Source organism: Dermochelys coriacea, chromosome 16 (genome assembly GCF_009764565.3).
Source record: "Dermochelys coriacea isolate rDerCor1 chromosome 16, rDerCor1.pri.v4, whole genome shotgun sequence".
In the NCBI taxonomy this organism is placed as follows: Eukaryota; Metazoa; Chordata; order Testudines; family Dermochelyidae; genus Dermochelys; species Dermochelys coriacea.
This window is the reverse complement of record NC_050083.1, coordinates 20,228,148-20,372,326: the sequence shown is the minus strand read 5'-3', so window position 1 is coordinate 20,372,326 and position 144,179 is coordinate 20,228,148. Positions and strand designations below refer to the sequence as shown.

At 42.3% G+C, this 144,179-nt stretch overlaps 1 protein-coding gene across 6 annotated transcripts; it reads right to left on the bottom strand.

Annotated features, from left to right (window-relative positions):
- Window positions 1–57,241: 57,241 nt before the first annotated feature.
- NACC2 (NACC family member 2) lies at window positions 57,242–139,899 on the bottom strand. Of its 6 annotated transcripts, none has more exons than XM_038374892.2 (6): window positions 139,711–139,899; window positions 84,381–85,307; window positions 72,818–72,985; window positions 68,308–68,413; window positions 67,208–67,305; window positions 57,242–64,139 (listed from the first exon to the last, which is right to left on the bottom strand). In XM_038374892.2, exons 2-6 carry the CDS (start codon window positions 85,243–85,245, stop codon window positions 63,640–63,642), a joined length of 1,737 nt encoding a protein of 578 aa, XP_038230820.1. In that variant the 5' UTR covers window positions 85,246–85,307; window positions 139,711–139,899; the 3' UTR covers window positions 57,242–63,639. The 6 variants fall into 6 exon arrangements, with proteins under 6 accessions (XP_038230820.1, XP_043354485.1, XP_038230821.1 ...); XM_043498550.1 differs by lacking the exon at window positions 139,711–139,899 and adding an exon at window positions 106,183–106,385; XM_038374893.2 differs by lacking the exon at window positions 139,711–139,899 and adding an exon at window positions 93,616–93,772.
- Between the last annotated feature and the right edge of the window lie 4,280 nt (window positions 139,900–144,179).

Here is a 144,179-nt window from a genome sequence, read left to right as displayed (position 1 = left end):
GCAGAAACCTTCACAAGTCAGCGAGGAGCATTGCACCCATTATGAAGCAAAACCAATAAGTTCTGTGCCTTTCTGACATGGATGTCAATATGGCAGCTGCTCAGGGGAAAAACAGCAAGTGAAAAGAAACCAAACAGATTAGTGGTTTGTGTAAACATTAACAGAGCCAGACTCCAAAATGCCAGGTCTCCCAAGGAGCCTAAATAACACCGCTTCTACTGTAACCTTCATTTAGTCCATTTGATTTGGGTAGTAACTGTTAAAATAGAATAAACTTGTTTACACACCTGGCTGTATTTTAAATGGATTTAATTACTTTGTGACTCTCTGCAGCTTTCTTTGATGACTAATGACTCATCAGCTGTTAAAGGCTAAGTGCTGCTCGGTTAAACTTTCATTGAAAGAACTCCCGAATAGACTTGCATAAATTTTCACTGATTTTTCAATTCTGTGGCCAAGCCAAAAAAAAAATTCATTTTGGGTCAAAGAAAATGTTTCATTTGACCCAAAACTATTTTTAAATTTGTTTCAGATGTTTATTTACCCTTTATTTTGTTTTTTTTCTTAAAAAGAAAATCTAGCTAAATTTTGAAATGAAATGTCATTTCAAAATGAAAAGTCAAGATGTTTTTTAAACGTTTTAAATACTTTCTCCCAATTTTTTCAGTGGAAACTCTTCAGTGAAATTCAACCCAGATTCACGAATAGTTTTCATTGACCTGCAACAGCATTTTTCAGTGAATAAAATATTCATCCAAAATATTTTGCCCAGCTCTCCTCCCTTGGTAGCCTTGTAATTTAGGAGACAAGTCATGGAAATACGGTGAACCTATGACATGGGTGTGGCTGGTGAGAACAAGCAAAGGCAGAGGGCAATAACAAAGGGAAATGAGATCAGGACAATGGAGCCAAAAACTTCCAAAATACAGGTTTCAGAGTAGCAGCCGTGTTAGTCTGTATTCGCAAAAAAAAAAAGGAGTACTTGTGGCACCTTAGAGACTAACAAATTTATTTGAGCATAAGCTTTCGTGAACTACCGATGTTGCATTCGATGAAGTGAGCTGTAGCTCACGAAAGCTTATGCTCAAATAAATTTGTTAGTCTCTAAGGTGCCACCAAAATACAGTCTCTTTTATGCTAAGTAATGTTTGTAAGATTAACTGCCTTCTGCATGGTACTTAAAGGGACGTGGGTAGCCAAAACTACGTCCAATGCCCTTAGCAGGAAATTAGTAGTGACACATGCAGAATTTAGGGTGCGCATCAGAGGAAGTGTCCTAATGCTGAGTGGTATTAGGCTGAATCGTTGTACACTAATGAAAGTGGTGAAAGATCCATTGCTTGGGTCATTTAAAGTTATGCTCCAAGGCAGATTCCTTTCTGAGAGTCACTGTTACCCTTACAGGTTTCAGAGTAGCAGCCGTGTTAGTCTGTATTCGCAAAAAGAAAAGGAGTACTTGTGGCACCTTAAAGACTAACAAATTTATTAGAGCATAAGCTATCCGATGAAGTGAGCTGTAGCTCACGAAAGCTTATGCTCTAATAAATTTGTTAGTCTTTAAGGTGCCACAAGTACTCCTTTTCTTGTTACCCTTACAGTGTTTTAGTTTGAAGTTTTTTTAGCCCTTAGTGTTCAAACTGAGGAGAGTGCTGGCAGGGGGTATGAATTTCCTACTTCAGATGGAATTCATACCTCTCCCTGGATACTGCTAAGCCATGCCTCCCAGGGAGACAGATCTTTTACCCCCTTTACCTCTTTTGAGGCTGTTTCTGAGCACTGTGCCTTTGGAATATACCAAATGGCACTACAAGGTAGATATTTTCAAAAAATATTCCTTGGGAAGGTTACCCCTACAGCAGGATACAAGTGATTTCTCTGCAAATAAATCCATCTGCAAATTACTGCAGTCACCGTCCAACCTGCACACAGCAGGAAAGAAGACAACAGTGGGAACAATCCTGCACTGCCTAGGTGGATGGATTAGCTGAGCCCATGAATGTTTCCCATCTCCGCTGCACATGATTCTGTGAAAACACACTGCACCTACTCACCCACTCTGTGTCAACGTCTTGGAATCCTGCACAAACGCTTCGGATCATCTCTAATAAAATACCTGTGTACTACCCACCATGGGGCTGGGCTACAGAGATGGGACCGGCGGCGTGAAGAAAACATCCTTCCAGATGATGAGGGACCCTTTATTGGCTGTCTTTCTGCTTATGAAATATACAGTTGAGTACAACACAGACCATGGTGGAACTGAATGGGGCTGTAGTCCCTACTGGAATGACTCCAGCATTAACACGTCCCTGAAGGGCCATTTCAGTGCTGACTTACTTACCACTTTGCCCCACTGAAGTAGTGAGGGGGTGAAAATCAGTGCAGGATATGGCCCCGCATTACTAAGGTTCCTTTGTAGCGCAAGGCTATGTAGATTAGACTGTCTTTGATGCTCAGTCAGAAGACAAAGGTTTTTCAATCCCATCAGTACTTGGGATTGCTGCACTGAAAGACAGAGCAATATTTCCAGCCATGGAAGCCCATAAAAAGCAACTGCATTCTTAAAGTAAGGGCTGTTTCAATGATATCTATACTGCAATTCCTAATTAAACTGGACACAAAAGCAGGAAGAGATTATGGAACAGATGACCAAGACCTGTATTATTTTGGGGAACAACTATCTCGTTAGTACAGTGCACGGGGTATAAAAAAAAGAACACAGGGGAGCATAGTCATGAATATGGAAGCCTTCTTTCCTGGTATTGCGCACTCATAAATGAATCCACTTTATAGAGCCATAGCAGAGGGAAAATGACTATTCAGAGCCTGATTTATCTGTTTTAAAGCTTTGTGGTACTTCAGATTAATAAAAATATTTAATAAAGAATCAAGATGGTTTGTCTGTAATGCAAAGAGAATCACATCCCCTGTATTTTTATTACTGAAAAATTGGAAGCAGGAAGAAATAATGATATAAGCTACTGTATAAATGACAAAAATACCCATTTTAGTTATATGCATTGCTGTACAATCTTTTTCTACCCTATAAACATAATATATTCTTATGCCTATTTCAACTGATTCAGTAGTCATATACTGCATTGTGCAGTTTAATACCATCGCATCCTCAAAGCTCAGGAAAGTGATTAAATAAGAAATAAATTTTGCTGTCATTGCATTTAAAATCAAATCAAGGATCATTTATTACCCCAAACGAACCAGTTATCCTTCTCTGCTTATAAGTAGGCTGCTGTTTGCTGAAGCATTTAGAAATGTACATATAGTAAACTATTTGCATAATGGCTTTACTATAATATGATCTTTATGAGCCTGCCACTCCAGAGACACTTGGAAGAACCAATGAACAGTACATTGCTTTTTTAATTTAAAGTTATAGGTAGGAGACACTTCATACTCTGCCTATATTCATCTGACTCTCATTTACTGCGGTGCAGATTTGGGGCTGAGAAGTTAGGTTCTTGTCATTGTTCCCCTTAACACAATGTCATCTGTTAGCTTTCTAGAGTGGGGGCAGATAACTGCTGAGTCTCAAGGCCAGCTTCCATTGTCATTACCACTCCTTTGCGAATATGGAGTACCACAGTTGATACCCGCGGAGTTACTCAGGTTTTGCATGAGTGTGAGCAAGCGCAGAATTTGGCTGGCCATCCCTGAGTTCAACACTTTCATCTACCTGTGTGAGAATTACAAAGTGGCCTGAGGTAAAGAGAGATTTTTCATCTCCTTGAAAAAAGCACCCGTGAGAAACTTCAGGGCATTGGCTCTCACACCGCTCCAGTTGTGTGTGATTACACTTGTCTCTATGATACTCTAGGCACTGGAGTCACCACTTCCCTTTGGTTGACCGAGTTCACCTCGTCTTGCAGGTTTGCAAGCACTAGTGCAACAAATGTTTGTAGAGCAGTTGGCCAACATGTTCCCTCTGCAATGTCTGATCGCAAAATGATTGGCAAGTCCGGGGCTACATTCTGGAGTCCCCATTGTTCTCCGCAGTTCTGTGCAAAAAGTCTGCAGAGGAAGATTATTATGGCCACATATGCATCAGTTCCAGGGAAAAGAACCCACATCTGGAATGGAGAACAGCAGCTAACTGATGCCTTGCTTCCTGCATAACCCTGAGCGAAAGGGGACGCAGCAGGGCAAGGTACAACTCTTAGAAAAAGTGCCATGGGATCTGGAAAGTCCACACAGAGGAGAGAGGGATGCTGGTTTTGAGGTCCCTCCTGCAATAGCCACACAAAGGACCAGATTCTAACACTCTTACTCCACCAATATCCCCATTAACTTCCACCTGTCTAAGGAGTTCAGGATCTAGCCCCTAGTACATTGCATGGAACTCAGTGAAACAACTTGAGGAAGGAAGAAGGGCTGAGCTGGTCCTGGAGGGATTTAAATCCCTGGGTGCAGAGAGTTTGCATTGTCCAAACCTTGTCCATAGACAGATGAGCCCCCTCCTCCAGCACTCGCCATGTCCATCCCCTCTACATGTGAGCTATGCCACCCACCTGATCCAGGGGCCTTCCATGACACCTTTACAGCCTTTTCCTTTCTGCTTGCGTAGCCGACACCTTCCATCTCTGTCCCCGCACCTGACCTGAGAGTGAGATCCCTGCTACTGACAGTCAGTGAACCCTGCTACCCCCCTCCAGATGCGGATCAACATTCAGCAGGTTGTGTTCTGTCACTTTCCCAGAGGGCAACCCACACTATCTCATTACCAGCCAGTTTCTCTTTGTGTAACTATATATTCCCTCAGGAGGGTCTGAATTATATTGATGCTCTACTTTCAGACATCCTCCTTTATCTTTTCCGTGCATAGCTGTGTGTTTAGCAATCTCTCCCCCACATCTCTCACTATTACACTGTCATATCATCTCATTAAATATTGTCTTTTCCATAATCCTGCTACACTTCCTCCGATACTCTGCTCACAGCCATTGGTCTACACGAGCCCACTCTTCTGGTCTGTATTCCAAAGGACTTTCCAAGTTGCCTTTCATCTCATGGATGGGTGGTTTCACGTCTCAATTGTTCGATTTGACTGGATCCTGCATCCCACCTCCCCTTGATCCCATGCAGGGCTGAACTAACCGATCAATTAACCTATTTGTTCAATGCAGCAAAAGTTGTCTGCCACCATCACTCAAACAAGGGACCAAGGAAGAAAAATATGTTGACTGGTTGAGTTGGGGTTTAATGATCAAATGTTGGGGAGCACAGAGAACATTTTAGGGTGCTGTATTTAAAGCAGGGGGTTTGCTTAAGGGAGGCGGTTTCTAGCACAGACGCCAGAATAAGTAGCGTGAATTGTTCTGCATCTCCATGTTCTGCTTTTTGTCTTCTTACAGGAGATTACCTCAGTCCTTCTGCTTCCTGTTGATCCTCCCCCTAGTCTAACAAGCCCACTCACAACCACATATCTTTTGTTCTTGAATGCTTCAGACCTGAAGTCTCATTACGTGATTAGGGCCTTGTCTTCACCATGAAAAAAAGCTGTGTTTTTACCTCATATTCGTTAACATACGGTAACTAACATAATGTAAAATCCAAGTGAAGACAAGGCAGTTGTAGTTTAACGTGAGTTGGCAGACTGAAGTAAACCTAGGGTCCCCCATAGTCTTTACCTCCACTGGCTAACCCATGTGAAAGCTACAAACTGCCTTGTCATTATTAGGGTTTTGCCTCATGTTAGTTAACAGGAGGTGAGAACTCATCTTTTTTCTCATTAGTGAAGGCACACCCGAGGAGAGTGCAATATTTCAGTGAGATGTCTTTGTATCTCTTACTTTGTCTCCTTGCATGGTTCTCCAATGATGCAATCAGCCCACTGCTCCACCTTCTATTTTTTATGGTGCCTGGGAATTTTAACAATTTCCCATATGTCCACCCAGTTCGTAATATCTTCCCTACAAAGTTATGTTTGCCTGTCCCACAAACATAGAATAATGACCATTACTCCTCTTTGACATGATGAGATATACCTCTATCATTATTTCCCCTATCTGCCATCTAGGAATATACTCAGTAGGGAGAGACACACTGTCCAATTTTCCAAGTACATTAAATTTAATATCACTGCCTTGTTAATGGCCTCTTGTGTTCTAATGTGTAATATAAACTTAAAAATTAATTGCATCACCTTCTGAAGCTTCTTTAACTGCTTATGGAATGAAACAGTGCTAATAACCCTAATTTTAAAGTCCATTCCTGTTAAAAGATTGTGCCGGACCAAATTTCTTTTGTTGGCTCATTATTTTAATGTCCTCCTCCCTAGGTATTTGCCAAGTTTAGAGTATTTACATATTGTCTTTTGGAATTTATTTAAGAGGAATTGTCACTTCTTGTGAGCCTTCCTAATCTACTGATAACCCTACAACGTGTCAGCTGATGAGCAACTGAGCTCATGCTCCTCATGAGTGAAATGTCCTTTTAGGAAATCTCTTTTCTTAGAAATTATATATAAAATAATTAAATAAATAAATTTAAAAAATTTATAATTATAAGTATCTCAAGAAAAGTGAGGAAGTGACTTGCTAGCTTTGGTTACTCATCTGTTAACACTTCATCAAAGATACCATAGGGTAACTCTTGAAAGATAGAAAACTAAATCTACAGCCCTTGCTTCATATTCATAGTGATTTATTGATGGATTCATTTACATGGCGTAAATCCAGAATAACTCCGATGAAGTCAAGTACAGATTACACACTGGTACTGCAGAAAAAGTCAGACCCAGTAGGTGAAATTTCGTAAAACTTTGAAACATACAAGATAGTTTTCTTAAACCAATTGTGTTTTACCTGTGGCCTTTTTAAAAAGTTATCTTGCTATGTTTTTCTTTACTTACCCAGGAGTTTGCTACTGGAAAACATTATCTGGCTGTGCTGTAGGCATTTCAGTCCTGTTCAGTGACTGTGCCTAGGACATGTTGCTCCTCTGGTTAATTTCTGCCATTTTATCAGTGTGTGCTAGGTTTGCCTTCCTTACATCAGTCTTCCTGGCTGAAATGTCAGACTCAATGCAAAATTCATGATGCAATTCAAATGGAAAACGGAGGTTGGCTGGTTGCAGGATTGCTTGCAAAAATCGTCAGGAAAGAGAAGTGAGCAGCAGCACTGATTGCTCTGAGAATCATCAACTAACTGTTAAGCAGAAGAACATCATCTGTCACTGAGACACACCAAAGTTTAACAATATATTGCTTATTCATCTCTGTGGAGGATGTGATGCTAGGAGGATATAGGTTCAATCTGGGGGTGAATGGCAGTGACCCTGTAAAGTATAAAGAAGCCATACACTTTACAATATAATAATCCTTCAGACAATTTTTTGAAGAGCACTTGCACCTTCATTACTTGCACATGCCATTGGGAGTTGGCAGACAGACAGTCCATGGATTAAGGGGGTGCCTTTTGCTGGCCCTATGAAAGCCCATGCTGAGTGACACCAGGACATATGTGGGACAAATTCATCCTCAGGGTAACACCACTGAAATCAGTGAGTTACGCCACGGAAAAAAAAAGATTTTTGGTGGCTAAGTACAAAATTTGTCTCCTGTTTTTAGCATGCTGTACATGAACAAAGAATAATTACAGAACCCTAATGTGGGTAGCATTATTTCACTAATCTTATTTAGTTCAATCATATCCAGTGAGAGTGATTCAGGAGTGCTAATTTAATCTCTCCTTCCTTCTAATTGCTGCACGCTATGAAAAGCTAGGAACTCTTAAATCCAGCAAAATGCTTCTCTCTCCTGCTGTACAGGAGATCTGCTGTGCAGTTCTCAGTTTGAGGATGTTAATTTGATAAACAGAATGCTGACGGGTGACTCTCCCCTTTGGACAATTTACTCCATGATGTTATACTTTCAAATCTTCATTACAGACACATTTCTCCTCTCCAGTTCACAGGGCTGATTCCTAATGCATATTCCATGCTCACTCTATTCAAGGAGACCCTCTTGACCTCAATGAAAATACCACACAGAGACCATTCGACAGGGCTCTGCAGTGTGCAGTGGAGGTGTTTACCCTCTAGGGGGTAGTTAAGCAAGTTTAAACACTTTCTAGATCAAAGGCACCAGATTCATCTCTACTGTAACTCTGTTGAATCTGATGGAGTTACAGCAAGAATAAATTCATCCATGAAACCTGTCTATCTTAGGTATTTATCTGGTCCCCAACACTGGAGTATCTGAGCACTGCTCAGTCTTTAATGTATTTATCCTCACAACACCACTGTGAGGTGGGCAGTGCTATTATCTGCAATTTACAGATGGGAAACTGAGGCACAGAGAGTCTAAGTGGCTTGTTCATGGTCACACAGAGAATCTGTGGCAGAGCAGGGAATTAAACCAGGGTATCCTAAGTCCCTGACTAGCACCTTAACCACTGGACTGTCCTTCCTCTCTCAAGCCTGAGTTTGACTATCTGGATATTAATGGTTAAAATAAAATAATAATAATAATTAGCACTTATACAGGGGTCAATTGTGATACTGTACCATTGCTCCTGGTGATTAGCACCTTAGTTCACCAGCTGTCACACTGAAGTGAACAGATCTACTTGGGGATTAAAGGGCTTCTCCATGTAAGGTGATCAGGATCTGACGGAGAGCACTTTTCATCAGCAAAGCACTTTTTGAACATTAACTGAAAACAATACAACCCCCAGTGAGCAGAAAGTGCTGAGTTTTGCATCGCTGTAATTGCTGTGCAGTCCCAGCTAGTGCAGCATATTCTATTACACATGTCCTATTGGAATGTACCATGCTAATTATAGCTGTAATGGCTGGAGAGTTCATTCATGTTGATAACAGCAGCAAATAATATGCAAGGATGAGTGGGCATGGAGATGTGAAACACACTATCATGAGGAACAATAATAGACATCCAGGATATCCACCCTTAACACAGCAGTAATGTCTGTAGATAGAGACTTAGATATATGGGATCTGATGCTATAGCTGATACATGCATGCAGACCTTTACCTGACATGGAGTCCCACTGACCCATACAGACTGATCCAAAGATCACTGAAGTCCATAGGAATCTTTCAATTGTTTCAATGAGTTTTGGATTAGGGCTAGTGTTTCTCAACCTGGGGGTTGTGGGTCGTGGGACAGGTTTTGGGAGGGGGGGATCGGAAATGAAGGCACATTTGTGTGCCAGATCAAAGTTTATTTTTACACAGAAACAAACTATAGGTTCACTTTTTACAAATGACGAGTCTTACAGAGTCCTTCAATGAGACACTTGTGCTTGTTTTGTACAGGCACATTTTTTGTATTTTGGATTGAATTGAAGAAACACTCAGCAGCAGGTTACTCTCTACACGTAATGTATTTCATTGCTTTGTTTTTATCGCAACCGTCGACAAGAATCCCATAAGTTGTGAACGGGATCGAAACTTTCAAAGCTTCAGGAGACTCATGCTTCTGTGCCATCCAAAACATGCACCCACTTCTGAATAAAATGAACACGGAAGCGTTTTATCAGATGAAAGCTCAATCAGTTTATCTTGCAGGCTTCCTGTAAGTTCGGCAAACTCAACTACTCTTTTGTTGAACAGATTAATTATCTACCTTTTGCCAAATTCTTCATTGTCCGGCGGGAAGTAATCCTGGAGCTGCTTTTTAAGTTCAAATATATGTTCAGTCATAATGTTTTTTAATTGTTTCACACTCTTGTCATCGGCAATCAATTTCATGAACTTGCAACTCAGAGGAAATGACTCAAAGTTTCCAGTCTGAAGCCAAGTGAACCAGGCTCCAAGTTTCTTTCCAAAGGCTCTCACTTTGTCTCCCAACACTGTTATGTTTTTGTGTCATCCATGAAAACTCATACTCAACTAATCCATATGACTGAAGACATCTGCTAAGTAAGCCAGCTGAAGAAGCCATGATGGGCTGCTGAACAATTTAGCAAAAGGAGACCCTTAATGCTGTAGAAACATAAGTACTTCAGCTCACAATTGAAAAAGTCTGCTTAACACTTTTCCCCAGGAGAGCCACCTCACTTCAGTGTGCAAGAGAAGACTTTTATGAAGTGCACCATTTCATCACATACGGCTGCGTTTTATGAAATTCACAACTTCTACATAGTCAGCAAGCACCTGACTCAACCCAGAAGGCATTCCTTTTGCACCTAATCCTTGCGACTGTAAGAAGCAATAGGTCCACATTGCATGTGGCATAATTGTTTTTAATCTTGCAACAAGCCCTCGGTTCTTGCCAGTCCTTGGTTTGGCATCGTCACTGCGGATAGCAATACATTTTCCCCAACCAATTTCAAAATATTCGGCAGCTTCAACAAACATGGTAAAGAGACATTCACCAGTCATGTGGCTAGGCTGTGCTTTACGAGAAGAGCATATTTTCCTCAGCGGGAGCATCTGAATTATATCGAACGAAAGCTAAGGACTGCTGAGCCTGTTGAAACTGAACAGCTAGGAATTCACACTGTTTTAACTTTGCTTTCAACTGCTCATGAATGTCATCAGCTATTCTATTCATACGTCTCAAACCCCTATAGTTTGATAAAGGAATAGCTTGAAGCTTATTTGCCTCTTCCTGGCCAAGTATGCTTGCAACCATGTCTTGTGCCGCAGGAAGTCTGAGATTCTCAGCTATCGTATGTGCCTTACATGTTTGGGCAACATGAGAGCTGAAGCTTCAAGAGCATTCTTACTGACATTACTTGTATTCGACGGCTGTTCAAGCTGTTCAAACGTCTCTTCAAAAACTCAAGAGGTTTGCTTTTTAACTGCGGATGTTTCCTTTCCAAATGCCAAATTAATTTGGAAGGTTTCATGCTTTCGGCACTTAGCACTTCATGGCACACAACACAACGAGGTTTATTTTCTGTTGTTTTAAGGCAGTCTATTAAATAGCTGCAGTTGAACTTGCAGCATTTTGCCTTCCTCGCTCCTTCATTCTGCGAAGTACTTGCTTGAGCTCTCTCTAAAAATGTATCCATTGCGCAAGAAAAAAATGCATACACTATTTGCTAGCCATGAAAAACAACAACATTGTCTGGACAGGAAGCAGCAGTGAGCTCACATGGTTGCGGGAAGTCACATGGTTGTGGAAAGACCGATACTATTAATGACACAATATTCTGGAGGGGAAGAAATCTCTGCTAACATAAAACTGTATAGGAACTGAAATTACTCACTATATTTGCGTAGGTTTGAAATATTAGTTTATTAACACCGATGGGCCAGCATTATTTCTAATTTACTTACTTATATTTAAGGTCGGGGGTCAACATTTTTTCAAGTCTTAATATAAGGAGGTCCCTTTTTATTTTTTTAAAGTCCAAAGGGGGTCACCAGCACAAAAAGGCTGAGAAACAGGCCCCTACTCAGCAATGCATTTAAGTAGCATGTGCTTACACCTCATGGACTTTAAGCTTAAAGCTAAGCATGGGCTTAAGTGCTTTGCTGAATCAGGGGCCCTCATCTGTAAAGGACTTTGGATGAAAAACTATTTGGACGAAAGGTGCGATATCAATCCAAGGTCACTGTCAGATTTTGAATGGTTTTTCTCCAAGCATAAATGCAAGCACAGTTGTTAAGAAATATGACTTTGTTCCTAAATATTGGCATTGATGTGGAAGTATTATTAGTTGTTTTATCTCTTGCCTCCATTAGATTAGAGCCAGTGTGTGCAGTTTACCTCCATCAGTTTACTCCACCACAGTAAAACCAGCAGGCTGCAGTTTTGTTTAACAAACTTCCTCCTTGTAAGGAGGGGAAAACACACTTTATAATAATTCCACAGGTTAATTATGAGTTGTGTAAAAAAAAAGCTAGATGGACAGAGGTATATCGAATGGACGTGAGCAATGGACGTCAATCTAGGGGCCAGGTCCAACACCTATTAAAGTCAATGGGAATCTTTCTATTGGCTTCAGTGGGAATTGGGTCAGGCACGAAAAGGGACATGCCATATAGTGATGTGATATGTGTTGCACTGTGGAGTCTTTGCAACCAGCATCCACACTCCTGTCATTGAGTTCTTGGAGTCACAATCTGGTTCCTGGTCTGGTCCTGGAGCAGAACAACAATGCACTGCCCTTTATATGGGGCTTATGGGTAAGCCTCAATTTAGCCCTAAGCAAGTAAAAAGAAAAACAAAAAAACCAAAGCCAATGGGTAAATTAGTTGTTGCAAATTCTTTGCTCAGCTCTAATTATCAAGTTTTGGCATCCATTAGTTAAACTGGTTAATTTTATTACAGAGAAAACAACAAATCACAAGGCTGACGATAATGAGGATGAGCAGGCATTTAATTATCCTTGTTCTAGACAGAACAATTATTAATTTTAAATGGCAAAAAACTCATTTGAAAAGTTTGGAGTCTGGAGAATTATCACGGCAAGTTTAATATCACTGCTGGAGATCTATGGTCAGACGCTTCATTAATACCACTAAATCAAGCAAATCAATTCCTACCCCTCTCTCCACCCGCCCCCTGTAAAAAAAGAATTAAAACTAATAGACCTAAAGCCAGAAACTTTGGTTTGGATCTTCTTTGTCAGCTATAAACAAAGCACTCTAACACCTGAACAACCAAATTATTGAGTGACTTGGAAGCTCATTAATCAATGCATAACAGGTAAATACAATACGGACCTTTCAAGAAGTATAGTATCTTAGTTTAGTTTTAATGTGATAAGTGGATAAAGGAACTTGGCGGGGGGTTAATTTTTTTTAAAACTCTGTAGACGCTTTTATAATAAGCACAAATTTAAGTACCAGCATCATGTTAATCATGTGTGCATCATCCTTGTGCCATGCAGCAGGAAAAGCAACATGGTATTTTCAAATTCAGCAAGGCCAGTGTAATATGTGGAAGACTGACACTTACCTGCAGTCTCTTGTCCATGTGGCTTTTCTGGGTTTTCCAGCTGAGCCCATGATTCTGATTTTTGATTGTAGTATTAAATAACTGCCCACCTAGGATAAAAAAAAATAGTTAAGAGCTTGCAGATACGAACCTGCTGAGGAAAGGCTAAAAATATATTGCCTAGCTAAGTGACAGCTAAGAGTGGATATGGTAGCAGTCTGCAACTCAAGAGTAAGACCAAGTTGTAGAATGTGGGCTCAGAAGGAAAAGCTAGAGGGTATTGTGATGGACTTGAGTAAGATGACTTGACACTGAACATGTGATCCAGTAGTTGGGGCACTAGAATGAGAGTCAGGAGAGCTGGGATCTAGTCCCAGCCCTGCCACTAACCTGCTGTGTGTCCTTGGGCAAGTCATGCCACTCTGTGCCTCAGTTTCCACACCTGTGAAAAGGAGATAATAATCCTGACTGACTTCTGTTTGCTTTGTGTTCTTTGGATGAAAAATGCCATGGAATAACCAAGTTTTATCATACAAGTGTTCTGTGAGGATAGTCTCACAACACAGATGCAGAGTCTCTCTTGCGGAATTATTCAAAGCTAGGCCCTGGAAATGTTCTGAAGGGACCAGTCCCACCCTTTCCTGTGGAGATGTACTGGGTGAAATCCTGGCCCTCCTGAAGTCAATGAGAGTTGTGCTATTGAGTTCAACAGGGGCAGGATTTCACCCGTTGACTCTAGGATCTTTAAGGATAGCAGCAAGATGTCCACAGGTTTTTAATTGTTTTACCAAACAAATGCATGGTGCAACACGGATCTAATAAAATCCCAGCATGGTTGGCTCTAGCCTGGAGGAGCCACTCTGCTCACACAAATGAAAGAACAACCCCACAGATAAATAGATTGACCTCCAGTCCTAGTATGGACACCCGTCTCAGCCGGTTAGGACCTGGAAGTGAATCTGATAGATTGATACACGTCAGGGTGGCTGCTCTGGGGCCCCAGGCCGTATGGGAACATTCCAGCAGGGGGTGCTATAACCTCAGCTGGATTCAAGTGAGCATTCGCCACATATAGGGGAGATTTCGAAAGTGCTCTTAAGTAAAGTGCACAACCGCTATTAAAGCAAGTCACAGGGGCCCACCTAACGTGCTGACTTAACCTCCACTGTGCTATGAAGCTGTTTTACCTTAACATGGCTTCCTGGGTTATGTTTTAAATGTCATGTTAGGTTCCCATGACCGTGTGATACATTCTGAGCCTCTCCTTGTGAAGAACTATTATCGCATTAAAGTCAGACGCACCCTCAGTCCCTTGAAAAATTGCCCCAGGTGGTTATAACTAGAAATTAAAATGCAATATTTCATTCCACTGGGATAGCCAAGGAGGCGCTGGATGCTGAGTGTCACTTTGACTCTGACCAGTAATGTCTTTAGTGATGCAGCTGGAGAGGTTTTCTTTGCTCTTGGCAAGTGGCATGTCCCATAACCTGCCAGCGGGATACTGGACACAGCAGAAAATGCGGTGAGCAATTTGCAGACATGGATGCTCTGCCTGGTTCATGATGGTAAATTCACTTACATTGTGTGTTGTGTAAGCTACTCTGCAGCTGGCAGCATGAGCCATCCTGGCCTGGGAGGGATGGGGCCAGACTGGCCTTTGAGAAGGTGGGTCCGAGCTGGAGATGAGCTGTTTTAGAGGGCAGCCTCCACCAGGAAGACGCTAATGGAGCTTGAAGCAAATTTTAAACTGGGTGGAACCTCAAGGTGATGCTCTCGCTGATGCAGCTTTGCCTGTGAATAGCAAGAGGTATAAATCCCCCCCATCCCACCTCCATATTAGCAGGATGGATCTGGCCCACTGCGTGCAATAGAATTGTGGTGCCAATAAATGGTATCAGGACTGAGTACTCAAGAGTAAGACAGAGCTGACACTGGCATGCCGGCAGCTTCTGACACTCTGTCTCCAGTCACAAGCACCACATACAAACTCCTTTAAAGATACCCAGCAGCGATCTTAGGCACAGCTACCCACCACCTAGGGAGGCGCACTGAAAAGGCTGCTACCAAAGACTCAAAAAGTGATAGCCAATTTTTTTTAAAGTACATCAGAAGCAGGAAGCTGGCTAAACAACCAGTGGGGACACTGGATGATCTAGATGCTAAAGGAGCACTCAAGGACGATAAGGCCATTGCGGAGAAACTAAATTAATTCTTTGCATCAGTCTTCACAGCTGAGGATGTGAGGGAAGATTCCCAAACCTGAGCCAGTCTTTTGAGGTGACAAGACTGAGGAACTGTCCCAGACTGAGGTGTCATTAGAGGAGGTTTTGGAACAAATTAATAAATTAAAAAGTAATAAGTCACCAGGACCAGATGGTATTCACCCAAGAGTTCTGAAGGAACTCAGATGTGAAATTGCAGAACTACTAACTGTAGTTTGTAACCTATCATTTAAATCAGCTTCTGTACCAGATGACTGGAGGAAGTTAATGTGACACCAATTTTTAAAAAGGGTTCCAGAGGTGATCCTGGCAATTACATGCCGGTAAGCCTGACTTCAGTACTGGGCAAACTTGCTGAAACTATAGTAAAGCACAAAATTGTCAGACACATAGATTAACATAATTTGTTGGGGAAGAGTCAACATGTTTTAAAGGGAAATCATGCCTCACCACTCTACTAGAATTCTTTGTGGGGGGTCAACAAGCATGTGGACAAGGGGGATCCAGTGAATATAGGGTGCTTAGATTTTCAGAAAGCCTTTGACAAGGTCCCTCACCAAAGACTCTTAAGCAAAATAAGCTGTCATGGAAAAAGAGGGAAGGTTCTCTCATGGATTGGTGACTGGTTAAAAGATAAGAAACAAAAGGTAGGAATAAATTATCAGTTTTCAGAATGGAGAGAAGTAAATAGTGGTGTCCACCAGGGGTCTGTACTGGGACCAGTCCTGTTCAACATATTCATAAATGATCTAGAAAAAGGGGTAAACAGTGAGGTGGCAAAATTTCCATATAATACAAAACTACTTAAGATAGTTAAGTCCCAAGCAGACTGCAAAGAGCTACAAAAGGATCTCTCAAAACTAGATGACTGGGCAACAAAATGGCAGATGAAATTCAATGTTGATAAATGCAAAGTAATGCACATTGGAAAACATAATCCCAACTATACATATAAAATGATGGGATCTAAATTAGCTGTTCCCACTCAAGAAAGAGATTCTGGAGTCATTATGGATAGTTCTCTGAAAACATCCACTCAGTGTGCAACGGCAGTCAAAAAAGTGAAGAGAATGTTGGGAATCATTAAGAAAGGGATAGATAATAAGACAGAAAATATCATATTGCCTCTATATAAATCCATGGTATGCAGATGTGGTTGCCCCATCTCAAAAAAGATGTATTGTAATTGGAAAGGGTTCAGAAAAGGCAAACAAAAAATTATTAGGGGTATGGAATGGCTGCCATATGAGGAGAGATTAATAAAACTGGGACTTTTCAGCTTGGAAAAGAAATAACTAATGGGGGATATGATTGAGGTCTATACAATCATGACTGATGTGGAGAAAATAAAATAAGGAAGTGTTATTTACTTCTCATAACTCAAGAACTAGGGGTCATCAAATGAAATTTCATGTTTAAAACAAACAAAAGGAAGTATTTTTTTCACACAACACACAGTCAACCTGTGGAAGTCTTTGCCAGAGGATGTTGTGAAGGCCAAGACTATAACAGGGTTCAAAAAAGAACTAGATAAGTTCATGGAGGATGGGTCCATCAATGGCTATTAGGCAGGATGGACAGGGATGGTGTCCCTAGCCCTAGCCCCTAGACTGCTGAATTGGAATTAATTTGCAAACTCGATCAATTAACTTAGGCTTGAATAGAGACTGGGAATGGATGAGTCATTACACAAAATAAAACTATTTCCCCATGTTATTTCTCCCCCCAACCCCACCCCCCACTGTTCCTCAGACATTCTTGTTAACTGCTGGAAATGGCCCACCTTGATTATCACCACAAAAGGTTTTCCTCCTCCCTCCCCCCGCCTTGCTGGTAATAGCTCATCTTAAGTGATCACTCTCCTTACAGTGTATATGATAAAACCCATTGTTTCATGTTCTCTGTGTGTGTATATAAATCTCCCCACTGTATTTTCCACTGAATGCATCCGATGAAGTGAGCTGTAGCTCACAAAAGCTTATGCTCAGATAAATTTGTTAGTCTCTAAGGTGCCACAAGTCCTCCTTTTCCCTAGCCTCTGTTTGCCAGAAGTTGGGAAAGAGCGAGAAGGGATGGATCACTTGATGATTCCCTGTTCTGTTCATTCCCTCTGGGGCACCTGGCACTGGCCACTGTCAGAAGACTGGACACTGGGCCAGATGGGCCTTTGGTCTGACCCAGTGTGGCCGTTCTTATCTTCTTACACCTTAGCACAAGGATTTCATGGGCACTCACTGACAGTCCAGTTCCAAAGCTCGCTCCCAACACAGGCTGTCTGCGTCTCCTTGTCACACATGCCAGGGCAGAAATGAGGAGAAGACAGAGCATAGAGGGGTGGGTTGCTAAGCGGGAATGTCGGATGGAAGTAGGGAGAGGTGGAAGGGAAGCACTTAGCCCTAGCCCTGCTGGTTCGATGCTGGCCATGGGAGCAAGGAGCACAGGCAGCAAAGGCCTGATAGGACGGGGCCTCGCACAGCCTAGAATTACAGACCCTCAGAGAACTAACTCCACTGGGCCACAATGCACTGGGACTTGTGTGTGTTTCTTCCTCCTTAAGCCAAGACAACTCTCCAGCGGGCAGCGTGGCATTTGCCCGGAGTCTGGCGCCTTGCTCATTGCTGGGACATGCAGCTTCTTTCCGGTTGGCCCAGCTTAGCAAGTGACCCAGTACCAGGACTTCAAACCCATCTGCATGTGTGACCTTCCACAGGATTCCTGAAGGGCGTCAGTGGGTGGGAGGGATTCTCCACAGGAAACGTCCCCCCACCATTCTTCCAGCCAGCCTGATCTCTGCACTGTTCATCGCTGCCAGAAGAATCAGGAGCCCGTGTTGGTGCTAGTCCAGCCCCAACAGCTCACGCCTGCCAAGCTGCAAAGAAAGCTGTTGAAGGATTAGAGGATCTTGGCAGAAAGTGCTGACGCTGCACGGATCTGTGGGTGTTTACAGAGTGCTGCAGACAGCTTTCGGCTGAGAGCTCCATGGCTGGAAACATAAGTGAGCAGTGCCCAGGTTTGCTTGCATGAAGCGGTGAAGGGGAGAGAATTCTGCCTCATTTTGGAGGGTGCTCATGGGACACACAAGTCAAGTGCCCCATATCTATGCCCTGCAAGAAGGTACTATTGCTTAGGCAGGACACCTGTGTTGATCAGGGTCTCTGTGTACCTATTTCCTACGGTTATCTCATTAACCTTACACTGTGCAGCAGAGATGCCTGCAGAATTAATTCAACACTTTCATGCACATTAATATCTGCATGCAGCCAGGAGCCAGAGCCTTTAGTGAAACCCAACATGGTGATTTCTGAAGCCAACAGCTGTAAAGGATGCAGGCTAGTGACCAGAGATCATATACCAGGGCACCAGGAACTCCTGAGTTCCAATCCTGGCTCTGACACTGACTCTCTCTGTTGCATTTGAGCATGTCACTTCCCTTTTCTTTGCCTCAGTTTCTCCATCTGTTCAATAGTGCTGATAATACTCACCTTACAGAAGAGTTGTACATGAGACCATTTAACACTATCATATATCTGTGGGTGTCTTTCCTTCTTGCTGTTGGAGACCATATGGCCATTAAAGCGTGCACTGGTTTGAATAGAGTTGCTTTTCACCACTAGAAACCAGTGCTCAAATCCAGTCTATGCTCACACGGGAAAAAGAGTGCAGTGGTCATATTTCAATCCATGATAGAGTTCTGGCCACATCACAAAATCTGCACTGGCAAAGGGATGCCTGCTGCAAGTCAGGAATGAAGTGCATTAGAAAACCTGTGTACGGGGCCCAGCACTCAGATCAGATGTCAGGGGCTGCTGGAGATCAGGACAGAGCTACACAGGCAGAGTGAAACCCAAGTGCATTGGAAGAGCTGCCATGTCGGGGGTTAAAAGCCAGCAAAGGATGGACGGTTGCAGGTCAGGATGCTGGTAAATTGCCAGTGTGTGCGGGGGGGGGGGGGGGACTGAAGAGGAAACACCCTAGAGTGCTGTGGGTCAGGCCAGAGGTGTTTTGGCAGAGCTGCCTGGTTTCCCAAATAGGAATCGGAGGATGTGCTGCAGGCTGGGCCTGGAGCAATGCATTGGCAGAGCTGCCTGGGGGCCCAGGACTGGAATAGCAGGAGGAGGTGTGGACCAGGAGTGAAACTCTTTGGTAGAGCTGCATGGGGAAGGTTTCAGAGCATCTGGCTGTGAAACATCTGGCTCTAGCTTTGTTCCCCACATCCACAAGTATCAAACTCAAGTGGGAACAGAAAAGGAAAATCCCTAACGCAGCCCATCTGGGTAGACTCCTGCTGCACTATGCCAAGTGGTTAAAAAAAACCTGCTGCAGGCACATAGCTTACCAGCCAAGTTAACACAATCAATAAACTCAGTGCTCAGAATCCCCTGAGCTGGACAGGTTGCTTGGAGAGCTTTTATCTGATGTTGTGAATAGAATCTAAAGTATGGAAAATGCTGGCTTTTGAGCATGCTTTCTGTGGATACCCTTTCAGGAGAAGGGACTCATTGTAACCTCCAGCTGAGACAGCTTCCAAGAGCTACAACTCTCTCCTTAAAAAAAACAACAACCCTAACTTCTGTTTACTGAAGATAAAACTCAGGGCTATTCAGCAGCGAAGCTCAAATGGGCATCCATCTTTTTCCTGGGGACAGACCCATTGTTGGGTAGCGCCTTTATGGCAAATGTTTGTATTGATTAGCTTGGCATCTAAACAATCTATAGGAAAAGAAAAAAATCCAAACCTCCCCCTTGAAAAAACAAACTCACTCTCATCATTTATTCCAGGTGGTCAGTAGCACAGATCACATTTTTCAAAGCGTAATTGCAGACAATTGTGCTTTCCCCCCAGTGCCCGTCAGCTCATCTTAGCTGGCATGATAAATGTTAGCTTTTAAGCAAGAATGGATTGATTATTAATAGCTTAGATACCAGTTACGGGAACTGCAATAAAACTAAATTTTAATTTCCCTCGCTATTAAGGAATCTCATGTTTCATTCAATGTAGAGAGAAAATACTGGTCTTTGTAAAGATATTAGATTTATTGCAGCTATAAAAGACCATTCATGCACTTACATATGTTTTATATTTGACTGGGTTTTAAAGAAAAGATGGTATGGTGCATACCATTGTCACACCTATTCCTCTAATTCCAGAGCTTTGAGCTAGCCAGAATGGGATGGTAGCTTGTCCATAGGCTCCCTGAGTAAGTGACTGTGGAACTGACATTCTGGCTACTTTTGAAGATTTTCCGTAGCAAAGGATCACTTATACTCCAGATGGTGAATGAGGTGGCAAGAACAAGCTTCAAACGTAACCAGGGCCTGTCTTGTGACAGATTCAACAGTCTGGCCCCCTGGTTTTGACCTTCCACGCCATCTGTGGGGAAAGGTCAATCGCTTCAGCTGTGGAGTGATCAGATGTGTCGCTAATGACTGTAAATGGGGCTTTCCTGACTCCCCTTTGCTGCTGTGGCCAGTAGGAAGATGTAGCCGGCATATTTGCTGGCTGCACCTATCTGCGATGCTGCCTGGCTCCCTCACGAACTTGCACAATGCCCTTCCCTCGGCTATCGAATGAGTAAGACTGACATGCCTAACTTGTTCGTCTATGCGGATGCAATCGCAATATATACATTTACCCTGGTAGTTTCAAAATTCTTTGGGAGGGAAGATGATATAACTTGTCATATTATTGGGCGCTCTTCACCCATCACTGAAATGCAGCCAACTCCCACAATTGTCCAGAAATATTGTGCATCCCGCAGCGAGGAAAGGAGGGGACCTAAATGCAGGACTGTTTTTCTTCAGGCAAATGTAGAAAAGAGGATTCCAGTGTGAATACAAAGTCAAACTGACATGAGGTTGGAACAGCATTATAACAATTCCATTGTTACCTCAGGTTTCAGAGTAGCAACCGTGTTAGTCTGTATTCGCAAAAAGAAAAGGAGTACTTGTGGCACCTTAGAGACTAACAAATTTATTAGAGCATAAGCTTTCGTGAGCTACAGCTCACTTCATCGGATGCATCCGATGAAGTGAGCTGTAGCTCACGAAAGCTTATGCTCTAATAAATTTGTTAGTCTCTAAGGTGCCACAAGTACTCCTTTTCTTATTGTTACCTCAGAGCTTCTCATTTGTGACTTATATTATGGTATAGGTTTAGAACTCAGCTCCTCCTACTCCAAAAGCCAAGGCCCACTCCCACCTGAGGTCAGAAGAATCTTCACCGACTGTTAGCAGTATAGTGCCTATGGCACATGGTGGAGGAGTGATGAGCACATATATACACTAACCAGTTCATTAAAGTATTTACAGTACCACTATGCAATCAAAGTTCAATGAGTGCAAAAATAATTCCAGGGATGTTTTAAGGTTTTAACTTGTCCCTCACAGTGGAGCAAAGAAGGAACACCTGCCTGTTTTTGATCTGCTATAACTTCCCTGTAGTGAATGCCTGTTTGCCGTTAAAAAAAATCCCCCCAGTGTATCACTTAATCAAGGACGAGATGCTTCTGCTCTGATTTGTGTCTGAATAAGGAAAAAAAACATAAAAGCTGCCTTGACTGAAGAACATAGTTGTACATTTTAATCTCTTATAACTTAATTTTATGATGTAATTCTGAATTATGTTATTGCATTTGTATTTAGAAAGCACACCAGCTGGTGCCTGCAGAAACACTTTAAATTAGGGTTTCCCAAATACACATTAAATTTAGATGTAATAAGACAGTTATCACATGGGATTTAAACACCAATTGATCATTTATAAAATATATTGCAGCTCAGCAAATGGTGCAACTCGACCATCTTATTACATGATAACTGACATGAAATAAACACACTTTTAATAATCAGCTGCTATTGATGTAACACACAGCCTTTATTCAAGCCCAAGGTTCATTTTCATAGGATAGCGGCATAAGCCCCAGGCCTCTTAACTCACCCTCTTCCACATGATATCTTAGCCCTGTTCTCTTTCTGCTCAGGACCATAAACCATACAGCCAGATTACTTGGTTTCTCAAGCCTTTGCAAGCTCCTTTCTCACTGGGGCATCTTCTGCATCCTTGTCAAAGCCTGGTTTATCCCTCTTTGCCTACTCCACCTACAACTGGGGTTAACCATGTGGTGACTGAAAAGTGGAAATTACCCAGTTTTCAGGGCCCATCCCAACATCCCAGGCTGGTGCTTAGCAGACCTGAAGGAGTCACTGGCCAGATGAGCCAGTGAAAGTGACAGCAGGCCCAGCTGAGTGCATCAATGCCCCATGGACTAACCACCGCTCCCAACTGGGCCATCTTGCCACACACCACTGCCATCTTCCTAGCTGAGGATGCTGCCCAGAGGGGCCGCTACTGAGCAGGGCATGACACTGCCTCCCTCTCCTCACAAGCTGCCTTCCTCAGCACGCTCAGCTCAGGCAATGAGAGAAATTTGGAACCAGGATTCGAACCCCGATTTCCAGCGTGGAAAGGCAGGTCAATGACACTCGGGGCTGTGGGAAACTGGTAGCATGATTCACATAGAGACACCAGTAATCCTGTGATTAGCCTTAAGTGTGAAGAGCCTTACCAGCCAAAAAGCTGGCAGAAGCTGGGAGGGGATTCATCAATTCTCAGGCACTGCTTAAGATAGTCCTCGAAGTTCAGAAGAAAGAGGCCACTTCAAACCCAGACAGGCAAGGAAAGGTAGTTCGCAGGTCCCACAGCTAATCAGTACAGCACAGAACTGCATGTGACCTGACCTGGTCTCCAATGAGGCCTGTCAAGCCTGATCCTGCTGCCCAACCAGATAAAGCAGCAGTTCTGCACCAATGTATTTATTTCCTCTGCCCCAGAGATGCCTGTGAAATGGCAGTGTCACTGGCATAGGGCAGTAGTTGAAAATGCTTCCCTCTAAGAGAGTCATCCATTTCCCTGCATGGCATATACAATGCGCTTTGCTGCACAGGAAAAACTCCACTCCAGGCTTATTTCTTTAGTGTGTCAGATTATTTTGCGTTTTACAGTTTGCTTCCCAGCGATTTCATCCTGACACGGAGTTACTGCTTCTTTCCGCCTCTCGCCCTGAGCAATATCAGGGACACACACACCAGAACCTCAGCTGATGTAGCTAGACAAGCTCCATTGACTTCAAGGGAGCTAGGTTGATTCGCACCAGTGGATGATCTGTCCCTAGGACAGCAGGCATCTAACCTAGCACAAAGGGGTTTGAAGAATGCTAAAGTTTGAGAGGCCAGCAGGTTTTCATCTGCTGAAGAGAACCTTGATTCTCATCCCAGGGTGTCTTTCCAGCAGGGATTCCTTAGACAGACTGCACCACATTGAAAGGAAGATTCCTTGTTCCTTTATTTATTTGTCTAGAAGTATATACTATTGCCTGTAGACCAAGCCCCTTACATGATACAATCATTGATTAATCTGATATTCAGCCATTTGGCTGCATGGGTGAAGCAGAGGGAAGAATCATAGAATCATAGAATATCAGGGTTGGAAGGGACCCCAGAAGGTCATCTAGTCCAACCCCCTGCTCAAAGCAGGACCAAGTCCCAGTTAAATCATCCTAGCCAGGGCTTTGTCAAGCCTGACCTTAAAAACCTCTAAGGAAGGAGATTCTACCACCTCCCTAGGTAACGCATTCCAGTGTTTCACCACCCTCTTAGTGAAAAAGTTTTTCCTAATATCCAATCTAAACCTCCCCCATTGCAACTTGAGACCATTACTCCTCGTTCTGTCATCTGCTACCATTGAGAACAGTCTAGAGCCATCCTCTTTGAAACCCCCTTTCAGGTAGTTGAAAGCAGCTATCAAATCCCCCCTCATTCTTCTCTTCTGCAGACTAAACAATCCCAGCTCCCTCAGCCTCTCCTCATAAGTCATGTGCTCTAGACCCCTAATCATTTTTGTTGCCCTTCGCTGTACTCTTTCCAATTTATCCACATCCTTCTTGTAGTGTGGGGCCCAAAACTGGACACAGTACTCCAGATGAGGCCTCACCAGTGTCGAATAGAGGGGAACGATCACGTCCCTCGATCTGCTCGCTATGCCCCTACTTATACATCCCAAAATGCCATTGGCCTTCTTGGCAACAAGGGCACACTGCTGACTCATATCCAGCTTCTCGTCCACTGTCACCCCTAGGTCCTTTTCCGCAGAACTGCTGCCGAGCCATTCGGTCCCTAGTCTGTAGCGGTGCATTGGATTCTTCCATCCTAAGTGCAGGACCCTGCACTTATCCTTATTGAACCTCATTAGATTTCTTTTGGCCCAATCTTCCAATTTGTCTAGGTCCTTCTGTATCCTATCCCTCCCCTCCAGCGTATCTACCACTCCTCCCAGTTTAGTATCATCCGCAAATTTGCTGAGAGTGCAATCCACACCATCCTCCAGATCATTTATGAAGATATTGAACAAAACGGGCCCCAGGACCGACCCCTGGGGCACTCCACTTGACACCGGCTGCCAACTAGACATGGAGCCATTGATCACTACCCGTTGAGCCCGACAATCTAGCCAGCTTTCTACCCACCTTATAGTGCATTCATCCAGCCCATACTTCCTTAACTTGCTGACAAGAATGCTGTGGGAGACCGTGTCAAAAGCTTTGCTAAAGTCAAGAAACAATACATCCACTGCTTTCCCTTCATCCACAGAACCAGTAATCTCATCATAAAAGGCGATTAGATTAGTCAGGCATGACCTTCCCTTGGTGAATCCATGCTGACTGTTCCTGATCACTTTCCTCTCCTCTAAGTGCTTCAGGATTGATTCTTTGAGGACCTGCTCCATGATTTTTCCAGGGACTGAGGTGAGGCTGACCGGCCTGTAGTTCCCAGGATCCTCCTTCTTCCCTTTTTTAAAGATGGGCACTACATTAGCCTTTTTCCAGTCATCCGGGACTTCCCCCGTTCGCCACGAGTTTTCAAAGATAATGGCCAAGGGCTCTGCAATCACAGCCGCCAATTCCCTCAGCACTCTCGGATGCAATTCGTCCGGCCCCATGGACTTGTGCACGTCCAGCTTTTCTAAATAGTCCCTAACCACCTCTATCTCTACAGAGGGCTGGCCATCTCTTCCCCATTTTGTGATGCCCAGCACAGCAGTCTGAGAGCTGACCTTGTTAGTGAAAACAGAGGCAAAAAAAGCATTGAGTACATTAGCTTTTTCCACATCCTCTGTCACTAGCTTGCCTCCCTCATTCAGTAAGGGGCCCACACTTTCCTTGGCTTTCTTCTTGTTGCCAACATACCTGAAGAAACCCTTCTTGTTACTCTTGACATCTCTTGCTAGCTGCAGCTCCAGGTGCGATTTGGCCCTCCTGATATCTTTCCTACATGCCCGAGCAATATTTTTATACTCTTCCCTGGTCATATGTCCAACCTTCCACTTCTTGTAAGCTTCTTTTTTATGTTTAAGATCCGCTAGGATTTCACCATTAAGCCAAGCTGGTCGCCTGCCATATTTACTATTCTTTCGACTCATCGGGATGGTTTGTCCCTGTAACCTCAACAGGGATTCCTTGAAATACAGCCAGCTCTCCTGGACTCCCTTCCCTTTCATGTTAGTCCCCCAGGGGATCCTGGCCATCTGTTCCCTGAGGGAGTCAAAGTCTGCTTTCCTGAAGTCCAGGGTCCGTATCCTGCTGCTTACCTTTCTTCCCTGCGTCAGGATCCTGAACTCAACCAACTCATGGTCACTGCCTCCCAGATTCCCATCCACTTTTGCTTCCCCCACTAATTCTACCCGGTTTGTGAGCAGCAGGTCAAGAAAAGCGCTCCCCCTAGTTGGCTCCCCTAGCACTTGCACCAGGAAATTGTCCCCTACGCTTTCCAAAAACTTCCTGGATTGTCTATGCACCGCTGTATTGCTCTCCCAGCAGATATCAGGAAAATTAAAGTCACCCATGAGAATCAGGGCATGCGATCTAGTAGCTTCCGTGAGTTGCCGGAAGAAAGCCTCATCCCCTCATCCCCCTGGTCCGGTGGTCTATAGCAGACTCCCACCATGACATCACTCTTGTTGCACACACTTCTAAACTTAATCCAGAGACACTCAGGTTTTTCCACAGTTTCGTACCGGAGCTCTGAGCAGTCATACTGCTCCCTTACATACAGTGCTACTCCCCCACCTTTTCTGCCCTGCCTGTCCTTCCTGAACAGTTTATAACCATCCATGACTGTACTCCAGTCATGTGAGTTATCCCACCAAGTCTCTGTTATTCCAATCACGTCATAATTCCTTGACATCACCAGGACCTCCAGTTCTCCCTGCTTGTTTCCAAGGCTTTGTGCATTTGTATATAAGAGTTTGGACCTGTGGGGGAATTTCATTTTGATCTTCCACGTGAGTCCTTGTTCTTGTGCCACTTGCTGCAGTTAAACTTTCCTTCGTTGCCTGTACCATAAGTAAGTGTCAATTCTGTTGCCCTAGGTGATTATGTCAGTTATACATCACTCATCATACCCAACGCCTGCTTGGAAAGCAAGAAGGGATCCCCTTCATGTTAACTTATAACATCATTAACACTGACAGACGAGGTCTTTCATATCACAGGTCTCCTAGCTATGGAGACAGGATCAGCTAGTTAAGAACCCTATATGAAGCCCATTTTACACTGGCTATAACTAACTATAAAATGTTCTCTCTGCATTAAACTGCCCCTTTAAAAAATACCCACAACTGCTCATTGAAAAATGTAAAAAATATTAGCTACCGTATTAGCGGGACCTACATGAAACAACGTGCCATGGTCTGACACTACCTTAGCTAGCTAACTAGCAAAGAGCACTCCAAGAGTTAAGCCAATATTACTGATGGAGCAAGTGCCTGCAAAGCACAGTGAACAGGACAGTCCCTAGTGGGTTATACTCCATTAAAATCACTGGAGATAGGCAGGTGTTTCATCAGACGGAAGACGACAATCTCTGGGTTTCTGTTTCCCCACCCGTTCTTTACCTTGTGTATTTCGGATCACAGGCTTTTTGGGGCACAAGGGGTGTGTCTCAGTATGCGTGTGTACAGCGCCTAGTGCAGAGTTAGTCACCGAACTATGTTGGACGGGTGGGGCTTAGGCCCCAACATTTTGTACTGGCTAGCTTTGGCGGCTCCCCACTCAGCGTGCTGGCTTCCATGAATCCCTCTTTTAGGCACCTGACACCCTTTTACCGGGAGCCTGGGTGCCTAACTCGGGGCTGTGAATTCCATGTAGCAGCAGACTGCCTTATAATGAGCTGCTGCAACCCTCCCCCCTTGGGGAACTAGCCCTAAGTGTGTAGTTTAGTCAGTCAGGTCAGCGGCTCTGACTCTGGTACCCACCGGGAGCAGATCTGCTCAATGAGCAAGGGGTCATTTTGGGGACTAGAGCAGCACTGTCAACAAAAATCCCCATTTCGGTGCAGGTCTGCAGAAGACGCCAGGCCATTTGGCATATCTAGAGCCCGCTGCTCCATTGCCTGGCACCTGCAGAAACACGGACATCTGAGCAAAATGGATGTGTGACACGAATGCATCCGATGAAGTGAGCTGTAGCTAACGAAAGCTTATGCTCAAATAAATTTGTTAGTCTCTAAGGGGCCACAAGTACTCCTTTTCTTTTTGCAAATACAGACTAACACGGCTGCTACTCTGAAAACTCCCATCAATGTGAATACGTTCTGAGCTGATCACATGCTGCATGGGTGTAAGTGACTAGGAGTGGAAGATCAGACCTGGTCGCTTATTCTGAGACAAATACTGATCATTCATTGCCGGAAGTGAGTCCTTTTAAAAAAAATGTTTTAAAAACTTTGCTGTCTTTTTTTTTTTTTAAATGTTCAGAGCTGCAACATGCTGCTCATATACTCTGGATAATTTACTTTTCTAATCAGATTGATTTCCATTCAAATGAATTCTCTTGTCCATCTCTATTCCAGTAATGTTATTTTAAGCATAGGCTGTGTCTTGGCACAAATGTATAATCAAACGATGAGATGCAGAGGGCATTGTGGTACTTTATGGTGAATCAAATAGAAGTTAAATTATAGAAGCTTTTAGGTGCAATAATTTATGTATTGTAACTTCTGTATCAGGCCACAGGATCACATCCCCTCCTGAATTTATCTGTTTTCTTAATTTGCGGCTCAGCATTCTTTTCCCATTGCATTGAATTAGACTGATCTAATTTCTTTTCGAAGCGGAAGCAAACTTCATTTGGGGTTTGTAATGCTAAATGTGCTAGAGAAAGCCTGGTGTAGGCAGCTATCACAGAGAAGTTAGACATAATCAGGTCAGAAAAACCCCCTTCCTTAGCCACAGCTGAAGTCTTATCCTTGACACAAAAATGCTCTTTCCTTTCGAAGAATTGCCACTTTTCTATTGCAGAATTGAATTGCTTCTGTATATTGACTCATTTTATTTCCTCTATGGAGAATGTCTTATTTTCATTGGCTGGGTTGTGTAAGGCAACCAGCAATCCCTTCCCTGAATGCAGAGGCCAGGCCAGAATTTAGGGAGAAACCAGCAGCACAGACTTCGTTAGGTTGAGTGAAAAAGGGTGTAGGAAGGATGGTCCAGAGTGGGATTTGGGAGACCCAGGATCTACCACAGATTTCCTGGGTTACCGTGAGCAAGTCATTTAATCTACCCTGTTCTACGTCCTTCTCATGCAGGGATATTGTGAGGATAATATCCTGTAAGGATTGAGAGGTGCTCAGATACTCTGGTGATGGAGACTATTAAGTAGTTAGAAGGCAAGAGGCAAGAAGAGGAAGAAGGCTGAAAGAGGAAGGGGGATTTGGCCTTCAGTAACTAGGTCCATAAACCAGCAGAAAGGTAGATGATGTCTCGCACTTGACTCCAGCTCACTGAGAACTGCTGGGCTGGGAAAGCCGAGCAGGACTTGGTAACAGTGCAAAGAAAGAACCCTTCCCCACATTTCAAAGGTGCCTTTGTATCTCCTTAATCAGCACATGGATTTCATTTGCCTCGGTCTGGAGCCATATTGCAGACAAGGCTACAAAATGCAATGGCTGCCATCTTCAGCAAGCAAACTGACAGTGGGTCAGCTGACATTTGACCCCTTTCAGGCCTGGCTTAGCAGAGCCAGGTTTCCACAATACCCATGTGCTGTCCTTGATTGCCATCCATTGTTGTTCTGATGGTGGAAATTGCTTCAAATGCACCATGTCAGGAAACCAAGCTCCTCCTTGCAGAGCTTCCAGCTGATGACTCCAGGGAGGTGAAGAAGAGTCTCCTTTCCCATCCTCCACACCTAGGGAGCTAGACCCTTCAAGCCGGAAGACATCTTCAGAGACGGGGAAATTTCATGCACTTTACTAACAGCTGTGCAGGGCTGGGGCATTCGTGCAGAGGCCCCCTGCCCCCACAATGTTCCCCATGCCTACTTCCCTTGAGAACCATGGCTTCCTAGCCACCTGCTGCCCTCAAAGCCCCATCTTTAAGGATGGTTCATGGTGCAGAGATGAAAGCTTCCTAAGGTAATACAGGCTCAGAAACTTTGAAGGTAGAGGTCGGACAGTAGCACCCATCTGCCCCCATCTAGCCACTCTCCCCACCTGTCTGACCTCAGAGCACAACAGAGCCAAGGGGCTTTGGTGGGATCAGGATCCGGGGGATTGCACAGCTGCCCATGTGTTCCCTCTCCTCCCACCAAACCCCTCCTCACTAGCACAGGTGGAAGCTGCCATCAAGCCCTGAGCGGAGAAAAGGTCACGTGCAGCCAGAAATTACATGGCTCAGTCTTTTAAATCCCATCTGTGAAGCGTCCGTCCGTGTGAGACACTTACAGAAAGACCACAAGTTAATTACCTTAATTTGGGTTGCAGATCTGCTTCATAAATTTGTTAGTTGTTGTCACACCACAGCTTGCTTCAATGGCTCTTGCATCTACCTAAGGACGTGGCTATTACTGGGGCTTCTCCTGAGGAACTCTCCCTCATTATTGGCTTTGTCTTCCTGGTGGGGATCAATATCCCTGGCTGGAGAAAGGCAGGAGCAAACCACAGACTGATTTTTTTAACTAGATCCCAGAAGCCGCCTCTCTTACCAGCATGGAGTGGCAGTAATGGAATAACCAAAGGGGAGCCTATTAAAGTTGTCTTGCTCTCCCTGTTCTGATGACTTAAAGCAAACATAAAAATGTGCACCTGAAATTTCAAACAAACAATGCTTGTTTAATCACTCCCGTCCCGTTTTGCTTGTTTAATCAAGCTTGAGTGGCATGAACACCCTGCTTGGCACCCACAACCTGCCCTCTCCGGTGAGGACACGGGACTGTCTATAGCATGTGAATGGTATTTGCACCTTACTACTCCCACTCAAACCTCTCCTCTAAATCAAGCTGCTGAAATTGCTGGTTAGTTTCCTTTTGAAAACAAATGTGTTTGGATTTCTAATGAAGAGCTTCCTGGTTTCAGCATGTCAATTTAATTCCCTTTCCCAGCAAAGCCATGCACCATGGGGGTGTTACGAACTGTCTGCAAAATTCTGGGCAGGACAATAGTTAATTACCAGCATTAATTATTTGTAAGGCGGTAGCAGCTAGAGGCCCCCATCAGGGTTCAAGGCTGTACACAAGCATAACCAAGAGCGGTCCCCCCCCCACAGAGCTGGCAGCACATGGTGGGGGGGTGGATGGGCCAGCAGTCCTATATGTTCCAATAGGGCCTAGTATATGCCCACACTTCCTGTTTGCCTTCTTTTTGTTTCCAAAGCCCATTCATTGATGCTGCAGGCTGCACTCTGCTTGGGAGAGAATGAATGGTTAAGGTTTTATTCCCCCCTTTGGTATGTGCATGTAAGTCCCAGATTACTCTTGTAAGAGAGCTGCCCCTCTCCACCCCTAAGTCCCCCCCAACTTCTACTTCACCCTCATAGGTGCCTGCTCCAAAAACACTAGCCCTTCCCACTCCAGCAAATGGTGTTAGCTTTCGCAGCATTAGTGCCACTTGACCTGGGCCTGGTCTATGCTTAAAAGTTAGATTGCCATAGCTACAGGGCTCAGGGGTGTGAAAAATTCACACCTAGCACTCCAGTGCTATGCTGACCTAAACCCTGTGTGGATCCAGCCAGGTCGACAGAAGGTATGTCTAAGGTATGTGATGTAATTGTAGGGTGACCATCTTTTCAAAAGGCAAAAGCAAGACACATATAAGAGCCTTGGCCCCTGCTGTGGCCCGGCCCCTACCCCTCCTCTTCCCCTGAGTCCCAACTTGCTGCTTCTTCTCTGTTCCAGCCAGAGAAGCCAGAGGCGGGCAGTAGTAAAAGCTGCCCAGGGAGCCAAGGCTGCTGTGGGGAGCCCTGGACCCTCCACCTGCCCCAGGTGGTGCGCTCCAGGGAGAGGGACACAGACCAGGGCAGATGACAGGTTACAACACATACCTCGCTCAGACAGTCGCATTCTCCAAATTTCCCTTAATCTAACAGTATGCCAGATCTGAACATCTTGCTGTGCAGTGTTGGATCAGACAAGTCAGGATGGGAGGGTTGTTTGGATGGCTTATGTGGGGTCTAGAGATTCTATTTGATTATAACTGTTGCAGTGGGCTCTGGACCTAGGGGTAGAAATGAGACAGTGCTCACTGCAACTTTACATGGTGAGATTCAGCATCTCAAAGAGTTGCTAGGAAGAAAGGGCAAAGTTGTTTATTAACTACTTGTCCGACAGCTGTTAAAAACAGCTATAAGAAAGACATTGTAAAGAAACATTCTATAATTTATCAAATGATCAGTTTTGCTTGCTCTTTGCAATTATTCCATTAATGCTGATCTCTGTTCCTCTTCCCAAAACGTCTGTGTGGTGTGTGCATTCACTGGTTTGTTTTTGTAGGGTTGCTCAGACAGATTCATAATTAGCAGCAGATCCCATTTGTTATTGTAGCGTTGCTCATGGCGAGTACTGCTGGCTTGTGACTGTAGGTATGCATATGTCATGGTCACTGAGATGTGCACTCCTGTTCGTTACCAAAAGTCATGGTATTATTATTACAAGCTGCCCTACAATAGCGTCGGAGCGGTGTTGTCTGCACAAGGAGCTGTGGCAATTCTAATTCAATGCTTTGACGGGGCCAAGTCATAGCCTTAGAACAATATTGGCATAATTGTGTGTGTTAGGAAATGCTGCGGCTCCTACCCATCACCCTTTATTTGTATTTTCTGTCACGAGCAGTATATATCAGCCATCCCTAGTGCTGGAGTGCCGCTCCACAGTCTATTATAAAATGGCCGGGTGGAAAAGATGCATATAAATAAGGAACTCCGTGAAGTGTTCCCCAGCCTTTGATACAGTGAATGTTCTTCTGCAGTGATTTATGGCATCTGCGCAATGTTCCTTTCTGACATAAATCTCACAATTCGTTCATATGTAAAGCAATAAGGAAAGCAGGAAGCAGACACCTCCAGATCCTGAGCTATGATTTGCAGTTGAGCATCCTCCCTTAGGGAGCATTTAGTGTCAAAGGTACACATGCTTCTGCCTCTGGATAATATCTGTTTATGTTGGTACTGGATTCACCATTAGCTGAGATATCAAGGAAGGACTGGGCCTCGTTTGACAAGGATACTCAAGAAAACAAGTTCTGCAGGAGGAAACCAAAGAAAGAAAGAGCTAGGAAATAGCAAATCCTGAATAATTCTAGGAACAGCTGTGTGGCTGGTGTCGCTCAGTGTGATTTACAGCATCTAAGGATCTGGCCCACAATGCTCAGCACTTACATGGCGCTTTTCTTTCATGGATCTCAAAGCACTTTACAAAGGTGGCTAAGTATTATTGTCCCCAGGAAGCACTTTAATGCATTGGCCTGGTCTATGGCATGTCCTATCCTCAAGGGCCTCTGGCTTCTGAGAAGTTGGTCAGCAGCGCTGAGGTTCTTTTTGACTCCTCATTGCTACTGGGGATCAACTAGCCATGGAGGCAAAAAATGCCCTGAGGCAAGTTGCTTAGCCTCAGTTCCCCAGCTGTAACAGGTGGCTACCATGGCTCCTCCCCATTTGTCTAAATAGACTTTGAGCTCTTTGGGGCAGGATCTGTACTGTACAGCACCTTGCACAGTGGACACCAACTCTTGGTTGAGGCATCTAGGTGCTATTGTGATACCAATAGTGATAAGAAGCCTGATCTCATCCAAGATCCAGACTCTCCAATGATCTCATGCCCATTGCCAGAGCTATCTTTCAGACAGAACATTTGCTGGGGTTGTCTTACTGATCTAGTGGTTTACCTTTGACTAATTGTTGCAATCAGACTTTTATAGTATAGTACAGACTTGGATTATATTGTATTAGAAATATCAATGAAAATATTAATGTTCCCTCTCCCTCAGGTTTATTGCCACTTCGGCCATCTCTGGGGACATCAGACTCCAAATCTGTCATCTCCTCTCTTTTTTTTTTTTTTGCTCAGGCCAGGCGCTGTGAAGTTGCTGAGCTCATCACCAACGGGTTGGCACAATTCACGCTCTCAGAAAACAGAACATGCCTCTACAGTCAGTCCAGATTCCAAAGCCGGGCCCCAATCCTGCAGAGACTTGGACCTGTCCTTAACTTTACACACACAAATAGCTCCATTGACTGAAGTTCAACACATGGATATGTCTTTGCAGGATCAGTCTTGTTAACTAATTGTTAACTTGGAAAGTGATGAGGTTCACAAAGAGCTTTAAAGAGACAGATTTTCCTTTTTTCCCCAATATATCCTTTTAACCCCAAATCTCCATCAGGTTTTCAGAATTTTAATTTATTTTATTTGGAATGTATTACTCTAGTTGCAGCCCAGGGTGCTGGAACAATTTTTATAGTGGGGGTGCTGATGATGGAAACCATGTATTTGGTGTTTGTTATTACTACTTCAAACCAGGGGCCGTGGCAGCACCCCCCACAACCCCTACTTCTAGCACCACTGGTTGCAGCTGTTTTATGCTCTTGGAAGTCACAGAGGCTTATGAACCACTGAACGGTGACAAGGCATTAAGGAGGCCTAATGAAAACTAAATGGAAAATCCTTTTCCGTGCCACTATTTGCTCTTTGCCAAAGGGTCAAGAGATTAAATTAAAAGGCAAAGTATTTTAAATGGCTGAGAGTAAACACTATTTTGATCTGTGTAAAATTAACTTCTGGAACTCACAGCTGTAAGATATTCTGAAGGCAAATAGCTTATTACATGTTTGAAAAGGAATAGACATTCATATGAAAAAAGAACAACATTTAATTTTAGGGCCATATCCTCAGCTGATGCAAATCAGCGTAGCTTCATTGAAGCCAATAGAACTGTGCTCATTTATACATTTTGAGGTTTTGGCTCATAGGATCAGAAAAATGAAAAGGGCAAATGACTCTCATAACACCAGGGCATAAGCCAAGTAGGGTTGTTTGGGAAATGTCTTTTGTTCCTTTGAAAAAATGTAATGAAAATGACCACTTTTTGTTTGGGTTAAAAAAAAAAGTTTTTCATATTTTTATTGAAAAAATGCAAACCCCAAATAATCTGTTTTCAGTGACTTAAAAATGGTGCAGAAAACCAAACTTGTTTGAGTTTTGGCAACAACAAAAATCTGGTTTGGTTGCTAAACGTGGAAATATTTTTACTTTTCAGCCGAATAGTTTTGCTTTTCATTTTTTCAATGAAAACCCCCAAAAAACTTGGTTAAGCAGAGACATCTGCTGTGGCAATTTCCATTTTAGCCCCCAAAAGGCATTTTTTGTTTAAAAAAAAAAAGTTTCAAATAAAAAATTCCAACCATCTCTCTAAAAGTAATCAAGAAGGCGAGTAAGAATTCTTCCACCCAGCATAGTGCTGAACAATGACAGGCATTATTGTGGGGGAGAACAGTTGTGCTTGTCTCAAGATGGAGCCCGGATGCCGGAGCGGATTGATTGCTGGTCTGTGCCAACACAGGAATCAGAATGTGCTATCTGAATCATTAACAACAATGTCTGGCTACAGCTCCAAGGATTTCCATGCTAGAGCTAAGAATGGTTCGCTCATGTCCAGGCCAGCTCATGCTGTAAAAACTGTAACCCAAGAAAACAGCCATTTTGTGAGAAGATAATGGAAACCCCTAGCATGGGGAACTCTCTTTCCAAATCAGTCTCTTGAGTTGACAAATCCAGCTATACGCACCTGCAGAGTATCACATAAAAGGGCCCGTTCACTGGATCAAACGTGTCAAATGAACTTGCCCTCAATTTTGTACAGTGGTTGAGGGTTGTCTTTGGCAAGGCCATAATGGGGTGGAGAGAGAGTGAGATTTCACAACTGAGTGTCACTAGACACAGCCACTTTCATTTCTGTTAATGATGGCAGCTAAACAATCAGGATTTGCATGTAGAAGCCCAAATAAAGTCATTGAATTAAGGAGACACTTATCTTCCCTGGCTCCTCATAACATGGATTCTACATTAAGAAACCAACCTGTCTACAAAAAAGACTGTTTGAGGAAATGTTAAAAAGAGCCACCGTTTTATACAGGGCAACATTCAAAGCTCAGACCTGCTTTCGACAGGAGCTAGGACGTTTTCATGAGCTCCAGCACAAAGCAGGAAATGAGATGCTGATATTGCTTTCCATCAGTACTGAGCAGAGGGCAGCGGATTTGCAATTTGCAAATGCACTTTCCAGCCCTGGCTCACAAACGTTCTCCAAGAGGCCGAGCTACTCTCTGTCCTGCTCGCGAATGAAACGTTAGGGCTGGAGATAGTTTGGTGTATGACCCTGTTACCTGCCAGGACCTGCCTTCAGATCCTAGTTCAATGAGGACCCAGGGGAAGCATGCTGGTATCTCACCTGCGGCAGTAACGGGGGCCTCTCTGTGGAACAAAGCACATCACATGCACGATGGAGCACAACAGTTAGCATTTACTTAGGAGAGGCCACGGACTGGGATTACTGGGGGAGAGGTGGAGAGCGAGATACCCTGGCAGTGCAGCGTGAATACCAAGGATGGGAACAGCTGGGGGCGCTGCAGTTCAGGACTGAGGGGCATCAGCAGCGCTAAGAGAAAGTCTGGGATTCGAATAGCAGAGGGTTGTTGGTCAGGATTGAAGTGCTCTAGCAGAGCTGACCCATATATCGGCCCACACCACGCGTGGCTCTGCTCAGAGCTGTATAGTCTCTCATCAATATGCACAGCATTGTAAAAAAGAAAAGAAATGCGCCTTGAATGCAGAACGGCTCCCCTTTTCTGGGCAGATAAAGTCCTGTGACAACAAAGGTCTATGCTGCAGACTATACATCAAGGATCAAAATGAGAAGAATCCGTCTCAACCTTGCAATCTTCCCCACAAAGAGCTACTGTCCTGGGGTCGCGCACACTTGGCAGGGGATGGGCCAGCTCAGCCTGGCTTGGGAACAGCGAGTACAGCTGTGTTTTAAAAGACACAGCGCCTCCGCTAGTGTGGGTTACTGCAGCTCCAATGGCTAACCTGGTTTACACCAGCCACGGATATGGACCAAATACTCTGTTCTGTATTGGGAATTGCCCTTAATCTCTTTCAACTGCTAGATAGGACCTTGTGAAATTTCTCTGATTCCATGATTCTTAGAACAAACTCATTGTTTCCTCAACGTGATAAACAAAATTCATCCACTGGTCTGACTAACTAGCCATCTTTTTTTTTTTTTTACCTCCCCTATCTAGAGCCAAGACCTATGTAACCAGGACTGTGTTAAGTAAAGCCACGGACAGCCAACAATCACAATATTAGGAGAAGAAAAAATAACCAACCCCAAACAATAGACGCCAACAGCAATTACTTGGGCTAGGTTTCAGAGTAGCAGCCGTGTTAGTCTGTATTCGCAAAAAGAAAAGGAGTACTTGTGGCACCTTAGAGACTAACAAATTTATTAGAGCATAAGCTTTCGTGAGCTACAGCTCACTTCATCGGATGCATTTGGTGGAAAAAACAGAGGAGAGATTTATATACACACACACAGAGAACATGAAACAATGGGTTTATCATACACACTGTAAGGAGAGTGATCACTTAAGATAAGCCATCACCAACAGCAGGGGGGGGGAAGGAGGAAAACCTTTCATGGTGACAAGCAGGTAGGCTAATTCCAGCAGTTAACAAGAATATCAGAGGAACAGTGGGGGGTGGGGTGGGAGGGAGAAATACCATGGGGAAATAGTTTTACTTTGTGTAATGACTCATCCATTCCCAGTCTCTATTCAAGCCTAAGTTAATTGTATCTAGTTTGCAAATTAATTCCAATTCAGCAGTCTCTCGTTGGAGTCTGTTTTTGAAGCTTTTTTGTTGAAGTATAGCCACTCTTAGGTCTGTGATCGAGTGACCAGAGAGATTGAAGTGTTCTCCAACTGGTTTTTGAATGTTATAATTCTTGACGTCTGATTTGTGTCCATTCATTCTTTTACGTAGAGACTGTCCAGTTTGGCCAATGTACATGGCAGAGGGGCATTGCTGGCACATGATGGCATATATCACATTGGTAGATGCGCAGGTGAACGAGCCTCTGATAGTGTGGCTGATGTGATTAGGCCCTATGATGGTATCCCCTGAATAGATATGTGGACAGAGTTGGCAACGGGCTTTGTTGCAAGGATAGGTTCCTGGGTTAGTGGTTCTGTTGTGTGGTGTGTGGTTGCTGGTGAGTATTTGCTTCAGATTGGGGGGCTGTCTGTAAGCAAGGACTGGTCTGTCTCCCAAGATCTGAGAGAGCGATGGCTCGTCCTTCAGGATAGGTTGTAGATCCTTGATGATGCGTTGGAGGGGTTTTAGTTGGGGGCTGAAGGTGATGGCTAGTGGCGTTCTGTTGTTTTCTTTGTTGGGCCTGTCCTGTAGTAGGTGACTTCTGGGTACTCTTCTGGCTCTGTCAATCTGTTTCTTCACTTCAGCAGGTGGGTACTGTAGTTGTAGGAATGCATGATAGAGATCTTGTAGGTGTTTGTCTCTGTCTGAGGGGTTGGAGCAAATGCGGTTATATCGTAGCGCTTGGCTGTAGACAATGGATCGAGTGGTATGATCTGGATGAAAGCTAGAGGCATGTAGGTAGGAATAGCGGTCAGTAGGTTTCCGATATAAGGTGGTGTTTATGTGACCATCGCTTATTAGCACCGTAGCATACGGTAAACACCATAAACACCAGCCTATATCACCTTCAGCCCCCAACTAAAACCCCTCCAACGCATCATCAAGGATATACAACCTATCCTGAAGGACGAGCCATCGCTCTCTCAGATCTTGGGAGACAGACCAGTCCTTGCTTACAGACAGCCCCCCAATCTGAAGCAAATACTCACCAGCAACCACACACCACACAACAGAACCACTAACCCAGCAATGCCCCTCTGCCATGTACATTGGCCAAACTGGACAGTCTCTACGTAAAAGAATGAATGGACACAAATCAGACGTCAAGAATTATAACATTCAAAAACCAGTTGGAGAACACTTCAATCTCTCTGGTCACTCGATCACAGACCTAAGAGTGGCTATACTTCAACAAAAAAGCTTCAAAAACAGACTCCAACGAGAGACTGCTGAATTGGAATTAATTTGCAAACTAGATACAATTAACTTAGGCTTGAATAGAGACTGGGAATGGATGAGTCATTACACAAAGTAAAACTATTTCCCCATGGTATTTCTCCCTCCCACCCCACCCCCCACTGTTCCTCTGATATTCTTGTTAACTGCTGGAATTAGCCTACCTGCTTGTCACCATGAAAGGTTTTCCTCCTTCCCCCCCCCCGCTGCTGGTGATGGCTTATCTTAAGTGATCACTCTCCTTACAGTGTGTATGATAAACCCATTGTTTCATGTTCTCTGTGTGTGTGTATATAAATCTCTCCTCTGTTTTTTCCACCAAATGCATCCGATGAAGTGAGCTGTAGCTCACGAAAGCTTATGCTCTAATAAATTTGTTAGTCTCTAAGGTGCCACAAGTACTCCTTTTCTTTTTACTTGGGCTAGCAAAGCCTACCCTCTGTAGGGCATTGCCGGAAGGCGCAACTGCACGCTACCCATGCGACTTCCCAGCACTGTAGCATTAGTGGGCTTCCTGGGATATACTCTTGTCCTGTCTCTCCCCTTCCGCCAAGTGGTTTCTAAAGACAAAGAGTCAGTCCTGGTGCTGCCTATGTCGCTTCTCCAACCCCCCCCGCCCCGCCCCGGGTCACCCTGACCCCTTTTTGCCATTCGAACAGTCTGCATCTTTTAAGTCACAAAGCTGCAGGTAACACTAGAAGAACTGCATTCGTTTATATCTTTTTACAAATACTCAGCATGTTACAGGAGTATGCTCAGAGTACATCTACCATGTTGCTATTTATAGCTGTTCCTTTTCTGCGACGTTCTTATCACTTCCTATCAGCTAAGGAGCCAAAAGCCATTTTTAAAAAATAAAGTTTTAGTTGCTACTGAGAGGTCCGATTCTAGTCCCGTTCATTCTTTCCCGTCAACTTAAACGGGACTAGGGTCAGACCCTTAAGGAGGAGAGTTACTGAAACCCGTGTTTCTACAACTCTAGAAATCACCCTGTCCTCTTCTAAACCCATCCTTAAAACAGGCCTGTGACCGAGATACCTCCTAGTCACTCCCAGCGGGCATTGATTAAGCAAGTGAATGGCTGAGGCTCCTGTTTTTCTGTTAAATGCTGTTTATTTTATTACAGGGGTGGGCAAACTTTTTGGCCTGAGGGCCACATCTGGGCATGGAAATTTATGGCGGGCCACGAATGCTCACAAAATTGGGTTGGAATGTTGGAGGGGGTGAGGGATCTGGCTTGGGGGTGCAGGCTCTGGGGTGGGGCCAGAAATGAGGAATTCAGGGTGTGGAAGTGGGCCCCAGATGGGGGCAAGGGGTTGGAATGCAGGGGAAGGGGGGAGGGCTCTGGCTGGGGGTGCAAGCTCTGGGGTGTGGCTGGGAATGAGGGGTTTGAGAGGGGAATAGGAGGGTGCTCTGGGCTGGGACTGAGGGGTTTGGAGGGTGGGAAGGGGATCAGGGCTGGGGCAGGAGGTGCAGGCTCTGGATGGCGCTTACTTCAAGCAGTTCCTGAAAGGAGTGGCACGTCCTCCCCTCCAGCTCCTATGCAGAGGTATGGCCAGGCAGCTCTGCTCACTGCCCCGTTCGCAGCCGCCGTCCCTGCAGCTCCCATTGGCCTTGGTTCCCAGCCAATGGGAGCTGTGGGGGTGGCGTCTGGGGCAGGGATAGCATGTGGAGCCCCCTGGCTGCCCCATGTGTAGGAGCCAGAGGGGGGACAGGCTGCTGCTTCCAGGAGCCACGCGGATCCACAGCACGCGCAGAATGGGGCAAGCCTCGGACCGTGCTCCCCAGCAGGAACTCGAGGGCCGGATTAAAACATCTGAAAGGCTGGATGCGGCCCCTGGGCCATAGTTTGCCCAGCCCTGTTTTATTACCTTGTCTTCTACCCATCCTCATCCTGTTTGTCAGTTTCATCCACCTGTCGGATCCTGTGCAATACCTAGATTGTGAGCTCTCTGGGGCAGGGACTGTCTGTTTTTTACTGGTCTATACAGTGCTTAGCACAGTGAGGCCACAGCTGGGGTTCCTGAGCCCTACAAGGAACCCCAAATAATTACAGCAGAGCTTATATCATAGAATAAACTGCAAAGAGTCTCAGTGTTTTCCAAAAGGTCTAATCTGCAGGAAGATGCCAGGCAGTGATCAGAAGAAAGATCCAGTTTTTTGGTCTCTTTTCAAACTGGCTGCTTGGGCATTTTCTGTCTGGGCATATAACAGGCAGGGCTGTTATAGATCGTTTAGCTACTCCCATATTTTAACTCTGGTTCTCAAGAATGAGATGGGCCAAAGTAAACATTTGTTGAAATATAATAAAATTTATTCACACTTTCTAGGAAGTGTCTCAAACAAGGATTTAATTTAGATCAAATAAGACATTTATAGTATGTTAATAAAATATCAGTTGGGCATTAAAAAAAAGTAAGGCCTATAAGTCACATTTAAATAAATAATGTATCTATAACAATGTAACAAGGGACCTGCTGGCACCTCTCAGAGAATTCACAGCCACTTCCAGCATTAGGCCTGTTTGATATTCATGAGCAATGCGGACTCCATCACTCACAGGTGACACAAAGTGGGATCTGAATGTATCGGGGGAAGAGAGCAACTGGCAAAATTCAGAGTGGAAAAAAAAGCCAAATGGCCGTCACCCTCTCTTCATGTCAGGGGAGTGTGTGTAACGGAGGGGAGACCTAGAGACAACGGGGTCAAATGGAGATGTCACAGCCTGAGATAAGTGGGAGAGAGGAACAAATGAAGGTACCAGACATCCTCTCAGCTAAGATTTTTGGGAACTTTGGGGTAACTGGAGTGGACATGTGAAATCTGGTGGGGGACAGCTGCTCCAGGTATGCCGTGGTGTGCGAGGGAGCAGGTTGGTGCAGTGAAGAGACATCTGATGCAAGGCAGCCATTGCAGTTTCTTCACTGGCCAGCATCCTTATAACAGCGAGAAGTTCCCCAGCTTAACTTTCCTACGTATTACATCACCTCATCTCCCAAAGAGGGATTGCAAGGGATGTCTATACATTTACACTTCACCCTAGATATCACAGACATGGGAAGTGTAGAAAGGGATCATATTTTTAGGTGAATTAACTGATCTGGAACAATTTTCTCCATGTGAACTCAACCAATCAGCTTCTTTAAGAAACCATCTACTCAGCAAGCGGATACATATTTTGGATGATTGAACCATCAAGAGAGTTAGGGATAGGTCCATTTATCGGAACTATCCTCAGCGCTGGACATTCAGGACATAGAAGGATCTGGGTCTGAGACAACCCTGGGCTTTTGCAAAGCCAACACTTCTGCAAAACCAAAACTGCTCTCTGATTTTGCACCTCGCTGGGCAAAAACATGAGCACCCATCGATAAAGAAACAAGAGGCTGCCATAATCTTTGCAATTCAGCAGAGGCTGTAATGGATGGAACAACTGCCAATCAGTTTTGCTTTTGGGGGGTGGGGGGAAATGACTGGTCATTGCCAAGCCTTGAGAATATGATTTTTTTTCCTGGAAATTCAAGAATCTTTAGCTCTCTAATTTATCTCCAGAATGTCAGGTCTATCTCTCCTCATCTTTCATCTCAAGTTGTTAGTCAATTACAGAGTTCTCTCGGGAGCACAGTGCATGGTAATTTCAGACATGGCTGTAATACTACATTATCATTATTGAATGTATTAAAAGTGGGACACCAAACAGCATCTAGAATAGATTGGTAATGATTCCAGTGATTAAAAGCCTAAAGTGATGTGATGGAAGAACTAAGTTAACTGACCCTGTAAAGTTTTAGTGGATGAAGTTCCTCTACCATGTTTCCTTCAGGAAGGATTCTCAAGAAACTGAAGACTTGCTGAAGTAGGGCCTTTAACCTTCAGATCCTTCCTTCTGTAAATCAACTGTGATTGCAGCAAAGCACTTAAAAAAAAAATGAATCCCCCCTCAAATCTACAGCAGAATTTGGTGCTACAGAAAGTGAGGAGTAATATTAGCATAGCCATGAGCCAAATACTGCACAAACGTCCCCGCACACCTCTCTGAATGCATGCAGTAACCTACCCTTTTGCTATTCTACCCCTTAGCCCCTACACGGCTTTGCTGATGGACCTCAGTCCTGACCTGCAGCACTGTTCTGCTACGCTACCCCAGCTCCGCCAATGCGCTTCAGTGCTGACCTGCACTACCATCTATTATGGTAGACCTAGCTTTCTGGGGAACTGACACTGCAAAGTGCCCATCCTATTGAATTGTACCACAGTGGGCAGTCATTGATTGATGTCCACTAGGAACTAAAGCCCAGACCACAAGCTCCATTGTAACTGGTGATCTCGGACAGGACTGAACATGCCATGTGTCCCTTTGGAAGCCCCATAAGCAAAACCGAAAAAAGCAATAAGAGCGGATGACAGATGTATAATGATACCAGGACAGTTGTGCTGGTGAATTTCCCTGTATAGACAAGCCCATGGAGGGTGGAGGATCCAGCCCTGATATTGCTCAGGATCAGGCCCATCAACTGCAGTACATGGAAAGTGCTTGGCCTTGTGGAGCACTCTGAGGCTCCGTCAGTGAATCATGATCACACGTGTTCAGCTTACACGTGACAACGTTTCCGCTGCCGGCCAGTCCTGTGAGCAGCCTGAGCATTGCAAACTGAGCTCTGCCTTTCTCTGTCACGTGGCATCACCCGCAAACCTGACCGAGCCAAGCTGGGGTTAGAGCAAGCTGAAAAACACCAATGATTCTGCTTAGGACATTTTGAAAACTGTATATTTTTTAATGTCCTGAAAAAAAATAAGTTTTTTGTCACAAAAAATGAGACCCAAACCTGATAAATAATGTTTTTCAACAACCCTTTTCAATAAGAAAAAAAATCAGTTTTCAAGTAAGAAGTTTCAAATGTCCAAAAAAAATTTTTTTTAAATGTTTACTCAAAAAGATTTGTTTTTTCCTCAAAAATCAGAAACATTTTGACCAAAACAAGAGTTACCCGAGAAAATTTTCCTGTTGGTTGAAAAGCTGTTTTTCACTGGTCGAATTGGAAAAGCAGCAGTGGCCTGATGCTAAGGGAGGCAATGTTTTAAAGTGAAATATTAGGAGAGAGTTCCGTAGCAGTGACAGCAAGTGGGCCGTGCAACAGACGTTGAGTTGATACAGTCAGCAAGAAAAGCTTAGAGGAGATGTCAATGGGATGAGGAAGGGAAGAGTCCTGTGAAACACAGGCATGACATCTGCATGACATACAAGACTTCTCACCGATTTAGCAAGGAAGAGGGTAGGTGTATAACAGCGGGAGTTAGTGTGCAGTGGGGGCATGTGGCTGCATATCTGAAGGTAAAGATTCTGCATCTGGAACTTAGTCAGTTTCGTCATGGTGTCGCCGAGACAGAATAGAATCCAGCTCCCCCTCCAGCTATTTTGCCTCTGCGGGGTTAATAGGAATAAAAACTAATTTTGGTCATTGACGTCAGTGAACATGACTCCGACTGCACAGAATGAGCACACTGGCTGAGTAAGAGCAGCCACTTTTACATGACCTTTTCTGCCCGCAGTAGCACTTGAAAGTGTCCACATGAAAACATGATTCAGACCGTGGGAGGACGTTTTGTTGTCCGTAGGGACTTTTAACATGAAAAACAAGCGTATCATAGAGTCTTAACGCTGAGCAGCAACTTCTTATGAGGAAAATGTAAAACCCAGCCCACTGGATGGAACATTATGAACTTGTGGCCACATGGACACAGAGATAAACTTTTGGGACAGGTCAAGTTATAAACTATCTGCTCTTTCTAGCATCCGTGCCAAAAACGTCTAATGACTAAAACACAGGATTTGCAAGTGAACAGATTTAAGACGGGCTCCCTTGTAAGTCATCCGCCTGCACTTAATTTATTCATGGGAATCATTTTAATGTGACATCAGACATATTCAAGCAGATATTGATTGTGATAGTAGAAAATATTTGCAGTGTTCTGCAGAATTATGAGGCCACGAGTACGTTTCCTGGGAAAATCCTTCAAGCCCAAATGCAGAGCCTCAGCCCCTCCAACTCCAGAGCATCCTGCTGTGGGTGGGTGCTGTGGGTGATCTCAAGTCTACAGGTGGGGAGGGGATTTGGCAGCAGATATTCCCTTTGGCATCATCCTTCCACTCAATCCCGTGGGGCTAAATTAACATGGATGGAGGCTCAGTTTAATTTACACTGGGGGTGTGGGTGGCATGTTTCTCCCAATGCTCCAGGGATGGCAAGTTAGGGAAAAGGAAACCAAAAAAGTTTGCCCCAAGTTCTACAAACTGGGTGGCCAAGTGTTTGGTTTTTGACTGGAAAGTCTGGTTGAAAAAGGGGACCTGACGGTGTCCGGTCAGATCTACTGACCGGACACCCAAAGTCCAGTTACTATGGGCAGGGGAGGAGGAGAGGCGCTGAGTCATCACCCACGCCAGCCCCTACTCAGCCAGGGCTGCCTCCTACCTGCACCAGGTGGCTGCAGCTCCCAGCCCTGGCTTTGCAGGTGAGTCCCTCCTGACCCATGCAGGGAGGGAAGGAGAGGGGAAGAGCAGCGAGCGACAGAGGAGGGTGAAAGAAAAGTGAACAGGGGTGGGGCCTCAGGGGAAAGGGGAAGGGCTGGGGTGGGACCTTGGGGGAAGAGGCAGGGCAGGGGTGAGGCCTGGAGGGAAGGGGCGGGGCAGTGGTGGGTCCTCAGGTGGAAGGGGAGGCTCTGGCATGCCTGCTGGAGTGTCCAGTTTTTAAATATTAAAGCGTTGGCAACTCTATGTATGGGAAGAGTTTCATATGGCTCCCAGTGCTCCTGTTGAGATCAAAGTCCGGGAGACAAGGCACTAGACTGGAACTCAGGAGACCTGAGTTCTAATCCCAGCTCTGCCCCCGACCTACTCTGTGCTCTTGGGCAAGTTGCCTTCCCACTGTGTCTTTGTCTACGTAGACTGTAAGCGCCTCAATGCAGGGCCTGTATCTGCATAGGGCTAGTTCAGTGGGGCTCTGAACTAGGCGGGACCCTTCAGGTGCTGCTGAAATGCAAATTTAAAAAACGAGAGGCTATTTGCCTGTAGTCTTGCCATCTACTCCTTTCACTCGTACTAGATACGATATTGACAATTTTATGCAGTCTACGTAAATTACAGTTCTTCATTCTCCCTGGGACAGGCAGAGCTGAAGGCCAGACATTTCATAATAATACTACTAAACAGAAGAGAGCTTCTTCCTATTTGCAGTGGGTTGGTTCCACCAGTTTGTCTGGGGTGAGCTAGGGATTGCTGGCCTAGCCCATTTCAAGCTTCTAGAATTTCTACAGTATAATGAAACAAACATTATATCGCTGTTTAAAAAAGGCCATCCCTCCCCCCTTTTCCCTCTCTGCATTTCTCCAGTGACATCATTTACTTGGTTAAATAACTCATTTATCTTTTTATACTCCGCAGATCATAATACACCCACTCTGACAAAAGCGCACACCAAAGACCTAATTTTAGAAATGGTGTTTATATGTAATCAGTTTGAAATACTGGAGCAGCCATATGATGGTTTTTCTGAAATACTGACGTTTGCAAGAAAGCTGCTCATAAGGAAAATTCTGATTATAACAACTCATTTGGAATAAATCAGTTTGAAATGGTTTATATAACTCAGCGGGATGTGTTGTACATATGAATCCAAGTTTGTGTTCTCCCTTTGCAGAGATGAGATTAAATGAAATCCCAAATGCCAGTGGGTTTGGGTGGGTTTTAATTTTAATATATATATATATTTATAACTAGAGGAAATACAGCAATTTTGTGGCCAGTTGGGCGAGGGAGGAGAAAACAAGACAAAATTAAAAGAGAGCAGAATTCTAGTCCTCACAGCCTCTCCTGCTCACTCTTTTCTTGATTTGGGAATCATTTTTCAAGACCTAGACTGACATTTGAGTCTATTTTTTCCTGCTCTTGCTTATGATTTTAATGACACATTATCCCCCACCCTGGTATTTGGTATTTTACATACCATTATTAGTTTGCACTCTTAGGCCCCAAATCCTGCAAAGACTTATTCCTTTGTGTAACTTTGCACACGGCAGGTAGTACTATACCATTATGTACCACAGGCAACTTTCCCCCAAGTGCCCCCTCATGGCTGGAGATCGGTCTGCAGCACCCTGCCTCTGTTTTTCTAGGGTTGCCAAGCATCCGGTTTTCGACTGGAATGCATGGTTGAAAAGGGACCCTGGCGGCTCCGGTCAGCACCGCTTGTCCTGGCTCTGTGTGGCTCTGAGAAGTGGCCGGCATGTTCCTGTGGCCCCTAGGTGCAAGGGTGATCAGGGAAACTCCACACGCTGCCCCCGACCCAAGTACCAGCTCCACAGCTCCCATTGGCCAGGAACTGTGGCCAATGGGAGCTGCATGGGCGACACCCATGTGCACAGAGCCGCCTGGCTGCCCCTGCGCTTAGGAGCCGGGCATGCCAGCTGCTTCCAGGAGCCGTGCACCGCCAAAGCAGGCAGGGAGCCTGCCTTAACTCCACTGTGCCACCAACTGGGAGCTGCCTGAGGTAAGTACGGCCTGGCTGGAGCCTGCCACCCGAACTCCCTCTTGCACCCTGTCATAAATATAAAGGGAAGGGTAACAACCTTTATGTATGCAGTAATATAAAATCCCTCTTGGCCAGAGGTACAGAATTCCCTTACCTGTAAGGGGTTAATCAATTCAATTAACCTTGTTGGCACCTGACCAGAAGGACCAATGGGGAAAGAAGATACTTTCAAATCGGGGGGGGGGGGGGGAGAAGGCTTTGTTTTTGTGCTCTGTGTGTGTTCTCTCCAAGACAAAGAGAGAGACCAAGCAAGTAATCCAGCTCCTACTGAAATGATACATCTAATATTACAGAAATAGTAAGTAATAGCAAGGAATGTATTAGATTATCTTTTGTTTTAGCTTGTGAATTTTCCTGTGCTAAGAGGGAGGTTTATCGCTGTTTTTTGTAACTTTGAAGTTTTGCCTAGGGGGGAATCCTCTGTGTTTTAAGCCTTAATACCCTGTAAAATTACCTTCCATCCTGATTTTACAGAGGTGCTTCTTTTACTTTTTTTTTCTTTATAATAAAGTTCTGTTTTTTAAGAATCTGATTGGTTTTTAGTGTCCTAAAAACCCAAGGGTCTGGTCTGTGCTCACCTGGTTTACCTGTCTGGTTGGTAGATTATTCTCAAGCCTCCCCAGGAAAGGGAGTGAAGGGACTTGGGGGAATATTTTGGGGAAACAGGAACTCCAAGTGGTCCTTTTCCTGAATCTTTGTCTAACTCATTTGGTGGTGGCAGCAGTACTCATCCAAGGACAAGGAAGGATTTGTGCCTTGGGGAAGTTTTTAACCTAAGCTGGTAGAAATAAGCTTAGGGGGGTCTTTCATATGGTCCCCACATCTGTACCCTAGAGTTCAGAGGGGGCAGGGAACCCTGACACACCCCAAGCCCCAGCCCCAGGTCAGAACCCCCTCCCTCCCAGATCCTGCACCCCACCCCCATGCTCCATCCCTGAGCCCCATCCTGCACAAAACTCCCTCCCAGAGCCCACACCCCACAACCCTTACCACACCCCAACCCCTGCCCCAGCCCTGAGCCCCCTCTTCCATCCCAAGCCCCTCATCCTCTGCCCCACCCCAGAGTCCACACCCCCAGCCAGAGACCGCACCTCCTCCTGCACTTCAATCCCAGCCCTGAGCCCCCTCCCACACACAAATTCCCTCCCAGAGCCCACAACCCTTTCCACACCCCAACCTCCTGCCCCAGCCCTGAGCCCCCTCTTCCACCTCAAATCCCTAATCCCCAGCCCCACCCCAGAGCCCGGACCCCCAGCTGGAGCCCTCATCCCCTCCCACATCCCAGCTGCCTGCCCCAGCCCAGTGAAAGTGAGTGAAGGTGGGGGAGAGCAAGAGATGGAGGGAGGGGGATGGAGTGAGTGGGGGCGGGACCTTGGAGAAGGGAAGGGGCAAGAGTGTTCGGTTTTGTGCAATTAGAAAGTTGGAAACCCTAGTTTTCCCCCTCTTGAGGGCCTTTAAGAACTCATTCATAACAACAATAGTTCAAACAGTCCTCTGTTGGGGTCCAAGGTATTGCGTCCTCTGGTGCATACAAGCCCTCTAGGTCCCAAACTCAGTTTAGTCTCTCTCTCTCAATCTCTCTCTCTGTGCTGTATGTTGTTTGGGGCTAATCACACACACATTTTTCAGCCCATATGACCATTACCATTCTCTCCCAGGCCTACCTACCTGGAGAGCTTTCTCCCACTCACTCCCCATCTTTCAGCTTTCCTCTGTTGACTCTGGGCCCTGCAGAGGGTGTCTTGGGCCCTGCAGTGTCTCCAAACATAGTGCAGTGTCCTGGGCTTCCCCCCCTTTAACAGAAATTTCCCCATATAAAAGAGCAGGAAATCACCCGATTCACCAAGTGTGGCTGGTCCTGTAATCAGGGCCAGCTTAGCCTCAGTCTCTCCAGCTCTCAGGCAAACCATCCTGTTACACATTGGCTTCAGAACGTTTGCAGAATTAGGGGCTTAGACAAAAGTGGCGGCCAAAATATTTCTGTAGACACTTGTGATACAGTCTGATTGTGATAATTCACACAATTTACTGCATGAGCTTCATGGTAAAATATCACCCAGGCAATGCATGCACTGCTATACCTGTGCGCTTCATTGCTCCGGCAAATTTAATTAAAGCAGAATTAAAATAACTTCCTAGGCAGCTACCAAAGTATCAGTCTGATAAGAACTCCATCCATAAAGAGACTGAAATTTAGCTCTCAATATATATCTTGTTTTTAAAAAGACTTATACAAACCCCTAAGATCAATGGAAACTTTGGAATGGCTTTTTACAATTCCAGCATCAAACAGATGTTTTTGTAAACAAATGAATATTTCCTCCTGCATTGTCTGCAACAGTAAGAGCCAGAAAATGCATCTGACTATAAACAAAAGTGACACTATTGTCTTAGCTGAGAGAAATGCAAACAAATGAATCCATGAAAAGCAAATGCAATGGTTAAGATTCTCAGCTGGTTCAGTCTCCATTCTATTCTATTCTTTCTCCCACCGTCATGATCACCGTAATGTCAGAGCACCTTCCAGCAGTGTATTAAGCAATGTGACTAACATTTGACCCATGTGGTTTGTGCAGTGAGGTTTTGAGGCCCTCACTTCCTGTAGTTCGTTCCATGTGACCCATTCTAGTCTCCTTTACTAAGGCTGCCCATAGATGTCAAGGTAGGATGAGCAATGTGGGCAGATGTCCGTTAGGAAGAGGACTGAGAGCTATCAACTCATTGTGGGTAGGCCACCCGATAGATGCCAACTGCTGAGCAGCACCGGCCTGAAAGCCATGAGCAAGAGGCGATGGGCTCAGTTCCAGTTCCAATCAATCCCCTCAGCCAGCCAGTCCCGTCCCACTCCGACAAATTCCAGGGGTGACATGTTCTGATTAAAATACGACTATATAGATCATTGTTGCAACCACAGCTTTATATTTGCAGAAAATCTTGTACAAAGGTGGTCAAGTGAGGTGTCTATGAAAAGGTTATGATTTGCTGGGTCTGGTTATGCTATCCATCTGCATGTATCATTTTTGTATTTGAAGTTATAAGTATTGTCTCTTTACTTGGATTTCAGATGTTGGCTCTTGGGGTAATGCCCACAAGGTAGTCAGCCAGCACATCTTGGAGGGACTATTCAAATGGAACGGCCTATCGAGAGAACATTTGACTGACAATGGACCCTGGGAGACACCCCTCTACACTGAATGGAATTTCCTGCTGTGACTAGGTGACATGCATGGGCATGAGACTTGCCCAGGTGACTCCAGACTCCATCTTGTTGCTGTAGTTTTCCACAGTTTGAACAATGGGATGCCCTCCACATGATAAAAAGCCCCTGGAAACACCTCCATTTTGCCTCTTTCTTGCCCAAACCTCTGGACTATACTAATGGGAGCACTCTAACCAATGGACGGAGGTCCTTCCAATGATTTGGAAGCAGCCAGAGACTTGATTTAAGTTAGCAGTTTATTCCATCCCTGCTACAAGCCTGAACCAAGAACTTTGCAATTACAGTATGTATTTGATTCCTTTAACCAATGTTAATGCTCGTCTTTCTTTTCTTCTTTTTAGGATTAAACCTTTAGATTTTAGATACTAAAGGATTGGCATCAGCATGATTTTTGGGTAAGATCTAAGTTATATATTGACCTGGGTGTGTGGCTGGTCCTTTAGGATCAGAAGAACCTTGTGGTTGATGAGACTGGTTGTAAAGAACCGCTCATCTTTAAATCCAGTGTTTTCAGTGATAATACAAGGACTGGAATGCCGGAGGAAACTGCTTTTATGACTTCTTGTTAGCCAGTGTGGTGAAACAGAAAATTACTTTTGTTGCTGGTTTAGAATATCCTATGGGGGATTAGCCACCAGTCTTGGGGGGGTGTATCTGCCCTATTTCTCAGCACTTCATCCTGAATTTGGCATCCTCAATTGTGACCCACTGAGGCACGGTTACACAAGGTTTAATTCTCTTTGGTCTCAAATGGAATAAGGCCTCCCTCTATCTCTTCCCATTTACTCAAGAAACTGTGACACTGGGACGTTTGGGCCATTCAGGATGACTGTGGACAGCCAGGCACCTGAGCAAACCTTGCATCTGGTGCATCCTCAGGCGGGCCAGCCCCAGAGCCCAGGGTGGTGGCTAGAATGCCTTGCCAAGGAAGCACTCACACATGCTTTTACTGTAGCAGAACGGTAAATGCTAACTGCATCTAACACTGATGGAAAATGAGCAATGATAAATGGTGCTTAGTGGTCTTTTTAACGGGATCAGCTGCAGACAGATTGGGTTGTCATTATAGGAATCCACTTTTAACCCTCCTCCCTGAGAAATGGTGAAACAATCCAGAGGATTCCACATTAGAGGCTGTTGTTGCTTTAACGACATGGAAAGAACAATGGGAGAATATTTTTATAGTAACAGTGTGAAACCCTTACACATTCTCCATCCCATATCCCCCAAGCAGCACCATGATGCTTTGCCCTCCTGCAAGGTTTTCAGAAAGCTCTACAAGCATTAGCACATTGGGTGGGGTTGGTGGCCAGTGATACACAGGAGGTCAGACTAGATGATCTGGTGGTCCCTTCTGGCTTTAAAGTCTCTGACTCTATGATTAAAGAGTTAAGCTGCACCCACATCCATGAAGATTATCATCATTATCCCCATTTTACAGATAGGGAAACTAAGGCTTGGAGCTGGGTGCTGTAGAAAATCCTAGGAAAAACACATGAGCCATGGCAAAGCTGGGGTCATATCCCAGATCTCCCAACTCCTAATCTTTCACAGCAAGAACCCCCTTCATGTCATCATCGGGTACCTAGACCTCTGGTTCCCATGCCCAAGGCAGTATGAGGGGGCCTGAGTTGCAGTCACAAGTGCCATCAATAGCAGGAATCTCCGTTGTGCCACCCATTGCTAATAAACAGTTGCTACAGCCTGCTGCATTTTAATCTGGTATATGAATGGGTGATTGTGTACTACCTATACACTAGGCCAGTGGTTCTCAACCTTTCCAGATGACTGTACTCCTTTCAGGAGTCTGATTGGTCATGCGTAACCCCAAGTTTCGCCTCACTTAAAAACTACTTGCTTATAAAATCAGACCTAAAAATACAAAAAAGCATCACAGTGCACTGTTACTGACAAATGGCTGACTTTCTCATTTTTTCCATATAATCATAAAATAAATAGATTGGAATATAAATATTGTACTTACATTTCAGTGTATAGAGCAGTATGAACAAGTCATTGTATGAAATTTTAGTTTGTACTGACTTTGCTAGTGCTTTTTATGTAGCTTGTTGTACAACTAGGCAAATCTCTAGATGAGTTGAGGTACCCCCTGGAAGACCTCTGTGTACCCCAGGGGTACACGCAATCCTGATTGAGAACCACTACACTAGGCAACTGGACTGAGACCCAGCATATTCATTTCACACAGGGCACACTGAGCTATCGGCCAGTAAAGGCTTTCTGACACTACCAACCTGGACCAGAATTCAAGGCAAGGACTTAGGAAGGAACCCTCTGTTTCCAGATTTTCTGAGTTTGACTCTGTTGTGTTCTCCACCACTGATCCAGTAAGAGCCTGCCCTGCACATGTATCCAGTGTCCGAGACAATGGAGGAGTTAAAGGGACTCCAAAAGCTGCTCCTGCCCCAACAAAAGTAATTGAGGTGCCTGTATTTTTGGAAAACGTTTCACATTTTCCTTTATGAAGCTGCATAAAGCGTTCAGTGAAGCAAAGAAGCCACATTTTTTGGCTGATGCTGCAGCCTTTTAGACCTCAGCCCTTGAATCTGACAAAGAGCCAGCGAGCAGGTTTGGGGGTTGTGACTTCTTTTCTTGTTTAAAAAAAATTGATTCTGATGCTTAAGTTATTTCCATAGAAACTGGTGCAACAAATTAAAAAAAAAAAAAGATGGTGGTGTGGAGGGGAGCTGGAGAGACTCTTCAGTAAAATAAAGTCTGGAGAAACATTGCCCTGACAAATGCTAATTTTTGTGGTGATGTTTCTCATGGCTGGAATCTATATAAAACAACCACACGACACATTTATTGGTTCCCACCATGTAGTACACTCACCTTTGTAACTCCTGTAAATGAATCTATAAACCTATTTCCCGGAGGCAGGCACATGTGCATACTGGATCCTAAAAGCCCCCCCTGGAAAATACAAAATCTCAGCAGTTACTAGCAGTGGTGCAATTTAAAGCTCAATATTGTAATCACCGCTGCATTGTGATGTCACAGAGAAGGCATTTGTGGTGCAGATAATCATTGCAAACTCCTCCAGGAGCAGACAGCAAAGAGACTGACCAAGTTCAGGAAGGATATGTTACCCAGAAGCCACTCTTTCTGTTGGAAGTTATAGCAATATTGCATTTCTACCCCTTTCCAACAGAGGTACTTTAGAAACAATCCTCAAACACCCTGTTTGAAAAGGAAGCATCACTTACAGATGGGTAAACTGAGGCACACAGAGGTTAACAGGCACACACTGAATCAGTGACAGATTCGGGAGGGAGGCAGAGAGCAGCTATAAGGAAAAATACCAACCTTTTCTCCAGTAGCACTGGGAAGAAATCTAGGGAAAGCAGCAGTGAGCAGGACACAGGCAGCAACATGAAAGAAAAATGAAGTTAGCGAGACCCCAGAATGTCCTGAAAACTCTTCCCCAGGAGACAGAATTCCTCAGCTGCTCTCCCTGGTGTTGGTCTAAGCTTTTCGAATGCCCAATATGGCTCTCCGTCTCCTTCCAAGCCCCTCCTCACAGGTATGCATCTCTATGGCAACCCTTTCAGGCATCTCCCACCGGATGGTACATCACTCCCAAACAGGCCGGCGGTATGATGCGAGATGCACCTGGCAAAGGCTCTGCCATATCAGGACCAGTAAGATTTGCTCCAATGTGTGTCGGGTAGTGAACTGCCCATCATCGTGTCTACCTTGGATGCTGGTTGGATAAGACTTAGTAGTATTTGGGTTTGCTATGGTGGGCAAAGGGAGACAGCTGACAGGTTACATAGCATTAATGCTTCACTTTCAGAGGCTGAATGCAACATCTCACTAGCCCATTTGTTCACTGGAAAATACCCTCTTATATGGAGATTGAAGGTGGAACCCATTCACTTTCAGAAGAGATCGGAGGAGAGTATCAACAGCTTGATTGTGAGCCACAGAAGGGGGAGCCAGTGGAAGGACTCAAAGAGGGGGTGACATGGTCAAAGCGATGGACTAGGAAAATGACCTCTCCTGTATTCTTTGTTTTGTGCACTGTGGGTGAAATTCACCCATGTAAGTCCTATTTTGAGGGCTGATGTGGTGCATATACCTTATATTGGCGCTCTGCGCAAAACTGAGTTTCCTCCAGAATGTGAAGTGCATGGCAGGCTCTGTCCCCTCTTCCCTAACAGGTTTTGAAAGCAGGCAGGAGTAAAGATGATCTTACCAAGCTACACATTGTCCTGAAAGAAACCAGATGAAAAAGTGTGTGTTCTAGGAGGCAGATCTCACATGCCCCTGCAGAATGCAGCTCCTGAGATGTGATTTACCGTCTTCTCATACAACTGGAGGCAGAGGGCAGGGCATTCAATGTCTAAAAGCCCCATGACCATGCAGACTTCCTCCGAGACAAATTTGTTCTCTCCTCCTCCAGTTCCACCACCCTCCTTGCCAAAGAGCACTATTTCTCCAGCTGTTATTGACTCCCATGACCACAGTCCCAGCCGGTTAATTTTCTATCTTTGAATCTCTCCATAAACTCAATCACATGGAGGGGGTAGATATGCCCCCTTCTAACTTTTGCCAGGCTCTGTTACTCATATAAAATGCCAAATCTTGGGTCCCTGTGGAGAAGAGACACTCCCGGAGTGCTATACCACCTGCTCAGTACTTTAATCAATGAAACCTTTTTTGCTTTCAACATAAGCACAGCCGTATAGGGAAAAAGCTTTAACTTGTTTTGTTCAGCTTTCCCATATTGCTATCTCCTATCCATTTATTTTAAATTTTATACTACTGCCCATCACCATGGTATCTGGGTACCTTCCATGTGAAGCCAATAGCAATATCAAAGCCTGTGGCACTTCTCTTTTTGATTTTTTAGATTATATTAATTTCCTTAATTTAATTTATTCATTTTGGGTTGGTTGGGGGGGGACTTCATTGTGCACACGCTCAGTTCTGTGGACGCTGGGGATTTCTTTTGGCTCATTCTTTGGCAAATGAAGATGGATGGTACCATGAATACGTTATTCTAATAACTCATTAGCCATACGGGACAAGGAATGGCAAATATGGTATGCAAAGGGCATATTCATCTGAATTTGCCATTGGAATGACAGAGGAGACAAACCTGTGATAGAGACAGCAGCACGTTGGACAAGTGCAATGGAGTTCAGCTTCCTGGTACAAGGAAGCAGGGTGTGTGTGCACTGCTCTACACATCGTGTGAGCCCTGTACCCCTTGGGGCAATGGAAGCTTCAGCTCTAATTCACAATGCTGCTGAAGTGGTGAAAGATCTGGGCACAGTTTGTGGTCAGCTAAAGTAATCCATGTACCTATCTGTGCAGTACAAAAAAAAGCCTCAGAGGCTCTATGAAGCAGAAGTCCCTGAATTGTCAACTCCTTTGTGTGTATGCAACGAAAGATTGACCCTTTATTGATAAGTTCTCCATATAAACTGACTGAGAACACAGATCAGCTCACGACTCTAGCTTCCATCGCCCACTTGTTACATTTTCAAACAAGCTCCCTTGTGCTTTCTCCCACGCTGACCCTCCCGTTTGGGAGGAGCCCCTCCTAAACATCGGGAAAACTACCTCTATATTCACCTCCAAATCGAGCCTTAAAACTCTTCTTTGCTGTGCTGCCTACATCAAACATGACATGTAGACAGCTTGCGTGCACTCTCTATTGTGCTGACCAATATTTTCTCATTGTTTTCTTGTACCTTCCCCTCCGCCCCCACCTGCGTGTGTCCATTTGTTGTGTCTGGTCTTATACTTTGTGATCTCTTTGGGTCATGAACTGCCCTTTTATACAGAGTACAATGGGGTCCCGGTACATGACTGGGGCTCCCAGATTGTACAATACAAATAATAAATACTAACAACAAGGGAGTGTATCCAAAAACATGATTCACACCATGCTACTTTTGGAAATGTCTAGCTAGGATTTCAGAGTATGCATGTAATACTATTTATGGAACTGTTTTGCACAAGTATTTTCTATTAGTACTATACCAATAGAACCTATTTACATACCAGCTGTGCTGAATTTGATATTGTAATGTCCATTTAAAATAAATAAAACACCCAGTCAACACTATATACACCACTGTTATAGGCCTTTACAGAGCAACGTTAGTCATCTCTACTCGAGACTTCTGAAACCCTTCTTGCTGGCCAGTTGCCTCCTGGCAAACAAGCAATTAAACAAGTCTACATACACCCATCCACATAGGCCTGCATAGTGCAAAGCAGGGCTCAGACACCCATTCAAATGTACAACTCTATAAAATTCCTGTGGGGCCACAGAAATGCTAGAGTGTACACATCTGGGATTTTTGCAACTCCAGGCAATTAGCAGTCACTGCCTTTGTGAAGACGACATACCGGTTTGTTTTGTTTTTTTGTTTTAATTCTAAGAATGGACCATTTAGACGAGTATTAGGCATATTACAAGAACCGGGCAGAGGTTAGAATGTAGAACTGTTTTTCTTACTGCAGGGTGTTATGGGATGGATACAAAGTCAATGGGAATCTTTCCATTGACTTCAATGGATTTGCATCAGACACTTAGACCCAGGCATAGAAAACTGGCAGTCATTTTGCTGCTCTTTCGTGATGTTTGTTTGCAGTTTTGATTAGCTCCTAACCCCCCCCCCCGCCTCTCAGTGCAAGATCTCAGTCATTTTTTCAAAGCCAAAATTCACTAAAGACCACCGTGCCACCTCGTCCAGTCATCAGAGATTTCACATCTCTCTTCCTCCAAGCCACCAACTCATGATTACTAACCATCCTTGGAGTCCGTATTCCAAAAGGGCAGGGGGAAATAAGGCACAGAAGAGCTTTTAATGTAATTTAATTTAATTTATTATTTTGTAAATGTGAATTTTACAATTAATGATCACATCTGTTTTTTTTTAATGGATTTCTCATCATATGAAAACAGCTATGAGCACACTCCGAACTCTTGGGGTTTATTTATTGTTTTAGTTACTGATATATTGTGTCAGCCATGGCTACAAAATAACAGTCTTAACTATACGGAGTAACAGCACATAAATACTAGTGAATAATGCACAATTTAAAAAAGCTAGCGTCTTTCGTGGCTGAGACAGTTGAGAAACGTAACTCAGTGATACTGTGAAATTTTTCTTACAGAACAAAAAGTTTTTTTTTAAACAGTCATGAATTACAGTACTACTTAATACCCTATACAGACTCTTTAAAAACAACCTTGTACTTTAAGTCTTTTTTCCAAACATTCTGTCCAAAGGATTAATGTTCTATTTGAATCAAGTGCCATCCACATGTTCAAGTCAAAAATATTTATACATTTATACTTAGGTTTTTTTTGTTTTGTTTTTTGTCTGCTAAAAATAGTATTGCAAGTTTTGGCTTTTAATTTGACATAAAAATCACAATCGTGTGCAAAATGCTTAGAATGGAAGAAACTGATCAGAACACTTGAAGGTTTTCCAATTTGAGTGCTTTAGACTTCAACATTTTTTTATATTTACTTTTTTTTTAAACCCTCATTTTTATAACCATATCATAGCAAGCCCTGAATATCTTGGGCATGGTAATAATCATGTCTGGAGCTTGCTTGTTGACATAATGACAAATTTATACAGCAGGAACACTTTGAAACAGTAGTTGAAGCCCAAGACAGCTATGAACTCTCAATTTTCTGTTTAGAATTTACTGCCAGTAGAAGCAAACAGGGGTTGTCTATAAGTTTTCAGTTGGTTAATGGGCCATACACCCTTCTCCACTTGCAGCAAGATATTTCCATAAAAATAAGCAATCTCAACAAAACCTTAGCAGTAAAATGACTGAGGAAATGCATCAGTCCTTTGCAGAATACCATGTCTAGAATGCTATGGTACTTTAAACATGTGTTAAATAGGGAACAATTCCAGTTTTGTGTCGCTGTTAAAAAAAAAAGACTGTAATAAGATGAGCTTAATTCTTTGTTTCTCTTTCCATATTAAAGCGCTGCACTATGCAAGAGAATGAGTAAGAGGAAAGAGAAAGATTAAAGTGTATGCAATTGGGCGTGAATCCATTGGGAATTTATACAGCAATAATTCTAGCCCCCCTAGGAGAGTCTTCAGTAAGAACAGACTGCAAAAAGTTTACATTCACTAAGGAAGTATCAAAGCAAACAGTCCACAACACACGGCAAAGTGGACCCATTTTTTGCTTTTTGAGAATCTAAGGTGAATTTCTTCACGAGTTTTTCCTAGTCAGCCCCTTTCCAATATGTAAAGAGCAGCATTCTTAGGAAAGCACAGTGGGCCTGATTTTCTTCTCACTTTCACTGGACTTCCAACAGTGTAACTCCATTGACCTTAGTGGAGTTACTACTGATTTCCACTGGCATATGTGAGGAGATCAGGTCCAGAAAGACTGGGCAACCTCCAATAAATTAAAGGCTTGGCATTGATTCAACCCTGCAGTAAGGAGGTGCATGGTGTGACTGCCTATCAGTTCGTTAAACCCCATCATATTTTGATAACATTTTCGTTACGAATCTTAGCTAAAACTGGAATCGCACACTATTAACACACAGAGATAGAGATACAGTAGAAGGTCATGCTACCCTTCTACACAGCAACTGTAATTTGGACATTGTTCTTTAATTTGAGCTAGCAAGGAGGAGAGAGTCCGGGATCTACACCATATGGCAACTGCATATAACTTGTAAGCTTAAATGCCATTCAGTTTTTTCAAAAGGTGCTTGATATAACTTTAGATATATAATATACATGTAATATTGCTAATAGTCAAGCATATGAATAAAGGTGCAGACATACCATAAATACTGATGCTTCGATTTGTACTACCAGATCTAGATGAATGCAGTTTCATATTCACATTATAAAGCAGCCCCAAATTCTATGATTTAAAATTCTACGATCTATGTCGTAAACAAAGAGGAGGGAGGATTTGGTTATGATCTGATTTTCTTAATCTGTTTTCCTGGGAAAAAATGATCAAAAAATTCTAAGGCACTCAGGAAAGCCCCATACAATCAATGGACTGCTCTGTTATCACTTTACATTCAGTATTTTAAAGGGATTATTTTCCCCCAAAGAATACAATCAACATCCATATACATTTTCAAACATATCATTAATCCTCCACACACAGGAAACATTAGTGCAAAATGCTTGCCCTCATCTACCAGATAAGGAAAAAAACCTCCACCCTTCACATTTTAAAAGTTTGCCTTCCTAATTTAAAAAATAAAAAAAATAAAAAATAAAAGAAATTACAGGAAGTTGTGCTAGATATAAAAATATATATTTTTTCACTGTGCAACTTGACTCTCTTCTGATTCTCTGTCCTAAGCCATTCTAAATCATTCAAGTACTTCTGCTGCTAATTCAGTCTAGGGTCTCCCAGTTCAGGGCATTAGATGCATTTATTTTGCAGTTAGGTTGGTCCAGAGAAGCTTTAGCCAACTGTGAATCTCAGTTGGAGGGTTCAGTAAATTTACCAAACACTAAAAGTGCCACACAAAAGGTGGGGATTTTTAGTATTATTCTGAAAAAATATATAAAGGGATAGTCAGTACTTAAACTGTCATTTGATTATAGGACTGAACTCCACAGGGCAGGTATGTAAAGCAGAGACTTAAATCTTGTATCTCTATTTCCCAGCTCATTTAATCTCAGATTTAGGAAAGTCGCTGACTTGCAATGAACTCTGCCAAGTAGCTGAAGGATTTTCAGTGAGAACAGAGGCTCACTGCGAACACTGCTGACCCACCAACCCTCATTTCATATGGGATGTGCTACCATGAGGTTTTGGGTCAGTCTATTAGAGACAGATTCCCAGCATTTATCTGGGGTGACAGTGAAATGGCTAAAGAACTGGACCAGTCAATTCCCTGAAAAAAGCAGCCTCATGCAAGTCTACTTCTATGGTCCCTAATAAGATTTGTTCCTAGGGCCATATCTTGACAAGTGGTACATAAGCACCAATCTACTATGCAGCTCAGAAGGTGCATACTCTGTGTGATATTCTGCCAGCCACTTGGATAAACATGCAAACAGAGCACGGGGCGAGCTCTGGGAACTGCGTGTAGGAGAGAATGGGCATTTCAAACATAGCAAGAGGAAAATTTTCATTTGCAGAGGTGGGCAAAGTGAGGCCCACAAATGCCCTGCTCTTTAATACACAAAAACAATACCCACTCAACCAAACAACTTTGCATAGGTCTTAAGGGCACCAATCCATGTGACTGGGGAGGGCAGAATACCAGCTCAGTTATATCTCAAGAGAGCCAGATTCAAATCATACACAATTCAGAGCTACACAAGATGTAAGGTAGAATAGACCCCGCTGTGTATTTTATTCAGGGCAAATTGAGAAGGAAGTTGGAACACCTTAAGTGTTGGAGAACTTTGCTAGTAAGATGCAAACACAGCTTCAAGTATTGAAGAAAAAAATGGCCAAAGGCTGGGTCACCCCCTATTCTCTGCTTTTACATACAGAGAGGAGTAAACCCCTGAGCAAAGCGCTGTCTGTGAATTCAGTTACCAAAACCAACTCTAAATAGCCATCAACAGCCTTTGTAAATGACTATTTGTGCACTTTGCACTTGTTCATAGTTTCAAACTTTGTTTTTACAAGGAATTGTAAATCACTTTAAAGGAGGCATTTTAGTCACGGTAAAAACAAATGAAAACAAACAAAACCAAGCCGTATTTGGCTTTCATATCACTCCCCCTCCCCCGAATCTTAAAAGCATTCCAAGCTTGGCATTATCAAGCATCAGCTTCATGCCGATGAGCACCTGGTATTTCCCTTTTCTACATACACCACTGTCTCCATGCTGGCTCTCAGCACATACTCACAGCCTCCCTGACTCCCATCCACGTAACCTTGCAATCCTCTCTCGCCTCTGCAAGTCGGACAAACTTAATCATGGAACTCACGCAAGAAGCACAGTAATGAGAAGCACAATCCGGGAAGTGCGTGCCATGCTTTGCACTCAGTATGTTTTCAGAAGTTGTGGGGATGTCGTTACTTTCAGGAAAGGTTTACTGTCACTCTGGAGATTTTCTGACCTTCGGTTTCAAAAATGAAAGCACTCAGAAGTCGTCAACATAGAGAGAGCACACATGTCCACCCATAGCTCTGGAGGACAAACTTCCATTATGACTTGCTCATATACCTACATACATACCAGCTGCCTCTTCACTTACCACATGGTTCTAACAGTCAGATGTAACACAGTGTGTGTTATTGCATAATAATGCATGCCTAAGTGTCTTGTTAGACACATGGCCAAGAAGGCAAAGTGCCATAAAATGTATCCAGAAGGGCATCGAAAGGATTTCTTTTATAAGTGATCAAATATTTCCCCTGGATACTCTTTCCATGAAGAGGTATTTGGAGTGAGAAGGTAGAAGGAAAAAGCACTTCATGGAAGGATAGAACCAAACACTATGAAAACAAATCTGATTTTTCCCTTTGTATTTAATATACTTTAAATGTTAAAAACACAGGGCAGGTTATAGGCCTCTTTAGGAGTTTACAGACTGTGGCAGCTGTCAAGGAAACCAGGTGTTTCAACCTAGGCCAGTCTGACTTTGACAGACATCTTTGGAGGAAGAGTTGCTATTTCAAGCAAGTATGGTCTCTTTGGAGTAAAGTTTTCTGTTGTTTAGAGTAAAAAGAGCGAGGTGGCTTTCTGTTCCTGTTGCCAGTAATACTGCTTTTGGAGGGGCTGAATGCATCCTCTTAAGTTGACAACTACATTCTGCTGTGTGGCCTGGGGAAAACCAGTTTCCTGAAAGCTACTGTAGACTTTTGGCTCCTGCAGGGCCCAGTTAAATTTTAAAAGGGGTGGGTGGGGAATCTTCATTTCTTTAACCCTATCATGTGCACCTAAATGTGAGGAAGGGTGTGATCAATGGTGCATTCCAACCAGTGGATAGCTATTATTAGTGCATGCCTACAAGTTAAATCAGATCGCTCCCTCACTCCAAGCCATGTAACAAGCACACCACTGGAAACTAAGGTCATTCAAACCATTACCAGGTATGGCTGAATTCTCACTGAGGCTCACTCCATCTGCCTGCTACACTTACTTCCAAGTAACATTCCCCTACATCCTTTGCCTATACCTTTTTAAAGGAAAAAAACAACATATCTATCTAGATCTAGATCTGTTTTCCCATTTCTGCAGTTCAGTTTCTCTTTGAAACTGTTATAATCTGTCTCAGCGATTGGACTGATATAAAATATTGAGTATTAGCCTAGTAAAGAGGTGGCCAAGGGGTTGCCCGATAAGTGGGTCAGCCGACTAACTGTTCGCTCTCGTCATTGCCACAAGGTAAAAGAGGTGGCAGGAGGAAGTCAAGTTGTAGAAGCTGATTAAATCAAGAAGGCCAGTAGTATAAAGCTACACCATGTTCTGGCAAGGGAGGGTGGGGAAAAAGGAGTAGCTCTAGGAGAGAAAGACAGCAGTCATACTGAGGGAGAGCATCACACCCAGGGTCTCAATCTGCAAGTACCACGCAGTCCTCCCGACTCATACAAATATAAAATAAAAGGTGTGGCCACCCCATCCTATAGCAACTAAAAAAAAATAAAAAAAATCAGTGGACAAACACTGAAGAGCCCTCTGAACTTGGTTACAGCATCACACTTAGTAAGACTAATGTTAAGAATCTGTTCTCTGATCATTTAACAACAGAAGTTTGTTTGTTTGTTTTTTTAGCAATTCCCCTCCCCACCCCACCCTGCCTTGTTAGAGCCAATTGTACAGACAAAAATGACTAAGTCAGATGACTTCTACCTTAACACATCTTTCTTTCCTGTTAAGTGATGGTAAAACTTTCTCTAGAGGCAGAAGTTAATGACGGCTTTACTACGGAGCTGAATAATGCATGGGGGGGGGTGATGATGCGGCGCAGCAGCGGGGAGCGTCAAGCTTTTTCCTCCCCTTCTTTAAAAAAAAAAAAAATAGCTACAATCTTACAGGCTAATCTCAGGAATATCAAAAAGAAGTCCAATATTTTTCTTCAGTAGGTTGCCATAGACCTAGTCATTTACAGTGTAACGAATGCGATTATTTCCTTCATAAATTTTAAATACAAGCAGAATAAAAATCACATTTTTTTCAGGCAACAGTAGCAGTTCAGTAGGTAAGTGGCTTGATCACATTTTTTTGTATTAGTAATGCATGCAAGCAGCTTTAGTATTACAGATCCCTTATAGGTCACAAACTCTTTTATAAAGTCCCTCCATAAGTACCATCTTGTCTTCTCACGGGAGTTTCTGGCCGACTAGTGGAACCGGCACCTTGTTCGAAAGGCTGTGGAGTGCTTTGGGTATCTGATGCCATGGCATCTGTTCCAGCTGCCTCCTGTATAACAGAGCCAGCCCCTTCGGCATCCTCACTCTGTTCAAATGATTGGTTGGATCCATTGCTTAGATCGACATTTACTGTGTTAGTTCTCAAAGCTACGATAGTTCCCGAATCACTCCTCCTTTCTGCATAGATTCGCTGCTCAAAGACTTGAGCGGTGCTGGGCTGGAATTCCGGATCCAGGGGGACACTGTTTGTTGTGGAGCCCATGACTGTGCGGTACATCTCCATCCCCTCTGGCAACATGGACTTAATCTTCGGAAGCCAGCGCTTGCGGACTCGTCGGGCGTTGGTGCACATATCGGCTGCGATAACATTCATCTCGCTTTCCTTAAAACTTGGGGCAAAATTCTGACAATACACTGCAAAGACAGGGACACATATCACTGAGGACTACTACAGTAAGCAACACAAAGTAGTTTGTGTGATCAGAGTCTTTGTCCCATCTCAGAACTGTACCACAAGACATCAATAACATGCAGCTACGGTTATATCTGACAGAAAATATATGGTTTTATCACAAGAACATAAATTATCATACTGGATAACACCACTGGTTCATCTAATCCAATACCAGTTTCCAGTAGTTGTACCAAATGCTATAGAGGAAGGTACAAGAAATCCCTTGATGGACAATTATGGGACAACTTATCCATAGGGGAAGTTTATTGCTAAAACCCAGGCAGTTACCAGCTGGCTTACACACTGAAACACGAGAGTTTGTATTCCAGGTAGTATCCCTACTATCCAATAGGCAAATTCATGCCTTAAATTGCTCCCAAATTTTCAAGTAGGAGTTTACTAGACATTTATTTAGAGGTAAATCATCACTAAACATGTTGTGGGCAGAAGGAGAGAGTTCTGCAGCAGCGATGAATGGGATGTTATCAGGACAGTAAAGGTACACTATCAGTCTCTGTATCAGGTGACTACTTCTTGGTGGTCACTTCGTTCAGATCTCACTGTATATTTGGGGTATTCAACTCATTTCTTCATTTATCTATCAGTACTTAAATGGGTAACATAGAGATTAAAAATCCCAGGATTTTTCTGGACATAGAGTCTTGCCCTATTGTCCGGAATCCATTTGGCCCTGTACTATGATTTCAGGGCATCCATGGCTATTTATCAAAATTCCCCTGGAAAGTGCTGTCAACTCCTACAGCTGTAGGGGAGGGTGCCCAGTGCCTCTTGGGAGGTGCTCAGCACCTTGCAAGACTGAGCTTTTAGTAGGAAGGTTCTTCCTTCTCGGGGACTTGGGCTTTGCTTTGTAAAGCACCACAAACAATTAATACAGTCCAATATTTCTGACTTTTACATATCAATGTCTTTTGCTACCTCTTTGCCTCCCTCCACGCCCTACAGATATGCAATTGGGGCTAGAAGGCCCTCAGAGTTCAGCAGCAGAACAACAATTAGGGCGAGGAAAGATTTATTTAACAGATCCAAAAAAAAAAAATTTCACTCCTCTTTCATCTTGTAGTGAGATATTTACATAAATATTTACTACTATCCAGACAGAATCCACTGAGGGGGAAAGTATGAGAGGACATTGGCTTGCACTATACATCAAGCATATATTAAATGGGCTTCACTGTTCTAAAACACCAGCTTTTACTAAACCACAGAGTTCTTCACTTGCAGTTGACACCAAGCACCATTTGCTCTCCTAATATGCTTCTTTTATTCAAAAGAATTACTGTAATAGGCAAATTTTAACCACTTGTTTTGTGCATTGTAGGGACATATTTTTAAGTATAAAAATTCTTTATTTTTTTTTTTAGGATGATAACTCTATTAGGATTTCTACATTGTGATCATTAGTTTTCCCATATTCAGAACACAAGAAATGGGCCAGCTAGTATAAATCAGCATAGCTCCACCGGCTGGCGCTACGCATTTAGATATCACAAATACAGAAATTAGTTCTTAGCATCTCCAACACTGAATCACTGAAGTTAAAGAGCATTATTTATTAGTTAAAATGTATAGTCTCTTACCTTATGGTCTTTTGGGACAGTTTCAGTTTTTGAAACACTTGATCCTATTACATTATCAGCTCTAAAATGGATTTTAGATCCTCTATGGATAAACTGCTTAATATTATACAGAACCTTGGTCAGTTTCCAAGTTTAAAAAATGATTTTAAAAAAAGCTATTATTGTTTATGTATATCCCTTTTAAAATGTAATTATTTGCAGAAAGACTCCCTTCTTTACTCATAAAATAAAAAAAAAAGATTTATAAACAAGCATTTTCATGGAAATAGGCTGTGAAACACAAATGCTTATACCCAGATGATGAAATAGATTAATCCACATTAACAAATTCTGATGCAGACTGCATAATTTCTAATGATCAGTCGCCAATTTACTCATTAAGAACAAAAAACTGTGTGCCATAAAGCAGTGGCTCTGAACCAGGGGTATGGGTACCTCTGGGGGTACCCAAAGGTCCTCTGGGACGGGTTTAGGGGGGTCGCAAATCCGGGACTGGCATTAACAAGTGGCATGTAGGGCAATTGCCTGGGATCCCATGCCATAGGGGGCCCGCAGAAAGCTAAATTACATGCTTCAGCCCTGGTGACAGATTTTGGGCTTCAAACAAGACTCACAAGTGAAAAACAACCTCAGTATCGCACTGAAATGTAAGTACAATACTTCTATGCAATGGATTTATTTTATAATTATATGGTAAAAATAAGTAAGCCATTTTTCAGTAACAGTGTGCTGTGACACTTTTGTATTTTTATGTCTGATTTTGTAAACAAGTCATTTTTAAGCGAGGTGGAACTGGGGGTACTCAAGACAAATCTGGAAAGGTTGAGAACTACTGCCATAAAGCACTGCAACTTTCAGGCACAGCTATGGCCAGGATCAAGGAGGAGCAGACAGAAGCACCAAGGGCACATATGGAAATCTCTCCTTCAAATATGGTTTGGCTCTGATCCACATGGGTGGATCCCTACACCTACATGAATCTGGTTACAGACTCAGAGTTCTAGTTTATGAAAGTGTGAAATAACTTTACAACAGCCAGTTCCACAGTTATCAAGCATATAAGCCCATGAAAAAATATCCTGTTTCTTAAAAATCTCATCTACTAATAAAAGCATTGTACTGCAAAATTAGCGATTTAAAAAAATACCAAACAAAATTCAAGATAACGTGAACAATAATGTTCAGTTTCACACTGTGATATTGTCAAACACAAAATACTAACTTTGGACAAAAATTTAAAGTATTTTTAAAAAAATATCAAATGTTTAAGTGAAAAGATCTGAATGTTCACATAATCGATTTCAATGTATATATTCACAATTATTATACACTCTTGATGACCTTCCCCTGTTTAAATTTTAGCTCTTTCCTAGGCTTTTGTTTTTGCCAGACTGTTCTAACATGGCAGCAGTAAATCTCTCCCCCCTTACATTTCACTGCATTAAGAACCCTGCTGTCCAGGGGCTTCCTGCTGGGATCACTAGTGGAGGACCGAATTCCAGTTCCACAGCTATTGGCAAGTGTGTTCCTGAAAGAAAGGGAGAGAAATGCAGATCTTATACCCAGGATTTCAGGTAAGAGTGAAAGCTTACAGTGATGCAGAGAGATACTGTCTTGTTGAGTTTATTCTCTTTCAGATAGCAACCAAACTGAATATTTTTCAGTTGAGGAATCAGAAAAGCTGGCACTTCAGCTCATAGGCGCTGACTTCTTGCATGCTCTGAGACTCAAGCACCCACCAAAAAAAAACAGGGGGTGCTTTGCATGTGCAGGGCTGGATTAATTTTTTTTTGGCACCGCTCCCGGCTCCACCCAATCCTTGCTCAGTCTCTTCTCCCTGAGGCCCCGCATGGCTCTCCCGGGAGTAGGAGGGAGTAGAGAGGAGCGAGCGGGAGGAGGGGGTAGAGAGGAGTAAGCAGTGGATGGGGCCTTGGGGGGGGGAAGTCTTCAGGGCAGAGCGCGGGTGGAAGGGACATATCCTGGCACTGGGACCTCTTCTGTGTGTGGGCCTGGTGCCACAGCACCATTGTAAACCCGGTACTGAGCACCCATGAGCCAGTGTTGTTGACAGTTTCCAATCCAAAAAGCTACAGGAGACATAATATCTTTAAACTGGGACATTAGTGAAGACAACTTGTAGGTGAGTGCATGATTTTAATATACTGTAATTCATGATAATGTAATTATATAGTTCATTACTATTTTAATAATGATTAAATTGTTACGATACAATGATACACATATTCAATAACTGGAATATGAAAGAAGCGTATAAATATGCTGAAAATAACCTTCCCTCCAAAACTAGCAGAGCTCCCCTACCCCCCAAACACACACACCTATTCAAATGCACCCACTCGCAAAAACAAAAGTCAGCGCCCGTGCTCCAGACTAACCCACCATAAAGCAGAAAAGCAAAAACAAGTATGGGGAAAAAAGGCTCAAATTATTTTTTTTGTAAAGTATATTTAAAATATAGGAAACACTCTGAGGTCCTTAATACCTGGTATAAACTCAAAAAGGAACATACCGGTCAAAGAAAGTGGCTAGAAGACGTCTCAGAAGAACCTTATGTTTGACACCTGCGCATAGATGACAATTCATGAGCTGCCCCCGGGTGATATAAACACCTGAGCCTGCAAGAGTTAAAGTGTACAGAGTTTAAAATCCACAGCCTTATTTCCCTAAAGGTGTAAATCCCACTACAGAATGCAACACAAAACATTTCTGTTTTCCTATTCAGACTGCAAACTCTTCAGGGGAGGGGCGGTCTCCTACTATGTGTTTATAAATCATCTGGAAAAAGGGATAAACAGTGAGGTGGCAAAATTTGCAGATGACACAAAACTACTCAAGATGTTTAAGTCCCAGGCAGACTGCGAAGAGGTACAAAAGGATCTCACAACTAAGTGACTGGGCGATAAAATGGCAGATGAAATGCAATGTTGATAAATGCAAAGTAATGCACACTGGAAAACATAATCCTAATTATACATATACAATGATGGGGTCTAAATTAGCTGTTCCCACTCAGAAAAGAGATCTTGGAGTCATTGTGGATAGATCTCTGAAAACATCCACTCAGTGTGCAGTCAAAAAAGCGAACAGAATGTTGGGCATCATTAAGAAAGAGATAGATAATAAAGACAGAAAATATCATATTGCCTCTATATAAATCCATGGTATGCCCACATCTTGAATACTGCATGCAGAAATAGTCACCCCATCTCAAAAAAGATATATTGGAATTGGAAAAGATTGAGAAAAGGGCAACAAAAATTATTAGGGGTATGGAACGGCTTCTGTATGAGGAGAGATTAATAAAACTAGGACTTTTCAGCTTGGAAAAGAGATGACTAAGGGGAGATATGATTGAGGACTATAAAATAATGACTGGTGTGGAGACAGTAAATAAGGAAGTGTTATTTATTCCTTCTCATAATACAAGAACTACAGCTCACCAAATGAAATTAAGAGGCAGCAGGTTTAAAACAAACAAAAGAAAGTATTTTTTAACACAACGCACAGTCAACCTGTGGAATGCCTTGCCAGAGGATGTTGTGAAGGCGAAGACTATAACGGGGTTCAAAAAAGAACTAGATAAATTCATGGAGGATAGGTCCATCATGGCTATTAGTCAGGATGGGCGGGGATGGCGTCCCTAGCCTCTGTTTGCTAGAAGCTGGGAATGGGTGACAGGCTGGATCACTTGATCATTTACCTGTTCTGTTCATTCCCTCTGGGGCACCTGGCATTGGCCACTGTAGGCAGACAGGATACTGGGCTAGATGGACCTTTGGTCTGACCCAGTGTGGCTGTTCTTATGTTCTTATACAGTGCTTAGGACAACAGGGCCATGATCTCAGTTGCATCCTCAAGGGACTACTGTAATGCATATAAATAACAGTAATCATGGCTGGGATTTTCAAAGAAGCCTAAGTGAGTTAGGGGTCTATGGGATCTGGGCACTCACCCCGTTGTGAGAATCCTAGTGAGAATCGCAGCCCATACTAATAATCTCCTGATTTTATCCAAACAGAAAGAAGATCCACTGCAGTCTGGTGAAAAGATCTAGTTACGTAAAAGACACACAGTGATATGATTTATTTTATTTTAAAAATGATCCATAGCAGACTACCACCATCCTTCCAGAGCAACCATCCATTTGGCCTTTCCTTCTGTCAAGGAAAGAGTTGTAGAATACACATTTAGACTAAAAAAAAGAAGGCTGGCATGGAAAAGATATATATTTATTTTACAAATCCATTTATTTCCAAGAAACACAGCACAACCCCCGCTGGTAATTTTGGTGAGCTGGGAATTTAGTTTCTAGTGCCTAGGAATTGCTGGGTCTCAAATATATTGGCTTTAAGTATGCAAATATATTGGCTTAGAGTATGTTTGCAGGTGAGAAATCAACCTTGCTAAGTAAGCTTTACAGGTCCAGAGGTTTGGAAACAGACTGTCAGTGTTTTATAGTAGGTCTCTTTACCCATTCATTATCAAACACTTTTATATAGCACATAGCTTGCAAAAGCAAAACCTATTGTATGCTTCAGAATCTGCCTGCTTACACAAAGATGTGGATGTGTATATTTTCTTTCCAAGCACACAGTTACAATATAAAAGTTATTTTTTTTAAATAAAGCTTAAATAGTAGGTCATATGTAGAGCTGTAACAGACTAAGTTCTTGCAGAAACCAAGATATACAGGAGAAATAAAATTACTTCTTGCATTTCCAGGAAAGCCTACACATGACTAGTTCTATACTTACCTTTAAAATGAAGAATAAAAGAATAGTTAAAAAATGAGTGGGACAGACTCTGAGTAAACCTGGAGCAACTGCATTGAGCTCTATAGAATAACTCCCGATTTTCAGTGTAGAAGATCAGCGTTTGACCCTTTTCCTCTGTGGGGAAACGGAGAACTAAACAACATCTGTGCTGTCCTAGCGCAGGCGGTAAGATGACTGCTTGATCTTTCACCAGGTGATGGTTAGCTCCTTTCCTCTTACACACATTTGTTGAATATAAGGGTAAGGAGGGGAGAAGAGCAAGTGGCACTGTGGGATTTCTGAACCTTGCAGCTTCTCTCAATGCTCGGTGCACTATATCTATCAATCCGCTTTATGATGATCATTTCTAGAGAAATCTGTCAAAGTTTTCAGAATCAATTACGGCATGAAAAATCTGAGATGAAAAAGTATTTAGTATATGGAGGTTACTAAACTTTCACTGAAAGATTTTTCTTATGTACTTTGGGCAGAACCACGCCCCATCGGTTTTTGCTAAGTTTGAAACTGTAATTAGCCGCTGAGCCTTTATTCAGTAAAGTATTTTAAGAGATAAGCCATCAGAGAGAAAATCAGATTCTACCAAGGGTAACTCCACTTTAATAAATAAAAAATAATATCTCTGACAGTGGCTGCCTGGGTTAATCTACTTTTTTCCAGATTGAAAAATGTAAATCAAGCAAAGATGCCCCAAGTCAATTTGCAGCTCTCACTGTGAAAATAAGTTGATGTTTTTAAGTCTTGCATAAAATGTAAGCAGATGCTAAATGAATATTCCAGCTACAAAATAAATACTTGTGGTTTTATGCTATTGTACAGTGGGTGCGTTTTATTTCTGCCTTCCACTGAAGAAAATATATGTCCCTGATTAGAAAGAAACCTGTCTAGCTAATATTTGAAATTAACATTCCTACTACAGGCTGAAAATAAATGTGTGCTATTCATAACATTGTATCCAAGATATAAAACGGTCAGAAAGAAAGGACAACTGGTTTGGATAGATAGTGTTAATTCACTTTTTCCCTCTGTAACATTTTCCATCAGAGGAACTCAGAGCACTTGACAGGTATTAATTAATCCTCACAACAACTTGTGAAGTTAGTAAGGACCGTTATATAGGATTCACATCACCTGAATAGAGTCACTTCTTGGGTAGAAGACAGCAGTTCATAACACTATACAACAGTGGAGGGCATATCCAATTGAATCTGCAATGTGCACTTAGGGAGGTAGACTGTAATTACCCAAATTGGAATTTGGTCTGGACATCAAGATCAACACATCACTCTTACATACAGTGCCATGAGATGTTTAATGGCCACTAAAGGACAGGACTACAGTTTTAAGTCTTGCATATTTTATATCCATCTCCAGCTCTACAACTCCAATATATCAAACCTAAACAGTACCATCTCCCAGCTTTCTCAATGCCTAGCCAAAATATGTATCCGGATAAACAATAGCTGGATTCGGCTGAACCTAGAGAAGACTGAGAAGAAGCTGGTAGAAAGAGGGAAATGCTTCAAAAAACCTTGCCTCCTCTCGAACATCCCCCACTATCAAGGGGATCTGTCCTTAGAATGTTAAATTGGTTTCCAGCCTTGGGATCCTACTGCCTTACTGCTTGCAAAAAGGGACCAATTCCATCTGTGACTAGCCAGAAGATTACAGCCTCATCCTTGCCACAGACACACCAAATGTGTCACTAGGGATCGATTCTTGCCATTCATATCTAGGGAGAAACCCACAAGCCCAAGAGTATATTTTTTTTACCCACTATTAAAGTTTTTGTTGTTTTAATTAAAATCCAAAATGTCTAAATTTGTGTTCATTTCTATAAATCCTACTTCCACTGCTCTGTAAATCTTAAAATTTGATAGGTAAAAAAAGTTTAATTTTTTTAATATTTGAAGCGAAATTAAAATACAGTTGTGATACAGCCCATACCAATCAGGGAGAATACAAGCTTAGGGAATTTAATTAAATGTTAAATTAATTCAATTGAATAACTCCTGCTAATGACACATTCTTCTAACAGTGAATTAAAGGAAATTTAAGATGTTCTATCTTCCCCCCACACTGATTAGCGATGGGTACATTTGTTCATAGTAATACACAAAAAGGGAAAATGTGCATACAATATGTTTGATTGCAACTAAGGTTCAAGGGAGATAAGGGGTAAAATCTAAAAAGAAAAATGGCTAATCTTCAATCATTCTAATGTAAAAAAGAAATAAAAGTTATTACCTGCAACAAGTTCAAGTTTTTCTCCGGGATCTCCCTCCGAGTAGAGTTTTGGGTGGCACCGATATCCAATTTGACTGATAAGACTTGCTGGGAGAGCAACTAAATCACGTCGAATGAGGACACAGGAACGACTCTCTAGTGGAATCTGCTCTGGCTTCTCTTGAGCCACTTTAAAAAGAATTAACAGGGAGAACCATTAAATGCTTTTAAGGTGCAGGATCCAAATGAACACAACTAGATTTTGATGATTCAAGATCTTTTTCACAACATTGCTCTTGAAAACAAACAGTCATCTACTCAAAAAGCATGATCATTTGATATGCGAGGCAATGGACACCATTATGCTGCAGCCAGGGCTAGTATCTGTGATCTTCAGAATGAAGTTTCTCTTGTCCAGAAGTTTAAACCTAAGGCCTTCCTTTTTTCTTGCTCTCTTTCAGAAAGAAGAGCTCCTACAGGAGCCTTGCCTCGAATGGATTCTGAGAGAGGGATTAATGTAACCTAATAGTGCTTTCATTTATTTTTTTTAAGTGTTAATCATTTAGAAAAATTGCTATTTCTGAACATCTGAGATCACTGTCTAAATGTGGACAAGTATACAGAATCAGCTTTCTAAAGAGAAGACACAAACGACTGTATGCAACTAACCAAAAATAAAATGTTATGCAAATGTATTAGAGGTTTCCCAAATATGCCATAAATTGTGCATTTAGGTTAGTAGCTACTTCACTTTTATAACTCCTTTTCTTTAATCTTCTGCTGCTGAAAAACCTTATATACACGCTGAACTAACAAAAGTTAATCTTAGCAACTCAATATTATCCGTCAGCACTCACTTTTCTAAATCAAAATGTGATTCCTAGGTTTCCTTTCCTCACCCATTCCCAGTTCTAAGTGCATAACATTTATCTCAACACCACCAAAAAACCCAAGGTTTTATTAAGCTTTAGCTTTTAAAAAAAACTACACTGAAATAATAGGATATTGCTGTGATTTCCCTTAAAACATTGCCTTATATACAATTGATGGGGCCTACCACTGCCTATTAGCAGATGTTAATACTGAAAAGCTAAAACAAATGAGTTTTATTACAAACAAACACTGCACAATGCTAGGTTTTGTGAACATACAGAGGATTAGCTTTCTAAAACGTATTTATAATGGAAGTCCATTATCATGCTTAAAATGACCTATCACAGCAAACGAGGACTCATACAAGTGTGCATAGGTGCCAACCGCTCATCTACAATATATTTTAAGCATTTATAAATTATAAAAATATATCCAATTGTATAATGCTCTACACCTTGATCAACAAGTTTTGATAACATTTGTCAAACTCTATACATTTGATCAGGACTGCTCCTTGAAAAGGATAAATACAGCCTTAGTACAATTGGGTGTAGATTTATGATTCTATAAAAAAAATAGTTAGACAAAAGCTTGGATCAAACATGCAATCACTTAGCCTCTTAAATGTATCTTACTCTCATTATTTTGATGTTTCCCATTCTTCAGGTAGAATAGCAAATCTGGGGACTTTTGTGTAGATGTTGCTACAGTTACCACAACAGAAAAGTTTCTTTTACAAAGAAATTAGTGTTCTAACTAGGACATATCCTGCAATGTTCTATTATTATGTGACAGCACATTATAGGACAAAAAGTTGTAAAAGCCAACAAAATGTAAGGCTATATTGAGTATCAATATATTGCATTATTATTCTTAGGTGAGAAGCCTTTTAAAATGGAAAGATTTTGTTTGTATGAGGTGTGTGGTTTTGTTTTAAGAATCATGGCATCAGCAAGTATCTCCTAAAACAAGATCATCTCAATGTACCAGTACACCCAGAACAACAGCCTGGCATTACCCTGAATGGATGAGGAACAAATAGTGGAAGAATAATCCAGATAACATTTTAAAGCATAATTTCTCCTACCAGTATGGCCTGATTATCTATGCAAAGTAGAAGTATTTTGTAATGCTGATGTGCAGCTCACTTACATAACAAATTTTCAACAACAGAAATAATTCTCTATTTCAAAGCTCCTATAAGGAGAATTTCCAAATTTTCAAATGCACTTTTTTAGACTGAAATTGCTCATTCTTGCAGTGGAAGTATCTAAAGGGGCTGGTATCTTGCTGGTGCTTTTGGACATTGAGAAAGGAAGGATATTAAACTGAAAAATATTACAAGTATTTAATTTAAATAAATCAAGAACTGGAGAGCATTTTATCCAGCACTAATAGTCAGACAAAAGCTACTCTAGTCTCCTTACAGTCCCTTTGGTTTTGCCAAAATTGCTCAGATAAACACATACCAATATCACAACTGCCACTTCAAAAATATATCCTGGGGACTGGTTCGGGGACACCGCTTGCTTCCAGTTCTTCTCTCCCATTTAGAGCCCATGAGAGCACATATATACTGTACACCTTTGCATGTCTCCCTATGACAGGGAAGTATTCAGATATAGCACAAATACCACACACAACATTAGGGGATATGTGGGTCACTTAGGTTAGACGTCTGATGTCCTTAACAGATGCTGTTCAAGAAAAGGATAGCATATGTTTAGGAGTCAACAGATTTCAAAATTGGGCAGCAGATTTTTTTTAGTGAAGCCACAATGTTTTTGAAATGCAAGAGCCATAGTAAGGGATTAAGATTAGGCCATATTATTTCACATTGCTTGTGTTAATTGTGGGCAAGCTTGCCATAGAAAGTGTTCCAGCAGCTTATCAATTCTTTCTACACAGTCATGGTTTATACTGCTGATCAAAGGCGTAAAGTACCACATACACAAAAACAAAACTCCCTGCACTATTTGTTTAAAGCTGCAATTTTAATTAATGGCTTTGAGTGAAAAATGCAAAAACTATTTATTTCCACTTTAAAAACTGGTAGAGAGTAAACTGTTAAAAGGGTAAGAACAAAAAGTTGCGCATAGAGGCATTAATTTTCACAAGGGCTTTTAAAATGATTCCATGTTAGTGTCTTTATAAAAAATAAAATTAAAGTAAGGTTAAAAAGCTGGTGTAACGGCAGAGAAAGTATCCTTGAACAGTTGCAGCCAACAGAGCAAAAACAGAAACATTTTACAACAGAGACTGTAGTTTCTGTCATACATCTAAATACTTATATATTCTAAACAAAAACATTTAGATTGAGATTGGTTAATTACTATTTTTCATAATCACATAGATGTGATTTTAATTTATCTTGTTAGATAAAGTTTGTTAACAGCTTTAAAAGTAGGCAGAGCTAAAACATGATCCCCCTATAAATGAATTAACAAATGCATCCGATGAAGTGAGCTGTAGCTCACGAAAGCTTATGCTCTAATAAATTTGTTAGTCTCTAAGGAGCCACAAGTACTCCTTTTCTTTTGGCGAATACAGACTAACACGGCTGCTACTCTGAAACCAATAATTATTTGCACGTACAGAATGCTTTTCATCCATATATTTCAAAGCACTTTACAAAGGTTGGTAACATGGAAAACTGAGGCATATGATGGTGATGCATCCGATGAAGTGAGCTGTAGCTCACGAAAGCTTATGCTCAAATAAATTTGTTAGTCTCTAAGGTGCCACAAGTACTCCTTTTCTTTTTGCGAATACAGACTAACACAGCTGCTACTCCTACAGTCATACAACTAGTTTGGGAATAGAACCCAGGCCCTCTTTCTCCCACTCTTATATTTTGTACATTGCACCCAGCTTAGCTTTTATGCATTTCTTTTTCAAACTAACTGTTGTAATTGCAGGAAGTTAAACAATATACACAACACTCAGACCAGCAAACAAACTGCACCAGATGACAGACAGTGGATTGTAAATTTCTGTGCATGTCACACAGAGTGACTCTGAAGGTACATCAATTTTTGGGCCAGTCAGTCTTGATACTGCAATAATAAATAATGCAAAGAAAGCAACATAACGCAGTCAAGTGACTGTACTGCCCTGGTATTTGGTAACTTCCTAGAGTAACTAATTCCAGCTGAAGCTGGTGTCAAGTTCCATTTCCTGAAATCCAACTACTTGCTCTGAAAAACAACTTTAAGTAATAGTACAGACAACACTGACCTACCCAAGTTGTGTTTTTGGAGATGCATGCACACACAATATTGAGAAACGTCAGTGACGTTTTGGCAGAAAAAATATTCTTCTGATTTATTTTTAAATGCCCTGTGTTTAAACATAGGAACCAACAACAAGGTCATAGGTGAATTAACATTCTCTTTTCTGAAGCTAAACATCGCATGAGACCTCAGCCAAAATTTGTGCTAGAAAAAAAACCCCACACAGTGCAATCCAGATTAATCCATTCTAATATAATTAAATACTGTTTCGCTTGCTTATTGCCTCTGTCTATAAAAATTCTCATTTATATATGGACACTTACCTCATTTGTGGATTTTGTTTTGGTTAAAGAATTAGTACAACTCAAACAAGATTAAACAAACTTTACCAAAGATTTTGGTCTTTTTTAATGCTACTTCAATTCAACATATATTAAATTACTGTACACAGAACTGTAGCATAAAAAACCAGGGTACAACACACTTTGGGGTCCCATGTTTTCAAAGAAAGCGAGTCTGTTTGGCCTTTATGCTCTACAGAACAGGATAGTATTCACTTCTAATTAATTTGTATCTTCAGAGGGCAGCTGCTCCTCTTCCTTTGAATGAAATGGCAAACAATGTGAAGTATTGTCTCATATAGTTTTGTACTAGACTAAGAAAGCAGCTTACCAGCTAACGCAGAGGAAGACAAGAAATAATTAAAAAGGGAGTAGTAGCTATGAAGCAGCACCAATACATTTTATTTACACACATACACAAATATATATTTGGGAATGAAACTTGGAAGGGTTTCATAACATGCAGCAATTGAACAGGACACATCCAGGATTGGAGTATAGAAAACTACCTCAAAGCTACCTGATTAGATGAAAACTTTATGCCATTTTGGGAAGTGCTGAAATTAATAGGAATTACTGGCACTCAACAGCTTGTGGCACTGGACCCTTCCAGCACCTGCTTGGTGGTGCCAAGTGCCTTGTTCCACACGCTCTTAAGATGCACTCTGCTTTGCAGAGGTCTGTTACATAAGGTCCTCCATTTCTAAGTATCACTGTTTTAGTTGACAATGGGCTCTTACAAACCATTAGATCTTAAGAAGTATTTTATTATTACCTTTTATTACACAGTTGTAAGAAGCAATAATCCAACTGGCTATACATTTGTAAATATTATTCGTGTGATGTTAAAAAAACTAATACAAATTAATTAGTATACATATAAAAACCTTAAAAAAAGTAGAAGTTATAAGCAAAAATGAAATTCTGATTACCTAGACAATGAAGAACAGATTAACTGGCAGGGCTTACAAGAAAGGTAAAAGGGGGACAATTGTACCTGAACCCCAAGCTCAGCCCCCTCCCCATGTCTGTAACTGGGTGAAACGGGAGGGGCTGCAGCCCCAGCAAACGATGTACCAGGGCCTCAAATTTCTCTTGACAGGCTGTTAATGGACCTAGTGGACATGCATCAGTTCAGAAAGAATGACAGTAATATGTCAGTGGCCAACATTTTCACACTGGGGTGCCCAAATCATGCAGTTAGGTGCTTACTTGGATACCTAAATAGGTGACCTCATTTTCAGAGGTGCTGAGCACCCATGTCTCCCAATGACTTTAATGAGCATTGCGAGTGCCCAGCACCTCTGAATATCAGTGCCGAGATTTTGATGTCTAATTTCAGGCATCCAAATTTGAAACTGTTGACTGTACTCCCTAAAGGCCAGTTGCTTTAATATCTTCTTGGCTCTTGCCAACTCAAAGAGCAGAAATACCAATTCCCCCTTAGAAGTTCACAACTCCAGAGGTTTTCATCTGGATTCTCTTCTTAGTCTTCTCATTCACTATTCTACAGGGTAGGGAAGTATTATTGTTCCTATGTTACAGACAGAGAACAGAGAGAGCAGCTGAAGTTACTTGACCCTGGTCACGCAGGAAGTGTGAACTCAGAAGTCTTGGGTCCTAGTCCATTGCCTTATCCACAAAATTATCCTTTCTCAACTAAAATGGATGACTGAAGTTTGGAAGCATACACCTAGTTGCCCTCTCTTTCCCACAGAGTCAGACTTTTCCTTTCAAACAAAGAGTTTACAAGAATCCCTATCTCACACTTGCTAGGTAGCGGACATGAAAACAGTACCCAGCATCTGCAGCTATTTTCACAGATTCTTAGTAGATTTACTGGCAAGTGGTATGTATGTTTATAGAAAAATACACACGCGTGTGTGCACACAAGAAGAAAAAATGATAATATAGTCCACCATTGAACTATACATATTTTACTAATAGTGCTATTTGCAACAGTATACTCAAATGTAGAGGTATGATGTTTGTCCTATTTATACACAGAATTAATCTGGAAGTACAGGAACAATATTACTGGTTTACAAATGCCCATATCTTGCCTTTGTTTCAGATCTCAGACAGGAGCGAAACATCTGCCAGTCTAAAATTAAATATCTGCGTTTTACTGTGAAGAAAGAGGAACTAGAAGTTTAATGCCAAAAAAGGTCTGAAGCAGAATGACACCCATGTGGATCTTAAGTTTCCTTAGGCTGCTGAGTCCTTAATAAGAAAGAGAATTTCTTGCCTGCAAGTTGTTTTCTGTGGTTGATACAAGTTCAGAACAATTCACATCGATTAGACAGGAGGCAGCCAATGAAGCCAAAGATTTCTCCTCTAGTCAGCATTACACCTTCCCCCTTTTTCCCTCACAGGCATTAGAGGATTCCCACTTTTACAATAAGAAGCAGATAAGACCAGCTCTGTCTGATGAGTGTGATGCTCTGTTCATTTCAGACGCACATTTTTCTCCATCTCCTCTATGTTTGTACCTAGTTTGGTGTTCTTTTATATTTCCTGGAAAATATATTCATTCTTGGCTTCTATTGACTGCCTCCTAATGGTCAGACTACTCATTGATCTGTATCAGAGGCAACTGAATCAAAGAATCATGACTGCGGTTAAAACAAGCAGTTTTATAAAGATTGCAATTATTTGGTTTCAAGATGTTCACGGGATCATTGCTACTGGCTGTGGTTTAAATGGTAACATATCTTTTCTAAGCTTGGTCTGGGATCATCTTCATACAGTATGCCATGTATCCTCTCACTAAAGGTTTTGGATTGTTTCTTGCCCTCTTTACTTACTGTCAAGAAATCAGAGGGCCAGGAGAGAAAACTATTTTCTTAACTAATTACTGCAATTGTATCCTATGACGGCTATTTTAGATGAATTTTTAATGAAATGTGCATGTGTCAGTTTGGTATTTCATAACTTTCAGGTCCAGCCTTTATACTCTAGCAATTTGTTGCATGAGGATTTAAAGACACTTGGTGCAATTTCACTTGTGCCTGTTGAAACGGAATAAAATCAAATACACCTGCTAAATAGTAAGGTGACTGAAAAGAATATGGTTTGATATTGAAAGATGATGAGCATCTGCAAGTTCCACTGAAATCCTTTCAGGATCAGGCCCATGGTGCTACAGGTAAAGCGATAAGTACTTTGCTTTTGTTTAATATCCTATCTAGCTGCATACTTCTCAAATCAAATACTAGATCCCATATGAAGACTAACTAGTTTCTTTAAGCCCTAAATGTTCTCCAAGTCTAGACCTATTTACAGAATAAAGAGCCACCACATGGAAATGCTATTAATGCACACACAAAAGTTATGCAAATCCTGATGATGATGATAATAATATCATCCAAAGCCAAACGCACACAACAATCCTAACATCCTCTGACTCTATACTGAAATGTGATGTGAGGAATGGCCAGTTTCTGAAGTCTGGTCTGATCCAAAAGGCAATTCCTACATTTCCCTCTCAAAATTAGGGACTTCTTTCATGACAGCTAAACTTAATTCTTACATCTGCAATGTTTTTTAGAAGGGGAGTTAGCCTTCCCCTGGATTTATTTTCAGTTTCTTTTGCACTTCAGCATTCCTTATGGTTCACCACACCATGCCATTGGTTTCTAAGTCAGCTACTTAATGACGCTTAAGCTTTACTCTGACTTTCTACCATCAAAGCCCTTTGCCAAGGTCATGAATTTCTTTGATTTGTGCCAAGTTTCAGAGATGTAGTCTGGTTTTTCAGAAAGGCTTTTATATAAGAGAAAACAAAAATAAATAAGAATCTCCAACACCCAAATGCTTTCAGAACAGACCTAATTAACAATGGCCTGAACCATCCTACAAGCCTTCAGCGCTGACATTCAGCACCTTGCAGAACCAGGCCCCGACATGGAGATGGAAGACGACAGAGGATACTGAATAAAAACTTGAGTTTCAGCTTAAAATGTCCCCTTACAATGAACCAGACAAATGTCCCTAACAATGGATACCTGGCACCATTCTGAATGACACTAAGCTATGTAAGGAGAGAAATAAAAAAGGGGGTTGAAGGGAAGCTTCCCATGAGATTCAATGCATGATCTGGCTGTGTGCTCTTTTTTTGGCTTTGTTTTTGTTTTGACTCAAAAGGCTCTCAGAAACTTTGGCAATCACTATTTTACACTGTTTCCCCATCTTTTGTGAGATTGTCAAGATCTACGTGGCAGGAGGAGGATTTCCTTGCTCTTCCATGTTACAGCGTTTTTTGTTCTGTGTCTTTTGAAGGAAGGGTTTATTCAGAGTCATTAAAACAAAGTGAGAGTTACACAAGTCCATACTAGGATGGAATAGTCTCAATTTTCATTTTCTTTTTTAAATCTTTCTCCCTCCCATCCCCAGATTTTGGGGAACCCTGAGACTATGGCTGTGGTTAAAACAGAAAACCCTTTTTCAATGTGCTTGTGCAGGACAGACATGGTTTAGCTAGAACTGTATAGATTATAACCCTGGGGAAGGGGGCATTGGCTGGCCCTTCAAGTTGGACAGAATGGGACAATGCGAGCTCCTACTTGGTGCGAGCTCCTTTGCCATTTCCCTTACCTCCCCAAACAACTACCCATGGCTATGCCTCACCCAGCAATTCAGAAGCCTACTCACAATCTGCATAGGGAGAAAGAAAATATTACTCTTCTTCTGAATCATCAGATCCAACCTAAAGGCTGGACAACTGAAAAATTATCAAAGCCACCAAGTCAGCTGTTCACATTTTCTATTTTCTGAATGGAGCAGCTCTGTTTTAATCTTACATAGTTAGAGTAATAATACAGTAATATGAGTTATATGCAATAGCCTGCTTGCTTAGTAGTCGCATACCATACCATCCTATAGTTTTTCCTATGATAGTCTTCTATGTTTCTATTGAATTTGTTCTCTTCTGCTATTATATAAATAGGCCCCATGGCTGAGAAAGAAAATATTGTATACAAGGGTATAATCCTGTTTCTCTAAAGAACAATGTTAGAAATGCTCAACACTGTGAAGACAAACACTACTCAGTCATAATGCTCTGCAGTGTGGAGGGAAAACAAATATCCATGCAAACAGCCTCAGCGCTGTCCAGTTAGATGGACATTTTAAAACACATCCTATGCACCACACTCCATTCCACCAACTAGCTAGCCAGCCAAGGACTTTACAGTAATCACGCACCATTCCCTAGAATAGTCTTCTCCTTTCTGAAAGTTTACTGTCAGTATGAGGAATTTGGACTCTTTCCTCAGAAACAGCAGCTGAAAAAGCAGACTGCTTTTTAGAGATTGTTCTAATATTTAAAAAAAAAAAAAACCCTCAAAATTTGCCAGTAGCAGTATTTGCTGTGAGAATGGAAAGGCTAGTTTAAACACGACAGTTTCCCTTACCCCTCCAGTAAAACACATGGCAATGATTTCTCCTCATCTATCCACTTACAGACTTGTACAGAAAGGACATTACTGTTCAAACAGAAATTTGGGGTTCTGTTTTTATGGCGAGGGTTGGAAAGCCACACATGGGAGTGTCTTGGTGTTGAGAATTACCACCACCATGAATTACATAACTGGATCAAACAGAGGTTGTTAATGCAACATTTTCTACCCATCTCTAAAAATAAAATGGGTCCAAGGAAAGAAAGCCAACTTTTCAGCATATGTGAGGGAGTTAATATTTTCAAATTAGTCATTTCTGATCCAGCAATTACAACGGGAAATAGTAACAGTGAAAACTAAGCACAGACTAAAGAAAATTCTGTGTTGCCAGCTTGACAAATCTCAAGAAAACCATGAAATATGTTTCCACACAGGAACTGAATACAACTCAAAGCTGCATTCTCAAACACCTGCAGCACCAATTAAGAGTCCACTGTGTTCATCCAGGAGCCTCTTTTTGGAATGCAGAAAGAACATAAATCTCCCAATATATGTTCTTTTGAAATGCCTCTCATAGAGAAATACTAGCTGTTGAGATTAGATTCCCCGCGTGTTTGCTACCACATAGCCTCTATCCTCCTCTCTAGCCCTCCAAAAAAGCCAAAACACAACAGGCACCAGAGACATTTCCAAATGTCAGTTCAAAATCTTGAAGATGAACAAGGCCAAAACGGTTCTTTTTCAGAAAAGTTTATCGCTTGCAAGGGAAGCGGAAAAGAAAATGTCCCCTCATATACTCATACTGAAAAATCAAAACACCTGTGTGTCCTTGGTGGAAGAACTCAGCAGTTCCTTGTCTAGCAATTCATTGCTGGGGCAATCTTCTCCTTTAGCTAATGCTTTTACAGTGCAGTACTACCAGGTGATGAGTTAGGTTAATGAAGACTTAACAAGTCCTATCAATTATTTCTGAAGGGAAAACGGGAGCTTACATGACAGCGTACAAGATAAAAATAAGGACGTATATGTTAGGGATAGGGGGAGAAAGGTTTGTTTAAATTCTTTCTGATATACCAGAAATCAGATTTATTTGAGGTATTTGGATGGAGAGAGCAAGACATACATTGTAACTGATTTTTGTAAAAAAGGGAGGGAGTAGTGGGGAAATAAACGGATGAGGTGATTTGCAATTGGATACAAAGCCTTTCACCTTCAGATTGCCTGTTCTAATCCAAACCGAGATGAGCAGTGGCTGAGGTAGCTCTTGGATGACCTACTGTATGTGAAATTAGTTGACACTCTCAGTTCAGCAGTTAATAGATAGGTGCCCACGTTGCAAAAACACAAAACAAATGGAGTCCATGGCTGAGACTGCCAACAGGAGGAGGCTAAGGATTAAATAGACTATGGTCACTGCACTGCACTGCACTCTCACCCCTACACATGGTCTCTCCAGTTCCGAGAAGCGGAAGTGATGGTGAAGTTTGTACTGTCCTATGCCCATGCTGTACCTGTTCTGTGGATAGAAAATTCAAGTTTCCTGGGCTGTCAGGCCAGCAGTTTTCAACAACATTAAATTCACACACACAAATCTTCATGTGTAAACAAACAGGATATAGAAAAACCTGATGAACAGTCCAAAAATATATTCTGGAAAAAGGAGAAAAGGACCAAGTGGCAATTTAAGAGGAAGAGAAAAACAAAGGGGTTAGAGAAAGGGAAGGTTTTGGTTTATTACCTGAATATCCTCCTGAGGATTTGATATACATCTGCCCATACTGTTCTTCTACCATGGTATCATAAGCCTCATCATCTTCCTCATCCTCCTCATTGTGGTAGGACGTGGGACTATCAGTAGTTGGAATGCTGCTGGCTCCTGGGCTCGTCCGCTCCCCTTGGGAGTACTGCACTTGCTGTATGTTTGGGATGAGAGTAGCTAAACTGGGCATTCCATAGTATGAAACACGAGACAACTTTAGCGGAGCAGCATTAGAAACGCTCCCTCCGGTACTATCCCGAGTGCTGGCTTCCAAGGGTCGCTTGGCAGGAAGGCCTGACACAGTTGTGGGTTGCAGCTCAAGATTTTCGTGTTTCACCCGGGTCAGGAGCGGGATGGGCATGGAAGGGGACATGACGTAGGGCAAAGAAGCAGACTGCAATTGGTTACAAGGGCTCTGAGGTTCCGAACTAGGATCTTCTATCATGGTGGTTTGAGAGTCACAGTGGGGAGAACTCACTTTGAACATCAAGTCTGTCCCTTTTTCTACGATATGTTGGATCTGTAGGAAACCTGCAGTGTACATCACTACCAGCTGTTCACTCGCGGCCATTGTGAGTTTCCCAGTGTAACAAAATGAAAGGATTTGCTGGAAGCATGCTGGTGGCACGGTACCTGGGAGTTCAAATGCACTTTTGCTGTTCCCGCTAAACAAGTCTCTGAAGTACAGACTGCTGGCTGCTAACACCGCACGATGTGCCTTGAAGGCTTGGCCCTTGACAACTATGGACACATCACAGTAAAGCCCCAGCAGCCTCTGCTCATTCAGACAGCCCAAGACTGTGTTCCCAAAGTTGGGAATTTCTATGTGCAACATCTGTGACATGGCTCAGGATTAGTTGGAGCTCCTTAGACATGCAATGCAGAAATATCCAAAGTAGGGCACATCTGAAAAACGAAGAAGGCAGGGAGAAAGAAACAGCATTTTTAGAGTTCTCTGCAACAAACAAAAACAAAAACAACCTAACACAACTGAAGACTCAAAACTAAACCCTAAGGGCTGATGTATAACACCAAGTGTTTATAAAATTATTTATTGCATTTTTAAAAAAAACTTTAAAAAATGTATTCAAATATTCTCAAAGATTTTTTTTTTAAATTATCATTGGTTCTTTCCTCTGGAGTTTAAAGTAAACAGGATAATATGGATGGTAACAGAGTAGGAATGAATAGTAAGGTAGCCCTATTAATATTCAACAGACCTTTGGAAACGGATAAAAAATACCTGCTGAAACTCGAGATGAAATAGTTGCAAAACGATGTGCCATTTTGTCTGAAATAAATATAGCATTCTATCAAAGTAGTTACTGTAATAAAAACCTATTTTAACGATCCTAGACGATGCCCCTACACTTGTTTTAAAAAAGAAACTATTCAGAGTTAAACTACTTCTAAGTGGAATTATAAGAGCCATTTCATTTAAAGGAATCAAAATTAAGACAGGTAATTGAGCCCAAACAAACAAAACCAAGGTACTGCAGTAAACTTAACATCAAGTCACTTGTTTTCAATTTTAAATACAGACTAGGGCAAGAGAGTGTCCACATATGTCCCCCTGTGGCAAGTGCCCTATGTTCTGTTCCTGGTCATATTAAAAAGGGATTCTGTAGATGACATAGTGCAAGCCTAATCCAAGGCAAGACACGTACCCCGTAATAGGAACAACCCCATCTTCTGAAATCAGGAACAGTACTATCAAGAATGCCTCTGAACAATCTCAAGTCAAAAAAAATATATCTTCAGCCTATATGGCTTTCGACTTTGCATCAAATAACAGCACAGAGTGTACTGTTTTAGGATATCGGCACCTTTTGGGGATGAGAATAATTTCTCCGTTTCTGTGTAGAAAGAGGCAAGCTCTGAAACAAGCCCACAGGAGCAGTAAGATTAAATTAGGTAATTTTAGTTCATAAAACTCCAGAAAAGCCAGTCAGTGCTTATTAGCCCAAATAAAGACTACACCCCAAGAATCTCCTGCCCACCATCACCCAACCCCCCCCTTAAGAAAACAGAAGATTTCAAATTATGTTTGCACTTGATGGTACTGAGTAAACTGTGTTTAACTAGTACCAAATCCTCATGACAATGGCATAAAAAGAAATTTACCTGATAATTTTTTTTTAAATCTCCTCTGAAAAGAAAAATAACCTACAAAGAACTTCTCTGTTCACACTGCTGGAAAAAAGTCCTATCTGCAAAGCCACTGAGGAACAGGAAGAAAAGAGAACATGCACAAAGCCAATTTAATTGTATCTGCATGGTTTAAGAGAGAATTCTTCAAAGCAAGGAACTTCTATGCCCCTGCATCTGACACCATGCAAACATACCTTAAACAACGAATGATCCAAGGTACTGCTGCTCAATGAAGGATCTCTTAAGTCCCTTTTTATCGCCTCCGTCTGCTACACTAACTGCAGCAACCAAGATCGTTCAGGGTGTGGGGGGGAGAAATAGTATCAAAACCTCCGTTTGTATCTGCTGTAGCTCAAGCTTTTACCAAGTCAAATCTCGACGGCAGTGCATAGCATCTAAATGAATAGGCCGGATGCAGATTAACATTCAGGCTGCTCTCTGCAATGAATAGAGCCCTTTGATTAGGGACCTGAAGTAAATGCCAGTTTCAAACCGAAGCTTTAAAAACAGAGAAATATCAGTGCCAGAGGAATGCTCTCAGTGTTGGTACAAGACAGACTTTTGATGAGTCACTGCAATGCAAACAAAGATGGCAGAAATACTGTACTGTATGCTGATGAAATGCTTAGTGGTGCCACAGCAACTGAGACAGGTTTTAAATTTATAGAGCAGTTTTGCATATGAATTACGCTGTAAACTGCCTCCTCTGCCATCTAGTACATCCAGAGTGTCAAAGCATTTAAACTATTCCAAACAGTCTGCAGAGCTGGCACTGCTGCTGTTTAACTCCTCCAGCGTGAGGAAGAAATTAGTCCAAGGAAGCACATCTGCTCCAGAAAAAACTACCCATCCCACCAAGGCGGCTCCTCATTCCTTCCTGCTGGCTCAAATCTCTCTGCCCCACAACAACAGATGAAAGGTTTAAAACCTATACAATAATCACCCTACAACAAGCATCTAAACATGTATATTTGCGGGTGCCCAAATCAGTACTAAATAAAGATGCTCCAGAGTCCTAAGTGCATATGGAGCAACATTCATGGCCCCCCTCCCCCTTCCTTAACACACAAGAAAGCTTTTCAAACACAGGAAAACATTTACCCCTTGGGAAAGCTTCTCAGTCTGTGGCTGCATCCACTAAAAGCAAATCCATTTGCTTAAGTAATGAAATCCTAGTCACATTGTCTCCCAGATTCAGATTTTAAATTACCTTAACATTTATTGAGCATGCTGGTGCTTTTTCTGGGAAAGGGGGTGGGGTCTGGCTTTTCTTACTTGTTCCCTGCACAGACCATTTTTTATTTCAATTAATGCTCTATGGCTGGTTCCAATTCCTCTGCTCGTATGGTGTCATAGATAAAATTCAAAACTTAAAAAAAAATAAAGATTAAATCAGGCACCTTTAGTCAAAAGTAGCTATATATAATGCAAATATGTGGGGCTCTCCGCAGTCACTTCTTATTTAGTGTGTGCATGCCTGGTTTTTACTGTTCATATGTATATTTGGTGCATGAAATTCAACTGTGCAGAATCAAAGCAAAACACTGCCACTTTTGAGATTACAGGGGTTGGAAGCAAGCCTGGCTTTTCTTTTCCTTCCAGCAAAAGACACTAACACATTTACAGGACTAGCGACCTCATAACAATACTTGGCAGTCCTCTAGTCTAAACCTTCCAACCAAGGATCTCAGAGCGCATTGAGAAGACATTAACCATTTAATCCGAACATCTCATGAGGCAAGTTTCCCCTATTTTGAAGATGAGGAACTAAGGCACAAAGTGGTGCCCAAAGTCACACAACAATTCTGTGCATAGCTGGGAGCAGATACCACACCTCCTGGCTCCTAGTCCAATGAGCTAACCACATTGTCCCCGTCTTGCCTTCCAAGAACTGTCCATCGCTTTAAAAGTAAAACAATCGTACCTAAAAAAACGGAGATTTTTCCCATACCAGTTATTTACTCTCTAAATTACTGATTGTATTTCAGGTTCTCTTTTATCATCACCTCTACTGGGACTAAAGGAGAAGAGGAAACGTTTGGGATCATGGTCTCACAAGAGATTTCATTACTATACAGCAACTTTAATCCAGGGAAGCAAAACAGCTGCTCTTGATGTTGTTGCCCACTTGCTCGAAGAAACCTCAGCAGAACTACATCTCAGTGGATGGTGTCAAACCCAGGGTCCTCAGGCAATGGAAAACGAAAAGCAAAAAAGTTTACCACTCAACCTTCTAGGAAGGAAGCCACTGTTATATGGAAAGCCAATCCTGGGTCAAGAATGATCTCTCTTTTCTTATAGTAAGAGCTCTCTTAGAGATATATGAGAGATTAGGGAAGTACCAGATGGTACTTTTATTTATTTGGGGGGGGGGTACTCAATCACAATCCCCCTGCTTCTGAAAATTAGACAATGTAACATGAATAGAAAGAGCTAAAGACTGCTGATGTTCAGAAACAGAAGTAGCCAAGAAAAGGTACTGTCGAGTAGATAAGCACTGTTTTCCTTTAACGCTACTATTAGGTTAATCAATTAATGGAGTCAATGGGGATATCAGACAAAGATTATTTTGCATGGAAAATGGAACACACAAAAACATCTTATGGGGAAACTTGCAGCAGAGTTTCCTTTAAAAAAAAAAAAAACTCAACGGAGCACAAGTCAGATTTGGAGTACAGCACTGAAAGCTTCACATTTACATGCAACTTTCCTCATCTGCCACCTCACCCAGTTGCCTACTCACCTTTTGTATCTACCATAACATCAGTTGGAAGTAACTTCTTTTAGTGGTGCAAAATAAAAAGTTAAAATCAGCACTCTTCCAATGAAATTCTAGAATATCATCTTCTATGTCAAGCCTGTTAAAGATATCAACCTACTGTCTGCTCCTCATTTTAATTCAAAATATATTTGTTACCTCTTAGAAATGCTGGGTGGGTTTAGATATGATGGAATAGGATTTCATTTGTATTTTCCCTTAAAATAAAGAAGTCGTGCCAAGAAGATACCACCACATTGTTATCCCCAGGAATTAGAGTCACAATAGTCCAGGCTACACTCCTTAATGAGTACCAAAAGGTCACAACTAGACAAAAGGAGTACTATCAGACTTTACCTTAAACCTCCATGAACCGCCAGAGCTTGAAACAGTTTTTAAGGCATGTCTACACGGCCTAGCAGTTCAGACTATGGGGTTGTGCTGTGCTGTGATTTTCTCGGGCGCATGCTTTTCTCAGTTTCGTTTGCACCGCAGCGTCCACGAGAGGGAATTGCAGCGTAGCACTTTGATGAGCACGGATATTCACACCTCCATTGTCCAAACTGTGGGGCAATACAGACAAGCCCTTAGAAAGCAACTGAGAACCTGGACTTCCAGTGGCATTCTATATACAGTATTCATTTGTTGCTATGTTTCATGAAGGATCCAAATTTAAAAATCACACCATTCCAATTACTATCTTGCCTTTTCTCCACTTCTACCTATTGTAGCAGCTACAACTCTCACAAACCACTAGAGTTAGGACTCAGTCTTTCAGATATGCATCCGATGAAGTGAGCTGTAGCTCACGAAAGCTTATGCTCTAATAAATTTGTTAGTCTCTAAGGTGCCACGGGTACTCCTTTTCTTTTTATAAAATAATAGTTTCTACTTCTAGATTTTCAGGAGATAAAAGCTTCTGAAATCAAATTCAAACTGAAGTGGAAAAAAGGCAAGACAGTAATCAAAATGACAATTTTAATTTCTGATATCTCACGGCCTGCCAGGTCTAGAAACACTATGAGAAAACCAAAGCAAACGCTGTCAGGACCAGCAAGCTTTTCAAAGCACTAGTCCTGGCCCAGTGTTCAGAAAATGTTTTTCTGGTTCTTGGCTATCTTTCTTCCACCCCTTTTATGGCCCATGTTCTACCATGGTGAATCCAACTGGTGGACAGAGCGCGAACATAAAGTAATCTTGGAAGACTGAATAAAAACCACAAACACTATTTGACACTGTACACGCCTGAAGAAATTGTTGAGAGTTTCTGATAACTGTAACATGGTCTTACACCCGACAGGTCTTAGACTAGCATTACTTTGGAAACATTAGGTTTTCTCCAAACTCTTTGTTCTGAAAAAGAGGACAAATAAGCACTTTGAATTGTTTAAAATTTGGTTTATACTATATTAACCTTGGTTTCAGAGTAGCAGCCATGTTAGTCTGTATTCGCAAGAAGAAAAGGAGTATTTGTGGCATCTTAGAGACTAACAAATTTATTTGAGCATAAGCTTTCTTGAGCTACAGCTCACTTCTGAGTTCCCTGTGCTGAAATAGAAGGAAAATGCCCTTAGAAGTTAAATGTGTAAATTACTGGTTCACAATACTGCAACAAATGAAGCTACTTCTGTGTAATCAAGTCCTAGTCACTGTATATAGGGCAATACAGTTTCTTCTTCATGCAGTCAGAGTTTTCTCTCTTTTAGATTAAACTTTTTTTAAATAAAAGACAATCAGACCAAGAAAGTCTCCCCACCTCCTATGCACACTTTTTAGCTCAAATGGGAAAAAAAATTAATTAAATTTGATTTTTTTAAAAAAATGAATTAAGATGCATTGAAAGTGAACTGAAAAAAAATTTTCTTTTCTTGCTGAAAACCCCTTGTTGGGAACTTTTAGGCATCTATCAAAACAAGTTTACATTAAATTATGTTTTTAGGAAAGCCATAACCCTAGTCTTAGCACATTCCTAAAAAGGTTAGGCATTATTTGACATAAGGCATGTTACAGTTTTGTGAGTATCCCAATACTGCTCTGTTGAAGCTACACATGCACTTTGGATGCTGGAGGCTTGCTTCTTCTAAATGACTTGTTTGTTTAAATGCCCAAGTGGTCTGGACCACACTAACTTTTTCTGAGGGGAAAAAGTTATCTATCTAGAACAAGGTGCTCCATCACAGCTCCTTTAAGAAGCATAAGTAATTAAAAAATGTATTTAATTGTCTTTTCCTTAGACAACATATAAAGCTCAGAGACAACCAAAACCAAACTTATTTATTGTAAAAGAAAGGTCCTTATCATAATTGCTTTCTTAAAGGTAAGGAGTACTGAAAAGCAGCTGGACTTCAGAAAAATAAAAGATTCAGTGACCCTCAGAGGGCTGTAAACAAAACTCTACAGAAAAGCTTTCACAGCTATTCCCAGCCAAAACTCTCATCAAAAGAAAATAGCTGAAAAGTCCTGCCCTTGAAGGCCCCAATGGGTCAAAAGAAACTTCCCTTTCTTCTGTAAATGAGGAGAGAGAAAGAAAATCACACCCTTCGATTTAAGGCTGCTAAGGGATTTCTAACATGGAAGAGGCACATTTGAAAGAAACAATAGAACTAGCTTCAGAAGGAAAAAATGAATAGAATTTTCTCTGCCGAAAACATAATGGTACAGGAGCAAGATGCCTAATTCCCTTTTAAAACTTGGTCACCAAAATACACGGTTCTCCTTTGACTCATCCTCAACCAATTAACTGTGTAAGATTCCCTTACTCTTAAATTCCTCACGAAAGCCACAAGGGAATTGGAGGGGTACTTATGGTTAACAGAAGGATGGACCCTTCTCCCCAATCTTTCTGAGGAAATACACCTTTCATACAGGAAAAATATGCAACAGTTCACTACAACACTTGGTGGTTGAATTACAGTCTCTAAGTGCCCAATCATCGTAACTCCACCAAAAAGGAAATAGCAATATCAAAAGTATCGTGTAGGCGGGGGCAATAGGGATACAAAAGAGGGTCAGAGATACCACTCTCCACAATAAGGAAATAAAACAGCATTGCATATTTTTGTTTTTCTCCCCCAAAGAACATGAATTACAAGTTACTGTCTTTTCAGCAAAGACGGTGCTAGGAACTCAATCACAAACATGAAATTGTGCAAATGCCAGTCCCTGTCAGGAGAAGGAAAACAAGGTTATCTTCAGTAATCAACTGACAGTCATACTGAGAATCTTTTTTTTTTTTGCTGCATTTGTTTCTATAGCTTCAAAGCATTAAAAAGGAGTAATGATTTATTTTGAAATGCTGAGTTGGAAGCAGTAACTAATGCTAATCCACCCTATTTTTAGTGTAGCAGCAAGTGACAATTGGTGAATAGGATTAATTCTGGTTTACTAAGATAGTGGAAACTAATTTTGCAAACATTAATAAGTAGCATACAAACAGCGCATGCAGTACAGATATACTTGGTTTATGATTTTAAAAAATGAATACAGAAAGGAATGCATTAGATGTTCACATACCTCAGGGGAAGAGGGGAAAAGATGAACTTAATTAAATTAATGCTGGTAATCTAGCCTAACAAAGTGGGCACAAATCCTTTATTAAAGAAACCCAAGATAACAGTTACTTGGAGCTTTCCTCCTGAAATTACAAAGCACCTCAGCAGCAGCCTCTGAAACCCATGCATTAGATTTACGAAGAGATCTGTCATACTGCAAGGTGAGTCACTTACATAGCCTCAATGAAACACTAGCGCTCGAGGTCATACACTCACATTGGAGTCCGTCTCAAAAAGTACAGTAATTTCATGAAGGCAAAGCATGCTATTTTCATTATTTTGTAATTATTTTTCTTCTTATTCACCGCAGATTTTAAGAGCTTATCAAATCAAGGACAAGCAAATCTGGAGAACAAAACATTTAATTTTTGCAGGTTGCTACAAAGGAGAGGGTGAGGCATAGATATAAAAATAAATACAATTATTTTGCAAAATTTAATTTTAACAATCTAATAAAAGCTTCTGAAGTCTCAGGCTAACTTACAACTATAAGTATCTCCAGAGAGAACACGGTCTACTATTATCATGCTTTCTGCAAAAGTGTGCCTTTCCTGCATTCCATTACAAACATTAATTCATATCCATAATACATCAAAGACAAGTGTCATGCTGAATTTTATTACCCTCACACCTTCTACACAACAGCATTTGCTAGCAGTATATATTCTGCATGACTCAGTTCTACCATCATGGCAATACGGAACAAAAAACCTTAAAATAAGTACGTCTTAAAAGGTCAATTAAGAGATCTTACAAAACATCAGACGCTGCTTCTTGCTTGAGCTCATTACCTAGTATGGTGGAGCTGCCTGTGTGTTTTTTTTTCTTGTGCAAGTTAGTCTGTGAGTCAGCATTCACACACATGAGAACATCAGGAATACTGCCTAGTTCTGATGCAATGGAGGTTGTATAAAAAAAAAGTGCACTCCGTTTGGACAGGAGCCTGTAATTCAATTGCCTTTACTTTTCAATTACTGCATAGTCTACTGTTACCAAACTGCATAAAAGAAGGGAACTTTGCTTACATATGTGTCTGAATTAATCACTTCTTACTTCTGGCTACAGTTTATTTTCTGTGCTAAAAAAAAGCAACTAGGCATAATATAATTAACCCTTCAAGGGCAGAAATCTCTTTGAAGCTATTAAGACAGTCTCTTTTTGTACCATTTCCAGTGTAAGCAGACAACACTGCCAAAAAGTTTTGGCCAATGAAGGCATTTATACATTAAACTTTTAATATGTTCTATAAAGTGAAGCTACAACTGCATATGAGCTTGAGCATTAATGGAAATATAAGCTTGCCTTTAAAGGTTCACATAAGGGAAGTTAAATTCTACAGGAATTTAAATGCATATCCAGCATCCATGGTCATATGAGAGCTATTTCAAAGACTGTTCTTGCATCTGGTTGTTTATCAAAGGCTTTTAAGTTGATAGCAAACATGGTGAAACCTGTGCCAAATTTTAGGTGAGGTACTAAGCACCTGATGAACATACAGTGCTTTCCACCCACGTTATGAAAGCTTTTTTATGACACACCTTGTACAAAATTATAGCAAGTTGGCAAACCACCACATGAAAAGCTTATTAGAACAGTGTTAATTACAACACCTTTTTTATACACATCCAAATGTTTGCCTCCAAGAATGGTATTTTTAACTGAATGTGGGATGAAATATTGGTGTTACAGTACAGGAGTTCAGCTCTCTTGGATCCCCCTCTGTACTGATTTTTGGGAGTGGAGATCCAACCAAAAACCTCACGCATCATGTACTGCATTTAGTCAGATGATCTCAAAGAGTTTTTATAAGTGTTTGTACATTATTGCGCCAGTCACATGATCTACATCCTCTATATGGCAAAACAGGTGACAAGAAGTTAGGTCATTTGCCAGTTACATGAGTAACAGAACCCAGGGCCCCTGATACTCTGGTAACAGACAAACATTGCCTCTGTTGAAGACGGGTAGAGAGGTACAGATGTATATATGCCACACACAAAAGGTAGGAGAAGATAGATTAATATTCCCATTTACTGTGTCAAGTTAAGTAAGGATCACCACAGTGTGGTTTTGAATCACGTGAGCTGCAAGATCAAGGTAAAAGTAGCAAGCACTAGGGGTGGGAGAGTCCCCTTTAACTTTCAATTTCCGACTTTTCTGTTCATGTTACAAACCTCTGTGTTTTGAGTATACAGCACTTACATGTTTTGTATATGCATTGGCCTTTGTTATCTACATTCTACTGACCCAACAGAACATAATGGCTCCTTCAGAATTTCAGTGAACTAATTTTCAAGACATATACCTGCAATGCACCCCATAGGCAGCCTTGAAACAACAATAATTACAGTTCACAGGGAAATTACAGGATTTTGGAGGTAATCCTAGAGTCTGAGAACTTTTTGTGGTGTGCCACAGATGCCAAGACCACAAGCCCTGTCACTGTGAAAAGTGTTAGTGAATATTATAAAGGGGGAAGGAGAAAACCTGCACAGACAATGACAGCAAGCCCTACAACCGCCCAGATTTACTTAAAGCACAAGATACATTTTCCTAATATTTTTGAAATCAGATTTGTACACTTTTTACTTTTTATCCCTGAGTAGCAGAGAAAAACCTGGAGATTGGAGGGAGAATGGTAAGGAAATCTCCGGGTTTTCAATTTCACATTGTAAATAGATTACCTGCATACACTAATTTGACCTCCTATTTAAAAAAAATCATGTTTGGTTTATAGATGATTGAACATGGATTAATAATCCAATGGATCATAATAATGTTCTAAATAAGGTTTTTATTGTTTTAAGAGCAGGTGAAAGTTAAAGCACTATACGTTCCTCTTACACTTTCGTAGGAAAAGCTAAGTAGCTATTAACTGAATGTCAACAACCAAAAAAACAAACAAACAAACAAACAAACAAACAAACCACCATTATGGATCAATCTTACCTAAACATAAAAGTATCTTAAAACAGTATAATCCTAATGGTTTTTTTTTTTTTCAAAAGATGTGCGATTATTCCAATTCAGATTAATTGATTTTTTTTAAATGTAAATTGCCTCTGGGCCAAATCCTTGTGTGCCAAACTTCTTAACTAATTACAGTACTGCTCGACAATATTTCAAAAAAATTTAAGTGCTGTTTTGAATACTGCTGACAATCTTTCTCACCCAAATTTGTAATTTAAATACCTTAAATTTGAAAAACACTCTCCCTATGGCATACTTAACTCACCCCTCCCATTCCTGATGAAAAATGAAGCTTTTCTGAGTATCTCAGTATTTTCCTAGCCCCCCCTTCCTTATTAAGGACTCAATGCTGCAAACTGCTGTGTGTGGCTGGACCCTTGTGCCCAAATGACTCAGTGATACACAACTTCACATAGGAGACTGTCCAAGCAAAAGAGCTTGTAGAATCAGGGCCAACATTTTTACACTTTAAATGTTCCTAAATTTGTTCTCCAAAGGGCACTTCCTGTGTTTGGAGTTAATAATTTTCATCTATATAACACAATACATCTGAGGATCTCAAAGCCATTAGATATTAATGAAGCCTCACAGAACTCCTTTGGTGTAACTATGAAACCAATTTTCAAGACAAAAAGATGTTAACTGAGTTGTCAAAGGCCATTTAGCAAGTAAGTGGTTAAACCAAGGAGTTAAGCCCCCTGAGTCCTAGCGCCCAGTCCCACACTAACCACTAGACAAGACTTTCTCTCAAACGACTATGGTGCGTGTACAAGACTATAAGAATTTTATGTAGATGAGTCTGACTGGTGAAAAAGAGCTAATTTTTTTTTTCTGGTAAGTGTGATTTTTGTATGAAGCAGTTCCATTTTTGCTGAAACATGTTTAAGATTCCCTTCCAGTACTGCAAAGCACCTTGAAAGGTCAGCAAGCACTTTTATATTCTCAGAGATCCATCTACAACACTGCAGTAGATGAAACGGATTGACCTATACAAGAACTGAAAAAGCCCCTATGAAATAATCCATCTAAACTCTTTTGTAGCTGCAGCAGTGTGTGTCACAGGCACATTTGAAAATAGTACCTACCTACTGCAGCTGATACAGGGCTTGATATGTTTTAAATAATGGTCATGGTCTCTTGGGATGTAACCAAACGTGGAATGAATAGCTGCAGAGCAGAGAATACAGTACAAAGATAAAATACGTACATATTAAAATGTGTGCAGAGCCCTGTGCCCATTACTGAACTCATTAAAGACAGCAATACTTTGTAACATACTCTAATCTTTAATATTCATAGCTTAGTTAATTTGCATATCATGCCATAAATAGTTGAAGCAGAGGTAAAACACAAAGCGCTCTACTTGCATTTCTAATTATGCCTAAAATCAAATGTAAATCATAACACATCCAAGATACTGAAAATATTAAATTTGCTGTCTTGCAGTTAAAGTCTTTTTTTTTACAAAACCAATTATCTGTAAAAGGAAGAATCAAAGAGGGTTCTAAGTACGTGTACTAGAGATTGTATTGGCTTACGTTGCTAGTTACCAAGAGGAAAAAGATGTCCAAACTACATAGTTGGACTCAATTACCTAGTAGTTACTGTCAATTCTTCAGGCTGAAGGTTTCCAAGGTGCCAAACCTTCCATTGTCAAGCAACCTTTGCTATTGCCATTTACAATGCTTGCTGCTAACCGGCTGTTTGTTTTCAAGAGGAGAATAAAGGAAGTTATGTTCATATTTAAGGTACTACTGCAGAACTCTTTTCTGTAAACAATATTGCTGCGTCCTTGCCAAATTTCATCAGTATACTTGGAAAAACAAAAGATGTTTCCCCTTTTCTGTTTTTTAGATATTTTCTCTGGTTATCCCATAATGTTCCACATCAGTAGTCACCAAAGCAGGAGAAAGACCCAATGACTTGTACCTTCTGCCAAAAACAGGAGACTTGGAATGTGGTGACGGTTGGTGCCCTTTGTTAGCCACATGCATCTTCTCCCATCACCCAATGTGGCCGTATCTGTTTACTGCAGTGGTTTTCAAACTTTTTTTCTGGTGACCCAGTTGAAAAAAATTGTTGATGCCCACAACCCAGCAGAGCTCGGGATGAGGGGCTCAGGACTGGGGCAGAGGGCTGGGATGCGGGCTGGGAATGAGGGGTACACGATGTGAGAGGGGGCTCTGGGCTGGGGCCAGGGATGAGGGGTTTGGGGTGCAGGAGGGGGGTCCGAGTCAGGGGGGACTCTGGGAGGGCAGGGGGTGGGGGTCAGGGTTCTGGGTGCAGGCTCTGGCATGGGGCTGGGCATGAGGGGTTTGGGGTGCAGGAAGGAGCTCCGGGTTTGGGGGGAGCTCAGGGCTGCGGATTGGGGTGCGGGCTTACCTTGGGCAGCTCCTGGTCAGCAGCGCAGCGGGGGTTCTAAGGCAGGCTTCCTGCCTGTCCTGGCATCGCAGACCGCACCCCGGAAGTGGCCAGCAGCAAGTCCGGCTCCTAGGTGGAGGCGCACAAGCAGCTCCCGCCTGCAGGCACCGCCCCTCCAGCTCCCATTGGCCAGGAATTGGCCAATGGAAGTGCAGAGCCAGTGCTTCGGAGTGGGGGAGGGGCAGCGTGGTGTCAGAACAGGTAGGAACTAGCCTGCCTTAGCCAGGCAGCACCGCCGACGGGACTTTTAACAGCTTGGTCAGCAGTACTGACCGGAGCTGCTGTGACCAGTGCCTTACGTTCCACGACCCAGTACAGGTTGTGACCCGCAGTTTGAAAACCACTGGTTTACTGCACTGACACTGCTAGCTGGAAAGTAAAACTGAGTACATTTAATTATAGAAGAACCATATCTCTCTCTTCTCAGTTCCAAAAGCTATCTGTGCCCCCTCTTCCTCATCTCCAGTACAGACAGATTGCTAATTCACGTGCTCGCCTGCTGACAACTCAGGTGAGAAGATGATAACTAAGATGTAGCTTGCTGAGGAGAGCAAATTTAGGGAAGCACAGTAAATTGACAGTAGCAACTCATGCATCTACCCAGCTTCCAGACTGGCATCCAACAGAGCCAGGCCCAAAGGACAGGAAACATACAGCCAAGAACCAGCTACGACACTGAAATTTCAACCCAGGATTTTCTGTGATTTTGCCGAAATGGTTCATGTCCACACTGAGCTCTGGGGATTGGGGAGGAGGAGAACACTGGCATCTGTGCATTCCACAACACTGGAGCCTGGGTTTCGCTTCAAACTGGAACCTCTGTGGCATCCTCTTCCAAGACAGACCACAACCAGCGCAGAGTAGCCCCAGATGCACCTATGATGGTCCTTCACGGCTGTAACAGTTCATACTCACTGGTGTTAAAACAGTTAAGGATTTCCTTCATCTACCAGCAGCCAACACCATGGCAAGCAGATCATCATGCTAACTATTTAAAAAAAAAAAATCGAGCGGATTATCACTACTATCGTGAGCTGCAGTTGCTAATTTAACCTTGGGCTAGGAGCCTTTTTCTTCAGGGCAGCTGGGAACTATATCTAAGGTGAGGGAGGTAAATTTGAAAAACAGCTAGAATTTGGTATTCAGCTAAAGCTTTAGAGCTTTGAAGGTTGCCAGTCTGGCATTACAGGACTGTGTGAAAAGAAATCACCTGACTGAAAAGTCTGTCCCAGAAATGGAAAAATTTTCTACCTCCAAGATCTCTGAAGCTGCTAAGCCAAGTTCACTGAAACCAAAAGAGACAAGAGATTCAGGGGAAAACAGTATCCTGGATTGCTAGATTCTATGGTTCTCAGCTCTGCGAGAGCGAGAGGAAAAACACTGCTTCCACTAAGTTACTGACACTCTGCAGATGCAACATGTTCCATTTTTCCTCTCTATTTTGTCCTGCATTTTACACAAAACATTTAATTTCAAATTTTTCCTCTTCTCATTGAGCAGGAGGAATGTGCTCCTGTGATTCAATCCATAGCCAGGAAGAGAGACTGGGAATTCCAGATAGAGATGATGGGATCTGGATATAACTAGAGCTCTAGCCTCTCACTCATGTGGGATCAGTTCAATCCAGTGCTCCTGCATGGAGTTCTGGAGCTGCAGAGCTCAGTTAACACAAATGGATGTTGCAGGTACCCACCAATGGTAAAAGATATGGCAAAGTCTTTCAAAACAAGTTAAATATGAGTATCTAACTGGGTAAGTATCCTGTTTAATGGAAAGGGTCGGCCCTCACAGCTCCCATTGGTTGTGGTTTATGCCAATGGGAGCTGCAGAGCCGGCAATGGGGAGGGGGCAAAGCGCAGAGCCTCCCTGGCTGCCCACATGCCTAGGGGCCACAAGGACCTGGCAGCCACTTCTAGGAGCTGTGTGGAGCTAGGGCAGGCCTGCCTTAGCCCTGGGCCCCTGCTGTGTCACCGAGCAGACTTTTAACGGCCCGGTCAGCAATGTCAACCGGAGTCGCCAGGGCGTTCCGGTTGAAAACCAGACGCCTGATAATCCTAACTCCAACCCATGGGTAATTAAACACGACAGCCGCACATACACTAACAATGCTCTCTCACAGCTGGGTGTATGCGCTTGTGAATTCCCTGTTCCATCCCCTTTAAAGATACTTTCCCCTGTGTGTTTGAAGTTTACCTCAGCATGACATAGGTATGTTTGCATGGATGTGCAATAAAAATCTACTTATGGAAACTGAATTTATCTTTATTATTCTCCATCACATGGTGGCTGCTGCTAACATTCAAGACAATAGTAATAGGTGCTTGCGCATTGTTATAATTGTTATAGTTGGACACACATAGCAATCATTACAAAGTTCAGAGCACGGTACAAACAAACAATGCCAGGCTCAGCACACTACAGCAACACACATTATTGTGGCTCAGTGTTAAAATGTTCCTTCAAGGTCCCCGTCAGCCATATAGCCCCCCCCACTGAGCTCCTCTTATAGCCTTGTGTTCATAACACACAGCACAATACTGAAGAGCATTGCAGGATCCATGCTTTCTGACAGAGATGGCTGGCTCACAAGTTACCAGGACAGTTGAAAAGTGGCTAAAACCCTTCCCAAAACACCCCGCAGCCAGTTGCATAGGGGGTGTACTGCTCTCTGTGTCAATTCAAGAGCTGCGACAAGGAGCATAGTGTGGACATGCAACAGCAGTTTAATTACAGCGGTGGCTGTACATCAACATAACTTAAGTTGACTTAACTTTGTAGCGTAGATGTAGCCTAAGGAAGAGAGGTGAAGTGATTTGCCTGTTTGTAAAAGAGAATTAACAATACTTTCCTATCTCAGAGGCATGCTGTGAAGGTTAATATCCATAAAGCAGTTCAAGATCCTTGGATAGAAAGTATTATTACTACATTACTGTCGATGGCATAAATAATTTCTCTTTAAAAGCTTACTCCTTTATCAGGCACAAGTTTTTATGGAATGCCAAAACCATCACTGACAAAAGCATAGATTTTAGCACAACAGTGACCTCAGGGACCCAGATATCTATGCTTTTTACCCATACTCTTCTCCATGTAAAGCACCAGAAGCAGAGTTCCTTGGCAACTGTGACCCATAAAACAAAGACATAATCCTATCTCCACAGACCTGACCCCAAAGTGACATTTTTAATCTTTGCTACTACGTAGGGGCTCATAATGCTCCTCTGATTGAGGCACTCTAATAGCACATTTCTGCTCTGAAGAAGCTCAAAACCTTCCTCCTCACTGTCCACAAAGGTAAGTAGCAATAGGAGAGGAAAGCATCCAGGACGCGCAAAGTAAAATATGTTTTTACAGAGCTATGTTCAAAGCTCCAGTTAAAAATCAAATCAACCAAATCTCAGTAACTAGGACAAAAATAACTTCCCGCAAGACAAATTTTAGGAAACAACAGAACGCATGAGCAACATGACAGATCAAGGTGAAGGAAAATGGTTTACTGTTATCTACATTCTTTGTAACTTTTTCACATTTCTTTATTTTACCACTGGGACTCCACTTGCTGGTGCAGCATGCCATTATTTTAGGCTTTTTGGGTGGCTGTCCTCAAGAAAGAAAGCATTTTGCCATCATCTGAACTCAACTAACTAACTGATTCTAAGCAAAGAGCAAGCTAAATATCACCAAAGGGAGAAAGGTAATCAGATTTTCAAGTCATACTACTATTGAATCTATGCAATATAATCACCATCACTATGTTTCCCTGTCTTAGGGCTTGTCTACACGAACATTTAGTTCTCAGCAAGCTGCAGTGTAAAACTACTCTGCATTAGCCTACCAAATGCTATCTATCCTTGTGGACCCTGCCGACGCACAACACTAGTTTGTCAATGTGCTACCCTGCTTGGAACCAGGAGTAGATAAAAGCGCACCACAGTGCACGTGACCAAGCTTCACACTGACAATTAATGCACGGCAGACTAGATTCATACCATCCCAGCTTGTCATGAACTAAATGCTCGTGTAGACAAACCCTTAGAAAAAAAATATAGAAGACACTGCTGAGAATGAACAGATGAAAAAAACTCATTACATTTTTCTTCTATTTTCTCAATGTTATGTTATTTCCAGGGCAAAGAAACCTCATCGACTGTGGGGGGCGTTAGACGTTGATCCCAGTGAGTCCCGCAAAGTTCTTGTGTTATGATTATTACTAGTAACCTCCTTCTGCCTCCTTTTGGAACTTCTGTTTCCATTTCAACTGAAGTATAGTCAAAAATGGTACAGAACATATGTCAGTCAGAACATCTTTTTCATAGTTTCTACCTTAAAGGAGTTGCAGAAGAGAAATCACAAGTCACTCCAAAAGGTGACCATTTATCCCTTTTTTCACAGTTAATACAATCTGCATGTAGAGAGAAGTGAAAGCAAGCTGCTCAAAGTGTACAAAGCTTTTTTGCTGTTCAAATGTACCCTGGCATTTTGCCCAGACCTATTTTTAAGCCCATTTACTAGAAATCCCACAAATTAAAGGAAATACGGATAATGTTGTAAGAATCCTTTGGGCCAAATAAAAGCTACACATAATTTTCCTTGTGCATCAGAGTAAGATCCTTAACCACAAAAACCAGATTTCCCCAAAGCTCTTTTGCAACAGTAAGAGAATCTTGTTTTGTAAAAAGTTGCTTTGATTCGCTACAGGATTACAAGGAATGATGGCAGACACCACCGCTTAGTTCAATATGCCTTTAAGCTAAAACCGTAAAAGGTAATTACTATTATGAAACGGAAAGGTGTTAAGAGAACACAAATAAGCTAAATATCTATAGCTCATGAATGGTTATTGTTAATGACAGTGAGACATGCAGACTGGGCTCATACAGAGAAGCTTTAAAATAGTTATTGCAGTATTTTTCTCCCCACAGGAGACTGCCATGTATTTTTATTTTCTAGTTTCTTTCAAAATGTAAGTTAAAATTGTTCATAAAAGCCCAAAAAGTACTAGTTAAAGTCTGCAATGGCGCAACAACATTTTATACCTGCTTCCCTCATACTGCTCAGCACAGTCCGGTCCCGCATTCCTTGGTATTCCAGTGCTGAGAAAAGGAACAAATTGTACCAAATATTCTTCTGTTTTGACTTTCTACCCACATGGCAAATAACGAGACCACTAAATTCATTTCACTTGTACATAAAAACAGGATTTTAAGTCAGGCACCTCTCTGATGGAACCTCTCGCATCAACCAGTTCATTAAGTGAATACTGTGTTGTATCAATGATCTCTTTTGTTTCTTCCCTGTAGCCACACCATACTACCTGCCACCTCCTTACTGGGGCTAAGTCATAGTGTTGGGGCTTGGTTCACTGCCACTACTTGCCTTGCAGTCAGCTGCAGATATTAATCCACAAGCAGTAGTTATAGTAAAATATAAAAGGGGAACTGTGCACAATGGTGGCTATTATGACAAATCTAGATGTCATACGGTGATGTGTCATTACATCATCATGTTGTGACTGAATGCAGTAAAAAGAATGTGAAGAAAAAAAGTGATCTGAAGAACTTATCTGCAAGAGAGGCCAGTTCCTGGTGGTCCCCACCTCAATTTCTACAAAATGCCCTCAATTGGATGTACGCAGTGTTGTTGTAGCTGTGTTGGTCCCACGGTATGAGATGCACAAAGTGGGTGAGGTAATATCTTTTATTTGACCAACTTCTGTTGGTGAGAGCTCTTACACAGAGCTCTTCTTCATATCTTCATGTAAGAAATAAAACCTTATTAGGCACTAACATAAGTCTGATACTGCATTAAGAAAAATAATTCTACTAGTTCTATAAAAAAAACACCCTTTGAATCTCTAGCATATGATAGTCCAGTAATAAGAAACAAACACCAGTCTAACTACCATTATACTACATTCTAAACAAGAATTGGCCAGGGCTGGCATATGTTTAATTAAGGATATGATTTGGTCATGGAGGTCACGGATTCCATGACTTTAACAGATCTCCATGACCGGGCGCCGGCTTCAGCCCTGCCATGACCATACCCTGATTTTGTACATTTTTACCATGACTGTCCTGTGAATTTTGTCTAATTTTACTGTGACAAAATCATATCCATATGTATAATAAAAAAGTTCTACTGAACCTTGTGACTCTAGTGGGAGATAAACATATACAAGGAGGCACAGAAACATTTGGAGCAGCTACAAAATCGCTTAATGATATCTATATAGAGCTCCATATGTGTTCAAACATGATCTCTGCCCCAAAGGATTTTCAAACTAATTTATAGGCCTAGGGTGACCACTCGTCCCAAACTGGGCGAGGCAGTCCTAAAATGCAGAGTTCAAGTCCCGGTCCCAGGCTGATTGACTCCAGGACAGCCTTTATCCTGGATTCCCTGCAGTGCTGTGCCGCACCTGCCCTAGGCTCAGGAGCAGTGGCAAGCCTCTTCCCGGTGTGTGTGTGGGGACTGAGGTGGGCCTTAGCCCCACCTTTCCACAAGGCCCCGTTCCCTGCTCCTCCTCTTTCTCCTCCCCTCCCCCCACCAAGATCTTGCCTCCTGGCCTGGCCAGAAGCAGGAGCCAGGCACTAGTAAGAGGTGCCCAGGGAGCGGGCCAGGGACATGGTCCAGGGGCCTCACAGGGCAGGTGGAGGGGCCTAGACTCCCCGAGCGGCTCTTATCACGGCCCAGCTCCGGCTTCCAGCCTGGTCAAACGGCAGGGCTCCTGCATGTGTCCGCTTTTTCCTTTTGAAAAGATGGTCACCCTATGTAAGCCACACCCTGCTTGCCTTATTCATGCGAGTAGTCTCACTGCGAATGTCTACGCTGCTAACATAAGCCCAGGCTTAGTTTAACTCGAGTCAGTTGACCGTGTTATGGAACTCTGGGCTTAAGGATCTACAATTTATTTTAACCCTATGTTAAGACTTTTTCTAACCCATGCTTGAACCTAGGGCTCTGGTGTCTACCCTGCAGTGTGCAGACCTGAGTCAAAGTAACCATATCCCAGAGTTCCCCCAAACACGGCCTCCCTAGCTCTAGGAGCCTGGTGCACTGTGGGAAAACTTTCCTGCCTGCCCTTGACATTACCAGAAAGCAGCTTGCTTTGCAAAAGGCTTGATTGGTTTGCTGTCCATTGCAAACCCAGGAGGCTCTCCGACAGCGTGTTTGCAGACTGATGATCAGAAGAGAATGAGTTAACGCTGACCTGAGCTGCTGCCATTTGCAAAGGGCAGGAATGACTTCCATCTTCAAGAGCAGATTGCAGATTATTGGGATAGACAGGACTAACGAAGCTGTCCCAAGGAATTGTGGGATACTTCCTTCTGACCCCTGGGACCTGAGTCTAGTGAGGCTACATTTATGCTGCAAAGCAATAGGGCTCAGAGCCTGCGTCCCAGCTTAACTCAAGCTTGGACCCTCCACTTCCCCAGAGTCCTGGGACTCTGGGCCCAAGCCCTGAGTTAGCACAATTGCAGTGTAGACGTAAGGTGGGTTCGTCTTGAGCCTGAGCTCAAGGCCGGGCTTATGTTGCAGTGGAGACATACCTACTGACTAGTTGAGTAAGTGACCAGGATTCTACTCTAATTTAAGACATATCTTGACAAGAGAGGAGGGTAACAGTAGTAAGGTCACATGGTTGCTTCAGTTTGTAATGCACATGTGTAAGTCAGGTGAGTTCTGATCCTCCTTCAAATACAGTAAACATATCTCGTAATAAATCCGAATGTGTCAGCTACTGGGTTTGGCTTTACTTGTTTTTAACCAAATCAAACAAACCCCAGACTAAGTCTTTTCCTGATGTTTGGCTGCTCCTAAGGAATTCCTCCAGGACCTCCTCCATCCCAGTCCCTCATTCTCTCTGTTTAAGGGGGAATCCCCAACCACTCTTATAATCTGACTGAATTTTACAAGATCTACCTACCAGTAAATCAATTGAGCTCTAGTCCTTCAGCTCAACAGAGGAGTCTTGCATTCCATGACACATTATAACAGGGTGGCAGTTCCAAGGACACTATTTTCAAAGCTTTAACCACATCTACATCAAGGAATGGATGATACTTCATACTTCAGTATGGAGTTATCCCTTCTTACTGTTTCTCATAAAATAAAGATGGCTGCAACTCCCTGATAAGTAAATTACAACAAACATTTGCACTAGGGACTTTAGAAATATATATTAACACAATGGCCATAGTTTTAAATATTCAAAGATCCTATCAAATCAACTGAGGAATACCTAAAGTTAGTAAGTTTTAAGGAGAAATTAGCGACCAGCTACATGTGTCAGCAAAAGCTATAATTATGGTTAGCCCCCCTGGACTGTGGGAATAAGGAAAGGGGCTGTTTTTCAAATGAATATGATACAAAATGAAGCAATCATCATTACACATGGATCCCTCTTCACTGTGGTTTGTCCCCAACCGTCACTTACTAGGTCTCCCTTACATTCGTTTAAAATTTCCTTTAAAAAAGTAAAATAATTATGCAGGGGATTAAAGTGTTTTTCTACTCTACAAAATGCACCAATCCAAACAGGTAAACATGTCACTCTGGGACACTTTCCAAGATTTATAAGTTTTGCTTGAACAGCAAATGTTTTTTCCTGCCTGGGAAAATATTTAAAACACTAAATTTTTAAAGTCAAGTCCATTTACTCCTATTTTATGTTGCTTCTCAGATGCCATCTAATTAGCAATTTAAACAGTGGAGTGAGAATTCAGTGCCGGTCAGCCACACAGCCCACCAAATTTTAGCTAGGCCAACTTGTGTCTCAAGTGAACAAAGAAGCAAATTTGTTCTAGTTTGCTGATTTTCCAGCCATTATCCCGTTTATTTGGGATACAGATTATCCAAGCAGATAACACAAGACAGTGATAGCCCTCTATTCCCTGCCCTTTCTCAAACATACATTTTTAGGTCCTCACTCCGATAGGGCAACCAGCCTCAAAAGTAAGAGGGAACGGTGTGTGCAGTTTCTCAGAACTAAGTGCTTTCTCTGAACTACGTGTTGGACAAATGGCATTGCTAAGAACAAAACCCCAAACATCAGCTGCTTGAACCCCTTTTTCTCCCCAGAATGGTCTTAAATATGTCAGAACCATGAAACTGACATCTCATTTCAAAGCCAGAGAGTATAAAGGTATTAAGTAAAAATTCAAAGACCTTTCATTCATCATCCGATCAACAGCTTTTAGTAGCCAACACTCAAATTATTGTATTTCAGCACCGTAAAATCTTACCAAGCCCATATTATTAACACCATAAAAGGCCTTGTTTCCTACTTGCTAGAATGTATGCCTTGCTTATCGAATTGCTGGCACACATGACAAATCCTATTTTCCAATGCAGACCAATGGTCGTCCAAGCCCAGTAATCCTATGTTCAACAGCAATAAATAATTGAGGCTTCCAAAGAAGGTGAAAAAGCAATCCTAATGGTTATGGCTAGTTGTTAGGATGTAGTATACTGCAGTAGGCATAGTTACTTTTGAGATCAGAGTATGCTATAAGACATGCAATTTTACTATCCTATTATATAGTAGGAAGAATAACTATACAAATATTATTGATCATAAAATTATCCTATGCTTCTCTCAGTCCAACCACACTGACTCTGATTACTGCACCAGTGAGTTCCACAGATACACTACCTGTGCACGAAAACATTTATTTCCTTTAATTTGATTTATATTTACTGCCCATTAACCTAGAGTAAATCTTGGTCTTTTATTATGCAACAGTGTGAAAGGGGGAGACCGAACAATGACAAATGTACTTTTTATCTGGAATACATCATGCCACTGGACTGACTCATTAGAATCAGACTTGAAGCTGCCAAGCAGATGCTGCTTCTAACTCTTTAGTACAAAATCGTCCTCAGCACAAAATTCAATATAATTAGAACAAGCTCAGACACATGCTGAATATTCACTTCATGAGAAAAACATAAGCTCAGGATATGTGGCCTAAATTATTTTGCATCCCTAGAAAGAGCACAACTTCTAAGACAGGATTGAGATCACATCCATTTTAACTGATCAGTGGTAATATTCTTAACTTCTCCTATGACATGACCATGGCTTTGCCTTATGAAGATGTCCCATTTCCTCTTAACTATCAGAAAAAAAAATATTCCTAGTAGTATGCAATTACTCCTGTACTGGAATTTTCTTATGGGCACTTTCATTTATGCAGGGGCAGCCTGTTTTAACATTGATCATTTCATAAATGTACCAGGGAGTCTAGTCTAGTGGTTGTAGCAAAGACTAAGAGTCAGGACTCCTGTGTTCAACCCCCTGCTGACACTGACTCTCTGACTTCAACAAGCATAGGAATGCACCCTGTGTGACCTTATGCAAATAACTTCACTGTGCCGCAATTTACTCATTTCTAAAATAGTGACCTACCTCAGAGGGCTGGTTGGCTTTAATTTATTAAAGGTGATGACACATTTTGAGATCCTTAGATCAAGAGGCAAAGAATTTTAATGTGGGTCAATGAAGGAAGGGTAAAGACTGGATGCGAGGAGTCTTTTCACCACAAAAGAAACCATTATCACTGCAAAAAACAGAAGTAGGAGTGATTTGTCTCTTTTATTTATTTTTTAAATCTTCCTGGCCAGTTAGACAAGACTCATTGCAATTGTGAAATCCAGGAAAGTTTGCTGCAACACTGTGTAATACTTACAAGGCAATTAGCCAAAAAACCCCACAAAAATAAGTTCTTTTGTGCCACACAATTCTTACCACTTATTATTAACCCACTTTTTAAGAAAGTCTGCTGAAATAGGTTCCAAAGCTGAGGCATGTCAGCTTGGCAGAAGGAATGGAAAAAAGAAATAGCAACATTTCTAGCACATGGTGAGAAAGATCCTCAGCTGGTGTACATCACAATAGCTTCTTTCAGCATAGCTCCATTAATTTACACCAGCTAAGGATACGTCTGTAATGTAGGTCAGCTCCTCACAATCTTCTCCAGTCATGGTAAGAGACACTGATGATTTCCCTGGTCCCCTCTGCCTTTTTATACTCTCAGGCATGGACCTTGAATTGTCTTGCTGGTGCAAGCTACCTTTTCAACACTCATTGAAAATCTTTCTTAGTGGCTTCTTAGTGGAAACTCTGCCTTAGATGTGTCAACTTCCACCATTAAACTTCACTCTGTAGCTTTCTAAATAAGTCACAGCAAAAGCAAGACAACTAGTGTCTTCTGGGCAATGTTTAGGAAGAATAATGGAACTATTAGATTCCATATTTAGCTGTAAAACAAGTAAAAATTGTTTTCATGTTATAAACTTACATCACCTTATGTTTCATTTACACAGCACCTTTCTTTTGAGGATCTCAAAATGGTTTAGAAACAATAATTAAGCCTCATTAACCCTCTGGGAAGTAGGTATCCACCTAAGGATAAAATCGAGGCAGACAGTGGTTAAGTAATTTATTCAAGGTCACACCCTGAATCAGAGTCACGATTGAAACCCAGGTGGCCCTGACTCTCATTCCCTTGTTCTGAGTTAAAATAATACATACATACATTAATAATAAAGGGTTCAAATAATATTTCCATTAAATCACTCCCCCCACCCACCCACATTACCTTTTGGGAACTTGGGGGACAATAATAAGGCTACCAATAATGCTACAAGTGTCCAAAGAATTACAAAAGAAGAAAACAGACTGCTAAGTTGAACGGAGTCAAGTGTTTGCATGGTTTTAATTGAGAAATGAAATCCAGCTTTAAATATAGTAAATGGGAGACTATTCTGAATCACCTCTTGAATTTTTTAATGCTACTCCTGGGAGCACTGAAGCTAAATATGTTAATTTGACTTCAATCATGGTTTAGGAAAAAAAGCACACTGTATTAGTTTAGGGTACCAAGTCTTAAAACTATTCATGCATTTCTGCATATTTTATACTCAGCGCAAATAAAGTTCCAAGGTTCTATAAGAAGACTGTGAAATTATTCTGAGTAAGCAATAATGAGGTGTGTATTATATAAGCCACATACTAATGGTAATTTATTATTAAAATTTAAAAATTATAGCAGCTACATTTCAAAAACAGTCCTACAGCAATTTTTCTTCTTTTAAGAGGGAAGGGAACATTTATAGGACTGAAGTCTGAGGTACCACACGTTTTATACATTCTCCAGGCAGTAACCATTTACTAGAGCTATACAACACATCCTTCTGCAAAAACCTTATTCTTTGACAATTCTGTAATGAACTCTTCCCAAGTACACCACCACTTCTATGATAGCTACAGTGTGAAGTCATGTCCACCTGTTTATTACATAGTACCCGGACAGAGAAATTGCCTTGGTTTCAAATGAAGTTCGTAGTCACAATACAGTTCACAGACTGATATTTCAAGGAAATGTATTCCCAACATGGATTAGGAAGCAGAAAAATCAACAGTGCTACAAATTTGTATTTCTCACATTGTTTTAAGAGCTCTCCGACCCTTGAATTCTTTCAGTGAAGATACCCACTTTTTTGATATCTCAACTAAGTTGAAAGGAGGACAGAAACCAGAAAAGGAAATGACATTGCATATTTTTGTGCATCCTGGCCAATGCAGGATTACTCTCTACAGCAGGTTTCAGAGTAGCACCCATGTTAGTCTGTATTCGCATAAAGAAAAGGAGGACTTGTGGCACCTTAGAGACTAACAAATTTATTTGAGCGTAAGCTTTCGTGAGTTACAGCTCACTTCATCGGATGCATTCAGTGGAAAATACAGTGGGGAGATTTATATACATAGAGAACATGAAACAATGGGTGTTACCATACACACTGTAACCAGAGTGATCACTTAAGGTGAGCTATTATCAGTGGGGTGGAGGGGGCTGGGAAGGGGAGACGGACGGACAACCTTTTGTAGTAGTAATCAAGGTGGGCCATTTCCAGCAGTTGACAAGAACGTCTGAGGAACAGTGGGGGAGGGCGGGATAAACATGGAGAAATAGTTTTACTTTGTGTAATGACCCATCCACTCCCAGTCTCTATTCAAGCCTAAGTTAATTGTATCCAGTTTGCAAATTAATTCCAATTCAGCAGTCTCTCGTTGGAGTCTGTTTTTGAAGCTTTTTTGCTGAAGAATTGCCACTTTTAATCGCCACTCTGTAATCGAGTGACCAGAGAGATTGAAGTGTTCTCCAACTGGTTTTTGAATGTTATAATTCTTGACGTCTGATTTGTGCCAATTCATTCTTTTACTTAGAGACTGTCCAATGTACATGGCAGAGGGGCATTGCTGGCACATGATGGCATATATCACATTGGTAGATGTGCAGGTGAACAAGCCTCTGATAGTGTGATTGATGTGATTAGGCCCTATGATGATGTCCCCTGAATAGATATGTGGACACAGTTGGCAACGGGCTTTGTTGCAAGGATAGGTTCCTGGGTTAGTGGTTCTGGTGTGTGGTTGCTGGTGAGTATTTGCTTCAGGTCGGGGGGCTGTCTGTAAGCAAGGACTGGCCTGTCTCCCAAGATCTGTGAGAGTGATGGGTCGTCCTTCAGGATAGGTTGTAGATCCTTGATGATGCGTTGGAGAGGTTTTAGTTGGGGGCTGAAGGTGATGGCTAGTGGCGTTCTGTTATTTTCTTTGTTGGGCCTGTCCTGTAGTAGGTAACTTCTGGATACTCTTCTGGCTCTGTCAATCTGTTTCTTCACTTCAGCAGGTGGGTATTGTAGTTGTAAGAATGCTTGAGAGACATCTTGTAGGTGTTTGTTTCTGTCTGAGGGGTTGGAGCAAATGCGGTTGTATCATAGAGCTTGGCTGTAGACAATGGATTGTGTGGGTCTGGATGAAAGCTGGAGGCATGTAGGTAGGCATAGCCGTCAGTAGGTTTCTGGTATAGGGTGGTGTTTATGTGACCATCGCTTATTAGCACCGTAGTGTCCAGGAAGTGGATCTCTTGTGTGGACTGGTCCAGGCTGAGGTTGATGGTGGGATGGAAATTGTTGAAATCATGGTGGAATTCCTCAAGGGCTTCTTTTCCATGGGTCCAGATGATGAAGATGTCATCAACGTAGCGCAAGTAGACTAGGGGCATTAGGGGACGAGAGCTGAGGAAGCGTTGTTGTAAGTCAGCCATAAAAATTTTGGCATACTGTAGGGCCATGCGGGTACCCATAGCAGTGCCGCTGATTAATAGCTGCTGGTAATAGCTCACCTTAAGTGATCACTCTGGTTACAGTGTGTATGGTAACACCCATTGTTTCATGTTCTCTATGTATATAAATCTCCCCCTTGTATTTTCTACTGAATGCATCCGATACAGTGAGCTGTAGCTTATGAAAGCTTATGCTCAAATAAATTTGTTAGTGTCTAAGGTGCCACAAGTACTCCTTTCCTTTTCTCTACAGCAGTGGTTCTCAATAGATCTTAACCTATGAATGTTTTTCCTGAAATTCTTCTATTTCAGTGAATTAATGTACTCATATTACTCCTGTTCTGGGCTGAACTTTGGCATAGGATCTTTATTTTTTAAACAACATTTCAAAATTCTACTACTTGCATTTTTAAAGAGATTTGCATTGCCTACAAGCTAGTTGAGTGTTCTATTTTCCTTAAAGAAACATGTAGAAAAGTTAATCCATAATGTGCTCAGTTAGTGTTGTGTGTGTGAGAACTGCAGGATGGAGACATTAGTAGATTAAATGTGTAGCCTCATAACATTGCTATGGGTCCTTTTAAGCAGTTCCTGATAATCACTGATGCAACTACAGTATCTAACAGACAGGACAAAGCATTAGAAAATGTACTACAGGGCAAGGGGACATAGTAGTCACTAGGTCACCAAGAGTCTCTCTCTTCCCTGCTTTTAACTTTATGACTTATAACAGAGATGTTAAAGCCCCCTAGCTTCTTACTGGTTTCCAAGAACCAATATATTATTTACAGAAATAGACCTTTGAAGAGGAAAAACTAGTTACAATTGATATACAGTGTTCTGTATTACACAAGAAACTATTAAACAAAAACATTGGTGAGGAGTTTTAAAGTTGAGATGGTAAAAGATTACATCTCTTTGTATAATAAGATTCAGAACTGGTTAAACTGGGCAACATACCTTAGCTTCCCAGAACAATTCTAATGGAGTCTGATGGAAGGGGGACCAAAAGGAAGCTGGACTGGCTTGTAAGGCCAGCTACTTTGCATGGTACTGTGACCTTTTTGTAAGTGCACTAAGTTCACCCACTCAGAAGGAAATTCAACTTCAGAGAATTTCCGCATCTCAGCTAGGAGGAATGCTGTTTTCTACTCCAATTTTCTGCTGCATCTTTAAGCCTAATAAACCTGGTCATTACGTATCCCAAAAAGGTGGAAGAGAATGGCAGAACAAGCTGCTGAATCAAAAGCAGAAGGCTGCCCTTTACAGTAGGGAGAACAACACTTCTCCAAACTACCATGAGAATGGCAATTAGGTTACCTTTCAAAAGGGGTTTTTTCACATCTCAACTCACTTGGACCTTAACTCCTTTCAACCTCATCACCACATCCTCTGGTGCTTGGAAAGACACTGCTTTTGATAAAGAAGAACCAGCATGCCAGGAGGTAAGTTGGAGCATCATTCACTCCAGGAGAGGATCTCCATGCAGCAAAATATCATTGCTACTGTACACTGAATTCTTTCAGAGCTCCAGCCAGTAGATTCCCATTTGCTAATACCAAATTCTGTTTGCCTTTGAAAGAGGAGGATATGTTTTTATACATTCCAGTTTAGCCTGACAACCTATCTTATGCTTTTACAGAGAAGCATTAGAATGATTTACACCGCGGGGGGGATGGGGGGGGGAGGAAAGGAGGGAATCAAGATCTTAACAGTATCACTGCACTTGACATTACAGACTCCAGCCTGCCAACGAAAATGGAATTAGACCATCACTATCACCACTGTTACTTCATTGGATAAATCTACTCAATCCTAACTACTGTAGAAACCCATTGTACTCCAGGCTATTCTATACATCACAGAGCTTAAAAGCATTTGCTATCTTTCTAATTTCTAGAGGGAGATGAAACAGACATATTTGTATTAGAGTTTGAAATGCAGAAAACTACCATTCTAATTCTCATGCCATTCCCTTGATATTTTTTCCCAGAAGGAAAAACAGAAGATGCTTTCCATAAGCAGATGATTTCAGCAGCTAATTTTACTATCACTTATGGTCCACTTTATGACTAAGATTTCATGCTGACTATATTAATCCTGTCAAATTTCAGAGACAGAGAGAGAGAGAGAAATGATACTGTATATTTTATGGCTGCAATAACTTCTAAGCCATTAGACATGCATGCTGACATGAAAGTAATCAAACTGATTTTTTCCCGTTACAATGAAGAACTTTGTATGAGCAAATAGTCTTTCTGGCACAGGACTGAAAACCCCAAGAACCTTGCACTCAACTCAGGAAATTAGGAAATCAACACAAGACATAGCTCAGAAATTTGGGCACTCTGCTTACTCACATGTTATTTTCACTAAAGCAGAAAGGAACATATTAGTCAATCAAAGGATCAGCAAAAGACAATGCAAGGAATAATTTGAGGTTTACAAAGAAATGCAGACATTACAGAAGATGCAATTAATTGTTTTTCCAGGATCAAGGGCTCCATTATTCCTCTTACCTAGAAAGAGGCAATGATCTCCTTATACAAGATAGCAACTCATTCTCTGCATTTAAAAATAAAAGTATTTCACTATAAGAAGGGGAATAAGATCAAATGGAGAAGGGGATAAAGTTTATGAGACAGAATTCATTCCAGCTAGGAGCTCTCCTCAAGAGCCTATGCTGCACTGTTGAAGATATGGAAGTATAAATGGACACATGGAGGGCTCAAACTGGGGGACTGATCTCACACTTTCCAGAGGTCCTGACTCAGATAGGCTCCTATGTGGAACATGGTCAGTTAACTAGTTCTTCAGTACAGTAGGATTAGGCTAAAAGAAAAGGAGGACTTGTGGCACCTTAGAGACTAACAAATTTATTTGAGCATAAGCTTTCATGAGCTACTGTCATCCCAATAGATTCTGCAGCTCTGAATCAGCTGCCTGCATAAAAGTAATTTTTTGCACTGGAAAACAACATCAGAGGCAGCTTATTCCCAAGGTTTGGAGGAGGACTTCGATCTACAATTTAAAAAACCTCCCACAAAAACAAAGAGGGGAAGGAGGCAGTCATCAGAAGGGAGAAACTAAATCATATTCCAGGACGAAGAACCCTCCCCTTTGGGAAGTCATCTTTCAGCCATTAGAACTCCCACCTGTGCTCTTTCAGACATAGTCTCCTTTAAACACAGAGTTTGTGTCTAGTATCAGTATCAAAGGTCAGCAGTAAATTAGAGAGCCTTTTAGGTCAAAAGTTCAGTTGAGAAAGGAAGCTTAGTTTTCAACTTGACCTTTCCTCCACTCTTCCAAGCTTGATAGAATAAACGCTGAAGTGGTGCTTCTAGCTTCGGATCCTGGTACTGTTCTCCATTAAGCTGCAGACACAGCCAGCAAGCTGCACCACTAGAACTATGTCCTCTTCAGCATCCTTATTCTTCTGCGAGAGCTAGGTGAACGGCTCATGAAGTGTAAGAACCTGCTGTGATTCATTTTGTACGTTTAAAGTGGTATCTTCTTCCAGTCTTACAACTATAAAGACATTTTAAAGTCATTGCTGCTCTTAGCATTTTGAAATCTTATGGAAAAGTTTGCATAAGATTTATAACTAGTGTAGTATATAAAAATGTAAAACTGATTTGAATACCTTTTTGGACTCAAGCAATTTTTAAAAAAAAACATTTTGTGGCTTCACCACCCTCCAATTTCAATGAGAAGGAATATCTCCAATCACAGATTGTGAGGGATTTTTTAATTGTCTTGCCACTTATTTCTGTACTTTGAGTGTTTACAATTTAAAAAGTTTAAATAGCTCCACTATTACATTGAGGCATCATGTTAAAACTTTAGGAAGCATCTGCATGATTAGAGTCCAGTATAATAAAATGTATTAAATGTTGTCTAAAATCTTGTTTGCATTAGTCTATGATGGCTACATTATTTAACGATGTCTTTTCTTACACACACTAACTTTGAAGGTGTCTTAAAGGCACAGAAGGCAGGAAATTGGGATTCAAGGCTGAAACTTTAACCTTAATTCACCTTATAGTGTTTGGGAATTCAGGAACTTCTGAATGGTATCTAGGAATATTGTAAACCTTGCGGCAGGGGTGCGAACTCATGGAGTTTTAGCCTTTGGTTTTCTTGCATTTGCCAGCAGCTTAATTATAAGTAATTTAAAAACAACAGTGGTCTGATAATCATAGTACATTCAGGATTGGACCTCTGGTCCACTACAAACTCCCACAGCCATTATCTACCTAATTTGTTTAAAAAGGTCATTTTAAAGCTTACTGTTCATGGAGTGCCTTTAAAGCCCTTTTAAACTAGGCAAAGGGCAGTTGATGAAAAAGTGAGATAGATTGGGGTCATTTAAAAAGTTGCATTAAAAAAGAAAGTGTCTAAACCAGGCCTCTCCCAACCAAAACAAAGCAGAGTGTAGTCTTTCAAAAGGTCACCTAACATACAAAGTCTAAAACATTTACTTGTATCAACCTCTGGCCAGTTCTACTTTTCAAAGAAAGATCACAAATCAGCACAACACATATGATATCCGGGCAAAAATTTAATTTCACCTGATCTTGTAAAGTTACCAAGTAGTAAAGAGCACAATTTGCATAATCTTGAGTAGACATAACTGGGCACCTGATTGTTCAAATACGGCAATTGTTTTGGGAACACTGCTGTAAGCGCATTCCCAGACACTAGAACTGGTTTTGACACAAATTATTTCAAGACATAAGCATATTATTCATCAAAGAATCATTTGAGCAGAATTATCTCAAAACTACTTGAAAAGTAGTTACACAAAACAGCAAAATTCATAGTTTTGCAAGTGTATCAGAAGTCTCCTGGGAGAGGCAGTGAACAATATCAATGAGTTTCTCATGACCTTACAGCGATTGCCATGACAACACAGTCTCAATCCTCCAAACATGGATATTCATTTGCACTAGTGTTAGTTAGAATAATTAGAGTGAGATTCTCCGAGCTCGGGAGACAAGGAGTGATAAAGCAAATGGAGACGGTAATGTTGTACAATGGTTCACAAGAGCAATGTCTGAATTTCGAAGGCTGAGGAAAGCAATCCCAAATTTAAATGTAAAGAGAAGGAAAAAAACAACACTCTTCAGAGCTGTGTGACCTAATTCATTAAACACAATGTCAGTTAGAAAATCTTTTAAATAAAACATTAAGCTAGAGGTAATTTTAAACCTTGTGGATTTTATTTTACTCAATTATTTTCTAATGCTTCAAGAACAACTTCAAGAATAAATATTAAAAAACCCACAACCAAGGGTTTCATCTAATTCTTTGCAAAAGAAATGAAGACATTTTATACTAAACAAAATATCCCCACCATGACAGATATGAGATCATTTTTTTCTTAAAACTTTATTTTCTATAAGTCATAGGCAATTCTTCAAGATTTTAATACCTTATTTGGGCTGAACTTTAATCGTCCGTTTGGAGGTTAGTTTCTTAAGTAAAGATTTATGAACTCCTAGCTACTTTTCTATGCTGTTTAGAAACAAAGTGCAATATACTGTCCATTAGATACAGAGCAAGGGAGTAGTATGTGTGACTCCCATTAGACCACCAGTTGGAGAACTGAGAAGACAAGAGAGCAGACACAGCTCACAGGGTGGGCCACCACAGTAGAAATTCACTGAATCTGGGCAAAGACCTATTTTTCCATGTCACCATCATTCATAGTGGATTGTGGAACCCTCATATCATCTCACATGGAACCTACAGTAGTTGTCCTGTTAATTTAACTGCAATTTTCATACAACTACAAACAACTCATTGACTTCAATGGTGAAATATATATATTTTTCTTGATTTATCTGACTAGAAAGGAGGACTCCAAAAGGCAGGGAAAAAAGTATTCCAAAATTGCTAAAGTAATTACATTCTTCTAGAAGCATCATGCTGTAATTCATTATATAATAACCCTGTGCCAAACATTATTATAATTCATTTCCAAGACACCTTTTATTTCACATACTCACAAATTAAACTGGTCTGGAATTATTATTTATCCTGCTCAGAATTTGCATAAACAATTGAGGTTCGGACTCTGTCAGTCAGGAACAACTTTTCCTGCCTCCCTGCACAAAAGGAAAAAAAAATTCTCATTGTAACCTCAGTTTTTTAGATGTATGATAGATAGCACTGCATCCAAAATGTGCAGTTGTAATGCAGGCGTGGTAGGGATTTATAACCAACAGCATAGTAGCCAAGGGCTTGTCTACACTTCAGTTTTGTTGTGGGTCAAGTTGAGATATTTACCATTGAAGTACCTTGCATCCACAAACAAAATATTTTGTTATGGATCACCTGGCCTTCGGATGCATGGTAACAACCCGTCCTTGGAAGCTTGTTTTCTCAGGTGTGGGACGATTTTCCCTGCAACAAAGTATGTGTGGCTACTAAGCTCATTATTAGCCTGCGTGTTGGCAAACTGGGTAATGGGGGAGCATAAATAGCGAACAACAAAGGGAGAGAGTTTAACGATTAACACTTCAAGAGCCCTTCTCAGAAATAGTGCAAGTTAAACTTTATTTCTATATGCTGCAGACTTTGGTACAGATATTTGCCTCACCTATAAAAACTGTGATTTGGAGACTAGGAAATACCACCTGTATTTTTAAAGAATTTTGAAACATCTTCCTTGGCTAACAAGGATGGTTTGGTGAGTGTTTTGCTTCTCCCACTTCCCATGTTTGATAATATGACTACATTATTTAGACTAAGAGAATGTGATGTCTCACTATGCACCCAACTGAGCAGTCACTTTTTCCTCATACAGGTCAAGGGCCTTGGCACATTTTCAGGTTGCCCTAAAAGTGAAAAAAGTTCAGTATTTTAGGTCAAAATTGAACGTCAGAATCTTTTATAATCTAATATTCTGAATAACTTTTATTTTAAATGTCTGTCATTTGAAAATTAGAAAAACAGCTACTATATGCAGGAACGGCATATTGTGATCTGGTGCTTCAGCACAGTTAGAAGGAACAAACTTTAAAGGACATGCAGGGATCAAAGTACCCAGTACTGAAATGTAACTACCTCTGGGGTGCAGCACAAGCAGCTGTTTAATGGCACACTGCACAAGTACAGCAACAGCTTATGAAAAGTAAAGGGGACTTTGTATCCAACTGAAAATGCATAGAAAATTTAGGAAGGCAGAAACCATCTGCCTAAGTGAGAAGTTAGCCAGGAACTAAATGCAAAGGGATATGTAACAGTCAGGTCCTCAGTTTGTATGCATTAGCTGAGAGATAGCAATTCCAATCACACATCCTTGCACAGTGATGCGACTCTGGTTCAGTACTGATTCAGAGGAAAGCGCACCACCTAAAGAATTATGAACACCACTTCCTCTAGCACCTGCTGCAGATTTTCCTTGGAGGCCTTCCATCTAACCTCACTTAAATTATGATCTGAAAAGGTAAAAGCAATTGATGATATGGCTGCCAGTCATATCCAGGATTGCTTATCAGTGTTACAGAAGTAAACGAATGCAGAGTCGAATGCGTGACTGGAAGCAGAGAAAGAGGGCAGATTTACAGTTTGTCATATTGAAAATGGAATGTATATGTAACATTTCAATGAGCGTGCCACGAGAGAATTAAAGTTCAACTCTTAAAATATGCTTAACAGTGTTCCTTTAAAGTCTATAAAAGGAAACATTTATGCAGCACACAAACCCAGAAGATAAAAAATTCATCTCTGCCACCGTATTTAGGTTAAAACACCTCACTACCTTAATTCATTCTGCCACACAAAATTTCTTTAAAACTAGATTTATTCCCTTCACAGGAATTAATTATGGAGGTCCCACTGTATATCTAAATATTCAATCAGTGATGCATTACAAGGGGTGCATTTGTTATCATGAGATGCCCAAGGCAGGCCATAGGAAGCATGAAGCAGAGCCAATTGTTGTAATCACTCACTAGTGTAATTATCACATCACATCCACACCCTGGGGCCACTTTTAGGGTACTAAAGTTCTCTTCTGTGCTACCAAAATATGTATTCCATGTTGGCAAAAGGCATAAGTGCACATATCCAGCCAACATCTGTGGTTCATGAAGAATGCCCCTCAATCAATCTAGATGCTCTCTCAATAAGAGTTTCTTTTAAACATACAAACACAGATGTATCCGCCTATTTCTTTGTATATTAAAGCAGAAAATAAACCAGGTTTAGTATTCATCCATTAAAAACAAGAAAAACTCTGCAGTTAGAGCTACCGCCTGTCAATGTCCGAACATTCAGCTGAAATTGCTTGATGAATGTTATCGTTTCTGGGCTATTTATTTAAGTTAGTTTGATTTTAAAACATCAAGTTATCTAGCCATACACACAAAAATAGTGTGAAAAGTTTCTTGGCAGGTGAAAAAACACTACTTTTTTTCATGATGTGGTAATTCAATGGCCAATCAGAATTTTACTGATCTTTCTTGGTCACTTATGTGCTGAGAAATAGCCTTTGAAATTTCAATCCAAATTCACTCTATAGTTTTTCAAAATAGTTTTAAGTACCTGAGAAACTGGGTCTTACAGTGAAAATATCTTCTCAGTCTCCACTGTAATTCATGAGCCTATAGAGATTTTAGTTATTTAAGTGGTTTATATAGTGTTTGTTAAAAAGCATCCGTTTTAATCAGCCATTAATCTATTGTTTGGGCAAACTCTGTGTCTGGTTCCTAAAATGATACTCTGCTTTCATTTTAGTAAAGACTCTTGTTCATATACCATGAAAGGGAGTAACTCTGAACAATGCTAATTTATAGTAAAATATAAGGCGTGAAAACCTGATCCACTGAAATCAACAGAAAAACTCCAAATGACTTCAGTGAGACCAGTGCCGCTTCCTCCAGCTCCCATTGGCTGGGAACGGTGAACCACGGCCACTGGGAGCTGCAGGTGGCCGTACCTGCAGACGTCCATGTAAACAAACTGCCTTGCGGCCTACCAGCAGATTACCCTGATGGGCAGCGTGCAACCCGCAGGCTACCCACCACTGCATTAAATGATAACTAACAACTTTGGGTCAGAACCAACTTGGGCTGGATTCAGAACAAACACCTGGAAAAACTTCCCGTCTATTACCAGCTCCAAGAGGTGCAATATCCCAACCCCTGCTATTTTAAAATTCATACTTTATCATCTGGGGTTGAAAAAATCCAGAAGAAAGGCACGAATGGATTGTGCTCGTAAGCAGAAAACCTGCTACATCTTCTAAATGTAATTTTGCCAAAAGCTTGTGCACATTTTGTGTGTCACGTTTTGCATTATGAAGGAAATTTCTTTTTAGAAGAACAGGAGAATGATTTGCATAATATTCTTTGCAAGTTAATATCAGCCTCTGATAATGATCGCTGCATAATGCAAAAACGTTTGAGAAGACTGTTACAACACTAAGTAATCATATTTTAAATTATGTTTCCCTTTATAGAAAGGTGTTGCAAAAACACACAGACATGAAATCTGTCTGTTGAAGCCCTAAGAACCACCTGACCATCTTCCCACTATTCTACTGTTACACATTGCAACACTGGCTTTCAAAATCTTACAAAATAAATTATACTGCAACAGTCTGGCTTCACAGAAGGCAGAGCTTTTTCCTGTGTTGATGCTACTGCACATCAGATTTCACAAGAGCTTCTGATATACTGTATAAATTAATGGAAGATCAAGAACTTAAGTTCTAATACAAGGCCATATCAACTAAGGCCCAGATTCTTCCATCCCTGCTCATGTTGAGTAGTACCTTACCACTGATCTAAATGGGACTGCTCCTACTTTTCAACCTGAAGAAGCGAGGCAGAATCTAGACCTACGTTGCTTGCTATCAACCAAGTTGTTTTATCTCACTACTGTCCCTTAGATTTCTTCATGTGTAATAAATCATTTTAGTAAATGTGCACAAACACCAAATAAGTGATCATGAAACCATTTCCAGAGTACAAGAAATTAAAACTTCACAACTTAGAGGAGAGGAAAGTGATCAGGAACTGTCAGCATGGATTCACCAAGGGCAAGTCATGCCTGAGTGACCTGATTGCCTTCTATGACGAGATAACTGGCTCTGTGGATGAGCGGAAAGCAGTGGATGTGTTATTCCTTGACTCTAGCAAAAGTTTTCATACCGTCTCCCACAGTATTCTTGCCAGCAAGTTAAAGAAGTATGGGCTGGATGTCTGGACTATAAGGTGGATAGAAAGCTGGCTAGATCATCTGGCTCAACGTGCAGTGATCAATGGCTCCAGGTCTAGTTGGCAGCCAGTATCAAGCGGAGTGCCCCAAGGGGTGGTCCTGGGGCCAGTTTTGTTCAACATCTTCATTAATGATCTGTAGGATGGTGTGGATTGCACCCTCAGCAGGTTTGCAGATGGCACTAAACTGGGAGGAGTGGTAGATACGCTGGAGGGTAGGGACAGGATACAGAGGGACCTAGACAAATTAGAGGACTAGGCCAAAAGAAACCTGATGAGGTTCAGCAAGGACAAGTGCAGAGTCCTGTACTTAGGACGGAAGAATCCCATGCACTGCTACAGACTAGGGACCAAATGGCTAGGCAGCAGTTCTGCAGAAAAGGACCTAGGGGTTACAGTGGATGAAAAGCTGGATATGAGTCAACAGTGTGCCCCTGTTGCCAAGAAGGCTAACGGCATTTTGGGTTGTATAAGTGGGAGCACTGCCAGCAGATCGAGGGATGTGATCGTTCCCCTCTATTCGGCATTGGTGAGGCCTCATCTGGAGAACTATGTCCAGTTTTGGGCCCCACACTACAAGAAGGATGTGGAAAAACTGGAAAGAGTCCAGCAGAGGGCAACAAAAGTGATTAAGGCGCTGGAGCACATGACTTATGCGGAGAGGTTGAGGGAACTGGGATTATTTAGTCTGCAGAAGAGAAGAATGATGGGGGATTTGATAGCTGCTTTTCAGCTACCTGAAAGGGGGTTCCAAAGAGGATGGATCTAGACTGTTCTCGGTACCAGATGACGGAACAAGGAGTAATGGTCTCAAGTTGCAGTGGGGGAGGTTTAGGTTGGATGTTAGGAAAAACTTTTTCACTAGGAGGGTGGTGAAGCACTGGAATGGGTTACCTAGGGAGGTGGTGGAATCTCCTTCCTTAGAGGTTTTTAAGGTCAGGCTTGACAAAACCCTGGCTGGGATGATTTAGTGGGGGATTGGTCCTGCTTTGAGTAGGGGGTTGGACTAGATGACCTTCTGAGGTCCCTTCCAACCCTGATATTCTATGATTCTATGACCCATCACCACTTTCATCCGACTGAATGAACCTGCTCTCATGTGTAAATACATACTACAAACAACATGTGCAGGAAAAAAAGATATGCTCTCTGACCGCAAATAGCTTCACAATCCTCTTTGTAAGGGTTAGGTGTATCTTATCCAGTCACGAAAGACCTCAACACTTCTTACCAGCACCATGGTTATGTACCTCATTAAGCTAGGAACTTAACCTAAAAAGAAGAGTTCTAGAAGGATGCTCTTTAACGAAATATATAGGATAACATCCCATTCAGATGTGGGTATAGACTGAGTATTTCTGTCAACCCACACCAACAGGAAGCTAATACATTCTCATGTTAAATGCATAATGTCAGACTAAGATTTAATAACCATAACCAGTACTTTAAAAATGAACCAACCTTCCCTGGTCAAGAGTAAAAATCTAAATACACACTCAGAAAGACATCAAAAGCTAAATCTTACTTCAGACTAACCCACATAAAATCACACACTACTATTAGCAAAGCAAGACAAATATATTTCTAACTGTATGTACGATATAATGACCTCAGACTCAATTTACTATGAAGACTGTATTCTGCAGAATTTAAAATGATACAGTTCCAACAAATACTCTTGAAATCAAGCGTCCTCAGAGCCTGCCTGTATCATCTTCAGAATCAGTTAGGGAAATAAATTCCCTTGACCATCAGCCATCCGCCCCGAACCTTAGTAGGTAAAACAGGCATAAGCCAATTTCAAATCCTGATAAACATTTTTGGCCACCCTCAAAGGCAAGCCTAAAATTAAACAGCTGAGCTACATAGGCTGGGCACAATGCAAACTGAGAATTTCTTGCATCAGAACTCTGCTTGCAATTCCTGTTGCTTTTCATATTATATTTTGCACTGTTGATGCAGAACATGTAACAAGTAACTGTACCTGTTCCTTACCCCTTTTTGCACCCTTGCTATTAGTGGGTATGAAGTGAACAACTTCCCTTATTCCATTAAGGTCTCAAACATTCAAGAAATACAAGCAGCCTCAAGATCCCAAATTCTCTTTCATACCCACAATCCTTAAATTAAAGATTGCTAGGCAAATTCCCCACGTTTTCTATTTGGCACTTGAGACCAATTAATGTGAATGAATTCTCTACCCCCTTTTTTAGATTAAAAAACGTCTAAGTGTTGCATCTGAAGAGCTGATTTTGGACTCCAGCAAAGAGATCTGATTGCCCAAACTCACCAATACCTCATACCTAACAAACGAAATGCACGGGGATTAAATGCCAACAACGTGGTCATTATATTATAACACACAAGTAAGACGTGATCGCTCCTCCAAGAAATCACTGAATTCTTTCCTGGGTATCTGGCTGGTGAATCTTGCCCATGTGCTCAGGGTTTGGCTGATTGCCATGTTTGGGGTCGGGAGGGAGTTTTCCTCCAGGGCAGATTGGAGAGGCTCTGGAGGTTTTTTTGCCTTCCTCTGTAGCATGGGGCATGGTTGACTGGAGGGAGGCTTCTCTGCTCCTTGAAGTTTTGAACCATGATTTGAGGACTTCAATAGCTCAGACATGGGTGAGGTTTTTCATAGGAGTGGTGGGTGACATTCTGTGGCCTGCGCTGTGCAGGAGGTCGGACTAGATGATCAGAGTGGTCCCTTCTGACCTTAGTATCTATGAATCTATGAAAAATCACTGAAGTTTTCTTCAGAAGGCATGAAGATGTCACAGGCCTCATGCAAATCCAAGATGGCTGCTCACCTAATTTGGAGGATTACACAGTAACATACACAACCTTAAAGTCTTCAGTGCAAATTTATTTCTGCAACAAAACAAGCTTTTGAAGACATAGGAGGAGATTCTGCTGCTTCACCCGAAGCAGATGGGAGATAACCAGTTCTCCTCTTCTGTGGTTTGCAGGTTTCATCTTAGAACGTTTTACTCATGCTTGCAGCATAAATGGTAACAGGGCTGAGTGTTCCATTTTACTCTGCAATAAACCAGCTCCCTCATCAGGTCATATTCATCCTTTGACTCTGTAGTTTATTCACTCATGAACTGTATTATTGCCTCATTAAGCAGCACACCCATCCTATCAATTCAATACTCTGCCCTGATGCTGAGAATGACAGTTCACTTCTTTAGCAAAGAATCTGTATTTACTACTTCTCTAATATCCTGTAGTAGATGTAGATGACTCAAGACTTAATTATATAAAACAAAACTTCACAAAAGAACTTCAAAGAATTTAATACGTTTAAATTTGGGACTAAACAATAGAGTGTTCTGGATGATCTAGAGGCTTGATAATGTTAAACTGAACCAGTACAGCCTGCTATACTGACGAGGACATGGCAAGATTCCTAGGAACTGTCTGGTAAGTCAAGAAGTTCTGTGATTCGATTCATTATGCAGCCTATAAATTAGTCAATCCTACTCCTTAGTCTATTCTGGAGAACAGGAAAAAAGATGGCTCCATTCCAAATACTGTGTACTCTGCAGAAACCCTAATAATCACTTCACACAGCTCTTGTAAAACCTCAAGAAACACTGAAACTCCTCACTATTTTGGAGGAAAAAATGAGGTAATTACTGCAAATAATTCTTTGCCATTCTATTATAACCTTCCCCCATAGACCTTAAAACAATTTACAAACAATCTGCACAATAATCCATATTACTATTCTCAGGAGTAGTGATCCACGTCTTGTCAGAGAGTCAGCAACAGAGACAAGAACAGAACCCTAGGATTCTGACTTCAAGTCCTCTGTTCTAGCCGCTGAACACCACTCCTCTCCCCCCTAGCCCCCTCCCCCCCGCCAAAGAGCTGTACACTTACTGGTGGGATACATAGGCCTTGCCCAAGAAGCACCTGGCATCTGCATCTCCCATTGCGATTAACAGGAGTTGTGGGTGAGCAGTGCCAATCAGACTCAAGTAATTAGTAAACAAAATTTAACCTATTATCTCAAGCTATACAACATGTTCAAGGTTTTTCCTTCCCTTTGCTACATTTCAAAACATGGTTATTTCTGGGGGGGTTTAAAATCTGAATTAAAATAAAAGTCAAAGCTTTGTCTCTTAATCAGAAGTTAGGGAAGAAGTCATAATAGCCCCATTCATCAAAAGCAAACTTGGTAAAGTAGTGGGTACAGCTTGTATTCATAAGGAGAGAATGAAAAACACTGAGCTGAGGAAGAGTTAAGAGACAGAAATAGAAGACACCCCCCCACAAAATATTTTTTTTAGTAACATAACTGGCTATGAAGCGGTTTTCTCTTTGTTTACCTTCTATGGAGAGCAATATAGAAAGCCAAAGTAATACACTCAACTACTTTCTTAAAAGCTTTGCTCTTTTTTTTTTTTTTTAAATCAAATTATAGAACAACTTTCTCAGCAGGAGTCAGGCTAGAATAAAAATCACCAAAGTTAACAAACATAAGACCAACAAAGATTAATGTCTACATGATTTCAAAAGTAGTACAACGTAGATTTCAATTACATTTTAATTGTAATGTATATCTTTTTAATCTTCTTTCACACTAATGGTTTTATATGAGAAAAGAAAAGAAACAGAATAAAAAAAACTGCTGACAACAAAAAATCAACATGCAAAATTTAACAGAAGGAACTTAGTGCTGTAATGGGAAATGAATTAGATGTTGAAAACTATGTTAATGTTGCATTAAAGTAGAGATTGAATTTCTTGACTCTTTCATGAAAACGAAGTTAAGGTTGCAACTTTAAGGCTGTCCCTTTCACAGACACACTACAATAAAGTCATTATAAGACAACAGAACATGTAGTATTACAACATGTACACCTAAAGGTAAAAAAAGGGACAGTTAAAAAAATTGCAATGTACAGTTTAATTTATTTACAGAGCAGCATCTTAGGATGAGAGTTCTATTATTATTATTGTCTATTACATTATGCTTTTCAGTAAATTGAGTATTTCTCCCTGTTGTATATGATCATATAAGTATGTAAAGATAAAAGTCACACACACTTAGGTCTTTTCTCTGTTATAGAGCCAAGGTTAGATGATACAGTAGCGTAGAGCAGGAACAGGTATTTATACTGATGTTTGATAGTGCAAGTGGAGCTGCCCGGGAGTAATACAAATGGTGCAAAACTTTCAGAGATGCATCTTTACCTGAATGTCCAGCTCCCAGAACAAAAGTCATCTAAGGTGAGAATCAGCAGGAGAAATTTCAGCACAAACTATAATTGTGTGTAAGCTGTGAAAATACAGGTTTTCAAGAAAAGTGCCATCTCAACCACAACTATAATAAAAACAGGTATGCACAAGTTCATTACACAGGAATAAATATAGGTTGCAAAGCTTGATGTGCTCAGTGTAAAATACAGAAAGGTTTCCAAGTAAGCAAACATCTAATGAAGGGTTATCCTTATTTGTGAGGATTCCATTCCATCAAGGAACTGAACCACAAACCTCTGCATGTTTCACAGTAGCAGCCGTGTTAGTCTGTATTCGCAAAAAGAAAAGGAGTACTTGTGGCACCTTAGAGACTAACAAATTTATTAGAGCATAAGCTTTCGTGAGCTACAGCTCACTGCGCAGTGAGCTGTAGCTCACGAAAGCTTATGCTCTAATAAATTTGTTAGTCTCTAAGGTGCCACAAGTACTCCTTTTCTTTTTGCAAACCTCTGCATGCGAGAGAAAGGAGAATATGCTTGTTCTCTCCCTAAAATGACTAGCTGCATCTTGTAAACAGCAGGCTAGCACACAACACTCCATAGACCTTTTTCCCTTGGAGGTATTTAATCCAAGTACTTGCCAGACCTACGCATGTCTAGCTTTTAAAACCAAGTGATGTTAAGCATTATCAAAACCAACATAACACACCAAGTCTTTCAAGCACACAGCTGTTGTCTTTCAAACAGAAATTTCTGTAATTCCAATAATTTATTAATGCACCTGTGTGGTATTGTATCTGTCGTATCATAATTTGAATAAGGGACTCAGCACCTTGCAGGGACAAGAACTCACAAGAGAAATGCTGTCCCACCGTAACTTTGGCATTGTTACATTGACACTACAATATGTTCTTTTTGACACCTCTACAGGGGGTTATATAGTCAAGCCTAACTCCTGTTTTTCTAATGCATCACATAACTAGAGTATCCTGTGGCATAGGGAACTGGCATGTGAAACATGTATCCACACACAAACTACATAGCTTTAGGCTGCAACACGTCTCTCTAATGAATATTGTGGTGTTAAAGCATTTATGGAAAGAAATCATTGCTGGCACTGGACGACACAACCCCTTTCCAAACAAGTGTTCAAACCCACTAGCTTGAGAGAGCACAGGCTCGGTCATATTTAACTTACAATTCTTTGCACATGCTATTCTTCAGTTTGCTGCTGAATTTTTGCCTCCAGGCTCCCAAGGATGGAAATCATCTGGCTCCTCTCCCTAAATCAATAGAATCCTCAAAGAGCCCTGATTGCTACAAATTAGTTGCTACAAAGTGAGGTGCATTTTTTACTGTTTTTACAAATGATTAATAGGTCCCCATATTGGCTTTATTGCTTTTGGGATGTCACTGTGAGGTAAAGTATTTAATCTCATCCCAATGACTATATATGGTCACTTTGATGGAGTCACCCCCTCCCCCTACATTCTGCTGCCCTTAACTCCTGGCACTTACTTCCAAAGCAAACTGGCAGTATTTGGGAACTGTGCCACTAAACCAGAAGTCAGCAGACTCCCAATGTTACCATGAACTCCCCCCTTTTCCAGTTAATGCTTTTAAACACCCCTTAAAGTTGGCAAGATTTTGAAAAGATACACAGAGAAACTTTTTAAAAGTACTTTGAAGTCATTACATAAAAGAAAAAAGTAACAAGTTACTTTTGTTTAAATGTAGATTTTATAATTATCTCTTGGAAGTTTAAAATCAGCTTCTCTTGCTCCTGAAACCTGTGCTAACTTATTGAGCCTGCAAACTGGTTTGTTATTATAGGGTTGCTTGCGACTCCTGGACTGGTGTCAGTGATCCCCATGCACCTGGGGGGGAGGGGAGGGGGGAATGCACTGAAACATTTTTGTCTGGTTTGGAAGGGAAACATAAAAATTTACTTTGCTTGCAAGTTTCTAAAAAGTAAAATTTCCAGACCATTTAGAGGATTAAGAAAATGATCATTTCTTTGGACAGTACTCTGAACATGGAAAGCACAAAATACATGCCAAGTACTATTATCTACACAGTATTTCAATAAGGTTGCAAGGTATTTTAAGTCTCAGTAAGTGTACCAAAAAACCTGTTTCCACCCATGAATCAGAGTCACTGATAGCCCATCACTGTCCCAAATCATATCCCTCTATGGTGAAAACCATGTGAGGCAGCAGTGTGGTACCGGGGGAATTTCCCCTGCAGATCTCCAGAAATATATGGGAAGCCAGGGCCTTTGACATGGAAGTCCTGTACTTCCATATCATATCCTACCCCAAGCACTCCCAAGCAGCGTTAACTCCTTTGCAGGCACATTGCCAGCGCCTCCTCTCTGCCCGCCCTGTCCCTAGAACCCCCAAGTAGGTAAGCTACATGGAAAATATAACAGTTCTAGGCTGCATTGCCTTTCCTAATTTCCATGACACTGGAGAGCTCAGGGTCTAGTATTTGTAATCAGGAAAGAATTTTCCCCTAGGTCAGATTGGCAGAGATGCTGGGGTTTTTCGCCTTCCTCTGAAGTGTGGGACATGGGTCACTTGCTGGTCTGAACGAGAGTAAATGGTGGATTCTTTTTAACTTGAAGTCTTTAAATCAAGATTTGAGGACTTCAGTAACTCAGCCAGAGGTTATGGTTCTATTACAGGAGTGAGTGGGTGAGGTTCTGTGACCTGCAATGTACAGGTCACACTATATGATCATGACGACTCCTCCTGGCTTTAAAGTCTATGAGGGGTTGGGGGAGAAAATGTGCACACACACACCCCATTTCCCAAGCAGCCCTTCCTCCACTCCTCACATCAAGCCTTCAAATTTCCACCCTTCCCTTCACACAGACCCTGTATTCTGGGAAGAAACCTCCACCCAGTCCGGAATGATGTGGGAGGGTGAGAAAGGGCATGATATTGCAAAGGTGGCTGAGGCTATGTCTACACTACAGCTTATGTAGGCGTAACTTATGTTGCTCAGGGATGTGAATAAACCCCCCCCGTAAGCAACATACATTACATTGACATAAGCGCCGGTGTGGACAGCACTATGATGGCGGGAGAGCTTCTCCCGCCGACACAGCTACTGCCGCTTGTTCAGGTGGTTTTACTATGCCGATGGAAGAGTTCTTTCCTGTCAGCACAGAGCGTCTTCACTGCTGCAGCACTGCATGTGTAGACATGCCCAGAGTCTCCCTCCATAAGGAAGGGGGAGACCCAAGCTCAGAGAGTTCCCTTTGTGAACTGATTTATGTAACATGATCTGGCTGAGCAGTAGGAAATTTTACCACCTCTGTCCCCATTTAAGAGAAATCACATGACAAAACGAGTGCAATACCTCACACCTGAAGTCTTGGCATGATTCTTTACCCCTCTGTCAGATCATGTCATTTAACAAGTTAAGAACAGCAGGTATGGATAAATACAGTGCACGATTTAATATTTTTAAAATCTCTACCTTCAAACATTTGTTTAATTTTTTTTTTAATAAAAACAAGTTGAACTTAAAACTTGATAACGAATCACAGTCCCAGCAAATGAGCAATTACAGTCGACAATGAATTATGCCTGAAGCAAGCTGGGAAACATATTTCGCAAATGATTTCATCCACAGACAAACGTGGCATGACACTTGATTTGCTAAAAAAGACACAAGGTTGTCAAAATTCCTGTCACTTTGCAAATAAAGTCAGGTAGAAAGAAAATGAAGAGCCTCACCTCTTTAGCAATGTTAACCTATTTCTCAACGTGCTTGAGAAAAAAAAAACACTTCAGGTGTTTCCATCAAACCTCGGGCTAGTCTACACGGCAGCGTTTTAACGTGGCTTGTGTGATCGGGGTGGCGCAGCGCTGGGAGACAGCTCTCCCAGCACTCTAAAAAATCCACCTACACAAGGAGTGCAGCTACCAGGGCACTGTCTACACCGGTGCTTTACAGCGCTGAAACTTGTTGCACTCAGGGGGGTGTTTTATTCACACCCCTGAGCCAGAAAGTTGCCATGCTGTAAATTGCCAGTGTGGACAAGCCCCTAGTTAGTGAAGCTCTGATAAAGGGCAAAGGTTAACTGAATTGCTAAGACTTCACAGAACAATCCTAAAAAAGGCAGAAGAGATGGCCCCCGAGTGACTGTAAGGCTGCAATTCACAGGAGTTGCTCTGCTGGCATTATAGAAGTGAGCTGTAGCCCACGAAAGCTTATGCTCAGATAAATTTGTTAGTCTCTAAGGTGCCACAAGTCCTCCTGTTCTTTTAGGAGAGATTAAGGGACTGAACAACAGCAATGCATAGCACTTTCCCTGGCCATCAGGTGTTACAGAAATCTTAAATAATCAAAAGAAATAATAAATAAAGATATCAGTAAATGGGTAGAAGAAATGACGTGCCTTTAACTTTCCATTTTCTTCTACCTCTGCGTGAGTTTGGTCAAATCAGTCTAAAATGTTAAACAGTTTAACTGTCCCTTGAAGTGGTTTGTGACTTATATCATCACTAGAGCTTTCTGAAGCAATTATTCCTTTCTACCTCACTAAAACCCCTCTATTTTCACCCCACAGAAAGCTACTGCTAAACTCAAAATGCGGAAAAATTCAACATCGTAGCTGAATCTCCATTCTAACCTCATTTTGTCAGGCCTGGGTATTTTTAAACACAAGCACTGTAGGGAGACAGCTAGTGGTAAAGTCACAATCATTTTGTAAGATCGCTTTGCTAAGTTTATCCGCAATCCAATGGCTCCACACAATACTTAGCAACACACCAGCTTATTGTGTCAGAGAGCCATGTCCCAATTTAAGTACTATTGTGTCAATACAGCAAGCTTTCAAATAAAGTACATATCTGCAGACGTACACAGCAGAGCAGAAACCGCCAGGAGACCTGGCAGGGAAATCATACTTCATAAGAAAATGGTCTAAAATAAATATTTCCATTCCACACAATCCGAGTTGGATAAGCACACACAAGTGTGGAAGTTTCTCTGAAGCTACCCATATTTCTTCAGGGGTGCAACACGGAGTTGAACAAAATCTCTTGTGATATTTCTGGCACTTCTCCGAAAACCAACTGGAAATACCACAAAACGGCATCTCGTCTCTCAGCACTTTGCTGCCTGATCCTAACTGAAACCTGGTGCTAAAAATCTGAACTTTACAGAGAGGTTTGTTTTGAGTCCAGGCCTAGAAATGGACAAAGATTCGGAGGGAAGGAGCATTCTTATCTTCTCCAAACCAGTTTAAACATCCATGATGAGAGTCCACATGAAAAGGCCAATTAATGCAGTTAGACAGTGCTCTTCACATCTTCGGGCTCACAGAGTACAGAATTAGAGCCCAATGTGAAGTTGGTGCTAACGGCACCATTTCATATAAACTGAAATCTGTCGGAGGCCTAAAAGATTCCCTGGACAAGGAAAATCCAGGCAGATCATATTTATTATTAAATTGTGGAGTGAAGTTGCTTTCATTTTGCAGGAAGGCATTGTCATAGCCTGAAAAATATGTAAGCGTGAAGTGGTCACCATCACTTGCAGGAGTACTTTTTATATTTACATAAACACATGTTGTCCACATGCTGAATATGGTTTTAACTTACATGTCTTCTGTACCCTTAAAAAAAGAGAGAGAATTAGTGTAGCTAGTAATAAGCAACACAATCACAGAAAGGCTGCTTCCAAGATCAAACTCTGGGAAGCTGGAACAACGGAGCTTAAACTCTATGAACAGGTTTCAGAGTAGCAGCCGTGTTAGTCTGTATTCGCAAAAAGAAAAGGAGTACTTGTGGCACCTTAGAGACTAACAAATTTATTAGAGCATAAGCTTTCGTGAGCTACAGCTCACTTCATCGAAATTATTAAGCTAACTTTAAATTGGACTCTACTACTGGAAGTTTTCATCCATCTCTGATCCACAGCAAGATCTTACATTTCAGATACTATATATTCTAATACATCACAATTCAAGATCCATTAAAGAGCTGCCATCAAGTGAATTTATGCCACAAATTTAAATCTTGCAAACTGGATACAATTAACTTAGGCTTGAATAGAGACTGGGAATGGATGAGTCATTACACAAAGTAAAACTATTTCCCCATGGTATTTCTCCCTCCCACCTCACCCCCCACCGTTCCTCTGATATCCTTGTTAACTGCTGGAATTAGCCTACCTTGCTTGTCACCATGAAAGGTTTTCCTCCCCCCTCCCCCCCCCCCCCCCCGCTGCTGGCGATGGCTTATCTTAAGTGATCACTCTCCCTACAGTGTGTATGATAAACCCATTGTTTCATGTTCTCTGTGTGTGTGTGTGTATATATATAAATCTCTCCTCTGCTTTTTCCACCAAATGCATCCGATGAAGTGAGCTGTAGCTCACGAAAGCTTATGCTCTAATAAATTTGTTAGTCTCTAAGGTGCCACAAGACCTCCTTTTCTTTTTGCAAATACAGACTAACACGGCTGCTACTCTGAAACCTGTCATAGAAACAATGTTTCTCAAAAGGTTCGATTAATAGAAATGTCTATATATCTGGCATTTTCTTCTATAAATTCTAATGGAAATGTTTTTGTTTGGTTTCCAGTGCTCCTCTATAGTGTTTGCAAAACAAACACTGTAGTATTGTGCAAGTGCAGGAGAACCAGAAGACAAAACTTCTTACAGACTGTGTCAGTTGTTTGTTTATTGCAACAGTCCAATTTAAGAGAAGTTCAAAGCATAAACCTTAATAAAAAATTAAGTGAGATTTTAGAATCCACAGTGTTTTATTAACTAGGATAATTAAATTTTTGTAAAATTATGTTTACCTGAAATATACATTATATATTAACCTGAATGTCCCTTTAATACTGTTCTGCCCCTTTGTCTATTTTTGAATTAAAGAAAAAAATTCACATTTCATTTAAGAAAGTGTATTACTTTAAAAAGTTGCTAAAATTTGCAAAGAAGAAAGATTTCAACTCCCACAAGTTCATTCTTTCCCTTGGGCATTCCAATTCTACCACCCCGTTTTCACATAACCCTGTATGAAACCTCGATTGAGAATATTTGTTGTTTTTACACAATGACATGAAATCTTCAGTGGACCATGGAATGACATTTATTCCCAGGAAAATAAGGGCAAGATCCCTAATAAGAGCCTTTCACTAGAGTTTGAGCTATTATTACCTCTATTGTTCATAGCTTGAGGATATGTGCTGACTGTCCCAGGCCTGGCTAACAACATATATTCAAGTAAAAGGCAAAAGGTTTAGCCTTAGTCTGTTTAAAGCTATTTAAAAGTAGATATTCAGCAGTTGAATGGGCTTGTATTTTTGTTTCTTTTTAACTATATTCATATATACATTTTAACATTGCTTCTGGATAGTGTTGAGCATTGTTCGCTCTTACTGAAATCTAATAGGCCTGGAGTGTGCTCAGCATCTCACAGCATCAGGATCCTAACACTTTGTATGAAGTATGACTAGATGGTTTCAAGAATCACACTAGATACATGATTCCAGAAACCCACTCTTCATGCACTGGAATATTAACTGGTAGAAGTTAATATGCAACTGAGAGGACAGCAATAATTCAGTTTTGTTTACCGATTTCAGCTTCTACTACTGTTTAATATTTTAGTTTGAAAAGGTAAAACAGTGTGCCAGTTCATCATTACTCAGGACACAAGACAAACACTTGGCAAGCACGAAGTGCATCAAGCTACCCACAATCTCACAAATGCCTTTTGAATGGAGGAAACACACAAGTAAATATTCAAATTAATGAAGCAGCATGTAATGGAGACCTCATTTTAAGTGTTCCGGTACTTTTCCTGTTAATACATATGGGTGAGTCTCACCACTGAAGTACAGAATGTACCACTGTCATTTTATTTTCCTATAGCAGTGGCGACGTTCGGAGAAGTCCTTGAACAGAGCAAACGTACTTTAACTACAACATGCTGCCTACTGCAGTACATACCATAACACACCAGCATTCGGAAAGGCACTTATCTCCCTTCAAAAAATCCCCAATAAAGTACCACTATATTTTCCATATTTATACATCAACAAGCTGCTTAACATCCTGCCTCTTGCTGACCACGTGATATAGCATAAAAATAATACTGGAATATTATAAAGCATGTCTGCTCTGCAACCCCCCACAAAAATCCACAACTGCAGTCATTTGAATTATAGCATCCTTCGCAAAAATGATGTTATACTATTATTCTTAAACTGTGCATTTCGGTGTTCATTTTTTTAAAAAAATCCCTTTCCTTCAGGTCATACAATCCTCCAATACCAAAAAAGAGTACAAACATCTATACAAACACTTAGAAATTAAAATCAACTAAGCCCTGCAGCCACTTCATTAACATGTTTCTAATTATATCCTATTTCTCAAATCCATTTTGCTAGGTGAATAGGACTTGGAAAGACCAAAGGACCTAATCAAATTCTACCACAATCAGCATCTTTTCTAGGAAAGCTCCAATACTTCCCAAAGCAGCCCTCCTTTCCCAGTAACTTCTTCCCCTACCCCCAGCCAAACCAAAGAAAAAAATAAATAAATACCACTTTCTTACACTAATGGATGCTTTACCCCTTGTTACACAAAACACTTCCTTATCTAGATCCCCAAATACCTGCAATTTGAAATTAAGAAAAAGACAGCACAGCTCATCATGTTATTTGAAGCAATCAATTTATGTTTGTGTCTCTGACTCCATGAAAGGTTAAGGGGTTTGTTATATTATTTACTGTGGCTGTTCCTTCAGTATCAGGGCTAAAATCTATTGTATTTGTCATATTAAAAAAAAACTGGGAAAGAAAAACCTGTTTATTGAATGCTCACTGAATTAGCGACATGGGGCAGAAGACTGTTTTATATTTTATTGACTCAATAAACTAACTGTATTAAAAGCTGGACCTGCCAGCAGCAGGAAACAGCCGCAAAACCTCAAAGGAATTTTTGGGGGAGGTTGAGAGACAAAGTCCAGGATATATTTCCCCCATTAGAGAGTGGATTAAAATACCTCTCGTAACTATTTGTTAAACATTAGCAGAGTGCTAGGCATTGTACAGAACAACGAATTACTACAACTGGACACAATCCTTTTATCAAACGCACCAAAGGACTATCAGTTCTTTTGAGGACAGGGCGGAAGGAGGGAGAAGACAATACCCCTAGAGAAGAGGAATGTGGTGTGAAGAGGGGGAAAAAACAACCACTACCAATGGACAGGGTGAAAAAAAAACCATCTCTGTGCTGTTTCTTGGGCAGGAGGAATTCCCCAGGGAGGATGTGGGGAAGGATGGGGATTCAGGACGCAGGATTATTTCCTGCGGAGGATAGGTGAATCAGATGGGAAGGGGAGGTAGGGAGAAATCCCTTGCAACAGTGAGAGGATGGAGCACGTGGGGGTGCCTCAGCTGTAGTATTGGAGAGTGGCTTTTCAGGGGTAGGGTGTGGGAGATGACAGGAGATAGTTCTCTGGGTAAAGGGTGTGGGTGAGTAAATTCCTAGGGTTAGGACAGAGGCAAGTCCAATGAGATCAGGGGGAATGGGGGGGACTCCAATAAGATAGGGTGTCAGGAGAATTGGGATGAGTCCCCTGGCATGAGGATTGGGATGACTCTCTGCTGTGTGTAAGGGCATATGCTGGGCAGGTGACTCCATTGGATAAGGAGGAGTAAGGGGTGACAGCCATATGCGGGAGTAGGCTGGGACTGAGACCCATGGACTGAGGGTGAGAGGGCCGAGGCAAGTGCTACCATGCTGGGGGGAGAGGTAAGGATGACTCCCTTCTTGGGGAATGGGAAGGTATTGTCCCTGTTGGAGGGGCAGGCAGAGTCACCTCTGAAGTGGTTAATCCCCCCAGAGTGACTGGGAGAAGCGATTGTTGTGCAGACAGGCGGGGGATAGTCTGCTGTTAAAGGACTGCACTTGGGTGCCATCGGCGGGGCCAATTCTCCTGTAAGTGGACTGAACATGTTGTGGTTGAGTCCCATTTGGGAGGGAGCTCTTCCTCCCAGAGGTAGCATGGGGGGACAGGGGGAGATCCTCTGGTACAGCAGAGGGGTGAGTGGGGCAAGCTCCCTGTTAGAAGGGGCAGAATGAGGAGGGCATGATCTCCATGTTGGGAGACAAGCAGAGGCGAGTCCCCTGTGGATGGGAGAGAACGTCAGAGGGGGAAGAGGCAAGTCCTCTGGATGACTATGGGGAGGGGTTCATGATGAGTCTACTGTGGATTTGGAGAAGAGTAGGTGGGGACTGAGCCTCTGTGGGAGTTGGGTGAATCCCATCTAGGATGTAGGTTAGGAAGAGAGCACCAGGCCGGGGGGGTTAGTCCCTCTAGAGAAAGAAGGACCAGGGAATAGGTGTGGGATAGCTGCCCTCTTGCCCTTCTTCAAGGGAGAGGATGGAGGGCAACCCCAGGCGAGGGGGTGACTTGGGATTAGGGGGAGCAACACCCAGTGGGGCAAGGGGGATGACTCGGGAAACGTTAGGGGGAGCAAACCCCGGGAGGTGACTCGGACGGGGGTAGCGGGAACAAACCCCGGGGGGAGCGACACCCGGCGGGGCGACTCGGGGGAGGGGTGGGGGGAGCGACACCCGGCGGGGCGACTCGGGGGAGGGGTTGGGGGAGCGACACCCGGCGGGGGCGACTCGGGGGAGGGGTTGTGGGGAGCGAACACCCGGCGGGGCGACTCGGGTGGAGGGGTGTGGGAGCGACACCCGGCGGGGGGCGACTCGGGGGGGGGGCGTTGGGGGAGGCGACACCCGGCGGGGCGACTCGGGTGGTGGGGGGGCGTGGGGGAGCGACACCCGGCGGGTCGACTCGTGGGGGGGGGGCGTTGGGGAGCGACCCGGCGGGGCGACTCGGGGGGGGGGGGCCGTTGGGGGAGCGACACCCGGCGGGGCGACTCGGGGGGGGGGGCGTTGGGGAGCGGACACCGGCGGGCGACTAGGGGGGGGGGGGTTGGGGGAGCGACACCCGGGGGGCGATCGGGGGGGGGGGCGTTGGGGGAGCGACACCGGCGGGGCGATTCGGGGGGGGGGCGTTGGGGGAGCGACCGGCGGGGCGACTCGGGGGGGGGCGTTGGGGGAGCGACACCGGGGGGCGGACTCGGGGGGGGGGTTGGGGGGGAGCGACCGGCGGGGGCGACTCGGGGGGGGGCGTTGGGGAGCGACACCCGGCGGGGCGACTCGGGGGGGGGCGTTGGGGAGCGACACCCGGCGGGGCGACTCGGGGGGGGGCGTTGGGGGAGCGACCCGGCGGGGCGACTCGGGGGGGGGGCGTTGGGGAGCGACACCGGCGGGGCGACTCGGGGGGGGGCGTTGGGGGAGCGACACCCGGCGGGGCGACTGGGGGGGGGGCGTTGGGAGCGACACCCGGCGGGGCGACTGGGGGGGGGGCGTTGGGGGAGCGACACCCGGCGGGGCGACTCGGGGGAGGGGTTGGGGGAGCGACACCCGGCGGGGCGACTCGGGGGGGGGCGTGGGGGAGCGACACCCGGCGGGGCGACTCGGGGGCGGGGGTGGGGGAGCGACACCCGGCGGGGCGACTCGGGGGGGGGCGTTGGGGGAGCGACACCCGGCGGGGCGACTCGGGGGGGAGGGGTTGGGGGAGCGACACCCGGCGGGGCGACTCGGGGGGGAGGGGTTGGGGGAGCGACACCCGGCGGGGCGACTCGGGGGGGGGCGTTGGGGGAGCGACACCCGGCGGGGCGACTCGGGGGGGGGGCGTTGGGGGAGCGACACCCGGCGGGGCGACTCGGGGGGGCGTTGGGGGAGCGACACCCGGCGGGGCGCCTGTCGGCGGCAGGGGCGCCGGGGCACAGGGCCGGCTCCCGGCGGGCCGGGGGCTCCGGGCGGCGGTTACCTGCGGGGCTCGCTGCCCCACGGACGCGCGGCGGCTCCCTGGGGCCTAGCGGCGCTGGCCGGCTCGGCGGCAGGAAGTGATTCCAGCGGCTCCTCGCATGGACTTTCCCTGACCTCGCCCAGCAGCGCCGAGCGCCGCGGGCCGGGCCGGGCCGGGCGGGGCGCGGGGCTGATCGCGGCCCCCAGCTAGACGGACCCTCGGCACGACGGGCCGCGGGACTGGAGGCGGCTGGCGGCGCCCCGGCCCTGCCGGCGCCACAGGCTTTGCCCGGCTCCCCGCCGGGGCCTCCCTAACCCCGGGGCTGGGGCTAGCATCGCCCCTTCCCTCTGTCGTGACATGCCCTGGGCCCAGGGGATGCCGCTGCCAGACCCCCCCCGGCAGGCGTGTGCCCCACGGAGCCCACCGATAGTGTCGCGCTGGGGGTCCGTGCAGGACATGGAGACAGGGCGGGGCGATCAGAGGGGCTTGATCTTTCCATGTGTCGCTTATTATTTTTCAGGGTAATTAAAAAGGGGAGGGGAAAGAGGATGTCAAAGAGGCGCACCTCGACTTCCCCGTACTCCGCGGCCGCTGCGAGTACAGCCTAGTGCAGTGCGGGGCCCTTGGGGCCGGGGACTTCCCCTGGTGTCAACAGGCTTTCCACTCCCTGCCCATCGCTAAACGGGGCCCTAAGCACCCCCGGCCTGCTCCTTATCCTTGCATGTGTTAGTATTGCGGTTTAGTCAGATCATAGTACAAATAAAACAACTGCACTTGAGGAAAACTTAAGTTTTTGAAAATCACCTGGGTTCTTTCTGCCGTGCTGCCTCTTTTGGTAGGGAGGCAGCCCCAGAAACATCTGCAAAGAAACCTCATCATCGCACTTCAAATCCCCACTCAAAACTCTGCTTCGCCGGTATGCCTATAAAAACTTGACCAGGGAGGCTGCTGGTGTGCTGAGACCATTGCCTATCACCAATATTGTCTCCTGGTTTCCTTGTGCCCCCTGGTCTGTATCCATTTGTTGTCCCTTGTCTTTTACTTCGGCTGTAAACTCCTCGGGGGCAGGGAGTGTCTTTTTGTTCTAAAAAGAAAAGGAGGACTTGTGGCACCTTAGAGCCTAACAAATTTATTCGAGCATAAGCTTTCCTGAGCTACAGCCCACTTCATCGGATTGCATCCGATGAAGTGAGCTGTAGCTCACGAATAAATTTGTTAGGCTCTAAGGTGCCACAAGTCCTCCTTTTCTTTTTGCAAATACAGACTAACACAGCTGCTACTCTGAAACCTGTCTTTTTGTTCTGTGTTTGTAGTGCACCTACCACAACAGCATTTTCATAGAATCTCATAAATAAGAAGTGGAAACATACCTGCTAAGCTCAGATTTCAGAGTGGCAGCCCCTGTTAGTCTGTATCTGCTAAAAGAAAAGGAGGACTTGTGGCACCTTAGAGACTAACAAATTTATTTGAGCATAAGCTTTCGTGAGCTACACTAGCCAATGAAGTGAGCTGTAGCCTGCTAAGCTCAGCTGGTCAATTCCCCTAGCCTCTACAGAATTGTTTCCATGGTGTATGCTTAAGTATTCTCTACAGTCCAGTTTTAAATGTCCTAGGCGATGAGGCTTCTACCACATTTCTTGAAGGATTGGACCACAGTCTAATAAGGTTATTCTGTTTGGAAATGCCTTCCTGTATCGACCCTGAATTTTCCTTTGCTCAAGTTCATGTCATTGCTCCTAGATCTACCCCTGGGACTGCACATAAGTTATCTATAATAAGTGATGCTTTTTGCTGATTCAGGATTTGTTTTATTTTAATATCCAGAATAATATTCTGGACCAAAACTTGTAAATGTTCTCAGTGATTTTTTTATCCTGCACTTAAAACATCACGAAGGCTCCAATTCTGCAAATGCTTAGGGACATGCTTAACTGAGTAGCCCCCTTGACACATGCATAAAGTAATACATACCCATAAATGTTTATATCAAGGCGTAATTAATATTTTTTCTTTTCTTTTTTCTTTCTTTCTTAATTTAAAATATTTCTGAATCTTTTTATCTAAAAGTGTGAAATCCTGCTGACAGCTACATCACAAGATTTTCAAATTCTTAATTGCCCATCTCTCTCTCAAAAAAGAGAAATTTCATTCAAAATATTAATTTCAAGGAAGAACTACAAGAATCAGCAAAGGGATGGGAATATTTCGTATTATAAGAACATTCCCTTTACTCTATTATCTTGGTCAGATGAAGTTGTCAGAACTCAATTATGATCTCAAGGCTAAGATAAAGAAAATCACTAAATCTTTAAAAAAAAACCCAACCCCCCCCCCAACCCTATGCGTTTACAGTAACTAAAGAGAACATTTTCTGTGTAACTCTTTGTCTTAGTCTCATCTTTTAAAAGAAAATTTTTGATTGTTAGAGGTTCCTATCAGTGTAATCCAAGCAAAAGATTGTTTCCTTGTACCCTCCTGTCTATAACTACTGTTGGTCTCTTGTCTTAAACTCAGATTGTCAAATCTTTGAGGCAGACACAATCTTTCTGTTCTGTGTTTGTACACTAGGGTCCTGATCAGTATTCCCTCCATCTTTTCCCACCCATGTGTGGAATGAATTTTGTATGTGCACCAAGATATATAGGTACACATAGCAAAATACATGTGGCAGGGGTGGGGTCCAGGGGTTTGGAGTGTGGGAGGGGTCTGGGATGCGGGTTATGACTCTAGCTGGGGGTGTGGGCTCTGGGGCGGGACCGAGATTGAGGGGCTCACGGGTGGGGCAGAGTGTTGGGGTGTGGTAGGGTGAGAGCTCTGGGGTTGGACCAGGGATGAGAGGCTCACGGTTGGGGCAGAGAGCTGGGGTGGGGGGGAGGGCTCTGGCTGGGGTGCAGAATCTGGGGTGGGGGGGAGGGGTTTGGGGTGCAGACTGCCCTGGGGCTGTGATGGGGAGAGAGAACTGCCCCCAGCTCTCTCTCCCCGCAGCAGCACCTGGGCTGGGGGGGAGGGGCGCCTCTCCCTGCCGCAGCAACTCCGGGGCTGGGGCCACAGGATAGGTGCTTTTCCCACGGCCGCAGCAAGTCCAGGCCGGGACTAGGTTAGGATCCGGGGAGAGGCACTTCTCCCATGGCTGCGATAGATCTGGGCCAGGCTGGGTTGGGGCCGGGAGAGGGGTGCGTCTCCCCTAGCCACAGCAGGTCCATGGCTGGGTTGGGGCTGGGGGAAGAGGAATCTCTCCCAACTGCAGCCCTGAGTGCCTGCGCAGCACTTAATAGGCTGCTGCACAGCTTAGAGGGAACTTAGGTCCTGGTCCATGACTAGGGCTTCCTAGATGCTAATGCAAAACAAATAAGTGACAACAAAAAAGGGCCAAATGCATTCCCTTTCCCCATGCTGTTGAAGTCAATAGGATCACTCTGGTGAGTAAATTCAGTAGAATTTGGCTCAGAAATGGTACTACGGAAAAGATCTATAATCTATCCCTATACATGGCTCCAATGTACAGAACTTCCCCATTAGATCTACTGCATCGCTGAGTGCCATTATGGAGTCTGAACAAGCAGGTGGCCACTATGCCTGTGGCTCTGCCATTCATTTATACCTATGGGACAATGCCAACAATGTGATTTTCAGCACCTATCAGTCTTATTTTTACCTTTCATTACAGATTGCCACTTACAGCTTCTTGGTGTTTATTCTCTGTGGACTGTACAATCTCACAACCCAGTCCTGTAAACACTTATTAATTTAGGCCCCAATTTGGCAAAATTTTCTGAATATGCTTAGCTTTGCACACTTGAGAGGGGACTACTCACATGCATGTTTTGCAAGAACAGGACCTTTGTTAGTTCCATTGACTTGCATCAGTAGGGGTTACTCACATCAGTCAGAATTTGCAAGATTTGCTCTCTATTAGAGTCTGGTAAATAACCCTAAATCACATTGTGAAATAACTCTAAAGCAATTAAAAAAGAGGGAGGTATGAATGATATAACATACTCTGTAACATGCAAAGAGTGCCTTCCGGCAGAGACAAGCTTAGTACAGACGAAAGATCCTTTCTGAGTCATAGAATTCCTGCGCCCATTAAAGTGAATGGTAGTTTTGCCATTGACAAAGACCCTGACAGATAAATTGTCTACAAATCCTTAAGCTCTAGGTTTCAGTCTTAAGTGAGGATGCCCCCGCAAAGTAGGCAAAAATCAGCAGACTTATACTTGTACAAATCCATTGGGACGTCAATTATTGTTGTTTCTGTGGGGTTGGACAAGGTGTAAATCAATATAGCAGTTAGCCCAGTGAAAACAGCCACCAGATGTAGGACTCTGCTAATCCTACAAGTCAGCTATAACTTTATCTTTCCATAACATTTTCCCAGGCATACATATCTTTTAAGTGTTATATACATAAGCAAAATTCTCCAGGTCATAGGACTGCTTTAAACTAGCCTACACTAAGGCCACGTCTACACTACAAAATTATGTCAACTT

Excerpts from the sequence above, each read along its gene's own strand:
- NACC2 (XM_038374892.2), bottom strand. The coding sequence starts at position 85,245 with ATGTCACAGATGTTGCACATAGAAATTCCCAACTTTGGGAACACAGTC. Across the intron at positions 72,986-84,380 it reads ATCCTCAGGAGGATATTCAG|TGGCTCAAGAGAAGCCAGAG; the intron begins GTAATAAACCAA and ends TTCTTTTTAAAG. Across the intron at positions 68,414-72,817 it reads AAAACTTGAACTTGTTGCAG|GCTCAGGTGTTTATATCACC; the intron begins GTAATAACTTTT and ends TAACTCTTGCAG.